Here is a 144,179-nt window from a genome sequence, read left to right as displayed (position 1 = left end):
CTCGATGGAACTGTTGTTCAAAGTAACTCCCAAGTATTTAAACTTTTTGACTTGCTCAATTCCATTAGGCCCCAGGGACCATTTAAAGGACTCTCTTCGGGGTTTCCTTTTCCAGACACATTACTTTAGCTTTGCCTTGGTTTATCTCCAGGCAATTTTGGTTGGTGTATCTCTGGAGACTGTCTAGTTGTTGTTGTAAACCAATTTCCGTTTGATCAATCAATATTATGTTGTTTGTGTATAAGAGTCTCGTCACTTTCATCTCACCAATGCTCGGTGGGAAAGATTTCAGTTGCGGCAGAAATTTATGGATGTCCGATACGTAGAAGTTGTAAATCGCAGGCGCTAAAGGGCAGCACTGCTTTACCCCTCTTGATGTTGGATAAATTGATGATAGTAGGCCTGCATGATTTAGACACACTCTTATTTATTTATTTATTTAATTAATTTTATTGGTTTATAACAAACCTTTAAAATAATTCACAAAACGATACAAACATAGAGCCATTCTCTTTCTCGGCTTATCACAATCCATCCATTCACACTTCTCTGTGATTAACTTTCAATTGGTTTCAAATGGGTCCAAACTCAATCGATTTTCAATTATCGCTAAAGAGCGCGTTAGCGGAAGTAACAGTTTCAAGTCTGTTCCATTGAACATATATTGCCACCACTCTTCAGCACAGAGAGAAGGATGATTTAAGCTCCAAGGACCCAAGTGAAATGTTCTCTCTGGTCGAAGATCACTACAGAATAACACCAAGTGTTTTCCTTCATGCAGTATCTGCACATTGGGTTTAAGTTTTCATTACTTTTCCATGCACAAAGTCGCTCCTTGGTTTTGAAAGCATTCAATGAAAACATCATGAACTGCTTTATGCATTCGGGTCAGGAAACAACTCGATATAGCATTGTGTGCTGTTAAAGGCGCGTGCTTCCGGCGGCACGTCGGTCATCATTTTGGCTGTGTACAGTTTGCTCCCAATCAGCACTGCAATAGGATTTTCATGGAGCATTTCTGGCTTAATATCAAATTCCACCAGAATACTTTCACACCTATTAATCCACATTGACACGATGTTCACCCTGACGGATGAGGCACTATGAAAGATTTCAAATTGTGGAATTTGTTCACGAGAGCGTGTTTTAGGAAACAAGGAAAGCAGACTCCAACAAATTCTGGCATGAATTGATATAATTGATAACTCATATCACATACAAGATGTCGTCATACCCCTAGGTAGGCCCATTGCATTAGTCCAAAAAATGTGCTCAAGTGAGGACAACACTTCACAGGAACACCCCAAGGCATTTTCTGCTCATATATTAAGACCGGGATTATCTTTTGTTGGTAAAAATTCAACAGCGGTTTGAGCGAAAACTTTCAAAATTTGGTTTTCATGGTCAATACCTGGCTCGCAAGTTGCCTACATTTCCTTTTTGTATCAGCAATCCATGGGCCATCGTTAATGCAAGAGCTTATCACCATTCCTAGATATTTTACACTCTGTGGTATGCGCACTGTTTCCCGGCCTAGAGTCCATGTTGCTTTTTTCACACTGTTAGATCTTCCAGATTTGAGATTTATGAGTAGAAGAATTTCACATTTCTTTGTATCAATCAATAGACGGTTCACAGACACATATTGTTGAACGGCATCCAGCATTCTTTGGAGACCAATGGGTGTTACGTCCAACAGAATCAAATCGTCGGCATATAGGAGCCAGCTTAGATGCGATTTGTCTACTTTCGGAGGAAATTATTTTACTGCATCTATAGCTGCTCCTATGTCTGATATGAACAGACTAAATATAGCTGCGGCTAGGGGGTATCCTTGTTTTACTCCCTTGAATGTTTTAATCGCCGCGGACAATGTGCCAGTCTGATCCAGATGAATTCTGATGGAGTTTTCAGTATGGAGCTCACGAATAGCTGCCATTCGATCTTCCGTGCAGCCCCATGCTCGCACATTTGTCCACAGAAGTGCCCTATCAATGGTGTCAAAGGCACAGGAGAAATCAATGAAGGCAAGATACACCATTGTGTTTGATTTCAATGCCTCCATTTTAATCATGTTCAACAGCAGCAGGTTTAAGGAACAACCCACCTGTTTGACAAATCCTGCCTGTCTTACATCCACATGGTTTGATTTTACTGCCCATTCAACCAGTTTTTGCTGTAGCATTGTTGCGTAGATTTTGCCTAGTACATCCAGTAATTCTACTGGGCGATAGTTTTTGGGGCTTGTTCTATTGCCTTTTTTGTACACCGGGATGATGACTGCTGACTTCCAGGAATTTGGGGTCCGACATTGCGTGTTTATTCTATCAAATAGAGCCACACATACATCCGCCCATAGCTCAGGATGCTGTTTGATAGTAAAATTTGTGAGGCCGTCCAGGCCAGGGGCTCTAGAGCTTTTTGCCTTCGTAATTATTGCCACAATGTCATCTTTCGGGAATGGTTTAAGAGATTTTTCAGTTAAACCAGTTGATGTCACATTTGCTTTATACAGGTCTTCAAAGTGAGATATCCAGGCTGTTTCGGACACCATGCACGTTTGTAAAGCTCTTTGTGGAGCCTGCATTTTGTTAATGAGTCTCCAGAAATCCTGCGTGTTTTTGTTTTTTAAGCACGCTAGGATTAATTCAGCTTCATTCTGTAACATTGAATATTTGTATGCTTTAAGCCAATTTTTATACCTTTGATTCACAGCCTTCTTTTCCAACTTTCGTGCCTCAGTACCTAAAGCTTGTATTTGTCGAATTGTGCGTCTCATCTGGCGCTTCTGTTTTAATATCTCTAAGTTGAAGCAATGTGTACGTACAAGGTTCATATGTTTTAGAACAACATTCTTGGATTTAAATTGTGTCAATAAATGATCATATTTTATTGTCGAACTTATTTGACAATAATAGTTTGACAGTTGGACGACTTTGTGTTCTTCTAGTCTTAATCTCACTCTATTTGCTTCTACCAAGATTTTATGAGACCATTTCAAGTTTGATTCCTTCTGTGAAATCAATATTTCCATTACCAACATGTCATGAGCGCTATTATTTTTACTAATGACTTTCAAATATTTTATTTGTGGATGCATGCTTCAGACACAAACATATAGTTGATTGTAGAAGTCAGTTCCGCCCGATGCCATGTTGGTGCTGGTGGGATGTCTCCAAACCTACTTCCATTTAGCATCTGTAAGTTTCTTGACTCCATCTCGTCCATCCAATCTCTTGCTAGGGTCTTTTTTTCCGATTCCAATAACTTGAAGTAGTCAATGTTTAAGTCCCCACAAATAATTATATTTGCCCAGTTTGAACCTTCTAGCAGTCGGTCTAATATTCTCGATACTTGAACTATGTACTCGTACTTTCCTTCTCTATAATGACTCCAGGACACATTCAGTATTGTTACTTGTTCAGCAAAGTTGTCCTTCTGGTCAAGTGTTCCAATTGTGGTCGCTTGGATGAACGGCGAGTGGTTAGTCGAGTTTATAATACGAAAGCCTAAAGATCTCCTAACTAAAGTTATTAAGCATGCCATCAGACGCCTTTTTTCTAATTTTATTGCTGGATTTAGAGCCAGTTCATACTCTGTCGCCAGTGGTGCTTCGCTTAACCATGTTTCTTGCAAACATGCAATCTGAAGGCTATCCAACCAATCTAAGTTAAACAAGTGTACAAAACCTCTCGTGTTCCAGGAAGCTACTGTACAAACCTGATGACCTTTCTCCTTCTAGCATTATTGTTGGGATTTAGTATTCAGCGTTGCTGCCAGCCATTGCCAGTCGCAATTTGGCTCCATTGCTTTAACGCTTTTATCAGAAGGATCCTTCGTACTTCCAGGACATTCTTGTCCTTGTATAGTTATACTTATTTTCACTTTTGCATCATCTTGTGCATTCAATTGTTCTTCCACAAACGAGACTTGTTTCTTTCCAGATGACTGCATTTTATTTGAGGTTTGTGCATCAAATGGAAAATGTTGAGGATTTCTCATAGGTGCCAGCTGGGAAGAGCCTCTGGACGACTCTGATGGTAAATGCAAAACCTCAGCCTGTGCAAATCTAGCTCGAATTTAAAGGCCATTCTTTTCATTCGTTGTAGAGGGTACAGTCTGTGCAGCTTCGATCTGATAGATGTCGAAACCCAATGAAAAGAGGGCTACATTTGCCTCAAGAATGGTTGTTACAATTAAAGATGAAGTTACATGGAGCACCACCTTGTCATTTTGCTTTTCATTCGGAAAATCTACTATCTTTAGGTCATTAGAACTTATTGCACGTAGACCCGTTATGTGATGAAGTAACTTGATATGATAATGTTACCACGATTTAATATCAAGTTTTCTTTAGACTCCAACCGCTCTTTCATTAACTTGAACACTGCACTCTTCTCGTGGTCTACTCTGGAATAATTCAGTGTAAACGATTGAGGTTGTGTGCATGTTTCAGTTACATTTCCCATGTCTTTTTTTTCATGTGTCTGAACACCACATGATACTACATTGTGGTTTCTCAGACCATTCGCTTCCACAGGTGTAGCAGTATCCTGAAGTTTAAGCGTTTTTCTCCAAGTACTGCCTACTTGCGAATTGGTGCTTATCTTCAGCCTCTTTTCATGCATTGTCATAAATACTGGACTCAGCAGGGGAGGAGACTGTGTTTGTGAGTCGTCATTTTCTCTAATAATGTGGCATATTCTTCCTTTTACTGGCCCTTCGTCAATCGCTATTGAGCAGGCTGCATTTTGACTTAACCTCTGATTCGCAACAGCTGTAATTCCGACCACTTTCTCTTCAGGTGGTACGTTTGTGTTGCTCTTTAATTCGACCACAGGACTTCTTTGTTCATCCTTGTTTTTAATGCACCTGGTTGGCGTGGAAGCCCTACCTGGTCTTCGTACTCTGTGTCTTGATATGTTGACATGTTTAGAAGTTCTGCAGGTCTGTCATGTGTGGGGCTTGCCAGATCCACCACCTGTGGGTGTAAGGCCTTTACTGTAGTTTTTTGTGGTCCAGTCGATTATTTGTATTCTTAGTCAATGGTATTGCCAAGGTTGACTTCTTAGTGTCGTTTGTTTGTTTGTTTGTTTTATTCATATTTATATAGTGCACAACAGCCCGAGGACATCGTGGCACTTGTTACAGTACAAAGCTTAGTTACTTAGTTACATGGTCATTAGCAATATATATACTGGTTGCAATATAGTTACATAGTCATTAGCAGTATATATACAGGTTACAATATAGTTATATTACATTTGTGTTATATTACAATATAGATGGCAGAAGTGGAGGAGGCAGTCCTCCATTTGCTAGTTGAGGGGAGTGGCCTTGAGGTTGTTGTGGAAGACAGAGATGGATGTTTCAGCTCTAAGGGTGGCAGGGAGTGAGTTCCAGAGTTTCGGTGCAATATAGGAGAAGCCTAGACCTCTCGCTGTGGCTCTCTTTATGCATGGTATGTGTAGCTGGTTGGTGTACTGAGCTCTGGTGGGGAGAGTGGATGTGGTCCTTGATATTGCTTCAAATAGGTATGCTGGAGCTGTTTTGTTGATTCACCTGTGAGTGATGGTGAGGATTTTCAGAGTAATACAATCTTTGACCTGGAGCCACAGTGCTTCACGTCTGGCGTGGGATATATGGTCTCTTCTAGGGATGCTCATGGCGGCTCTGAGGGCATTGTTTTGTGTGGTTTGCAGTCTGTGAATGTTTTTTGCCGAGGTGCCAGCTAGGAGGGCGTTGCAATAATCGAGTTTGGCTCCTATAGTTGCTCTAGCTATGGCCAAGCGGTTGGGGGTGGATAAGTAGGGTTTAATGGCATTGATGAGTTTGGTGCTGAATGCTGATGCAGAGGCTATGGCGCTGACTTGTTTGTTCATCAATAGATTTGCATCAATGTGAACACCTAGAGTCTTGACAGAGGAAGATACGGAGATGGTTGAGTTGTCTATGTTGAAGTTGTTGTATTGGGGGCTTAGTTTCGATAGTGTGTTTGTCTGGCCCAGGATGAGAATTTCTTCTCCCCGTTAAGACAGAGGCCATTGATTGCCATCCAAGCTTGGATAGTGGCATAGATGTTGTGAAGGGCCGTAGCGTCTTGGTGATAGAGTCCAGATAGGGGTAAAAGTACTTGAGTGTCGTCTGCATAGTTTCTATATGCAACACCCATGGAGTCAAGTAGGTCGAAGAGGGGTTTTGTGAAGAGGTTATAGAGGGTGGGGGCTGTACAAGATGCTTTGGGCACACCGCAGTTTATAGTGGTAGGATTTGCTTTAGCTGTGTCGGAGTAGACCTTCATGGCTCTTCCTTCAGGGAAGGAAGTGATCCAGGATGCTGCTTGATTAGAGAAATGGGCTGCATGTGTGAGGTGGGTGGTGAGTGTTTGGTGATCTACCAGGTCAAAAGCAGCTGATAGATCAAGGAGGATTGGCCAATATCTGGACCACTTTTATGTTGCACATTAATTTCTGTGCCCCTTTTAATTTGTTACTTTTTCTTCCGAGAAGATTTTTTGCTTTTTTAGCTGTCTGTTGGTTTTGGGGCTTTATTTTCGGCAGATTCATGGAATTGTGAGGGCCGCCAGTAAAAACTGGAAAGACATTTGGTTTCTCAGCTGTGATAGTTGTTAGGTCCTCGCTTTGTCATCACCAATTTGTGGGTGTGTGTTTGAGGCGGTTGCAACTTGATCGTTGAGGAGTGCTTGGTTCGCAGTGCCTCTGGCCTGTTCAAAAGCTGTATTAAAAGAAATCTCTGCGATGTTGTCGATAAATAAGATGTCTGGGATTGAATGGTCATTTTTGATAGATGATGAAGAATCCTTTGTTGTAAGCCTCATTGAGGTCCTGCTGCCCGAGCTGGATTCCAATGTCGCAATAATTTCCTCCTGCAGATGTACACTCGGATTGATGGTTTCCAAGTGTGGTCTGGCCTGATGGCTTGTCTCTCAGGTATGATCTAAGCAGGTGGTCTTTATGTTAGCATTACCTCGTTCGTCATGTTTTCCATTCAGGTCCCTTATTAGCACTCGTGTAGCGTCGAGTTCTTCAGTTTGTATGACCCTGTTCCTTCATGTTTAAATAAGGCGAGTGCCTCTCTGGCAACTTCCGCAAAGAGTTTTTTGTCAGTAATGTCATTTTTTCTTTCTTCGCTTAACAATTTATAAGACGCATCTAGCCTTTTGATCCCTTCGTGTTGTTCAGTGTTCGATTGACCAAGTGGATCAGTTTGGAATTCATTAATGCCACCAAAGTCGTAAGATCTTTTGTAGATTAATTTATGTTTTCATATAATTTCATAAATTGTGCTAACGAAATCGCCATTGACGAGATTAGAATGGCTTGTTGCTCTATTGGTGGCATGGGCTCGGTCACGTCAGGACCGGGAATTTGTTCTTTGAAGTTCCAGACCCTCCTACGGGAAGTGCCTCTATCTCGCCTGATTTTAGGGAACGGAGTCTGAGTCGTTAACTCAAGACAATTGTAACTTTTTCTTTGTCTGATTGATGCCTCCATGTCTCTTTTCTCTTAGTGTTGGTCAACCTTTTTTGTGAGTTCAACTGGAAGCAAGTTAAATCATGCAATGAGTCACCTTTCAAAACATTTTCAGGCGTTTTCATTCGTTTATAGCACACTCTTGGCCATATTTCTTCATTGGCTTCCGTTAATTGGGTGTTATTTTGCTTTAGTGATCCTTTTTTCACAGTGTCAGATTGTGACGTGGGCACTTTTTGTTGTTTTGTATTGCACGCTTTGTTCATTGAGACCAACCTGTGAAGCACTTTGTTCACACCCTCAAGTGAGTTTCGTCTTTCATCATTCTTTATTTCGAGCCTTGGGCCCTCCTGTGCTACAACAGCATGGTTTTCCGCTGCATCTTGTTGAGTTAAATCAGCTTCGTCAGCTGTAGGCGTGTTTTCAGACTTTGACAAGAAGAACACTTCATCATTAGGTTCCGTGTTATTGGATCTGTCTGCGTCGCACATGTTTCATGATAAGGATTTATGATCTTCCGGAAAACTTTTAAACTTGAATTCAGTACTCATTCTCCGATTTTAATCTAGCTTTCCTCTACCGTTTTTCTATTATTTCTACAGGTTGCATACCAACTACGCTTTAAAAACAACATATTTGTTGTTTTTGAAAAGACCCTCATCTTTATCAAGTTAGGAGATTTAACATTGAACATCCAGGTGATTATTATTATAGATAAGGTCAACAAAAATAACATGACAGAGATTAATTAACATGAAAACTGAATATTGTATTATATATTATAGGTGAAGAACAAAAGAAGGAATAGAAAGAGGGCAAACAACTCTTGAAGAAGGGGACAAAACCAACCCCGAAACACGTCGAGTAATATATGTTAACGCTCTCTATGATCAATATATGCAGCATAAGGCAATTCTTCATAGAATTGAGGAAAATGTGTTAAACATACTGTGTGCCCACGAAGAATATTGCGCCTAAATTGAGTGTGACTGATAAATGTGTATGTTCACGCTTAATAAGCAAAGTTGAAATCGCATCAATATAGATGACAAATATCTAATGAATCAATATGCAAATGTGTAGCTTGTGTTTGACAACAACATTAAATTGATGGTTATTTTTATACATAATCATTGTCCTAAATTGTTTTTTACAAACATTTTTCAAAAACATATTGTTACAATCTTTAAATTATTGATTGTTTTTACAATTGATTGGGGGTGCAGGGGACGGGAGAGTTCCACACAAGTGTGGACATCTGTTGGTTCTACACAGCCCTCACTTGGCAGGCAATCTCTGATGAGGATTTGTGCAATGTTGCCAGAGTTTGATCAAGTGTCTTAGCTTGAATGTTAAGATGTGTTGCGTGATTGCATACAGAGTTCATGCACATCTCGTTGTCATGATTCAATAGGCAAGCCTCAGTGGTCTGCCTCAATTCCTTCATAGGTGTTAAGCGTTCTTTCGACACCGCCTGCCCCGCTGCGATACCACAGTTGATACTGTCACCACGGGCGTTCCTCGCACGCCACGGCCAGACTTGCAGGGGTGCCGGCTGCTGCAGTCCCCACCCGCTTTCCGCACTCCGCTCACCCGTCACGCATACTACCCTAACCACACTTGGTGAGTCAACAGGCACTAATCCGTTAGTGAAATGTGTTTTCTGGACATTGTTGTTTGTCTTACCCCTCTGTGTTATTGAATCGTGGAGTGTGTATTTTGCAGGGGACTCAATATTTAGGCAGTCAGTGTCCACGTTTGTTCTGACCTTAGTGTTGAATTCCTCTCCCACTGATTTTAGCACATGCGAGGTACGCGGCTGAGCTTCAAGTGAATAGTCCGCCTCAGACGTATGATCGCCCACTCGTCAAAAAACCAAACAACAGATACCACAGCCCTTTCTCCACAGGGCTTATGCCGCAAGGGCGTTCGAGGTGGCCTTTTGTAGTCAGCTGACTGCAAGTTTTTAAAGGCACACGCACCTCGAAACAAATGTGAGGGAATTATTTCATCAGTATATTGTCAGGCTCTAAAAATCATGGTCCAGTAAGTATTTTGGACTGAGGGAATGGGAGAGTCCCTTAAGAGTGGAGTTCATAGACAGGAAATGGATATGTATACACGCACATACTACTCTTATTGGCAGTTAATTCAGATGAAAATACGCTGTACGGCCTTCATTACCCTGCATGTGGGGTGTCATGTTCTGGAATCAAACTATTTCAACAACTATCCTATATTATTGGAATTAACCTTGGATGTGATCCATTGGGTTGTTTACTTGGGGGATTTGTGTGTTTATCAAAGAATGTGTCCGAGTTGGTGTTTTTCTATACTGGTTGCAAATAAGTGTATGTTAATGTCCTGGTTGGCAAAACATTATTATCAGTGGGTAAATGCATGTATGATATATTTGAAGAGCCCTCGATGCATGATGTGGATGCTTTAGTTTAAGTAAGAATGTATTCCTTCAGTTAAAGGATCGGCCTGTAGTTTGCACCTTTCAATTACGTGTGATACCAGGGACACTCTCTGGCCACACTTGGCAGAGCGAGGGGGCGGGGGGGCATGTGTCCGTACTCGCTGGTGCCAAACCCATGGCCCAGTGCGCCACCCTGCTGCCTGTGTAGCCACGCTTGCAGTAAGTGGATGGGAACACTGCCCCAATAGCATCATCAATTATTAGGCAAATCCATTGGGAGAATACATTGGGCTTCTCATATTACACAAGTGACACATTGTAATAGGATGATTCGACTTCAAGGGCTCTGTAAAAATACAGTGCTATTTCTGATAGGAGTTGTGTGTAACTCAAGTAGTAACTCCAAGCAAAGAGGCCACTCCAAGATAGGGGACATAGAAAGCCATCTTCTACAATAGCTAGTCCTTCTTTGTTGCACCAGAAATGTGACCTTCACCGAGACCTATGTTTGGAAAGTAGGTTTAAAGATGTCATATTCTCAATATGTTAAGCACTGTATGAGCAATGGGAACATTTTATTGAAGAGGCGCTCGAACCAGGAGTCTGTGCAAAAATAAATTCTCGTCTCATATCATATGAGGCACAATTAAATTTCAACAAAAGGAAGTTGCTTAGTATGTGCTACACTGCAACTGAAAAAAAAAATTCTTCCGCAACACCTTCTTCATAACATAGTTTATATACGAGGGAAGTCAATCAGATAGTGGTTTATTATGCACTCTGACGTAATCACGCAATATACATTTGACTGAAAATTGGACTGAAAGGGATAATCAACATAGGTTTCCTACCAAAACAAGGAATCTGTCCAAAATAAAAGTCTTTGGCAGCCTTTTCCCACCTAGCAGGAAGATCTCTTCAAATGCACAATGTGCAGTACAATTTATGGTGAAATGGTCACCATTTAGTTAGGCTGGCAGTGGAAGGTGCATTTCAGTAAGGCATTACTCCTCCAGGATCAATGTTCAGTGCAATCCATTCAATTATTTATAATACAAAGGACACTGGCCAACCTCCTCACTCAATCAGCTCAGACCCCAAATGAAACTCTATATGGAACACTCATTCAAGGCACCCACACAACATTGCAGCATTCTCTGAGCTGACAGACACTCATCATTCAGCAACATTCCATCCCCCATGTGCTGTAGCCAACAGGACAAGCAGACAGGATATACTACCTGATATGGTCCAATGTATGTGATGAAACCTATCATGGTTTATTCTCATATTATCCACGTCCTGTCTCCACTCTGTCATATCTTCAAGAAACAGTGGTATGAGAACTTCCCCTGACTATGGAGATGGCACACATTGTATGCATGATAATTGGTATTGCGGTTCTGTCTGTATTCCATACTCTTCATCCGGTCTATCCTTACAATTTGATTGAGGGACTTGGAAAGTATGGAGAGGACACCTGCTTGAACTATGTCAAAACGTGCGTGGCACACATGTTGTTTGACTGGTGAAGTTTATGGTAATACATGCAGAGTGCGTCCGCACTTAGGCCTTCAAGAATATCAATAACAACTCTTCATCCACCTCTGAGACTGGGAGTTATTTGTGTGTCATCTGTTAAACCACATGATTGCAGAGTGTTGATATTTGTGTGTGTGTTTTATTTACTGGGTATTTATAATGCACCTATACAGCAAATAGGGTTTGAAAGTGCCACAAGACAAAAGGGGAGGAGGGGTAGAGATGAAGAATAACAAAAATGTTCCTACTAGGCCTTATATCATTTGGATCGTGCAAGTGCAGTAACAAGAAGTGCGGGGGAATGGGGAGGGGTGGCGGAAGTGAAGTTCAGATAGGGCGGGAAGAGGGGGAGAGAGGGTCCCTGGGCTAGGCGAGTGCTAAGGGGCAGCCAAGTGGACAAGTTCGAGGAGAGTAGAGGGAGTGCAGGGAATGGTGGTCCACCTGTTAAGTTCAGGGATGGGGCTGGATCGAGCTCAGTAGGGATGCCAGCCCTTCTAGGCTAATACAGGGGGGTGGAGCCTGGTAGGGCAAGTGCAGGTTTGGTGGGGGCCAGGGGAGGCCAAGAGCTGGGGTAAACTGGGCGAGGAGGGCCTGGTGCCCTGTGTGACTCTGAAGGAACCAGACAGGAAGTCAAAAATGTGGCAGAGGGGGACATTACCCGGGGAGGCGGAGCGGTAAGGAAGAAGAGAAAGGGAGATTCTTGGGATGCTTCCTGAATTGAAGGAGATCCTGCTCAAGCCTGAGAGGGGCAGGAGGGCTATTCCAGAGGGAGGCTCCTGCGGAAGAGACAGATCTACCCCCATTCTCTGCTTGGTAAAACATTAGGATGTACATTTTTCAGAAAAGAAGTCAACTCTGGGACTTGGGTGGGCCAAGAAGTATTACTATGAAATCAGACGGTCCGGTAGAGCCATGCCCTCACGATGCACTGATAGGAAGTTCATTGTTAATGCAACAGACTAAATATGTCATACTATCTTCAGGAACCTCCATTTTGGGATAGATATATTATGCTGGTTTACCTTGTCATTTTTGCACAGCTGTATGTAATATAACCTTTTTATGCATTTACTTTTTTTTACCCTTTTGGATTAATTGGTGACTCAGATTCACCCCGCTGAGATGGTAACATGAATGATGGTCTGCATCCCTTCGAAGCCCTGTGCTCACAAAATTATTGGTAAGAGGACACATTGAAAACTCTAAAGGTATTTTTATTTTTATTTGTTTTGGCTCAACAAGCCTTTACAAAACTAGAAGCGAAATAAAACATATATTACAGTTTATACAGAACATAAAATAAACAACAAAAGCTGCACTTCTTATTCCCTCTTTTTCATCAACCCAGCCAAATTTTCTATTTCCTGTATGTGCGCTGTTTAGGTGCATTTATCTTTAACCTTTATATATTAGATGATTGTTTCACTTTTAGTTAGCACCTGGGTTGCTGCAAATGACAATGCAGCATTGGTACCTGATATAATTCTATCCCACAGGAAATCTGATACTATATCTTCCTCTCTGCGCACAACATTTCTGAAGAATCATAAGCGATATGTCCATGTGCCTTCACAGTCCATTAGTAAGTGTCTTAATGTTTGTTTGGCAGGGTTTAAACAAATTGAGCATAGTTTCTTTGCCGTGTCCCCTTAGTTGCGTTTTTCCAAGACCGCCCCACAATGAACAAGGTAAAGGTATTTTGGAGGAGAGCTGCACATGGAGGTTGGTGTTTCTTCTTGAGATGCGCAAAAGCTGTGATTATTTAAATATAAGGCAGTGTAGTGAGAACGAGATATAACATTTACGTTTGCAAGAGGTATAGTTAAAGAAAAAGGATAAATAAGATGTCAAATTGAATAATACAAAGCTATTATTGTGAAATGTAAACACGCTGTATGGAATTGGAAAATAACTGAGGAAAAACAGGTTAGTGGATGAGGCCAAGGGACAAAAGGTGCAGAGGGTGGAAGCCAAGATACCATCGTAAGAGAACAAACGGCATGCCAAAAGTGTATAATTTATCAACTTGTAAAGCTATATTGTGCAAATATACAGTAGTACTGTAGGGGAACTCACTCTGAATAAAAAAGTGCTTTAGTCTTGGATTCTTCACCCCCAAATCTGACCACACCATCCATCACCACAAATTCTATAGTAGTATTAGTGAGTTGATTTGAAACCACTGGCAAACCATTGGCAAATGCAATGTTTTTTGGGGAGGCGGGGAACAATGATTTTACTGTTGACCATTGCTTTTAAGGACAACTAAAGGGGCACCAAAGTGAAGGCACTGGTCTGATAGCAGCCAACGCCATAGGGGAGAGGCAAGGACTATGTTGCAAGGCTCACAATTGTCCACTAAGTAATATAGGGGCCGGTTGAAGTGGCATGGATTAAAGATAGATTAGGTATATATTACAACTTTGCTCTAGGAGCAGTGGTGGGGAAGGGGTGTGGGGTTAATAGAGGACAAGAAGTGTGTGGCATCTCCTCAGCCATCTTTTAATTGAGTAATAATGCACTGGGACTGTGTTCAAGGTGTTGTCAGTCTGCGGGTAATATATTTGTACACTCTACTGTAACAAGCAGCACAGGAAAATGGTTCTGTAATCTTGTTTCCCAGATTACAGGTAATGACAATATATTGTGAACTATCAGCCAATAGGAAATGCAATCTTTGGCCTGATGCGAGAACCTTTAGTTCTGTAATTGAACTGTGGTTTGTGGCTAAGGCCACTGCTTGCAGGTACAATCTTTTCATGCACAAGTGTTTGTCCAAACTGAGAAACAGAACCAGATATGTTGACAAGGACAATAACAGCTTTGATCCTGCACCCAGCACAGTGGATGAATACACGCCCAAAAAAGAAAATACATCCTATATAAACAACCAATTGGAAACATTACTGAAAACAGTTTTGCTGATCAGATCTTGGGAGAAGTTGTTGAGTTGTCACACAGCCCATAAAGAACACACAAAGTTCTAACCTCGGGCTCACTCTATCAGGGATACACGGGTACACGTTCAAATTCGTGGCCACCATTAACATGGAGAGTGATAGGTCAGTCCATGAAGGTGTAAAAAAGAGGGCATTCCCAACGGAGGTCCAAAACCAGGGGAAAAATCAATCCACAAAAATTCAGAAAAGAGTACACCACATGAAGCAATGACAAACATGTATTTGTTCCTCACGGCTGGGTAGAGAAACAAAATAAGTCAACTTCAACACACCCCTTGCAGGCCTAACATTTTATAGACATCATCAATACATTTACATAACAACAACGAAAGTGTAACGAAATCATCATCCTAGTGCTATATTTGGCTGGACGTCCCAGCCACCTAAACAGATCTATGCATTGCTAGAACCCTCTTGGCCATTACCATTTTGTTGCACAAAGAACACCACCCCCCTAACATGGTCACAACCCCCTTGATACACCCAAAGAATTCACCAATCCAAGCTTGTGAGAACATTTTGATGAAAGGCTTTATTTTAACTGGGCCAGGCTACTTCAGACAATTCGAGCCGTAACGTTCCACCAAAAGGGACCAATGGGCAACGAACAAACATGGCACCCACCTCCTCTATTCATTTCTCATTTCCACCGTCTGCACCTGCTTACTGTGTAACTAATTATCTTGTAACATGTTGCTAGTCCAGGTACATTGTGTGTTGGCTTTCTCCCTGCAATGAAAGGCCTGCTAGAAAAAATGTGATCGTCCACCGCTGAGCACTGCTCCCTGACCCTAATTTCTGAAAATGTCACCATATAATTCAACTAATTTTATATTGTGGCAGCCTGAGAACCGTCACTGTGGCCTTCCCAACATTATGTATTCTTTCTGGCCCTGATGATATAACAATTGCTACCTGGGACCAGGTGTGCATCCCTCGAGAAACGCCTCCCTTGCAATAAAGAGCCGTCAACTATCTCACACCCCTCACCACCTGCCCTCGAGCTCTGAACCTGTTTGCAGGGCAAGACAAATATTTCAACCAAGTGCAGTAAAATAATTCTGAGGCTTAGAAAAATGGCAAAGATCATGCTCCAAGATGCTCAGTGCCCCTAAACCACAGGGCATGATAATGCCGTGTCAAATGTCAAGTGTTCTTCAAAAGACAAAAACAAAAGGGTGACAATTCCGTCCGGGGGGGGGGGGGAAGATGTAATCTTATAAACTGTACGTCTGTGTGATGACGTGTGCTGGTGAGGGGCCAGAAGGTAGACAGTTTCCTGTGGGTGTTATCCACTATCTTTTCTGCCATTGTGCAACATGAACATGTGGTGCCAGGTGCTTGGTTGTGTGTATGTCTGTATCTGTGCTATGTGCTTTCTGCGAGGTGTGACGCCTGCGAGAATTGTGTAGGGCAAATATGGCAGGTGTGCTACAGCTGATCTCAGACATGAAACAGTGTGTCTCCTGAATGTGAGTAATGCATGTCAATAACATTGTGGTGTGTGCTATGCAGCTGCTGGAACTAAACGCTTCAATGCAAAAAACATTATCTTTGTTAAGAAAAGAAAAATGTGCTACTATGTGCTGGTGTTACCTTGGGTTGGAGAGGTCACAGTATACCTTAGGTCTCAGGGTTACTACGAGCCCACCCATCCAGCTCCCAACGGCCCAACAACCCTTCCCCCAGAATAAACAAAGGACTCAGCCAAGGGCAAGTTAGAACTGTCATTTATTACAAAAACCGACAAGGATCATACAGGACATTGGCAAATCTCCAGAGTCACAAATCCAACAACTGTGTTCCCTCTCCTTGATGTCGAATGGTGTCAGCACATGGGCCCTCACCAAACAACCTATCACTGATACTCATTGGGCATTCAGGGGGTAGACACTATAGATTGTCTATATACATCTTACTCTATTGGTCCTTCCATGTCAGGTTGCTGGCCTGCCCTTTCCCCAAGAAACTATCTATTACATTTTTGAAGGGTCGCAGGATTACCATTGGCCCTTGCCCCCTCCCAACCACCCCTGGATTTATATCCCCCGATTGGCTGGAACTGGTCTCCTCAGGCTTGGGACCCAGTTCAGTTCTCAGCCCCCTGTGCACATTGTCTATCGTATGAACCTTATCCCTTCAATCCTCCATGGCTTGCAGGCACTTTCAGGTAACAAGATGAAATAGCTTGATGGGCTTGAGGCAAAGATTCTCTGCTCCATTATGAATCTACCGAGTTTGGTGCCCATTGAAGCATTAAGATTGGAATTTGGGGTATCTTCCCTATCTTCCGTCTGGCTGGTTCAACATACTATCTTATATCTTCAAATAATTACACCGAAAGAGGACATTGTTGAACTGCACAGTACTCTGGGAGCCAATAATCGGATACCCAGGGGCACGCTATTTATTTATGAGCTAGAACACTCAGCAATACACCTCCAAAGCTCGCTGGGCACATCTATGAAGCTCCCCACTACCCCTACCCAATGCAGAGACCGTACTAAAATCAAAGACAAAAGATTGGGACAAAATTCAAAGCTTGAAAGAACTTGCAGGTGTAAATCCACATTTTCTGTGGGTTTTGTGTGTGCCTGGACTACGTGTCACGTTTTTGGTGGGCATGTTTGTTTACATTCTCTTCACGTTGTCTGTTTCATCTGCACGGGTTTTGGCATGCAGAGTTTGTCAGAACAATCTTGGTAGGCTCCAACAGCAGGGGCAGCTGGTCTGTCTGTGAGTTGATTTCACCTCAGGGCAGGCGCAAGCCCCCCTGCTGGCGGACACAAGTGGAGAGTTCCCAGGGAAGATAAGTGCCTGAGTGGATCAACTGTCAAGAGAGCTGGGAGAGACGAGCAGAGAAGGGAACCTGTTCTGTCACAGAGGTCATCCAGGCCCTCTGGTGTGCCAGGGATGGCCCATACTTCATAGGCCGTCTACTGGTCTAGGCCGCAGTCAGTGGCGGCCCCTTGTATGGCGGCCCCTTGTATACGATGGGGGGGCGCCGCCAACCCCCATCCAGCACAGAGTGTGCAGAGAACACTCTGCACAAAGCACAAGGTATCCTCTCTGTTTAGCAGCGCATAGTGGCGGCAAATCAATGTTGCAGAGCGGCAGATTAATTATAAATAAATAATTAATCTGCCGCTCTGCCATGTTCAGTCTTCAATGTGGCTGGCTGGGCCTGCCACCTTAACACAGGAGTGCGTCCCGTTTTATGGAGCTTTTCCCCATTGTAAAGTGCGTGGAGCTCGTAGCTCCACACACTCTACTTTAACATTCACAATGCAGGAGGCTGGCGGGCGCTAGAGGGGTTGCCCCGCCAGTCTCGATCGGTGCGCAAACAGCGCACTAGGAGGATCGTCTTACTATGAGGTGTATGCTATTGGCTAGCAAAAGTTTTACTGAAGTATGTCATTAGCTATTTGTCAGCCAATGACATTCAGTATTGTGGGTGGGGTCGGATGATGGGCGCATGCGTGTGCCACTTTCTCTCACTTCGTGAGTTGTGTGGTTGATTGTAGGAGCATGCAGGCCCACGTTGCATGCACTGCAGCCTGGTCAGTGTTTACCTCACCCATGCAAACTCCAGTGAGTACTCATATGTGGAGATAGATTGATTTTTTGTGCCACTTATTTCAGAGCAAAATGATGCCAGCAGCACCTGTTTTATTTGTACAATGTCGTCGGTATTTCACAACGTTAAACACCATCCTACTTTTGTATCCTTAACTCGTTTTGAAACACGCACTGTTTTCTCCTTACTCCCTTTATCTGTTGTAATGTGCCGTGTGCTTCACGTCACTTGTCGGAAAGCATGTGTGCGTTTGTTGTTTGAATGGAAAGGGCTGAGACGTTACTGCAATGTTTCCTATTTCGTGTTGCGTCTTAAATGTACGAAAACGTGTGCAGATGTCTACAGAAAAATGGGCAAATATTTTTTTATGGTTTCCGCTCATGAAAACAAACCAAAATCTCAGCGGGGATAAGAGAAAGGCAAATTGAGACTGATTTACAAAAGCATTTTATAAGTGCACAATCCCATTGAAAAAAGCTTATCCGGCCCATTGTGTATATACATGACGTGAGGTATTTTAACGAAAGTGAAGGAAAGCTTTGCAGTGCGCATGATGTTTTCTGTGTGGCAGGGTTTTGAATAATTGCAAAATGTCTGTGTGTGTGCCCGTCCACCAGGCGTTCACTAAGTACAGTGTATCAGTTTTTTGGTGAACACGCGTCGCGAGGTTGGTCCTAAACCATTACTTTCTCTGAAATGCCAGAGCCGCCATTTCCCCGTGACAACAGAAACATACCCAGCTCTAGTAAGACGGGCATGTGTACCAAAATGGATGCACGTGGGCCGGCCAGACTAGAGACGTCAGACCAAAGTGGTCTAAGCAAAAACGCCTTAGCAGGATTACTTCTTGCTTGTGAAAAGGGCTGCCCACCCACCTTCATTCCCCAAGACAGTGCTCCCAGGACAGTCCTAGAGCCCTGCGGCCCTGCCCTGGGGAATCGGGCTGATAGTGGCCCACAGTGGCCCTGCATGTCAGTCTCCTCTAGCATGGGAGCTCTCACTTAAGTGCTACATACCAATGTAGCACTTAAGTGAGAGCTGAGCATCAATGCAGCCCGCAAAGACGCTTCCCTATATCTATTTGTTGAGATTGCATCCTTCATCTATTCTAGCTTCACTTTCATCTGCTCCTTCACCATTTTGAGTATGCAGCGCATCATCTCCAATCTCTAATTACTCGCAGGAGCATGGAGGATTTGTATTTTTTGTGTGACTTTCTCCCTTGGCCAAATCCAAACCTTCAATGTGCTAATTGTTTGCCCACACAAAATCTGTTAATGGGCACTGTAACACAAAACGTCCATGTGAACTTAAAACCAAAGTTTCGTTTCTACTGTGCAAAAGCCACTTTACTGTCAGGAACCGTTCTGTAAAGAACCTGCATATGGGGCTTGATGGTTCTTTAAGCCGTTAAGAGCTATTTGTGCCTTGGAGGGCATTGAAGCCTTAGGCATCACTGTGGGGTTGCACAGAGGATATACTGCCCTGGCAGGTTCTATAAATCTGGGTGACTGTGCTGTACTTGCCGCATATACAGGGTCAGAATAATGGCAGGCAGCGGCACCGCAGTTTGTCTCAAAGTTCTGCTCCTTAACCAGACATTTCACATCCATGCTATTACCCTGCAATTTTTGTAGATATCTGGGTAAAGCAACTCAGTAGGTTGGACATTCGCTGCAAAGGCGTCTCATTCTTTGTCTGAAATGTGAATCCAATAGGCCTGCTTCAGCTTTGGATGGTGGGCGAGTGTGTATGTTCCTCCTCAGTGTGTTTATCCCTCTGGGTGTGTATGTTCCTCATTATAATGTTTGTCTTTATGCATAAAACATAGTACCAGCTGTTCTCAATACAAGCTGTTGTAAAATACACCATCACACTTGCACACGTAAGAATAATGTACCACCATTACTATGTAAAACATAATGCTTTTGATGTCACATTTCTGTGGGTTTGGACAGTAAATTTCACATTTTTGAAGCCATTTTTCCAAAATGTTCTGGCAGGGGGAGAACCCCCCTGCACCCTCCTTGGTATGGGATGGGCTCGAAGTTGCGCCCCACCACCTTTCAAAGTCACCAGCCGGCACTGCACACAGTCCTCTCGCCCCCTCCCGGGGTCGAGAGAGTGCACCAGAGGCTGAGCTACAGAAGCATTTGGCGGGTGATCCACCCTGCTCGCCACCGCTCCTGAGAGAGAGAGCGGTGTCGGCTTTCTCACGCTATGTATTAGCTTTCTGGTAGAAAAGGGAAAGTGAGTAAAAAGGGACACAGGGTGCTGCGTGAGCCGGAATTACGGCTAACACGTGGGCAGGTAAAGACCAGACAAAAGGCAGCATTCTTCTAACCTGTCCCAGGGATGCTGAAAATCTTATTCTTACAGAAGCTCTGTGGAGGCGGGGTTGGACAACTTTTGAGACACAGTGTATAAGGCTCAGTGGCGCCCGGAGGCAGTTGGGTCACACCTGCTGTAGAAGGGTCCCTCCTGTCAGTCGCAGGCCAGTTTTGGCCCAGGCTGTTAAGTTTAGTAATAGATCCGTTCCCCCCCAGAGATATCCGCACTGGAGGTGGGGACTGTGATTTTACCAGCCCGTAGCTCGTTACTTTGCCAGCTGGGTGGGGAAGTTGAGAATTCCTGCTGGGATCCATACCTAGGGGACTTGCCTAGCGTATTGCAGAGGTGTTGTATGTCCCAGTGGTAGTCTGCAGCTACCTGTAGTGAGGGGATGCGGTTCCGATCATGAGGATTATTTATTTGCCAAATATGAATGCGCACTTTCTCAGGTGACCCCACTGAGAGATATGATTATTTATTTGCCAAATGTGAATGCACACATTCTCAGGTGATTCCACTGATGTATACAAATATTTATTTGCCAAATATTAATGTGCACTTTCTCAGGTGACCCCACTGAGGGATATGATTATTTGTTTTCCAAATGTGAATGCGCACGTTCTCCGGAGAGAACACTAAGGTATATGAATATTTATTTGCCAAATATGAATGTGTACTTTCTCAGGTGACCCCACTGAGAGATGTGATTATTTGCCAAATGTGAATGTGCACATACTGAGGTGATTCCACTGATGTATATGAATATTTATTTGCCAAATATTATGAATGTGCACTTTCTCAAGTGACCCCACTGAAAGATATGATTATCTATTTACCAAATGTGAATGCGCACGTTATCAGGTGACCCCTCTGATATATGATTATTTATTTACCAAATATGAATGTGCACATTCTCAGGTGACCCTATTGATCCATTTAATCAGTAATTTACAAGAATGAAAATGAACTTGTCCTCCGGGGCCCCCACAGGACCTACTTCAATATTACTTCGACTAAAGTGTAATTAATGCTACAGAAAGTGATGGAATGAGAATTGTTAAGTATTGGGTCTGTTATGTGCTATCTGAGAGCGCCTCTGTTAGGAGCACTGTGTGTTACATGGTTCATATGTACCAAGGATTGGGTTAACAGATTGAAATTACATAAAAGAAGCGGTTCACCCTTGTTATAAGAAGCAAGATTTTGTCTGTTCATTTAACCAGGGGCACGGTTATAAGTGTCAGTCATCTGGGCTGACTGATTCTAGGACCTCATGAGGGTCCATCCATCATCCCCCTGGGTCTTCATTATTTGCATGTGTGCAATAAGGTGTTGTACCCCTATGCTCTGATCTCCTACAGGTTGGGATTTCAATCATTCTACAGAAAAGAAGAAATAAAAGGGAGAACACCTTATACAGGGAAAAAGAGTCACCTACTCTATGCCTCGCAGGGCTTCAAACATAACTCATTACCGAGTTATCTTATGAAGCCTTACAATCCTGACTTGAGACGCTTTATGGTCTATCTTCGCCTTAATATATTGAATACATTGGAATATCGTGGGGTGTGGCATAGGATACCCAGGGCCCTAAGACTTTGTCAGCTATGTGGTGAGGACATCGAAACAGATTGGCACATATTAATAGAGTGTCAATTATAGAAAGAGCTATAGGAAATTCTTTACATGGAGCATCATTGCTAGTGATCACAGCCGCAGCCTTCCCTGTATGGAAGAAAGCTTTAACTTTAGTGTTGAATGTCCCGAGAGAATTAGCAGAAGTCTTACTAAACTGAATTTTCCATTTTTTGTTTTTTACATACCATGAATTATAAACTATTTCTAACTGAAATAAATGTTAGATGATCGAGTGGACACCCAATTGGGGTGATAACTCTGAATACTTGAAAGCCCAAATGGGGGAACGATTAAATATTTGGGACTTGCAAAACAACTTTAAACATCTGGAAAGCTTACACAGCTATGGGTTTATATCCCATTTACTTTACACCTACAGGAGGGCACAAGGATATCTGAACCTATGCCCTTCGGATAATTTAAGACGCTTTATATAATCACCTACCTGTCTTAACTGTGATAGGACCTGAACGGGCCATTCCCAAACAAGAGCGATTCGGTAGGATGTGTAAGAATGAAATATCACCCGAAACAGCGAGATACGTCCTTATGCTATGCCCCAGACTGAGTCTAACCTATGTAAAACACTACAGTAGTTATGTCCATAATTTAGATCACATGAAGTCGAAAGATCTTTGGTATATGTGTACTAATACCTTGAATGCAAGTTTACATCTGGCTTTATATAGAGTATGGCATATGGTTAAAGGGAAACCTGAAGAATAGTTATTCGCCCACACAAAGTTTGCTAAAGAATTATAGGTGATTGGTGATTGATGCTTAGTATCTGTTGCTTATAGGGACGGAGACTATATGGCTCTGGGGGATAGCCAGTATACAAGAACAATTAAGGGAGGGACTGATTAGTGATCAATGGATTGTGAATGGATTGATAAATTACATTCTCCTTGTACGGTTAGAAACATTGTCTTTTCTACCTATGGATTTTATTTAAAACAGGTTTATGTGAAATTGAAGGTAGTAAACTATTTTATATTGTATATAATAGTATGAAAATTGAACTGAGTTATTTGATGAAGTTATGCGAAAGAATAGATGAAGATGAAATGTGTGTAACTTGATAAATGTATATGATGAAGATATTTATTGTATTATCTCATTGGATAACAATTTTATGAAATCATGTGTAAAGTTTTTGTTTAAAAAACTATATCACATTAAAAAATAAAATTAAAATAAAGAAATAAATGTTATGTGTATAGATTTTATGGAAATACAATTTTCCTGTTGGTGTTTTTTTTTTACTTTTAAACATATGGAAATGTGATTTAATGTATATTTTATGTAGATGTGCTTAATGTATATTTTTTATTTTAACCAAATGCACAATAAAGTATCCTTGTCAAAAAAACCTTGTCAAGGTGATGTGAAATGCCTATGTGTTCCCAATTTATTTGGTAGCAACACCACTTTTGCCTATGAGTGTGCTCTCCACGTGTTAACTTGTTCATGTTTCACTTCTTTGTTGGGTTGCTGAGAACTGCTTGTCTTCCCACCACAGAGAATGACCATTGACTAGCTCGGCCACATCACATGGTTGTGGACTACACTATCAAGCTCTTCTGGTCTGTAATTATGAGAATTGATTCTGCTTTTCTGTGGCTGGCCCCTTGTCATTTGAGGTTTGGAATGTGCTTCTTGTTGTCGACCTTGGCTATGAGCCCTGGACCTCCTGCATTGCGCAGCCTGGCCCCGCTCCACCTCTTCTCTCGTCCTGCGGCTTGAGGCCTTCTGTGATTTTCATTAGACTTGTACTATGATTTCTACACACTTATATTGTGCTATATTTCCTGTAGGTTAGTTGTATTTGGTCCTACCAGGCTCCTTAAATGATCAGGTAGTTCCATAGGGTTAGTTCCTATAACTATCTGCAAGCTTGCTCTACATCTCTTTGTTGCCTTGCGTTCAGTAGTTTCTGCACTTGGCTAATGAGAAAATAATAAAAGCTTTGACAGTATGGACATGTATCTCTCCTCTCTCTACAGAACTGTGTAAGCACGTTCCTCACGTATACAAGTGTGTTTGTGTAAAGCTGTGCATGGTTGCGAGTGAAATTCATGACTCGCATGGCTATATCGTGGTGTCAATAATGACGTCAGCACAGTGGTTTTTGAGCATTTAGACAACGTCATTAATCATGGCATTTGGGTCCATGACCACTGTTGAAGCACCTGTATCCATAAAGACATTCACTGGATAAGGTTGGAATAGCTGTCTGAGAGAATATCTCTCTGCATACATATCAGTCACTGGTGCTACTGGGGGTTGTCCGAATAATGAGTGGCCTGTGCGTTCTTGACTGTTATGGCCGTTACGTTCATGGGGAGGAGGGGGGCATTCCTGGGACCCTCTCTTCACTTGTGCCACCTATCAGGTGCCAACCTAAATCTGCTGATGTTGCTATTAATTCTTCCACCTACTTGTACTTATGGCGCGTGCCCCTTACATCACTTATAAGGTTCCAATGTGCTGTTACAAGACCCTCTTTAATTGGTACTTCCGCTCACTTGGTATACCTGTATCAGGGCACTACTCTGAACAAAGGGGTGGATATTCCCACCACTGTTGAATGTCAAAGTGCCACAAAGTGTTGAAATAGTAAAGCATGTATTACCAGAACAAGCATTTTCTATGTGTGGGAGCTTGAGTAGTATCAGTATGTTAATGATGTGGCCAATTCACATGATTAAAACAGCAAAATATATACAATTTGTGGACCAATACTGTGTCCCCTTACAACCTTTAATCAATTGTGTCTTCAAAAACATGTTATTTGGTGAAGCCATCAAATCCATAAACTACATTATTGTCATCCAACATCTATACGAGAATCACCAGCTCAGATTCAATCAATATTCAGGGCAATATAGCAGTGCTAGCTAGTTCTTTCTTTTCATCAAGTGGCTACCTTTACCTTTCTCTCATTTGTCGTGAAATGCTACCTCTGAAAAAAATTGTCTCATCAAAAAAAGCTATTTATATGCACATTTGCAGATAATTTCAATAGGGTGAATAGCTAAGGGGAGCACATAGTGGCAAGCTATTGGCAAGATCAGCCAATAAGCCATGTGGACAAGGGTTGTGAGTGTGGCATCAATTTTCTGAGCTGAATCCTTTTCCACACAGCACATAATTGCTTCTGTTTTCCCTAATATTTGGGTAGATATCCTCCAGATGAAAATCTGTTTTAGGTCTGAGGCATCTGCTAATACTTAATCCTTGATCCACAACAAGCCATACGTGGTGCCCTGTGTTAGGGAGAATTCTCATCTATGGCTAATTTCCCTCACCTAGTGAGTCCCCCAGCAGCTTTTTCTGGACTTCTGGAGTTTATTTTTTTCTCCACTTGGTAAGAGTGAGAGCTTTTCCCCACTCTTACCTGTGTTTTGCTATGTGTTTCTACCTGTTTTTGTGATTGTGGACTCTGAAGTACACCACTTCAGTAGCCCTCTTCTTTGTGTGTGTCACACAGGACATTCAGTGCCGTGGCACAGGGTTGTCTTCGAGGCTTCCCTCGACTCCATTTCTGAGGCGACTACCGTCCCCCAGAAGTGGTTAAAGTACTACTGTTCCCCAGAAGTGGGTAAAGTTACCATTAACTTTACTTAGTCAATCTATCACAGATCCAGTATACCCCATCTTCCATGGAGTACTGGAAAGGGTTAATTTGTATCCCTTTTTATCTGTACCTCCTAGAGCATTGTTTCGCTCTTTTAACATTAAGACTTGACTGGTGGCAGTGGTATCTACCCTAACTTTTCTACTGCGATTATATTAGATAAACTTGGTACTGTTCTTGGCTATTATATTAACCTCGTACATAAACCCGCTTGACCAAATCGTCTTTCTTTTGGCTCCCTTTGGGTTTCTTCACCATTTCTTTTTGTTAAAGTCCTTCCTGTGTATTACTTTGTGTGGCAAACTAGGTTCACCTTCTTTGTTCACTGTCTTTTGGCAGGCTTCTGCTCAGAAGCCCTCCTCAAGGTGCCTGGGTGTCTAGGTGGGCTGAATGTGAGGGAGGGGTGTGGTCACCCCCTGCACAGGGTATCCTAGGAAACCCAAGTCGCACTTTGTCATGATTGGTCAGGGTAGTTGTCTGGGCTGGACAACCCCCCTGCTGGGTGATTGACAGCCAGGCTGTGTGAATGGGGTTTTTTCGCATAAAAGGCAGGTCTCTTGGGCTAGAAGTCAGAGAGTCGCAACTGGAACTACAAGGAACCGAAGAGAAGCAGAGAGACCGACAGCTGCTGCAACTACCCTGTCCCGGTGAAGCCCTGCTGCAGTCCTGAGCTATCTTCCCTTCAACGACTTAGAAAAGATCCAGTCCGGAGTCTTCTTCCCTTGAGCTTGGTGGGGATAACCAGCTCACCTTCTGCAGCCAGAGGATCCTCTTCCTTGGTCGAAATCGCTGCACACTGCTGTAGTGGTCCGGATAGCCACCTGAAGAGCCTCTCCTGTTTTTAAGGAGCGCACCTTTTATTCTTCGTTGCTGCTGCCGGGACCATCCCTGTGTGGTGCAGACCCCTTTCAGACGTCCTCCTTCACAATGAAGCTCCAGGAATCGTGGGTCTGTGGGAAACCAACAGGAACAACTGCCAGGGCACCAGCTACACCATTGGAACAAGGTACTGTGTTCTACTTGAGGAAATGGGTGAATCCCTTTTCTTCATTTTCCAAGGCTTGCCCTTGTCTTCCCTCCTTCTTATAACTTTTGCTTCCGAACATTGACAATATCAAAGTACTTTTGGCTATGTTGAATCGTGAACTGTCTGACTGTGTGATCTTCGGCAACAGGCCCTGGGGTTTTTTGACCCTGGCTCCGGCCCTTTGACTTTTGAACTCCTGTCTCTGAGTGTTTCTTGATTCTGCCTGCCTAACCAAAATATTGCCTGTGATATTTGCCTCCAACTCCCTCAGGGTATCTCAGGTGCTAAGTGTGTTTTGCCCCAGTAGCATTTCATGTCACGGATACGCGTTTATTTAGTAGACAAACTGTCAAAAAGTGATTGCAATCGTATTCACGGTAACGTGTTTTGTTCGTAACACCGGTTCATTCAAACACAGGGTACTTACCTTCACACTTACTGTACCAAGTGAATTGGTTAGTTGTGGTATATTTAACGTGTGGTTTTTATTTGAGTTTAATAGAAGTGTTGTGTTTATAATGAATGGTTTACAAATAAATGTACTTATATTTTTTTACCTGAAACCTTGAGTCAGTGTTTGCTTGAGTCACAGTAATTGTGGTCCTTTTGTGTAATCTCTGCTACTGCTCATATACTCTTGAGATAAGCCTGGCTGCTCCACCACTGCTACCACTCTGACATAGTAGTACAGGCTTGTACCAAAGGTAAAACTCGTATTGCCACCTGTAGTCTTAATTGTGTGTAGTGGTCCCTAAGGGCACTGCACAGGATTCTGCCTAACACCCTGCTAATCCCCACCAGCAACAGATAGTTAATATCACGCAAGTCAGTCCAGGAAAATGTTCAGATTCTACATAAGTACCCGACGAAGGTGGTATGGCGGCCTCCCAGCCAATGGGGAGGCTCAGACTGCAGACATTACCACACAGTAATACCACTGCTCTGAGCCTACAAACGGCTGGTGGCCGCCATCTCCCCTAGCCAGTGAATCAGGTAAGTCTTCTCCCACCCCTCTCACCCCCATCCACAGAATTCTCTTTCCACCCTCCCACCCCCACTTACCTTCGTTTCTGTCAATTTTGAATGCAGATATGCTGGGAACCCTCCAGTCCCCAGCGTGTCCATTCCCGATCTGCGACAGGCCATCATGGAAAGGAAGAAGGGATTTCATGTAGTCCCTTCTCCCTTCCCATGGTGGCCCTTTTGTTTGTTTACTTCATTCCCTATTTTTTCCAATGGCCACCATGGAAAGGGAAACAGACTTTGTTTTCCCTTCTCCGGCGGGCATTTAGTACACCGGTCTAATGGGCCGGGGTACTAATGGCAATAAGCCCCTCGCATTCGGCCCATTACTGCATAAGGTGATGGGCGGCATTGTGCTCAGGCATGTACCTATGGGCACCGGGCGCATTACCTTATGCGGTAATGGCCCACAGGCCAGGGGAGTTGCTAGGTCTGGAAAAGACCCGGGGCTAAGCTGATGTCGGAACTGTCGGGACTTGGGGCTAGCTAGTCTTTTGGCTGTAGCTCCTGAGATTCTATCTGGGGCTACAACCAAAAGATCAGGGGCTATAGCCCCCTTAGCCCCCCCCCCCTAGCAACGCCCCTGCCACAGGCTCTGGGCTTATTGCCTAAATAAATTGTACAAAGGCACATTAACCTATAAATAACCAAGAGCGGCACAGGGTCATTCAGCCATGGGCATATAGTGCCATAGGTCACAGGCTGTGCTGAGCCCATTAGGATCACTCTCATTATCTTGGTCAGCTCGCAGCATTCTCAGTAATGGTGGAAACCTGTTCTATGCACGCATGGTTCAGCCTCCGTAATGTGACTGCCTATTATGAGTCGAATTGGAAAAAAGCTTGGCCCAGGGCACAGGTGTGGATGCCACAGACTATGCAGTCTGCTCTTGTTCCTCCCCGGCGGCATCATATTTTGTTACACGTAGAGAAACTGTGGGCCCAAATGAAAGTCAGGCAGTGCACACCACATGCCCGTCCCATCACCACTCTGCAATTTGTCCCATGAAAATCTCAAAGTGGTGTCATACTGGATCATTTATTGGACATTATGTTAAATGGCCATTAATGGAAAAACATGGAAGCGTTTATTGTACATTTATTAAAAACAAATTCAGGAATTCCTTGTATGTGATAACTGAGTATTTGTTTGATACGGATACATCTTCTGCACAGCTAGTTTGGGCAATGCAGGGTTTATTGCATTCATATGTATTCCATGCACTGCTACTGGCGTTGTGTTTCTCTACAGAGCAAGGCAATACCTTGATCTGAGTTTGATATGAATCCCAAGTGTCAATGTAATGCGCCCAAACTCCAGTTAATTTGTTTTGCTGTTTTCTGTGGAAAATAAGAAGTTAAAAGTCTCATGGCTCTCATATTCCATACAGTATGCATTGCGCTTCAAGTGTTCTGTGAAATGAAAAAGCAAATTCTTGCTCTGCATTTAAACATTTTAAAACACCTGGGGGAAAGCATAATATGAAACACATACCTTTCATTTAATTGCCATTGTTTTATAGTTTACATTAAATATCAAAGCAGAAGGAACAAAGTGATTGCTTTTTTTTATGGAGGGGCCTGGTGATGGCTGCTCAATTTCCCTTGGAGTGGAGAAATTGAATTCTCTAATACTCAGTATTGGATATGTTTGTCATCCTCTTGACATCTGCTGCAGATGTGCGCAAGCAGGAAGCGCCAAGCCTTTGGAAAAACCTCGCTGCCTCCAGATCAGAAATCAGAGGCAGAAGGTGCTCACTTGTTTGCACTCTTTACTTACGAAAACAATGAAAGACACAGAAGCATCATGCTGGATGTGGGGAGAAGTAATGAATCCAACTTCTATTCGGGCTCCTTCTTGTGATGGGAACATATTGGCCACTTTGTCACATTACCGAACGTGTCACTTTATCAGTGTAAAGGATATTTGATCAAAACAAACAGCTGACAAGGGTCACTCGCATGCCCGTCTCTTCCGCGGGGGCATCAAAAATATAGATTGTACGGAATATAATTTCTGAAGCACTGGAAGGATGTTAGACATTAGAGTGTGCTGTCTCTTCATTACGGTGGTGTGATGCTTCACTCTGGCCGACGTGAAAACGGAATGACTGCTATTGGGAATCCGTTGGCGATGTTGGGAACCTCTGCCACATTTAGTGACAGGAATCAAGTGCTGATAAAAGAATGTTTGAACCAAAACATCACAACTCCCACCCACCCCTCATTGCCTTTCTCACCTGTACAAATATTTAATATGCACTTTACCATTCCCCCCTTTGACCTCCGTCCAGCTCTGATTTGTGTCCTTTTCTTTTCTCTAGCAGTGGCGCCCACAGAATTTTTCGTAGGGGTGTCCTGATGAGGTCACTGGGAATCTTGGGGTGGCACACCAAAACAAACACCTAAGAGGCGGAACGGCCAGCGCTGGCCTTGGCCACCCCTTGGTGGTGCCTCTCGCTGCAACCCGGAAAGAATGGGATAAGCAGGGGACTACGAGCGACCTGAGCAGGAAGGAGACCAGAACGCTTCCTTAGCCAATAGCTACGAGTCCTTACTTGAAACATGCTACTGGATAGAGTGGACCATGGTCCTTTCTGAAAACGTCCCCAAATGTCTTACCACACTCAAAAGGCACGACGGTCAGAGCAATCAAATCATAGGGTGAACTACTGTGAAGAGACAGCATTGCATTACACGGGTGAAGCTGAAAACCCGTCAAAATGAGTCAGCATTGTGAGTGGTAAACTCATGGTGCTGGCAAGCTAGGAACATTACTAAGCAGGCATCCACACACTATAGCACCATTCCTAACATGAGCCAGAAAATGCAATGAGAGTTCAACATTTGAAAGGAAAACGCAACCTTTAAAAATGGAACTCAAAACTTCAGCACTTTGAGCATCATATCTGGGAGGCGGCTTCATTCAAAATTTTGACTGACAAAACCCAACCAATTGGAAGCAGATTTAAAAAGAACATTTTACTCTGAGAGCAAGGATAACCAATCCGCTGCTGGATGGTGTGATTAGAGATGGAAATCCAAACACAGAGGGGGTCATAGGCGATATTCTATAATGTTGGCACTACAGAACATGGCAAGTACACCTTATATTGGACTTCTTTTATTCAGATTTCACACATCAATTCCTAAATGGTTAGTGACAACACAGTGTGGAAACTGAACTATCAAAGGGTGTTCTATTTAGAGAATCATAACACAGGTGAATAAGCTTCTGGGCATATATGCACTCAATTTGCCGAACTACTCTGAAAAGCAGCAAAGCTTGCAGAGTTTCAAGTAATGGATCATATTCATTTTTTTTAAATCAGCTTTTACTGAAAGGATCAATACATTCCTGTGGGATAAAACTATAATGTGCATGTATACAATACAATCTAATGGTTTCGTACAGTGTAATGGAGTAAATGACATATTGTTTGTATATTTTGCCACATGGAGTACACCAAGAGTAGCTTGGGAGCGCTAGCCAATTACATGTTCGTAAGACCTATACCAAAGGTGTGGGGAAACTAGTATAGACTTTTAGACCGCGGGAGGGGTCATTGTGGCTGGACAAATACCGGTCACCAGGCATAGCCCAAGAAGAAACCAAGGGTCATGAGTCTCAACTAATTCCCCAGAATGGTCATCATCCAAAGCGATAAAGACTCCTCCCAAGGTCTACAAGACTATTAGTACATAACGGTAGTAACAAATTACATTTTTAGAGTTTTGCGGGTGAAGTACACATTTTTACTTTAAGTGAATAATGTAAACAAACTAAGTTAGTAAATTCAATTATTTTATAATGCTTGAATAACAAGGTCGTCTTCACAAGTTAAGCACTTTAATTGCACAGTTGCTTGAACTGTAATAGGTTTAACATGGGCATACATTAGGTGTTGTGTAAAAGTGAAAGTGTTTTCCTATGTTTGTGCTAGCTCTCTCTTTAAATAGCATGTGCAGAAAAGAAGAAAAAAGGTCCTCTCCATGAGAGGAAGTGTCCTGTTGAAAGAAATAGTGCATAGGAATTGCATTGTTGTTTCCCTCTATGCTTTTGAAGACAGAATGTTTAGAATACAGCCAATACCAGTAGTTATTGACTGCACTCACATTCTGATTGGCTGAACTAAGGACAATAACGATCTGTGTGTGTTAATGATCAATCAGGCTTTCAAATTATTCTACCGTGTGAAACTTTGAGGTTTATTTGGAAGCATCTCATCCTTGTTGTGTATGGGCTCGTTTTAAGGCATTCGTGTTAATATTTCTTCAAATCCTGTTTAATTTCTAAATTGCTTGTTTCTGTAATGAACTGGTAATGACTTATGCAAAGTGTGTGCTCATAAGGATAGTGATTCTGAGAGTTTTCGATGTTGGGCTAATTAAAGCAAAAATGCTCACAGCCACAGGAAGTCGCCAAGCAGACCTGTGTGGCAGAAATCTCAAAAAAGAACACAAAAATAAAAACACAAAGAAAAACACACAAGATTTGCAAAAATAGCCATGCTAAAATGTGTATCCTCTCTGTTTCGTCCAAGGAATTTATTAGCATTGTGAGAATGCAAGGACTGCAAAATATCTCTGAAGGCAGAGTTCCTGCCTGGAGAACAAATTCCTCCACGTGCCTGCCACCAGGCCACTCTGTAGATCGGCAGCATAAACGTCCTCGTCTAAATAGGCCAGAACTATGTAAAAAAAAAGTGGCATTGGCAGCAAGCAATAGCACTCCCTCGACAAACTTGGCAAAATCTAATGCAACAACCAGAACTATGGGGTTAATGCCAATGTAAAGATTCCATAAACCTTAACCTGTGTGAAAGATCAAGAGCTAGCATTCACTCCACGTATGTGAGCAAGTGCTGCTGATCCGCAAGCAGAGTCGGACACGCATGAAACAAACTCTTACACAATTGACACACAATACTACTAGAGACGTGATAAAGAGTCAAAATCAACTAACAACAGCCCTACTTTTAAAGCACACAGGATGGGTCCTCCAACTAGCTATGGGTGCATGCTCTGGAGAACTGACAGGTGTCAGCCTCATACCCCTGCAAGATAGTAAACACAGAACACACTCTTTCCATAAGCATACCTTAAAGCTGACAATGAAATGTCATTTTGAACATTGGAATGATGTGGCACAGCTGACAGATGCCAACGTCAATTTTACTAATAGGTAGGTTTTCGATTGGCATGTTTGAGTAAAGACGGCATCTGTCAACTTAATTGTTTAATGCATTCTCAGTAAAACATGTTAGCAACAGCTAAGTAAGGTTTAGGGCAAACTCCATTAGGCTTTGGTATTTTGCAATGCTGCCCCTGATCAGTGCCACCAAAAGAGAGCTTTGGGGAAAACTCACAGTATGACTGTAGAAACCTAGCGCCCTGGGATAGAGAACTGCCCTGATAAAACACCAAACATGGACCCAAACTTAACAGCAACAACTGAATAGCTGTTCCATTTCAGTGCCAACACAAGCCATGGGACAGCTGAAGTAAAGTGATCAGGCAAGGGTTTTTGGTTATAGGTCTATTCTTGAACACACATAGAAATGCATTGCTTGAAGTGGCTGGAACACAGGTTGATCGTCGGATTGGCTTGCAGCATGGACAAATGGTTGGGCCTGCAGAAGTCTGTGGTCAGTGGCCAGTGTGAACGCCTTCTGTCAACCGTCATAGCAGACCGACAGCCAGTGTAGCCGGCTTCGCCTCATTGTCGGCCAGTGCACTTTAAACTGGGCAATGTTGCCTATTAATTGTACTTGTCAAGAGCTCCAAACTGTTTTACAAGCAGGTAGAGAAAGAAAACAAGAGGCGTTGTGAGAAGGAGTGAGGTTGTTGGCCATCTCAATAACGTGCATTATAGTACCTTTAAGAGGCACAACGTTAATGAACGGGAAATCGCGAGCTAGACTTTACATGCAACGTGTGTAGAGAAAAAAGGATAGCCCTATTCGTTTTAAAAGGAAACAGAGCATTTTCGAAATACAGGGACGCTTTAGGTTGAGAGGGGGTGATAAGTACAGCGAGAGTTGTAAATAAATCGTAGCCGATGCCCCACTTTAAACTATGAATGATGGAGTAAGAATGTTTCTTCTGGCTGCTTCTTGCAACCGTTCCAACCATGTAACCAGCATGGACCCCCAACAAAGCCGGGGGTGGATTCAATTAGCCTCCTCTCTGATCTGAAGCAAAGTCAGGAAACGTAGACAGCCAAGCATGTGCACACCAGTTTGTCAAGATTCCACAGGCTGAGCAGCTCTACAGAGACCTGCAGTTATGTGGCATCGTACACACTCGACAATCAGGCGGTCAACGGAGCTAAAAGCCGCGCAGCGACAATGCCGTTTGAAGGCTTGGTTGACTGTTTGCATAAAGAAGAAATCCGCTTCCAACCACAATGAAGATGGATTCATCTGTAAAGAAGCAACACCTAAACAGAACAACACTGCATTATCCTACTAGGGGCCCTTCGGTGAGAACGCATGGACTCTTGCACACCGTCTGCAAACTATCTCAAAATTCAAAATCAGGTACTGTAAAGCAATGTTTTGGTATCAACAACACGTAACAGTTGAAATAAAGACTGCTTGTATAAGCTGGCCCATTGGGCAGCCACACAATCTAGAATGCCATTGGCTGCTTCATCTCTGTGCCATCTTTTTGTTTGCACATTAGAAGAACGGCATTAAAGTGTCAGGGGGGGCTTTAGCCCTCCCAAGCCCATGCCTGGTGCCACATACCTCAGCTCTGAGGTGCTTGCCTGGGAATCACTCGATCCCCCAGCTCTGCAGTCCAGATCAGCTTCAGTGCCTGGTAGCGAACACAGCCTGGAAGCGCAAGAAAAAGCAGAAATTACGCGCTCAGGCTGACTTTATTTCCGGGTCAACTCCACTGAGAATATGCAATCAGTGGGGGGCAGCTCCACTATCGTGACTCTCTGACTCCAGTCCGAGTCCTCGCTGGGCCGCAACAAAAAAAAAAAAAGACTTTTTGTTTTCGCACTGAACTGGGCATGTTATTATTGTCCATGCACAGTTCAGTGCGAGAAAAAAAAAGCTTTTTTTTTGCTTTTTCGTTTTTGGTGGGGTGGCCGATGGGGGGGGGGGACTGCATTTTTATAATGGTGGCCACGGTCCCCCCTGGCCACCCACTGGTGGCGCCCCTGTTATCTAGCAGACCAAGGACTGGGTACCCCTGGCATAGATACAATATGCCGCTCTCGGAGACAAGCTTGGGTGCTGTTAGTGGTGACTGACACAGTATGGGAACATCTTAACATAACGTAACATGATATAATGTACAAATACCTTTTACATGGGTTTTTTCCTTAATCACACTCTAGTGCATTTATTTTTCGAGCTTTGAGGTGGCCTAGGAGACTGTGGGTGCTACAAATGTCACCATCATAACCGTATTTGTCTCCATCCTCCATTTTTGTGAAATCCTTCATGGTCTACCCACACAGCATGTCAAACTGGCTAGTCTCAGGGTAGGCAAACTCTGTGTCTGCCTGCCGTGGCCGCTCTGCCCAACAGATCTGTCCCTGCCGGGCACAGCAGCCATGGTACGTAGACTCTTCACAGAAGCACCGGAACTGTTCTAACAGTGCCCGTGCTCCCGTGTCCCCACTCCCGAATGGGGACTAACAATTTGCCAGCGCCTGACTTCCCGGGCCACTCTTAATGAGCTGGTGGCCCGGGAAGTCAGGGGCTGGTACATTTTTACGGGTCCGGCAGCAACCCGCGGGTAGCACCGGCAGGGTTACCGCTGGGCCCATAATAAAGCCCATTGACTTAACAAATGTTCTTCTTTTTTTCATTGATCATTTATAGTATTCAAGTAAAGGACATACAGCCAAAAAGGCTCTTCTTCTTGCCCCCACTCTAATAGAACATTCTGAAGACTGCCTACTCTAAATTCAGTTCCAAATATTACTATAATTCAATATCAATCTTTTAGTTTGGGAGAGCTTATACATTTTCCGAGGCCATGCCACTCTGGTAGGATGTTTCGCCCATATCCTATTTCTTAGAATCCTCGCTCTTCTTAAAGTCGGGCCATAGCACTTTGAAATGGAAAGGTTGGGCTTGGCTGCTAAGCTGGAGGAACATGTTGAATTTGGGGTGTAGGTGTACGTGTGCTTAAGGGTGGGAGGATGAAGGGCATTTACACCTCTGTCTGCTTTCTCCACGAACCCAATTCCCAAAGGTCTTGTGTTCCCCCTGACTCTCTCTGGAAACCTCTTAAGGGAAAACGCTATGTGGAAATATGTCAAATGAACTAAGATGCAGTTATCCTTCCTGTTGACAAAGATGGAAAGTCTGGGGTTCTGTGTTGGTGTTATTTCTTTAGTGTTACCACGGGTTTTAAACATGTAATCCTGTCTGTGTTTTACACGGCTCTGGAAAGGATGTACACGCCTATCTGCTATGCACATCCCCATGTCTCCTGCTGCTGGAAACAGGTCTAGACCAAATGTCTCTTCTGAACCAAATTCATATGTGTTTCAACAGGTTTTATTACAAGCCTGCATAATGGCTCTGGAAGGGTATTAGGTGCCCCAATCCTCTTTTCTCTTGCCTGTGAGTCCATTCTGGAGTTGAGGAATTGGTGTTCCAAACCCATTCTTACCACTTTGCGACAGAGTTATTGTGGATGTAGATCATTTTAATAAAAACACACCTGAATAAATAATGAGGGGTGGGAATGTCTCTTGCAGGTGGACTCTCAAGACATAAGTTGAAATGATCTTTGACCCACCTTTATGATGTCATTTCACCCATATCCCCTCATGTTGATTTCCTTTAGGTAGCCATATAGGTGTACACCGTTGCCCGTTTGGATTTGCCACAGGTTGTTCTCTCAGTGGACAGTAATGAGCATATGCCAGTTCATGGACGGAAAAGTACTGTTTGTCATAAACTGGTGCCAAGGTCACTGGGGCCCAGCTGTTCAGGGGGACTGGTTAAAACATGTACAGAAAAATTGACTGCTCAATAATTTGAGGGGAGTATGGGGAGGGCTGTGGGGGTCTCTTCCTGCATATAATTGTGCTGAACGGTGCAAAAAGAAAAGAAAATGTAAACATTTTCGCATACTGGACTTTTTTTTTAACACAGGGATCACATAGATCCGAGGACACATGATGAATTTACCATCAATGTTTTTTCAGGACCCGTTAGCTAGAGGGCAACTGCTTCAATGTACTTCTTGTTTTTGTCTACTTTCTTATCTGTCCTCCAGTTACCAACTGGTTGTATGGCGTTAATGGGAATAGATTTTCACCCCTTAGGAATGCATTTCTTTTTTATTTGAAGGGCGTTAACATGAACTGGTATTAGATGGCTGCAATGTGCTTCATGACAAAAATGCCACATTTTTTTATAATATTCTTGTCCATTTATGGTGTTTGTTTCATGAGTTTCATTAAACAAGTTTGGCTCCTACTTGTTTGAACCAATGTAGGTAGAGTATTGTCATTACGGGTTTTCGATCAGAAAGTAGGATGATAGCAGATGCGATGCTTAGGTTGATGCAATAATCACACTATCACCACCCACCAAATCCCTCTATATAAGGCAGTGAAAAATGCCACATTTTTTGATAATATTCTTGTCCATTTATGGTGTTTGTTTCATGAGTTTCATTAAACAAGTTTGGCTCCTACTTGTTTGAACCAATGTAGGTAGAGTATTGTCATTACGGGTTTTCGATCAGAAAGTAGGATGATAGCAGATGCGATGCTTAGGTTGATACAATAATCACACTATCACCACCCACCAAATCCCTCTATATAACGCAGTGAAAAATGGCACATTTTGTTAATATAAGGATAAGTACATTTCTGCTATGGTCAATGCGGTATAGCATCTTTATTATGCTAAATCGTGACAAGACAGAGATTATGCTATGTGGAAATCCCACAGTGTTCCCAAATCCCCACACTAACCCCTATACTGATCACTGCTAGCTTAGCCCTTTCTCAATTCCTCTCCCCATTATCATAGATACAGATCCCACCTACCCTCGACCACTATCTTCTTGCCATTTCTGCATATTCATCCCTTCTTTCTTAAACGTATCCACCTAGTATCACTCCTACGTCAATATGATTTGTGTCTGTTTTGTTGAACTACAGATTTGGTTATTATATCTTACCCTGATGAAGGCGGAACACACTTCTTTTTTCTTATCCTGGCTTATGTTCCCAGTTAATTTGTATAATGATTTGGTTTACATAAATGAACATTTCCCAAAATGTACAGGGACAATCAAGAAAAACAAAAGACCAATGCAAAAGTAGAGCAATTCATCAAATGACTAGAAATGCTGGTATTTCAGGAATTCCATTTCTTAGACTTTATACATTCGGTCACCTCACTACCTAAAATAAATTCATTAGTCTGTAATATTTCATACAGAAAGGTTTACAATCTTGTCAGATGTAACACCAGCGATAACTGTCTACCTTCCATCTTTACATATTAACGGTTATCATCTGCATGGTCAATAAAGCTATATAAAAATGTTAAGAAGTGTGTCAACCTCATTTTCGAACTAAATGCTACAGGGTGAGGGTACATCTGGTTAAGTTTTGGTGAACATTTAGCCTAATTTTGGACAGTACTCTACGTTGTTTTATCTTAGTGAAATACTTTGTGGTACTTCACACTAACATAATGCCTTTTTTGTATATAAGGTGTTCCCCTCCACAGCCACATTTCTACCTCCCCACCTGGTCCCCACCATTCCAAACCACTGTTCCCCTCTTTCTCATAATATACATATGAATATTTACATCCCCACAAAGTTATATTGTTCAAGTGAAGTAGAACAAAGTATCTCACTTCGATAAAACAATGGTACAACATTCACAGAACATCGGGAGCACTGCAGGAAATCCAGTTTTTCAGCCAATTTCTGAATATTGGATGAACCTCTAAAATATGAAAGCATTTTGTTTTGGAAATTCAAAGATTAGCAGCCTGTACCAAGAAGAGCGTTCTACCGGGGAACATATCATGAAGCATGGTTGTCACATTATGCAATATAAAGACATTGGGCCTCAATACGACCCTGGTGGTACGGGGTAAACGGCGCCGTAAATGGTGCCGGCGCCGTTTACCCCGTACCGCCTCATTACGAGGTCCCCTTGCGGGACCCAGGAAGCAACGCGTGGTCAAACCAGGCGTGCTTACCGGGTCCTGCGAGGGGAAGAGGGAGCAAACACCGGGCCAACTCGTAATGGGCCGTTGTTTGCTCCCTCTCCCATTCCCATTCAGCCCTATTGGGGCTGAAATGGGAATGGGGAAGGACCGGGTCCGGGTCCTCGGAGGGAGGAATTCTGAGGACCCAAACCTGGACGCGATTTCGGGGGCATCCATGCCGCCAATAGCGGCATGGCTACCGCCGAGGTCGTAATGAGGCCCATTGAGTGAAACGGGAATCAAGCAGGTATTGTACCACTCCGACCTTTCAGAGCTCAATAAGCATACTAAGCAAGGCCAGTTTGACAATGCTTAATGTTTTGAAGCTGATGTCAGGGATAGTGGAGAACATACAGAGCTGTTAGAGATGCAGTCTTTAAGTCAATCCTAGAGTCTGCGTCATAGGTATTAAGAAGGTTCTGTGGTCAAACTGTTTCTAAAGGTAAGAACAAAGGCAACTACTGCCATGGTTTTCAGTTCAAGGAAATAGAAATATACAAGCGTTCTGTGGTGGAAGAGGGATTCTTTAGATACAAAGGTTGCATCTGCTCTTAACCCCTTCAGCATAAATCAGCAGAGGGGGGTAAGGCTGCATGTGCTATGAGAGCAGACTCACATGCCTTTGATTCTCTTGGCCAAACCATGGTGAAGTAGAGCAGTTAAGACTCTAAGATTTAGGAGTGAGGTTGAATGCCCTTATCTATATCTCATGTGTGAGATACCTGTACATTTGTTCATCTTGCTCTAACAATTTACAACCCTCCCTAAAATGATTCAGTAACCTCGGCCACCTATAGAATGTGACACTGTAATGTTCCCCTACAAACCCCTAATCATCCTAGCGTTAGTGTGGCCCAAAGGCACACTGTTCCCTTTCGGTAACCTCACATATATTTATGTTTGCTCGACACTTGGGTGGTAGCCTATGGTGTATGTGTATAACGTAGACGGGCACAGATAGCTGAACCCTTGAGACGTTCCTATTGGACATCTCTGTAGAGAATCCAGTTGCCTAGTCTATCAGCCATTGTTTTCTACAGTAAGAGTGAATATGACTCAGACGTTTCCAGTTCCGGTAATTGCTCTCACAGAGAGAAAGGATTCCAGAGGCAGGATCAGATGCAGCCTGGAAATGTAAGAGTGTCTAAATTTCTGGTGGGGATCTACATCTGCATTAAAGCATGGGAAGACACCCATAAAAGAATGAATGTGCTGATCACCAGAAATTGATTGGCAACCAAATGTTTGAATGTATGCATTCTCCTGCTTAGTAGTTGAATTCAGCTCCTGAATTCATGATTCAACCAGAGACTCTGGACCTGTACTTTATTGAACAATGTTGGTTGAGCTTCTAGGTGTTGAACTGAATAGGTCCAAGTGGCAGCTTTATCAGGCTTTGCTAGTTTTTGGGGGAATTGGATTTCTTATCTTAACCAACAGTAATGAAAAACGGATGCTCCCTCCAATTTATCTATACCCATGCATACACACTTTATTGTTTGGAGATGTGCACTTCGATGTCCAGATGAAACAAATATGTAACAACATATTTCGTATAGAAGTTTTTTTCTCACCCTTTTGACTAATATAAGTATGACCCTACAGAATATTAATTAATGCAATGGTTTCAATTTTTGAATTTCCATGATAGAAATTCCCTGCTCTTATAGCGTATATTGGGACAATCACAAGTCCTTTGACTACCACCGTTTCATCTGGCAGGCATATCTGGGTCACTAAGCTTAAGGACATTTTGCGCCCACAAAAACGTTGTTGCTTGTCCCTGTAAAGACCTTACATAAAGGCAAGAATAACCTGTACATGGTGAAAGAAAGAATCTGAAATCTACAGGCATGTAGAGCAGCAAACAGCTGTATAGTGAAATAACTGAGAAATAACTATGAGGGCTTGAAATAGCCTTGATTGTACCTGAACTGTAATTGCCAGTATTGCCCTGCACTCTCCAGCCATCAGAACTGCTTCACCTGCCATGGGACATGTTGCACCACTTAGCATTCAGGGCATTTAGTCTCCGACCTGATCCAGCAACTACTGCAATAGCCTTAGCCCAGGCAAACATTCCTGTAGATTGTCCTCTTTGTGACAGAATGTTGGCTGTAAAATTAAAGAGAATAACGATCCACCATTAACACCTGCGCTTCTGAGGACTGACAATAACCATTGACAGTGAGCGGGCAGAACCTTCTGACGATCTCTGCTAAGTACTTTCCTCCATATGCATTGGATAGTTCAGGGGCAACATGTTTGTCTTGGAAGCAAGACAACACATAGCAACACACAACGCATAGCAAGACAGGTTCGAATCCTCGTCTCATGCTTAGAAACTGGTCTCAGGTATTAAGCCATTATAAAAGAACAATTATATTCAAACTAGAAAAGCATCCAGGCAATTTTGAACCAAAACCCAAACGTTAACATTGTGGCCATGTATCTAAAACTGTTGATAGACACCATCAGGACAAGCATCCCCTGAGGCAGTCAGACGCTGCACTATCGCTCCTGTTGGCTCCATCAAGAGACTAAATCCGGGTTGACTGGATAATATTCACTAGTGCCAGTCCAACCCGAAGGACATTGTGTACGTTTTAGATCTATCCTGATACCTGTTTCCATGGGGATGGCCCCGAACCAATGAGAGATCAGGACTTGAATGCTCTGGCGGTGATCTTCTGCCTGCACTTTCAGAGCAGTTGGTGCACGCCCCCTGCGTAGAAGCAACGTTTGTTGTGAATGCACACAGCTGTGTAAATGCATTCCATCCTTTACATGATGAACACCAAACATACATATTTATCATTCAATTTCAGGGGTTAGAGGTATAAATCCCATTGCATTCCTAAATATGGCAGTTGATTCAAACAATCATTCAAGAAGTGTTGCCAATGTACGTGTCCCTGTTTGAAGCGACTCCTGCACTCCAGATCCTTCTTTACACTTTTGTATGTGGGTTTCATCAGAAAAACAATCGTTTTTTGTAAAATGGATTTTCTTTAAATTTCTGTTTATGATTTCTATAAACCTTAGCGCTTAAAATCATGAATGATATATCTTTTTTATTTTAATCAAATACGCATAAGTGGTGTTTTTGAAGGCTCTATCAATTAATATTTTTGAAAAGTAACACGTTCAATCACATAATAAAATAATAGCATACATACATCTAAAACGGTGCACTACTTTCAAAATCAAAGTGAATAAAGCATTGTGGTTCCTACGTTCACTCTTGTGTGTATTTTCCGTAACTTTGCAACCTTCAAAACCTTTGAAAGGAAATTAAAGCCACAGCTCTGGGTTTTCATCGCCCACGCGATTAGATTCAACGTATCCCGGGGATCTGCCTGCTATGTAGGATACATAATGGCGTATCCAAATATTCAAACGTATGCCTCCTCCATGTTGTCGCGGCATGCTCTGCATCCCATTGTTTCAGCGACGGCGGGGAGTCGCAGAGAGAGCAGGACACATGTAATTTGAAGGAAATGGGTTCATACTCTGTTCCTGGCTAGGAAAATAATAGATGACAACTTTCTCATTTGAAATGCAGACACCAATATTGACCCAAGTATTTTGAAGCTCAAACTATTGTCTATAAACATACACTGTAAATGGTGATTCTTGTACCGTTCTCGGAAGTGCTGGGATTTGCAATTACTGGATTAAATTGGCAGAGACAATCAGATGCATCGTTCACTTCCTTTGAAACAACTTTGAAATGTGAAAACTCCTTCGAAACCTGTTTGATCCAGTGGCATCGACTTGTCACCACCTACCTCTCTCTGCCATGCTTTGCCTTTTTGCTCCCTGTTTTCTTTAAGTTTTCTAATTGTCTATTATCTATGTTAATCTTGTGGTTGTACTTGCCTTTCGTTTATATTTTTTAACCACGGCATGTTGCCAAGAGTCCACGTCAAGTTAGTTGATTCCCGGTTCTGTGCGGCTTAGGTATTGGAGAGTGGGTGTCCTGCATGTGAGCCGTATTGAAAGGTGGGCCGAGTGATGTCATGATAGCAGTTACTGGGGCTGTGGTAATCTCTGCAGGAGTTGGTAGGAGTGCAATACTTCCTTAAAAAGGCCTGTTTTTATTGTTCTTTTGATGTAAGGAAGGCAAAGCATGGATCCAACACTTACAAGACCAGACTGACGAGTTTTAGACCATGTTTCCTACATTTGAAACTGTATTGTGTCATTACAATGTGTCTTGTGACAGGAGTCTAGTGTAGGCATGTATAAACATTACGGCTCAAAGCAAGTCCTATGGAGAAATAGCGCTGCCATTGCAGATCAGAAAACACATCACATCATTACGTGGCATCCAAAACGCCATCACGACCACCATCCTTAGTGCCCCCATGAACCTTGCCTATGTGATAGCATGAACATGAACCAGTGGGACAGGGGTATTTAACAGTATGTTAGCTTAATTTAGGGGGCTTAATTGCATTTAGCCAGGCTACTAGGCACTTTAGCTGCAGTCAAACTGATGTTAAGAGTCACTGTTCAAGATGGCGAACCAATGTCTTCTAGTGGTCTAAGCAGTGTTTCATTCAGAATTGAAATGATAGCTTACACTGGGTTGAGTCAGTGTTTGTGAGGGCAAGGTCAATGACTTCCAGCACATCGAGTCAGCATTCAAGTTGGTTGGTCCCACAAATGATGAGGCCACGGTTCTGGCTGCATGGGATGATCCATGGAAATTGGGCAAACCGCATCTGTTTGGTTCGGGATGCAGCAAATGGTTCAAAGTGTGTTCATAGTGTCAAATGCAGCATCACAGGTCCTTTGTCAGCTTGAAGACTGTGCATAGCTCAAAGGTGTCTCAAAATGCGAAAGCGTGATTCCTGATGGTTCTGTGAGTCTAGGTTGCTGTGCAACCCGCTCCAGGAGTTCTAAGACAAGTAGACAAGTGTTATTCTTCTTCATCTGCCCTCTGTTGGACTCCCATTCCAGGGATTTTGGCTAGCACCTACAGTGGTTCCTTCACCTCCAGTAAGGATCATCATTACAGTGAATGTTGGTCTGCAGGAGTTCACTCCAATGTTCCATAGGGATGATTTCCTCTGCATTGATTACTTTGTTCTTCACCTCTATGACTGAGGACAAAGGAAAGGGCTGTACAGAGATCCAGAAGTGTGGTTTTCTTCTTCCTGATGTCAAATGGAGGACAAATGGAGAGACCCCTTGCTTATAAAATCAAAATATCAGAGGAGATTGACCCAAAGCAAACCTGTTGTAAGGGGTCCAATCCCTGCTGTGGTGCTGAAGTACACTTGTCTTCTGATATTATTCCCAGAGTGCTTGGTCCTGTAGGGAATAGAGGGGACCTGAAGGAGAAGAAAAGCCAAGATTGAGGGTTCTCTCTTCAGACCTACCTTACCTCTCTGGTTACTCTTTCACAGGCCTGCTGACCTCAAAGGAACTCTGGTATGCAGGCTCTGGTGTGCAGCATCCTGGTCTAAGGCAGACTTTGTTATGTCAGTGCTGCTTTTAAAGTATTGTCTCCTAGGAGATCTCCAGTGGTGAGGTCCTTGGCCTGGAACGGAGGTGGTACACTTCCTACCAGGAAATTGAGGCAGCATCCTGGCTATGTTCTCGCTGACTGTAGTTGAGAGAACCAGACCAGCCATAGATACACACTGCCCTGAAATAGCTGGCCCTGGGCTGATGCATGATTGCTAACTGAAGAGTTTTAACTAATAAAAGATTAATACCCACCAGTGTTTCCCTGCAGGAACCCCATTGGAGCGTAGTAACTAAAGAGATGAAGTTGAGCGGAGAAAAGGCAAAGAAAAGAGGCAACATCCAACGAGATTGTTGGTTAGTCTTTGCGGAAAACAACCCCACCAAGTTGGAAATGCCTAATAGCATGAGGCTCAGTCTTAATAACAAAGGTGATCTCTCAAAGGTCAAAGTGGAGGTAAAAGTCTAAAAAAGACAAGAAAAGGCACCCGTGCCATAGTGATGATGAATCAAAACAAAAGGCCTTTGTGGCCCTCAATTTACCAGGAAACAGGTGTTGTACGTATAAGGAAGCTATTGGCAGTTCTTGTTAAAAAAATGTGAAGCTCTGCATTCTCATTTTTTTGTCTTTGATGAACAGGCAGCAATAATGTGACAGAATCTGTTTACTACAACACAAAAATTCGGCCACAGTACCATCTATCAAGACATTTTTGCTGTGACCCATATAATCAGCTCTCATTTCAACTGGGCTTAACATGTAAAAAATGCACTGCGTCAACTGCAAGTGAGCCACAAGTGTTCTCTGCATAATCTGAGGACCATTGTGACCTCCAATTGGAACTCCAATTTAGACATAATGGAAGGGCTATATGAGCATTTCGAGCCCATCACAGATTACTGCAACACTCACAGCAGAGATCTAGATAGGGCTGTTGGATTTTGTCTGATACATGCTATGACCAGTGTTAGGGAGAATTCTCAAAAATGTGGTAATTCCTCTCTACCTTAGAGATCCCCAGCTCTTCTGCTGAACTTTGGGACTTTGTACTTTTAATTCTAATTGTTTTCTGTGTTTGTTTATTTTGCCTTTGGAGTCTAACCAACTCCACAGGCATCATCTTTTTTCACTTGTGTCACACAACACCCTCAGTGCAGTGACACACAGAAGCCTTTTCAGGCTTTCCCAAGGTTTAATTAATTTATCTGGGATAAACTACTGATTCCCAGAACAGTGGAGTTAAATTGACTTCACTTAGTCCCAGCACAACCTATCTTCCTATAGAGTGCTGAAGGGGTTACCTAGTATCCCCTGTGTCGAGATACTCATTTAACAGTCAAATGTTACCCTTTCCTCTCAGAATGGCTGGTGCCAGTGGTTTTACAATGAACTACCATGATTTTTCCCGACCGCAAACTATTCGTAGCTCCGGTAATGTTAAATCGTGGGAGAGATGATTTTCAAGATTGCATCCGAGCCTCCTTCGTTAAAACAGGTCCTGGTCTTCTTTTTTTGCCATTTCTTTGTGGAAAGGTCCTTCTAGAGTTTTTCTCTGTGCCAAACCAGGTTAGGTCTCTTTGTTCATTCGCCTTTGGTGGGCTTCAGGAGTGAAACCCACCTCTGGCTCCAGAGTGTCTGGAGTAGGCAGGAAGTGTGGGAGGTGCCCGAAACTCCCTGTGCTTAGTCTCCAAATGCACTCTGTACTGATTGGCTGGCTGACTGTCCGGCAAGGACAGCCACCCTGCTGGTTGAGTGACAGCTAGGCTGGAATAAATGCAAGAGAACTGAATAAGTTGTGAGTCTCTTGGCTTGGAAGGCAGAGTCGACCACTGGACAAAGGAACCAAAGAAGAGCTTGAGGAGGATGGCTGCTGCAACTTCTGGACCGTTGGTTTGCCCGGTGAAGCCCTGCTGCAGGTCTGAATCATCAAGTTCCCTTTGAGTTGATAGGACCAATCAACTCCCAAGTAAGCCACCTGGACGCCTATCTCGGAGCTGGTTGCATTTCCTCAGAGTGCTGCAGGAAACCATAGAGCCAGGGAGAGGGACACCAGATTGTGTGCGTTACTTGTAAGATGTCCTATAGTGTTTGGAAGATCCTCTGGACTCCCACGACGTTGGACCGACCAAGCCTGACCCCTCTCAGCTGAGTGTGGGACCTCTGAAGTAAGGACAGCCCACCTTCACAGCCAGGACCAGCTTTGTTACCAGTGCTGTAGCTGAAACGTGAAACAGCCACTGAAATTGAAGTTTGCCAGTGAGGGCTTGTGACCAGTCCCAGTGCAGTGCAGGAGTCCCCGATGTCCTCCCTCTTGTCCCCACGACTGAGGCTCAGGAACAGTGAGATCTTCAGGAACTGCCAGGAACAGAAGTCATCAGCTGCATCTTTTTCTTCATTGAAAGGTACTGTAAAACAAGACTGAGAGACCTTACCTCTCACAGTGAAAGTGCTTGAAACTTTTGCAACTGGCAGGCCTAATCAGCTTGTGACCCAACATATGATTCTTCTTTTTACAAACTACTTCTAAGAACTTGTGCCGAGACTTTACCATTTACTTACCAGAACCAATTTATCCTATCCAAGACTTTAGCCCATTGACTTTGGCCTAACTTATTGAATTGTATTGACCCTTCAGGTGAACTCAAAGTATTTGCACTGTCTAGGAATAATTGTAGTCTTTTATGTTCTGATAACCTTTGCCTTTTACTCCTCCTGAAAAGTATTGAAATATATGTGTGTGTTATTATATGATTGCCTCCTTCTAATGAATGTTTTATGACTGACTGATAAATACATTAATAACTATTTATCCAAGAAACCTTGAGTATCAGAGTTTATTTGAACACCTGTGATTTGTAGACCTCTGTGTAACATCATTACTTTTCACATTCCCCTCTTGAGATAAGCCTGGCTGCTCAACCCGCTACCAAAACAGTGTAGTTCAGATTTATACCAAAGGTAGGTTTGCTTACACCTGTAGTCATAGTTGTGTGTAGTGTTCCTGGAGGGTACTGCATACAAACTTTGCTTAACAACCTTTCAAGTAGAACATCAAGTGGGTTAATCACCACAATACATCAGTAACTGAGGTTCTCCCTCGTGTGTACCTGGGTGAACGGGACCTGGCTAACATGGCAAGAGGCTGTGACTTGGAAGGTGATGCAAAAGTGGCACAAATATTGAGGGACCTGCTTTCAACATTGCATGACAATCCATGGGTAGTTGGATTTAAAGGTAATATTGAGTAACCGCTGGCTTCTGACCAGCAGCACTTGTACACTTGCTAAGCTGCCCACCGCCCCCAAAGTTTGAAGTTCGAGATAGATGTTAGTGTTCCTGGGACTATTGCCTCCAAACTCAGGAGAGGACTTGCAGTGCCACACGTTAAACAGTTGACATATATATATGAACACGCATTTCAATGGGAAACACTATGGAATAATATATACTGGCAGACAACACACTGGCTAAGATGATGATTGTCAAATGTTTATATGTTCTTCCAAAGTAATCACCCATACATTTTCTCAGGTTCTTCAACAAGGAATAAACACTCAATAAGGTTCTTGTGTTCTTTCACAGGGCACAATCACAACATCAAGATTATCAGTTTTCTTTTTCAAAGGGTGCATGTGCAAAGTTCACAAGCTCTACTACAGCAGATTCCATAAATTTGTTTAGCTGGAAGAGCAGTTTTTTTACTAAATTGAAATACTGACTGTTCAAGACCTCAAACGAATACAGTGTGTGTAAATTGTAGATAACAGGTTTGAAATGTAAAACTGGGAGTGAGTACACATTTTGCCACACCTACTAACCCTCTCTGAATGTGTTTTCTTTTTTATTTAAGCCACTTTACTGTATGTTGTGATGTAGACCTACGGGCCAGCGCGTGTATGTGTGCAGAATTCGCTTTAAACTTTTAACTTGTTTGTTTTTTGCTCGTAATACGGGTGCCAATTAGGACGGGAACCCGGAGAGTCGGGAATGAAGGCTGCATGGAACACCAATTGGGAATTGACAGAGTGCTCATTCAAATGCCTTCTGGGTCCAACACGGGAGGACGTTACTGGCGAACACTGTTTTGGCAACACGAACAAAAGAAAACAATCTTCTCTGCCCAAGAACTTATTTGCAAGCCAACACCTAATGTGGATAGAACAGGAAGGGATGTCTGTCCACTACTTTCCCTGAAATCGGATTAAAGTACGGGTGTGTATACTCTAAATGGTTGCGCAAGACCTACATCGTCGGATCGAATTTGATTTAAGAACAAAAGAAGTCCCAGGCAATTCAACAACAAAAGTGTTTTCCAGCCTTTTAAGCACTGGCATAGTCATCACCACAGTTTAGAGACATACAGACCCCAAACAGCACGAGTTTACCACTCGTAGATGGTTGCATGACTGTAAAAGCCAAACAATGGGGATGGTGCCCAATTCTGGGTAAGATGAGAAGATTGGTATGTCTTGAATAGTAGCACCATAGAAATAAAGGAGTGGCTATTCTTGAGAAGCACTAAGAAAGACAATGTCATTGATAGTTTTGTTCACATGTCTGTATATCACAAATAAACAACAGTGCAATTGTTGTTTTCAGGCAGCCCCTGAAGAATTTCCTGTAAATAATGGTAAATGAACTTGATGGAAAGAAACATGTTGGGATATTGTTGATGAGGAATGAATAGGCATGAGTGTGATATGAAGAGTATGAATGGAGTGCATGATGTGTTTTATTGTCGTCACTATTTTGCACAGCACTAGTCATTTTATTTGTGAGTAAAGTAGAAGGTTGCAATTCTGATGCTTTAGGAATACAAACTGTCTATTCTATGTTGCACTGTGTATATGATTATAGATCTAAAAGTGGTTCTTTAATTAGGATTGTGTTTTTAACTTTGTATAGACAATACAAAAGTGTTACAATTTCATGATAGTTTTTTGTGGTTGTTGCGGTATCAAACTCTTCTAATCAGAGTTTGGCTGATTTCATCTTTAAGCAATAGAGTGGTCTGCCCCCACACGTTGTTGTTTGTTGTTAAAGGTTATATAACCTAATTGAGGGATCACTAGTTGGGGGTCAAATCTCCCTTATGGCTCTCATCTGTGGTTTTGTTTTTTGCTCAAGACTGGTCTGATTAGAGATGTGATGTGAGAAATCTGGTTATGTGGATTGGATTGGAGTGTCCTTTTTTGCTTATTACTCCTACTCCTACTTAGGCGTTTAGTGTTTTCACAGGAAGTTTATAGACAATAATTTCCTACAAAGCAACATGATAATGATAATTCTAATCCCAATAGGGGACCACTCTATTTTTAAATCATCTAGTACTGAAGACAGTCACAAGCAATGGCTACGAGGAAAGACATGCATATCAATTGTATTATTCTGCTCCTTTTTTATAAAGTTCAATCGAAGGTCACAAGAGTAAGATATTAGAGCGAACCTTAAAGCAAACCTTTGACCTGAGCAGTCTGAAAAAACAAAGTAGCTACCATCTCAGATATGGCACTGGCCCGGTCACAGATTAATACTCTTAAGAAAGGGCAGCCCGTTGAATATACGACTAATAGTACTTTCCAGCCTGCAAAGTATTGCAAGCATGTAACCCTCCTAGGCAGCTCAGAGAAACATGTGCATTCCTGCTAACAGCTTAATGGAAGACAAAGTTCCAACATTCACGGGCTGCCCTTAATATTGGGCAACATTGACTCACATTATTTAACTGTACACCACCCGAGACTTGATGGCAGAATGATAAAAATATATAAACCATATCTAGTTGGATTTGATTATCTATACAAATATACAAATACACTGGCCAAAACACTTTTGATGTAAATTGATTGTCAACCTGGTTTTATAGAGTTAGTGACCCATTCAACGGTTAGAGATGTATGTTGCCCTGTATGGAGCTGGTTTTCCACCAAACATACCATTTGGGATACTCCTAGCAGCCCCTTTGAAGGCTCACCAAATTTTCCAAGTGTTTTGAGACATTGAGCCACTGACTTCACCGCCTCCTGCCTACCATCTAGCCCTTTTCAAGTCACTCATTGTTGCAGAACATCATTGCACCATCTGGGCTTTGTTAAATCAATTTAATTGTTACAAGCTGCCGACCTGGCAAGTACCTGCTGGTCCTTCAGCCGATTTGAAATGAACACCAGTATAGGACTGCACCACATAAGTGTACCACTTTGAGTCCTCTTATCCATCTTGATGCTGAATCAGTCCATTGGGAGCCCTTGACTCAACCATCCCAGTACCAACTTGACCCATTTAAATACGCTAAGAAGCCTGACTCAACAATGTTGTCCCAGCCAAGAAGACGATAAAGGTACTAATGTTGGTTCAGTCCCCATCAAGTGCTTTTAAGTGCTCCAAAGTCATTTAAGATTCCAAATTTTTACTTTTACTGATATACCCTTTCAACTCGAACATTGCTGAGAGACTAATGCCTGTCTACCCATGTCTGCAGACCTAGATGCTCCCTTTTGTTCAACCGTCTGCATATTCTGGGTCCACATTCATCACAGGGCTGGGCTCTTTGTGTTTTTATTAGCTATTTGTAATTTTAGTCTGATTGAAGTCTCCTATTTTTTATAGAACCTTTATTGGACATTTATTTTATTTTGGTTTCACTCTACTAGTGCTGTTTGATGCTTCATTGCACCTGAAGTGTATAGCTGCATTCACCCCGCGTATACAAGAGGCAAAGACAGTGTACCTGTCAGTTTGTGCCTGAATGAGATCCCTGCTAGTTTAGTATTACGCATATCTGTACTCCTTCAGAGTAGTATGAATTTTGTCACACCTTGCATGGTAGATTTGTCATGGTGGTCCTCCACTGGTGCACTAGTTAGAACCATCAAACCTCCAGAGGAGCTTTATTTCGCCAACAGGAGCCTCCTATTCTCTGGGAAGGTTTGGTGGCATCAAAAAAGCCTCAGCTCACTTCATGGTTCTCTTTTATTTGTGCTGTGCTGGGAAGGTGCTCGTCCACCTGAGGAGAGAGGGTGACAGCTTGTGTCATAGCCATTAAGAATATTCATTCTGTTATGTTTGATGTTTCATTCTCTTTGGCATTTTAATATACACTACTCATTTTGTGTAGTTCCCTGAATGCTAAATCTCTCTTTGGTAAACTATTGTGAAATTTGTGAACCCCTGTGTTAGGGAGAATTCTCCGGAATGGCTAAGTTCCCTTACCTACTGAGTCCCTCAGCAGCTTTGCTGGATTTCTAGGATTTATTTTTTTCACCTGGTAAGAGTGTGAGCCTTTTTTCCCCACTCTTACATGTGTTTTGCTGTGTGTGTTTAACATTTTTGTGTTTCATAGACTGTGGAGCCTCACCTACTCCTTAAGCCGCATCTTTTTACTGTGTGTTACACAGCACCTTTAGTGTATTGACACAGGGTTGTCTTTTCAGACTTCCCACTTTAAACTCCATTTTCTGGGACTGACTAATGTCTCCCAGAACATGTGAAGTTGCCATTGACTTTATTAGTCTGTTTAAATTCACAGACCCAGTACAAACTATCTTCCATAGAGTACTGGAAAGGGTTAATAGTTATCCCTTTTTGTCTGTCTCTCATTGAACATTACTTCATTCCCCCTTCTTTAAGATTTGGCTGGTGGCAGTGGTAATACCCTATTTTTTCTCCTGCGGTCTATTTGAAATAGCCTTGGTACTGTTTTAGGCTAAATTAGTAGCCTCAAACTTAAATCCAGCTGTTCCGGCTGAGTTTATTCAACATTTCTTTTTGTAAAGGTCTTCCTCGTGTTTTACTCCGCGCACCAAACCAGCTTGGTTGCTTTGCCGTCCTTTGGCAGGCTTCTGCACAGAAGCCCTCCTTAGGTGCCTGAATCTCTGAGGGGGACAGGATGTGAGGGAGGGGATTGAGACTCCCTGCACAGGGTCTCCTTGGAGACCCATGTGGCACTCTGTATGATTGGCTGTGGTGACTCTCCCGCCAGGACAGCCACCCTGCTGTGTGATTGACAGCCAGGCTGTGTGAATGGGGGAAAACTGCATAAAAAGCAGGTCTCTGAGACTAGGAAGGCAGAGTTGCCACTGGATCGAGGGAACTGAAGAGAAGCTGAAAGAAGAGGACCTCTACCACAACTGAACATCCAGGTGAAGCCCTGCTGCGGGTTCGAATCTCCAAACTTCGATGACAGGGAAGATCTGCAAGGAATCTTCTCCCCTTTAGCTGGTGGGACCAACCAGTTTGCCAAACTGCAAACCAGGCCTCCATCCTCTGGTCGAATTAGCTGTGCACAGCTACAGTGAACCGGATAGCCAGGAGGATCGGACCCTGCTTGTGTTTTAATGAGTGCACCTTTTATTTGTCGCTTTGCTCCGCTGCTGGTTTCTTCCCTGGGCAATGCAGGACCCTCCAGTCTTCCTCCTTCTTGTCAGTCCGACAGTCGGTTCCGGAACCGTGAGCCTGCAGGACCTGCCAGGACGGTCTGCCTCAGCTCAGCATTCTTCTGCTCTAAAGGTACTCTGCTAACCTGGTTGTTCGTTCCGTCCAACGGTGGTGAAAGTGTTTGAAATCTTTCACCAATCCGAGGGCTCGTCCTTCTCTATTCTTTAAAGTAACTTTTCTTCCGACCAACTTTGTCCGAACTCTTGGCAAAGACTTAACCGCAAACTACTCTGAACTGTGTGATCCTCTGCAAAGACTCTGGTCCATTGACTTTGGCTCAGGCCTATCGATTTGATTTCCTCACCATAGTAACCTTTTCTAGATTGCCCTGCTTACTTACTTGTTGATGTTGCTTAATTTTTGTCTAACCTTGTCTTTCCGTCCGTTTTAAATTGCTGGAGTGCCATTTTGCTCACACTTCATTTTGAGCTTAACTTGTCCAGAATCTATTGTGTAGTTTGTAGTATATTAAAAGTGTGATGTTCCTACTGCTTTACTTCAGTGAATTGTTTTACAACTGATGTGTAAATATTTGTAAATTATTTTACTCAGAAACCTTGAGTCAGTGTTTGTTTGCACCATTGTAATTGTTGTCTTTTGTGTAACTATTGATACTGCTCACTTTACTCTTGAGATAAGTCTGGCTGCTCAGCCATCACTACCACTTTATTGTGTAGTACAGGCTTGTACCAAAGGTGAATTTGTACTGTCACTTGTAGTCTTAATTGTGTGTGGTGTTCCCAAAGGGTACTGCATATGATTCTGCCTAACACCCTGTTTATTTTGTGGTTTTTGAGTCCTTGTCCTTCCTGTTTATTCTCTCCAAAACAAACGAGAAAATAAAGCATCTGTGAAAACCATTTGTGGAACTATTTAAAAACAATAATTTCCCATGAATTTAAAAGACACCCTTCTGTCCAGTGAAACTTTAGAAATCCTTGTTAAAACTCTTTCCTTAATGCCTTCCTTACATGTTAAGGAACACATGGATCCCTTTTAGAGTATAATAATAATAATAATAATAATAATAATAATAATAATAATAATAATAATAATAATAACAACAATAATTATTATTATGTAATTTTCATTGAGAAGGAGGATCATCAGGAGTTGGAACATGGGAACATGGGGCAGAGATATTGCGGCAACAGGCGATGGAACACAAAGAGTCATAAATTGAGGGGCAGCAAGAGCGGCAATACAAAATGGTGGATGTGGAGTAGGAGATGGAGCATGAGTATATGGATGAGGAGCAGCATAAGGAAGGTCTGTGGGGGGTGAAACAACAGGTGGATAGATAGCATTAGGAGATCTCATCATCCTGTCTGGGACAGAGGCGCGTTCGGTTGCGTAGAGACTCTGCATTTGCCAAAACGACTGAACATTATTCGTTGGGCACAGCTGCAGTGTGCAAACATATTTTGCAGTACCATAAAAGAACACCACAGTCATGTGCAATCTGAAGATGCAGGTCCTTTCCGACCAGGCCTCTCTAAGAGGTAATGCTTCATTTGAGGGTGACCCAACCAATGGCATTGGCTTCCTTTATCAGGACTATGTTGTCTCGGTTGACCCCACCTCACCCTGTGATGTGAAGCTTCACTGTGCCTACTGTCATGACGTCCCATGTCTAAGGTTAGAGGGTGGGCTTGAGGTTGGGCATGGGGGACGGGGACCACTACCCACTCCTTCATATAGGCTCAAGTGAAGGTATATGGTGGAGCTCACAGTCACCCCGCCCAATCACTATATGTGTCTGTAAATCCCATAATAACTCAGAAACCGAGCAAGGAAGCATATAGCTCGAAAGTGCTGCTCCTCAAACCTCCAGTCACAGACTCCAAAGCACATTAACCAGGTGATCTTCCTGAGTGAGCGTAGATATTACTGGTGCCAAGGGAGCCCAGCCTTGTTGATGGTGCAGGAGAACATGTTTTCTGATTGTCAGAAAAATTCCTGCTATTTCCTTGCCTGGACCCTTATGGACTATGCAGCTGGTGGCGTCATGGAGTGTGGTGGAGCTACTGCTGCTGCGGGGTTTAGGACTCTGCTGGGCCTTGTGAGTTGTGAGTTCTTTGACGATGGTGGAGAAACATGCTTTTGGCTTGGGGCTTGTTATGGCCTTCCATCAGTTTATGGCTGCGGATGTAGGCTATGCGGCTTTGCTGGATTTACCGTGGGTTGGTGCTGATGGCAGTTGTCTTCATCAGGGTCGCTGATGGGATCTGTTTGTCTCCTTGCACCTGTTTTGGTGCGTCCTTCCTTAGCAGGATTTCTTGCTGGGGATTCTCCAGTGAATTGGGGCAGCTGTGGACCTTCCCTCGTTGGTCTGCTCCCTGTTGCAATTTTTAGCACTGTTTTGCCTGGTTTCAATTGTTGTGTCTGACTTTGTTTAATTGTTGTTTTCCCCCACGAAATTGGGGGTGGCTTCCTTGTCCTGCGACTGTTTGGATTTGACATTGTTTGGACTCTCAGCCTTTCTGCATTTTGTTTCATCATTACTGTTTCCTTCTTGTTGGTATTCGTATGTCTTTTCTCCCTCTGCATCTTATTCTCAGTTATGTGAAAGACGTCATGCCACGTATTGTACCATTTCATTCGTTTTGTAATGTGCCTTGGTGTAGGCGCTCTAGCAATCTAATAAAATAAGTAATAACAATTCCTCGAAAAATCCCCAACAGGCATGAACATATCTGCAGGTGCAAGATAAATGGGACGAGAAATCAAAGTGGTCTGCAGACTCACCACCATTGGCATCTGCCAATAAAGTCCTGCCCATGTGGAGAGTTGGTTTGTTCAGAGACTGAAGTAAATGAGTGTTGCCGGGTAATGATAAACTTTGCATGGCAGTGCAATGATGAAAAAGCTAAAATTATTCCATGTCTTGAAAGCAACAAGATGCCTGGATCCAAGATGGTGGATGGGGCTGAAGTACCTTTGAGTACCAAAGCCGAAAATTGGATCACTGTCCATCCTATAGTCCCACAGCTTTGCGCCTAATCCTCAAGTTCACTGTCACATTCATCACACCCGAATGCACTCAAATACTAGGCCTCCTTGCTGAAGAAAAATAAAAGGGGGGCAAGGATGGCGGACTAGTGTGAGAGTTAGGAATGCGGAGAAGATGTTTGAAGCAAGGAGGTGCAGAAAGTGCAGTAGAGTAAAGCAGTTGCCAGTGGAGAGTGGAAAAAGGAGGTAGAAAGAGGTGCAGGGAAACGAAAGTGAAGAATGGAGAAGAAAAGTGGAAGAGTAGAATGGGGAGATTGGAGAAAGGAGGCAGATGGATGAGCGCACAGTGGGGGAGTAGAAGGAGGAAGAAGGGGAAATGGTGAGGAGTGAAGACAGTAGATGAAATGAGGCATGAAGAGAAGAGACAGGAGAAAGGAGGAGCATCTAGAACATATTGGAGAAAGAAGGTTAAAGGAGTGGTGAAGAGGGGACTCAGACGTTTTACAGTGAACATGAGGAAAAAGAATACCAGGTTGATGGGAAAAGTAGAGAAGAGAAGGTTGAGGCATAAGTGATAACAGAACAAAAGAGTGAAGGAGAAAGGTAGCACTGACGAGTGCAGTGGTGGTGCAAGTAAGAGCTGATAAAGGGAGTATGCAGGAGTTGATGTGACAAAATTACTTACCCTGCTCTGCAAGGGTAAAAGGATGAGTAATATCTAAACCGCCTACTTAGCCCTCACGCCTCTACAAACCAAAAGTGACCCAAATTAGAAAGGTAAAACAGCTAAGAGATATGCCTCCTTTGACTTTTGTCATAACCTGGGCAGAGGGAAGACTATACTCTCAAAAGGGGTGTGAATGTAACCCCGAAGCACCATAAACACCAATAGTGCAACAGTTCCAAAATTAAAGAATGTGCAACCAATGATCTGTGCTCTAGCACCTTGAAGCGTCTTTTGTGCTCGATGAAATTAGAATAATAGATCTAAGACCAAATAATCAGACTCAAACATTACCAGCCGTTAAAGTAGGGTGCCGCAAAGGGACCTCAGTGCTAATTACGGTACCCAATTTGCGGTACCGTAATTACCACCTTCCCCATTCCCATTATGCCCTATGGGGGCAAAAATGGGAATCTGGAAAGGCCTTGGGGAATTACCGGCCCTGCTCACCTTGGAGTAGGCCGGTAATTCCGCCATCCACCAAGGCGGACACGTTAAAATACCGGCGGCAACCATGGCGCTAATAGTTTAATGAGGCCCAAAGTCATCATCTGAGGTGCCCCATGTCTTTTGTAACCCATTTGACACAGTTAACAATATTCCAGTTCTAAGTCGCTCTTTCTTCCGCCGAGTGCCTGTACATTGTAACAAAATGGAGGGAGGACATTTCACTCTCATTCACTAGGCCTCATGTTGAAATCATGGTTTTGTACTGGCTTTTACATTTCAAATGGTATTCCAGACTTAGCCAGATTCACTCTCAAATTGGGGCAAAGCATGGCCTCTCCATCTCTGTCGCTCAGGGGCTGTCTTTTTACCCCACAAGTTTGATTACATGGAAGTCTTATACCCCAATATGCGTCATCTATGATGTCATTCTACATGGCACAATGCAAAACCTATTGAGGGATAGGATGGGTGAAGGGAGCATATCTACCTATAGAATATGTAAGAATCAGTGCTTCAGTGGCTACCCCTTGTCTGTACACCATGAACTACCTCTGAACACATATAGTATTGATTACGGGAGACAAAACATCAGTGGATTGGGTCCTACAACTTTGTATGTTATGTCATCCCCCAACCCCATTGATTGGTTGGTGTTCTATCCCAACCTTTTACTTTCAGTTCATTAGCAGCACACACGTGAAACAAAACCTAGGTGTTTGAATCCCATCAGACTAATCTCCATTTCCACAATTAGTCTATCATCTGTCATTGGTAGGCCATCAGCCAAATACTTTTGTTTTTAGTTGACATTGCTGTTGCTCACTGTTCTGTAACATTCAAGGGAGTGTGAGCACACCACTATCGTAGCTTAAGGCTCTAATGAATAGCCTTTGTTTTCAACTTCTAGGTCACATGTGAAAACACGATGAATGTGTCCATTTCAGCCTTCCATTTACTGCTTTTTGATTTAATTAGGCAGGGTGCTGTTGCTCCTCTTGGCATTTAGAGACATGCTGACTCTATCTGATATGAACTTTATACACTTTTAATTGACCAGCAGTTTGGCTCTCACAGATGCTTCCATCTTCTTCCATCTAGATGAATGTCCCACATTCAGAGCTTATCCATGTTCTCCTTTTGTGCTTTACGCTTATCCCCCAAAATAGCATCTTCACTCTGGGCCAGCTTTGACTTATCATCTTGTTTGCTCACAGGGTGTTCTTTCTGCATCTTCTGATTCTTACAGCCTTGGCCTGTCTCTGAGGTAGCTTGGATAAATTCAGCGTACATTCAGCGTAATCTCTCGTCCATTTTCCTAATATGGCCCTCCTTGCCAGGTTATATATTCCTCTATAACAAGCTTCTATACATTGGGCCTCATTACGAGGCCGGCAGTAAGGGGATGCCGGTGCCGTTAACCCCATACCACTGCATTCCGAGGTCCCTTAGCGGGAGCCGCTAAGGGACCAGAGATCTAATAACGAGCCCGCTATTTGCGGCCCGTTATGAACTCCTTCCCCATTACCATTGAGCCCTATGGGGGCTCAATGGGAATGGGGAATGGTTTTCAGAATGGGGATTTACCAGGTCCTCCAAGGTTGGAATGACCCGGTAAATCCCCATTCCGACAACCCGGACACGAATTTGGAGGCAGCCATAGCACTTTTAGCGCCATGGCTACCTCCAAACTCGTAATGACCCCCCATTGTCTTTCTACCTTGCGTTACTGCGTATTTACAATTATTGGACATTAAGTTACATCATTCTCTTTAGATCCATGATTACTTTAGTTTTAGGCTCATGTTACTCTCAGTGCTTCAATTACCTTGTTACTTAATATGTTCATATTGTTTCAACATAGGTTCATATATCTTCTTTATGACATCACTTTATCCTTGTCAGAATTTACTTTAATGTCCATCCATTATGTTCACTGAGTCATTCTGACATTTTGGCAGACAACATCTTCCCATGTAGCTTTCTTCCATGTGATCTCTTCCACATGTTCAGTGCAAGGGTATGTTCTGTATGGCTGTCTGAGTGCATAACGTCTCAAATGAACTCGATGGGGTATAGTAATGATACAGGGGGTGCCATCTGCAGCTTTTTTGTACTGTTCCAATATGACAGTGGTGAGGGGGCAGGAACTGGCAAGAAAACCTCTACCTGCTACTCTACATTCCCCCATATAGTAGAATGTTTGACCAATCTCTCTTCCATAGTCTTTATCTCTTCTTCATCCTCTATCAGAATCTTCTTTTATGGGATCCAAATCTTTGAAACCCCCTCAGGTGGCCTGCATTTCTTATGTTTTCATCCACACTCCAGTTCATATGACAACACTCTCCAGATGATGAACAGAATATCCAATGTCCTACATATCTTTTCCGATCCTTGGGATATTGAAATTTGGTTCTCATGGGTGCTGGCTTCATTTTGCATTTGTTCACCCGTTTCAACATCAATGTGTGTCATTATGAGTGTGGCGGTCCAGAATATGGGTGCAGGTTGCACCGCACCGGCCATTTCCTGACTGCCACACTACACACTACAACAGGTCAGACCTGCACGGCACAATGTCACCCGCCTGCAGCATGGGTGCCGGTGCTTCCATCTCCCCACTCCCATGGAGTCCTAAAGTGCTCCATGGGAATGGGGATTAATATTTGTCATGCCTGACCTCCCGACCCGCTGGGACTTGTAATGTCCCTGTGGCAACGGGAAGTTAGGCACTGGTAAAGTGTTGCGAGTCTGCTGGCAACCCGCCGTAAGCACTGGCATGGTTACCGCCGGTCTCGTATTGGGGCCCAATGTCAATCATTATCTTCATCCCAATAGCTTCCTTGGCTGTCTTCTTGCATTGTCCCACAAGTATCCTTATCAGACAGACCACTAGCAACACGAACACTGGTATTGCTCCAAGCATTTAAAAAGCATTTGCAAGCCAGGTCAGATTCCATGAGAACAGAGATGCAAACCAATCATCATCTTCAATATTGTCTACTTCCTCCACCATCTTTGTAAACAAAGATGGCAACATGGTTATTGCTTCTGTCAGGGTTCCATTTCCTACATCATGAGATGCTATAAACAAACAGCAGGAAGGACAGACCTGGTGCACACGCCTCTTTCCATTGCTGTAATTAAGTCCAGGACATACATGTCCTGGAGAATCATCAGCCTGATGGCTCTTAATGCATCCCTGATTGCATTAAATCCTTGTATTGTTGAATTGATAGTCTGTAGCAGCTCTCATCCTGTAATCTACAGCAATTTACCCAGTTAGCATTTACTGCAGCTTGAAGTCCTGGTAACAACGTAGCTGTCATTATCATTGTTGTCTTGCTGAACAGTTTATGCTCATCTGGGATATTGTCATAAGACTCCATTGATTTTGCTGAAAAATAATTGCTTCTCTTCAATCGACAGAGTTTAGGTGATCTCTTCATTTTCAGATGTTCATCAATTTTTGGAAATTCATCAATATGGAGGTCACTTTGTGGAATCACCAATGCTGGTACAGGAAGCATTACCACAGAGTATATTCCTCCCCAATTCTTAGACAGATGCATGTAGGCTCTGGATCCACAGGCCCAATATCGATCCATTAACACACTGCAGTTCCTCCATTCATTCCTGGGACTTCAAATATCTGTCTGCATCCTTTATTTATCCCAACCAGGATCAGGCCATCATTCCTGAAGCATAGTGTTGCATTTATCAGTAGTATTATATAAATTGTTCGTGCTTCCTTGCTGATCCATGTGAGCAACTTTGATTACTAGGGCCATGTATCCAGGCATTTGTCACTATCTGCACTGTATTTGCTGATTCTTTCTTAAATAGATGGGAAGGACAGGGCAATAGCCCTTCTTCCCATCCAGTACTAGTGAAAACACATCCATCTATCACTAACTGAGGTCTCCCTCCATATCTTGGCTCTCTGGGGTGTTCAGTGACATGTGAGCAATTCAATTTCTTCATCCGGAAAACCTTTATTTGTTTATTCATTCTCCTATCTGGGATGGATACATGCATTTCTTGCTTGTCCATCCTAATCCCATTTTCAATCATTCTGGTTTTCACATAGGTATCTTCATATTGGAATGCCAATTTTGATTGCCATCATAAGATAGCCCATTTACCTTTGACTTGTCCTCTGGTTGTGCATGCTGCTAGATGACTGAGGCATTTTGCATCATGTGAAGACATTTCTCTTGCAATAAATGTTCTTGATTCATGGCATACAGTATTAATAAACAAACATAACAACGTTCGTCCAATGTTCTTTGACCCACCTCTTTCATGTGCTGATACCATAGGCAATTCTTTAAATTAACTGCATTTTCAAGATGCGTATTCATGCCTTCATGGTTCTCCTAAATGTTCCTTTTAAATTGAAATAAACTCCTAGTTATTTTGTAAAACAGCCTGTCTGTGTGTTTAGTGAGGACAATAATAAGTGTTTCATTAATACCCTTCATATCAGTGGCATTAATACCCTACATTTTAGTGCCATTTTCTGCAACACTTGGTAATGACATAACAATAAGAAGAACCACACAAATCATAATAACAGCTTATATCACCATCAATATCCCATGAAAACCTATTGATTATTTGGATGGCAATGAATCTCTAAAATGTTGAAGCCTCTCCATCTTGTGCTTATTTTAATATGTAAATGTATTATCTCCTTTTTAATCACTTATATATCAAAAACTGGAATATTATTTGCAAGTAACACTCTCCAGGCAATACAGTTGATTTTAAGATCCTCTAAAAAATGTGATAAGGTGTATTTTTCTTCAAAACTAAAGCTGGATAAAGCTGTAATATATAGGAAAACATAACAGATAAGAATATGTATACTAGTGCGATTATGGGTATCATCAACAAGGGTCAACACATTTCTTTCTTCTTCAAAGTCTGGGCTCTTCTCTCATTGTCTCTTTGAATCTGTCTAAAAGGAGTATTACAAAGTTACTGCAAGTCTATTTTCTCATTGTCAAATTTGAAAACTCACAATCTTCAATTTATTCAAAAGAATTTTAAATCCTAATCTTTAGTGCACTTCATTCTCCATGTTCTAGTTCCTAGCAGTTTGGTGGGTCTACATTAGTAGAACTACTTATCTTGCTACTCTTGGGATGTCTTTGGGAGGGGCCAATATTTCACATTTATTCGGTTTGCCAGCGTTTAGATTTAGCCAAGCTTTTCGCCCCTTTATTTGATGGCAGTGAGGCTTGCTTCCTCTACTACTTCATGGGGAATGTGAAAGCATTGCTTAATTCATGCGCATATACATTTGAGCATTAGCAACTGGTTTTCTGGGTACAACTTGTGGGTTTTCACAAATGTTCTGTTTCCTGCACTTGATTGTTTTTGTTGACCCCTAACTTCTGTTGTTGATCTGTTGAGATATGAAAGAAACATGTGCAACCATTGTTTTTAAATAATCATGCATTTCATCACCTAATTCAGTTACTGCACTGTTGGCATCAGTTCTGATGATAGTTGGAGGAGTAAATCGGGTTCTCATGCAACGTCCAGCCACCAACTCATGAGGGGTTAGGTGGTGAATTGAACCAGGTTGGTTTCTTAGGGCATACAATGCAAGGGGCGGACAATGCAGCCACCCATTTTTTAAAGTGATCTTAATAGTGGCTATCCTCTCCTTAAGACGTCTGTTTAGTCTCTCACAGATGCCATTGGCCTGTGGATGATAAGCAGATGAACATGGTTGTTTCATACCTAATAGAAGTGCTATTTGATCAAAGAGTTAATTTGCGAAGTAGAGTCCATTTTCAGACTCCAATACTTTGCTCACCTCCTGGGGAACACCTCACATATAAGGAACGTGGAAGTGCACGAAGCAAATGGATGTGTGCATGGAGCAGCCTCTATCCGTCTAGCACATCAACATAATAGATATGTAGATGCTGAAATGGGCCATTGGGTCTAGGGATTGCTCCTCTTACTGCTCACAATGTGTGCCCTGTAGTACATTTCTGGCACCACACTATGCAATTCACAATGAACTGTGCCACATGTTACATGGGATTGGGTGAGAACCCCATTTCTGCAATTGCTGCAGTTAGGCTCTCTCGAGTCATGTGTGCTGGGTAGTGAAGTTGCTCCAGCGCTACTCTAAATAATGCTAGAGACGTAATTGTCTTTCCAGTGCTATCCTGCCTCCAAATTGCCTCAAAAGAACACCCCTGCTTCCTTCATAAATCGTGTTCTTCTTGTGGAGCTCATCCTTGTATTTCAATTGCCTGAACAATAGACATGTTCAATGCCTTCTTTCCCTACATGTGTCGTCCTGTCATTTGTTTAACATCTTCTTTCTCCAAACTGAATATGGATGGGTAATAGGCTGCTTGTTTAGCCTCTACGTCTGTGGCTTTGTTTCTGCCGGAAATTAAACCTGGTCATTTAGAATGCGCTGAGCATGTTGCGATTGCTATGGTCAATGGGAGACTCAATGCTTCTATAAGATTATCCACTAGGGCCGCTTGTTACACTGGAGTGCCGTATGCATGGCGGAAGCCCCTCCTTTTCCAGCATGACAGACCTGCGTACACAGTTGACGTCACATAGCTGAAGTCAGAGCACACAAATAATTTTTCATCCACAAAGCTCTGTAGCGCTTCGATGAGCGCCACTAATTCTGCAGCCTGTTCTGAATAACTCAAAGGCAACCACAGCCTTGTTACAACCTCAAATTCACCTTCTTTATTCAGTTTTACTACCGCTGATCCTGTATGCCTTTCCCCAGTTGTTTGGTAAATTTGTGAAGAACCATCAATAAAAACAGCTCCCCCTTCCCAATAGCATGTTCTATAACTCGGGTGATTTAAATATAATTCTCAATATACTTTGTACAATCATGTACGTAGTCATCCTCTCCTACTGGTTCTGCTATAAACATATCTGGATTCACTGTGTTACATCTAACAATGTTAACCACATGGTTGGAAATATTCACCTTGTACCCCAATGCACTTTCTGTATTCAATGTACTATTGGGTTTCTCTAAAATTACAAATAATGCATGCTCTACAAATGACTTTACTGAACACCCTATAATTATACTTGAAGCTTTTTCAATTGCAAATGCAGCAGCAGCTAAAGATTGCTCACAGGGATAGTGTCCCATCATTACTGGATCTAAAATCCCACTATAATATGCCAGTGGTTTATAACCGTGTCCTCTTCTGCGTAAGAACTACTGTCATGACTTCTCAATTTGAATGGGAGAATATATACAATTCTTCATTACAAGTTGGGATCCCCAACACAGGGGCTGTACTGATTGCTTTTTTTCAATTCCTCAAGCCATTCAGTCATCTTATCTGTCCATGTTATTGTGCTCTTATCTACTTGTGATTCTTTAAGTCCTTTTAAAAGTGGCAGAATGTATGTGCTGTAATCAAAAACCCAATCCCTGCAATAATTACATAGACCTAGGAACTGTTGCATTTCCCTCACTGTTTTTTTTGTTACAGTTTTCATGATTTCTTCTACTCTTTCAGGTATCACTTGTTTTCTTCATGAGAGACTAGCTGTCATATATACAAGACTTCTTCTTGAAAATATTGTCATTTCTCCTTATATACATTGTATCCTTTCTCTGAGAGTATAGTCATGAGTTTAACATAGTCTTCTCTTTACCTTTCTCCTGTCTCACTACACACCAAAATGTCATCCACATACTGAATTATCACACTTTTGAGTTGGAAATTACCCAAATCCTTCTGGAGGACTCTGTTAAAAATGGGAGGGGACTCACAGTACCCCTGAGGCAAACGAGAATGTTTCAGATGGATCATTCTGTGCGAAAAGGAAGTCAAATCTTGTGAGTCTTCATGAAGGGGAATCGAGAAAAATAAAAAAAATTAAAGCGATAACTATAAAATATTTCCCCGTGGAGGGGATATTGCACATATTGTTTCAGGGTTTGGAACCAAAGAAAACTCAGCTTCTACTATAGTGTTTAGAGGTTTAAGGTCCTGGATAAAACTCCACAATCCCCCCTTTGATTTTTTGACAGGGTACACAGTCGTGTTAGATGATGAGTCTGAGGACACTGATATTTCTTGCTTCATTAAAGTGGAAACCGTCTCCAATATACCTTCATACGCCTCTCTATACATGGGGAATTGCTTTGCTCCTGGGCAAAGAGTTCCTGCTTTTAATTTTATTTTATTTACCCCCTACCCCTTTTAATAAACAAACATCATATGGTCTCTTCGTCCACATAATCTCTGGCACTTTCTCTAAGCCTTCATGAATATATTGCGGTCTTCTATTTACCAATGTCATTCTCTGGGGTATTTCTATATTCTATACCTTACTCCAATAAGTGATACATATAAAGAACACTAGATCATCATCAGAATAGTCATCTCTAAACCGTTCTTCGTCTGTCAAATCTGTCAACCTATATCCTTCACTGAGGGCTATCACCATTCTCCATCCCCTTCCTACAACATCTGTCCCATGAAGTATCACTCTTTCTTCTCTGACCACTGCTGCTTCTAATTCTAAAGGAATGATATGCCCTTTCTCATCGTCCATGGGGATTTCTGGCCTAAACAAAAATTCATCAGGGATTCTCAATATTTTACCTGCCAGCCTGGCCAAGCAGAGCAAAAATAGTCACTCGGTACAACAATACTTCTGGATCCAAAGGCACTCTTTGTAATGCTTTCTGGCCTGTAAAGTGAAAGTAGGAATGAGTGGCTCCAGTGTCTAATGAAAATGAAAATGTCTTGCCTCTTATCATCACCTTTTTCACTTGGTTCCTCTTGGGGGTCTGATGTCACTGATAGTACTGAACACATCAAGTCACTCTGTGGTCTCTCCTATTGTGGATATGAATTCTTCCCTTTACCTGTGAAAGGATTTCCTCCTATCACAGTTACACTCCCCATTGTGGGTGTGGGTGCCTGTTGTGTTCCTAAAGTCATAATCCATTGTTGTCCCTTATCCTGCTGTATTACTGTTTGCTGTGGCTGAGCTTGTTGAGTTTTCATGGGTGCCTACTGCGCCTGCCCTTGCAGTGATTGCATTTGTAATGGTGATATCTGCCTTAGTTGGGGTTGTGGCACATGTTTCTGACAATAAGTGTGATCTTGGGCATAATATTCCTGCGGTTCTGCATTACATTGTGGAGCATAACCCATAACCCTTTTTTTGGAGCTTGCCAATTCTGTTGCATTCCTCCTCTGCTTCTGCATGTCCTAGCCATATGACCCATTCTCCCATAATTCCAACATTGTCGTGGCTGTCCACCATTAGATCCTCCTCTTCCTTGAAAGGTTTGAAATCCACCTCATCATATTCCTATAAACCATTCCCTCTTCTTCTTGGCCAAAATGTGGCTCTGATCTGCGGTCTAGAAGGTGGTATTTTGCTGCCCTGACTGTGTTTCCTATGTCACCTCTCATTTGTTACTTGTCAATACCACTCCTTCAATGACTATTTTGGACAATTTCCTCACTTCCTCCTGCTTTCTATTTTCGTCTTTCTTCTTATTTTTCTCCTGCATTAATCGGCAGTGATGCACAATTGTCAATTGTATCTCTGGCCATGGCTTTGCATCCATTCCCACCTGATTTTTCAATTGCCGTTGCACTGGCTCGGGCAGGCCCCGGCACAAAATGTGGTAAAATATTAAACTCACAGTTCACGCGTCTCCTGCTACCACCTATCCTGAATATCTTGAATAAAGCATCATAATCCTCTCCCATTTTCCTAGTCATAATCGCACACATATCCGATGTATTGGGATATTGCACTCTGAGCGCTCACCATAGGTATGTTCTACAATTATTAAATGGCTCTCCATTGTGTGTATTGTTTTGCACAGTTACACCTGCGTATCCTGCTCGCTTGCAAATATCAGCAGCCCTCTCCACTAGAATACTAGCTAGCGGTCCTTTTATATCACCCATAGCTAATGTCATTCCTGCTGTCATTCTTTCTAATTCGTGAATCAATTTTCCTGCATCGGAAGTTAAACTCCTCAATTTACACCTTAATATATCTTAATATATCTGTGGCAATGGTATATATTGTGGTCACCCCCCCCTTCTCTACTAATGGGAATTGTGAAAATGATTCATAATCATATTTACCCACACACCTTGTCTTCCCAGCACAGAGCTAGCCTCAGCCATTTGTTTCTTTACTGGTGATGATCTTAACCTACTTACATATGGTGGGGATATGTCCCCTGTACAGCGCTATCATACTTGTGATCGCTCAGTATATTATGTTGGTTCTGGGGTCTTCTGTTTAGGGTCCTTTTAGTCGAACCATTGTATCAATTTCCCTGCACTTGATTCTTTTAAAAAACCTGCATGCCACCCTCTCTCTGCACACTTTTGTTCTCCTCCTTTCTTGGTCTGACATCATTATACCCCAGCTTGTGTAATTATTGTCACTTTCTACGTCGTTGAGGTCTGATCTGTTCCATACTCATCTGTTATGATGTCACCTGATCCATCTTCAGTTCCCCTTATTAGGAATCCTTCTACATTCTCTTGGGTTTTGCACCTTCCTCTGTCCCTCATTTGCCTATATCACTTCCCAAGCCTTTGCTGTATGTCCTCTGTATCCTGCCTACCAGCCCATGCTAATCGTGGCATTCCTTGCAGCTCCCTACTGGGCTATTTGGCCTTCTCTTGTCCAATTATTCTTCTGCATAAATCAGCATCAATTGGCACTATGCTCCTATGGCATAAATATTCTATGTCATTGTCTTTTAATCGCCTACTCTTATTCATTACTTCTCTTCTCCTCATCTGCCTCTTGCCTTCATTGCAACCTACATACTTTCATTTTTCGGGCTTCTATCTCTTCCTGTTTCTTGTATTCTAGCCTCTCCTTCTCTTTTCTTGAAATCATGTCTTCTTCGTTTTTTCCCTTTGCTTGCATTCTTTGTGCCCCTCTTCTTCATATGCTCTTTCTTCTTTCTTCTGTTTCCTTTCCCGCTCTTCTCTCTCCTCACTTTCTTGACCCCCATCAATGTCCTTATCGTCTAGTTTAACCATAATCTGCCCTCCCATTCATTGATTTTGCACTATCATAATTTCCTTAATTTTATCTTTTATTTATTTTTTCTTCTTCTATCTCTATTTGTCTATCCTTTCTCTTCTTCCTTTCATCACACTGTTTACTTTCATTGCATGTGGATATAACTTTGCGTTCTCTGCTCTTGCTCTCTTCCACATTATCCTCGCTACTATAATCGGGGGGGTGCATACATTGGATTAACATATCCCGCTACTACTTTAAATTCCTTCAAACGGTAACATGCTTTCTCCTCTGTATCTGCACCCTTCCCTTCACTAGGGGAAAAGGGAACCAAAGGTGTTTTATCTTCCCCTTTATGCATCCACTTCCTACAGGCGGGATCGTCTCTCTTACTCTGTTACATTTTCCAAAGCTCTAAATCGGCAAATATTTTCTACAACTTTTTTCCTTTATATGTGGCAAGTATGTTGTCATATGCCGCAATACATCTTTTGACAGCAAACCCTCTTGAGGCCATGATATAAGTGTCTTATTGGTCGTGCCTCTTACCGATTCCGAATGATATTGTATATCTCGGTAATGTCCTACATAAATGTAAAAGAGGTGTATCCCCCATGATGACAGTTCGGTTTCAATTGTCAATACTTACCTCTTGTTTTATTCGATTCTTTATTTTATTAAATATACCACAGTGATCAATTAGCGTAGGCACCATCAATCACTGTTTATTATCTTAATCAAAATATAATCAAAATATATTTTAACTGCTCACATTATTTTAAAAATGTATGCAATGATATTTTATTTCCTCCTTTGTTTACACTTTCTGCTAATTTTATATACGGTTCTTGCATTATTAGTAAGTTAAAAGTCTCTTCATTACTTATATATCATCTTCCTTTGATTTCTCCCTTCATGATTGATGTCAATCTCTTGATATAAATTTGAAAGACGCCTAGGAAAACAGAATGGCCATGTGGTGGAGTAGCAAAGCTGAAGTGGAGCATGTCAAAAGCTCATTTTCTGATAAAGAGCAAGGTGATGGAAAACTGGGGAGGCACCAGAAGATCCCAAACAAACAGTATTTCAACTAGCAAACTGTTTCAGTGATTCAGAGAAAGCTGCAAGAGCAAGTTTGCTGAAATTGAACTTTAAGGGCATCATCACGAGTTGGGCGCTAACCCGGGCGGTATTACTGCCGGTGCCATTAGCCCTACCGCCAGACCCCCAGCACTATTAGCACCAGATCACAGGTTTGGCAGAATGGTAAGTCCCCATTGGGCCAAGTCAGGAATTTCCCATTCCCCATTGGGCCTAATGGGGAATGTTCAGTGCTATACCGCCTGCGGTAATAGTGCCAAAAATCAGCAAAATCATGGCAGACTTGCCCCCAGCTCGGAGATGAGGGTAAATTTGCCAAGCCCATGATTTGGCAGACACTTAAATGCAGCAGTAATAGCATTATCACCAGCTTTAAGGGTTATCACCAAACTCGTGATGAGGCACTAAAAAACTATACCATTCCGAGAAGAGGAGGATAAGGGAAATGTGAATTCCTTGATAAACCTGAATCTAACTAAGGTAAGGGAATGTGAACTAACATATCCTAGAGAAGAGAATATTGAAAGTGAGAAAATCACTGAGTCAATATTCATGAATGTGAATGATGTGAATAAAGGAGAGAGGTATATAGAGATACTTGAAGGTCTGAGTCATAAAGGGGATGTATATCTTCCCAGCCAAGCAAAAAGAATCAATTTTGTAGCCAAAGAAGAAGAATACGAAGTAAGTACATGCAGGCATTACAGTCTGACTCGCATTAGCATGAGTGAGCAAGAGCATATTTTCAACATGCAAATGTATTATTTACAAAAAGATTGTGTGACCCCCAACCCAATTTGGGCATGGCTAGGTAGAGTTACATGCGTGTACCTTGAAACCGCAATACCTTCAACTCTCTCTCCCTAAATACCTTCCTTCCCGAGCTCTATGCTCATCGGCCTCCAACTCTCTCACGGTCAGTCGCTTCTCCATACAGCGAGTTGGTGGTAGATCTCTTCCTTCTGCTGGGGCCTCCCTCTGGAACAGCCTCCCTGTCTCTCTGAAACTTGAGGAGAACCATCTCCAGTTCTTGGAAGCATCTCAAGACATTCCTCTTTGCTTCTGCTTTCTCTCCTCCTCTCCCCTGCTGATCTCCTAGCTGAATCTGAAACTGCAGTGGTTACCTGCCAACCCTGTGATCTCAGGCCCAGGTCCCCTGCCCGCCAATTGCACACTTGTAATGCCCCCCAGGCAACCCTTGCACTCAGGGACTGTTTATGCATCCCTACAGCCCTTGCAAGCACTTGACCCCTGCTGTCTGCAGTTACCCTTGCACTTGCCACTAGCTGGCTACACTTTTATTATTGTCTTTATTTATTTCACTGTATACCTATGTACTGCACTTCCCCCATCCCTTCCCCCTGCACTTTTCCCCTTCCCCCCCACCCCTGCACTTGCACGATCTCAGTGTCACCTGGCTAAGTAGGATCGTTGTCTGTCTTCCCTCTGTTCCCCTCCCTTGCCTCGTCGCGCCTTGAAACACTTGTGTATAGGCATGTTATAAATACCATATCATATCATGAGAATATGAAGAGTGGAAGGCTTGAATAGCCTTGAGAATAAATCAATCTGAATCAAGGACACTTAGGTCCAACACGTGAAGCATGTGGGCTAATTTGAGAAAAGAACTGTATTAACTGATAAAAAGAGTGACCAAAGAATCTGGAAAGATCATCTATTAAGATTATCCATGTAGAAAGCACCAAGCAGGAGAAGGGAGTTATTCCCCTTCTTTTTTGTTTTGTTTATGATAATGGTGATATTTATTTGTAAAGCGCCTATACACAAAGCAAGTGTTTCAAAGTGCACAAGGAGGGAGGGAACAAGGGAAAAAACAACAGTCGTTCAGAGCCTGTGGAATTCTGAGACGATAAACGTCTGCACAGGCAGAGTAAGTGCATAAAATACAATTAACAGAAGTGATAACAGCAAATAGGTCTGACGATAATTCTGCAGTATTTCCAAGTGCATTAAGGTGGCACCATGCAGGGAGGGAAGACAAGGGCAAAGCAGAAAATCTTGAAGCATGGTACATTTGGATCACGTAAATGCAGCAGCTGGTTCAGGGGAGGTGGAGGTGGAGGTGAGACAAGTTCAGGGGGGTGGTGGGTAGTGTCAATGTGAACCAGTCGGTGTAGGCTGTGGTGGGTGCAGAGAGATGCCACTCTCTAGGGTCATAGACCAAGTACAGTAATGATGAGGCGAGTGCAAGGCCCGGAGGCAAGTGTGAGAGGACTGGTGGGGGTGCCCGGGACCTGTGAGACTCTGAGGTATACCAAGCATCCAGTCAGCAAGCTGTACGGAAAAGGAGGGAGAGAGAGATAGGTTATCAGGGTAGAGGGAGAGAGAAGGAAGAGGAGAAGAGGAATGTCTAAAGGAGTTTACGGAACTTAAGGAGAGCAGGCTCAACATGGAGAGTGGCAGGGAGGCTGTTCCAAGGCCCCTGCTGAAGATAAAGCTCTCCCTCCAAATCTCTGTTTGGAGAACTGGCTCATTCGCAGAAGGTTGGAGGTAGAGGAGCGGAGGGCTCTGGAAGGAAAGTATTTACGTAGGTCTCATTGCAACTAGGTAGGTCACAGGCCGCAGAAAGCCTGTTGGATAATGCAGAGGGTCTTGAACTTGATCATTTCAGACACAGGGAGCAGGTGGAAGGACTTCCGCACTGGAGAGATGCAGTCCCTGTGCTTGAGGTCAAGAACAAGGCTTGCAGTTCTGTGCTGGATGAGTTGCAGAGGGTGCAGTGCAGAGGCAAGGAGGTTAAGAAACAGACTGTTGCAGTAGTCCAGCCTTGAGAGACCCACGGCTATGGAGACAGTGAACCATTGGGGAAAGGTGAAAAGGGAAGAGTACCTCTGAGGAGAAGCAGCAGGTAGTTGGACTTCTTAGAGGTGTCTGAAATGTGAGGCAGAAGGAGATAGTGGAGTCCACTATATGACCCCAAGATTTTCTGCCTCACAGGTGGGTGCGGGTGCAGGGCCAAGGGAGGCCTGCCAGCTTGAGAGTGGGAAAGCGGGAGCAGGAGTCCCAATGCGCACAATCGCAGTGTTACTGGCATTGATGCAGAGGTAATTAGCAGCACACCATGACTGAATTGCAGACAGACAGTCAGATATGAGTGAGTTAGAGGAGGTGGCTAAGGGTAGCCTAAAGGAGAGTTGTGTGTCATCCGCACAACACTGGAAGTTAGAGATGAAGGTGGAAATCACATGTGTCAAGGCAGCCATGTAAACATTGAAGAACCAGGGGGATAGGTTAGAGCCCTGGGGAACACCAGAGTTTGAGCGAGTGATAGTAGAGAGGAAAGCCCAAGTTCCACCTGGGATGGGCAGTCGGAAAGGAAGGAGGTTAACCATGCCAGAGCCTGACCTGTGATTCCCAGAGTGTCACATAGATGTGTGATCAGGATGTTGCGGTTAACCATGTCGAAGTCAGAGGAGAGATCGAGAAGAATGAGGACAGAGGGAGTGTTGGTATCGAGACTAGAGAGCAGGTCTTCACGGGTGTCCAGGAGAGCAGTTTCTGTGCCTCTGGATGCTCTAAACCCAGACTGATGGTCGTGGAGGCAACCAACAAATTCAGTGTGGAGGGTGAGGTGAGAGATAGCGAGCTTCTCCAGGAGTTTGCCCAGGAATGGGGTGGTAGAGATAGGACAGTGGTTTGTCGGAATGGAGGGGTCGTCAGAGGGTTTCTTAAGCAGAGGGAGCACAAGGGAGTACTTAAAAGGAGTTGGAAAAACTCCAGTGACAAAAGGGAGATTGCAGATATCAGCCAAGGCTGGAGCAAGAGAGTATATGCTGTCCTTGATGGTTTCGGAGGGGCAGGGGTCCACCTGTTAGGATAAAGCCTTCATAGGCCGGACTTGTCTGGCAACCACATCAGGTGTGATGGGAGTTAGAGAAGAAATGAGAAATGGTGAAGGTGCCAAGGGAGGCTCCAGAGGTGCAGGTGTGATGTGGAAGTGAGAGAGGAAAGGATGTCCTGCAGTAAAGTGTGCAGCCAGGGCCGATCAAAGGCCTTGGGTGGGTGTGACAGAAGAGGAGAGTGCTGCAGGATTGGTCAGTTCCTTACCAACTTTGAAACATTTGGCCGTGTTGTTTGATGCAACAGAGATGCAGGCTTGAATAAAGACTCTTTTCTTGGTGTGGATGCAGAGGTGATATTGCCTTTGAAGGAGGTGGCAGGCCAGTTTGTCAGAGGGTACGCCTGAGGAATTCCATTTCTGCTCAGCTGTCCTACACTTTCGTTTAAGATCAGCCAGATCAGAGTCATACCAATCAACACTTTTTGGAAGGCTTCAGCCGGATCCTCATGACAGGGGCAAGAGTGTCAAGGGTGTTAGAGATAGAGATATTGAAATTAGTGAGAGCTTTGTCAGGGTGGGAGTCAGTTGCAGGACTAGGAGATTAGATGGAGGCAGCCGCTGTCACACTTTTCATGGGTCTGATGACTTTGAAACTGAGTGGCAGCGCCGGGTGTGTCAATGCAAGAGCATTGGAAAGCTTCAAATGTGAATAGAGAAGGGAGAGGTCCTTCCAAGAGGTAGTGAGAGGGATAGAGAAAGGTATGTCAGTGGAGATGAGAGCATCCAGAGTTTGGCCCGTTCTGTGCGTGGTGCCAGAAGGTAATATAGAGAGGGAGAGAGAGTCGTATAGGTCCCGGAAAGGTCTTGGGGAGTCAGGAGAGTCCAGATGGATGTCGAGGTCACCAGCATGATGAGTTGGGAGCAGGAGAAGAGTCGAGAGGAGGCCAGGTCAACCCATTCCAAGAGGAAGAGAGTAGACTGTCCTGGTGGCCAATAGACACCACACACAATTAAGACTACAAGTGACAGTACACATTCACCTTTGGTACAAGCCTGTACTACACAGTAAAGTGGTAGTGATGGCTAAGCAGCCAGACTTATCTCAAGAGTAAAGTGAGCAGTATCTGAAGTTACACAAAGGACAGCAATTACTATGGTTCAAGCAAACACTGACTCAAGGTTTCTGAGTAAAATAATATACATTTATTTACAACATCAGTTATAAAACAGTTCACTATTATAAAGCAGCAGAAAATCACAATCTTAATAGACGACAATAACCCCCAATCAATTCGGGACAAGTTAAGCTCAAAATGAAGTGTGAGCAAAATGCCACTCCAGCAATTTTAAAAGGGAGGAAAAGACAAGGTTATTCAAAATCAACAACACCAACAAGTGATAGGCAGGGCAAGCTAGAAAAGGCTTACTACAACTAGGATTCAAGTCAATAGGCCTGGGCCAATGTTAATGGTTCAGAGTCTTTGCAGAGGATCACACAGTTCAGAGTAGTTTGTGGTTAAGTCTTTGCCAAGAGTTCGAAACGAAGTTGGTCGGAGGAAAAGTTATTCAAAGAGTATAGAAGTTCAAGCCTTCGGTGAGGCGAAAGATTTCAAACACTTTCACCGTGGTCGGACGGAATGAACAACCGGATTTGAACATTACCTTAAACGGAAAATAATGCTGTAGCTGAGGCAGTTGTTCCTGGCAGTTCCTTCAGGCTCACGGTGGCTGAAGCGAATGTCGTGGTGACAAGAAGGAGGAAGAATGGAGGGTCCTGCACTGCACAGGGAAGAAGCCAGCAGCAGAGCAAAGCGTTGACTAAAAGGTGCGCTCCTTAAAACCCAAACATGTTCCGTTCCTCCTGGCTATCCAGTTCACTGCAGTGATGCAAAGCAAATTCGACCAGGAGAGGGAGGCCAGCGGTTGGTGTTTGGCAAGCTGGTTGGTCCCATCAAGCTCAAGGGAAGAAGATTCCTTGCAGATCTTCTCTGTCGTTGGAGTTTCGGGTGATTCAAACCTGCAGCAGGGCTTCACCGGGATGTCCAGTAGTTGCAGCAGTTGTCTTGCTTCAGCTCCTCATTGGTTCTCTCGTTCGAGTGGCGACTCTTCCTTCCAAGTCCCTGAGACCTGCTTTTAAGCAGTTTTCCCCCATTCACACAGCCTGGCTGTCAATCACACAGCAGGGTGGCTGTCCTGCCAGGACAGTCATCTAGCCAATCAAACTAGAGTGTGACTTGGGTCTCCAAGGAGACCCTGTGCAGGGGGCCTCAAACCCTTTTCTCACATCCTGTCCACCCAGACACTCAGGCGCCTAAGGACGGAGAACAAAGGAACAAAACCTGGTTTGGCATGCAGAGTAAAACATGAGAAAGACCTTTACAAAAAGAAATGGTGAATACACCCGACCGGAACCAAATAAAAATAAAAGGGGTCCAGCGGGTTAGAGTTTGAGGCTACCACCATAGCCTCTACCGTTACCGAGGCTATTTTCATAGCTCACGGTAGAATAAAACTTGTAGATACCACTGCCACCAACCAAAGCTTAGAGAAAGGGGAACAAAATAATGTTCCATGAGAATCAGACAAAAAGGGATAACTATTAACCCTTCCAGTACTCTATTGGAAGATAGTTTGTACTGGGTCTGTGCATTTAAAAAGACTAGTAAAGTCATTGGCAACTTTACATGTTTCTGGGAGACAGTAGTCAGTCCCAGAAAATGGAGTTTAAAGTAGGAAGTTTAAAAAGACAACCCTGTGTCACTGCACTAAAGGTGCTGTGTGACACAATAAAAAGATGATGCCTATGGAATAGGCGAGACTCCATAGCCCATGACCAAAAAATGTACAACACAAAGCAAAAACATATGTTAGAGTGGGAAAAAAGGCTCACACCCTTACCAGGTGAAAAAAATAAATCCTAGCAATCCAGCAAAGCTGCTGAGGGACTCAATAGGTAAGGGAAATTAGCCATTCTGGAGAATTCTCCCTAACACTTGGGAATATACAGAAAAGGTTTGGTTGGGTGGAACATTCTAGTTCTACATCAAATATGCATCTCGCACCATTTGCATGCATGACCACAATTGCAGAGGAACTAAGTCCAACTATCACTGATGCAATGAGGGAGTGTCATTACTCTGCTCCTTTTCGAAAATGGAGACTCTTGAAACACAATCAAAAATGCCAATTCTATGTGTATGCCTATATTGAAGTAGATACCATCAGTGGAAAAATAAAAATTACAACCCATTGTACACAATAAATCCAATCCTAATAAATTAACTGGTGTGGAATATCTCAATAGAAATGCATGGACTGTAATGATAGGACCTAACTTGACAGACATAACTGTATAGGGTACTGTTTGACCCCCGTTATCCATTGCATTTACCACTTGATCTGAACAGGTGACATGTGGAAACTCATAGGCTTTTAAAATGGAGTGTAGTGCTCCTGTATAAAAAAGACAGGACACTATCCTGCCCCTAAAGGAGTAGGAGGACCAAGCAGAATCAGTGGTGCAACAATAGTTGTGGCCCCGTGGCTGCCCCATAGTGTAATAAATGTAGCAGGCAATGGAGGCAATGCAAATGCTTGTGAAAAGGAAGGATGGAGCTGCATTGGTTATGATGACCACTGAGCTGGTTGACTGGGACACTCATACTTTCAATGTTTAAACTACATGTTACATTGATCATTATAAAAATGCATAGTTAGTCTTGTTATGGTGAAGGTAAATGTGCCAGTACCAACTTATGCCGCTCCATTTCCTTGTTACTCCAAAGGTGGGAGAGGGTATAAAAGGGTCTTACCACCCCATGAGCTCAGGGGTGAGAAACAATACAAGCTGAGACAGAATCCATAAAACAGTCAAATGGTTAATGCACATACATCTGCCATAAAGAAGAGGTTAAGCTGTGTGACACTAGTAGGGAACTAAATTAAGCTGTAGAATACACAAGTAGTGTGCTTTAAGTAGCATATGTTCCTGCATGTCAAGAGAGGGACTCACTACATTGAAAGGGCAGCAGAAACTATAGTTAGACAATATGCAGCATAAGCAGGTAGGGAAATCATTGTATGGCAGATGCGCAAGATGAATGCAAAACAAACAGATGTCAATATAGGTCACCAACATGGAGTCAAAGTATAGAAGCACCATTTTTCCTAGCATAGAGACTGCAGCAGGCCCAAGAATTAGTAGAATATTTGAATACAAGATGCTGAAGTCACAAAAAACACATTATTTATTTAAAGCTTTCGAAGTGGCCCAGACAGTAGTTCAAAGTGAGTGCCAAGGCCAGAACCCTAGGAAGGGAGGAATGGGCGGCTAGACCCTAGAGGGAAGATAATAAATTCCACAAGACAAGCAGAAGTCTTCCAAGTGAATTCAATTAACAACTTCATAGGCAGCTATTTAGAAGTGCATGAGAATAATATGCCAAAACATTCACAGCAGAATTAGCTAAACGTTCAATAAATAGGAAGAAATTCATACTCCAACCTGGTCCTCCAACATGTGATCAAGACACTATTAATTGTGAGCCAAACATAAATAATGCACTGGCTGAACTCCCCAGACAACAGACAACGAGTAATGCACAAAGGCACGTACAAAGGAAAGGATAGGCCTCATCGCCTGGGAACAACAAGGAGTTATTTTTAAATTGGAATAATTTCAGACCAAGGACTTCTCCCCCCCCCCACCTTATGTCTCTCTCATATCTTTATATCTTTCAGGATTCCCGAGGGTAACAAGCAACTTTCCAACTAATAGAAATCCCTTGTGTCATACAGCCTATAATGATTAGCACCAACTAATACAATATCAATGTGATGATGTATTGAAAGTAGTATCTGAAATAGGTTGGGCACAGGAGGGTACATCATATATGTGTAACCCAATCATAGAAATTACACTTATACACTCTATATGTAGTTTATGATGCTTACAAATCAAATGTATTCATAGGTTTTGTAATTGATACTGTATTATGATGACACAGGTGACGTGACTCCTGTTTAAAACATGCTCACATCTATTGTAACATTGAGAGCTGATTGTGTGCTGTCCTGGCCGAGTATCAATGCTTTAGATACATTTGGGTTTTCCGTGTACTTTCAGTGCTCCATTATTGAGTATTTTCTTTACTAGTGAAGCAAATTGGACCCATCCCTACAATTTATCCTGAGCTCCTCCTTGATCCGTGTTGACAGGGGCCCCTGCTCTCCATCCGTCTCATGCTTTTCCTCTGTATGTAGCTCCTACTCAATGCCCAGTCCTGTCTTATGACAGCTGGAGCTTCTGAATTTGTAACACACTTAATCTAGTTTCAGTATTTTCTTTTTGTCTTTCTGCTGTTCATGAAAATTAGTGACAGCTAATAACGCATCAGTACAGCTCTAGCTCTCCCATCAAATGAGTACTCTCTTATTTCCATCTGCTATTTTGGGCTGTTGCCCCATTACAAATTCATAATCCATGGCGTGTGGTGTAGAAGACGGACGTGGCATTTGGGATTTCTGAAACCGGATCAAAATATTGCTTAATCTCTCATGAAAATTGTCAGCATCTCTTCCTTATTCTGTTTGCACACGTTCATTTTTGTCCAGTCTGTATTCTTGGGACAGATTTATAGGATGGTGCACAGCAGCTGATCAGAAAAATATTGTAATGCACTCCTAGAGGGTTCTTGCAATCGCCAATTCCTTTTCTGCTTTAAGAAAGGGACGGTGACTGGAGGAAGGGTAGCTCTCAATAATTGATTGAAATTGGACTAAGTGAGATTATAACAAACAATGATAGCTGTAACTTCTCTTGAAACTTAACATGGAATGCAATACTTTAAAGCATGTGAACATCAAAAGAATTTATTAATTCATAAGTAGGGCTTCACGCTTTCTATTTAATACAATGATCACTCTAAGTAGAGAGGGAAGAGCCCTGGTCTATCCAAGGTTTCTCCTGCTACCTTCAAGGGAGACCAGTGCAGAGATGAGTTCATTAGCCAATTAGATTCACAGTCTTATTACCATCTGTTGGAATCAAGGTCAGCTAGTACCAGAATAAATGTTGGAAGCATATGCAAGCGTGCATAATCGTGTGCTAAACCTGCAGTAAACGTAAACAAGTGTGTTCGAAAATCACAGATTCTTTGAGCCAAATCTTGAAACTCCATTCTATCAGCAAAGATATATGGAATTCAAAATGGGGTCTTTGTGACTATTCCAAGGCACTACAGAAAATAGGAGGCCTACTCTTCTTAAATCAGAACATGTTTATCTTTTTCATTGGAATTCCAGCGTACTTTATTTCAAACATTTACTTCAAACAACTGCATTTTTCCTTCACAATAGTTAGTGCACAATTGAGAGATTTAGGATGCCAAACAACATCCGCCAAACAATAAAATGGGGGAAATCCCTGACATCCATAAGGTGGAAGTGAGTTTGCAGAAGAAGATAGGGCCTTACATCTCCTAAGAGCGAATCTCTACAGAACAGAGCTGTTAGATTAGGAAGGCAGTAGAGTTTGCATCTCTGCTGTGACATCCTGTAGAGGAAGAACAGTCCTATAGCCAGCAAGCTGGCTGGAAAGATCCATGTGCAACTCATCCATGTCAACAATTGAAAACTCTATCACCTCCATGTAGGCCTTTTCAGTCCTTGCAAACGAACTATCTTCCCCTGCAAGTCCACCTAGACTTTTCCAATGTGTTCCTGTAGTCCCTTCTCCCCGTTCCCTGGTGGCCATCTTTTTTGTTTACTTTTTTCAATGGCCACCATGCGAAGGGAGAAGGGACCATCTATAGTCCAGTCTCCCATTTCCGTGGTGGCCATTCTTTTTCTTTTCCTTTTCTCAGTTGCGCAACACCAGAGGGAATAGCAACAAGCCTCTCACAGGGTGGGGATGGGGAGTTTGGAGAGAATTGTTAATGGCTGGGGGTCTGCAACTGTGGGCCCGGGTTATTACCTGACACTGTAATGCTTCCCCAGCTCCGGATTTATTGCTTAAATAGTAATGCATCCCCTTTTTGTCTTGTATTGTATGTGACTGTGAGTAGTGTGGAGCCATTAAATAATGGGTTGTACAACCTAATGTTACAACCTATTCAACGAAATTGGACTGCTATTCACAGATTATTTTTTAAATGTCTCTACAATTGAACAACGGCCGAATGGATTTTGATATGTGCCTATTTGGCTGTAATATTTCTGCCTTTGTCGTTTCACTTATAGCAGTAGAACTGTACTAAAAAAAAAAAAGAATGCTGCACAAAAAAAAGTTTAGATTAATTCCTGACAAGCTAAGCATTACTAAGGCCTGTTTGAACTTTGAAAACTCTTTGCCTTGCATGATAAGTAGGACTACCGGATGACCTTATTGAATGCATTTTTTCTCCCTAATAGAGAACAGTATTCCAATTGCAGATCCTATGTTGTTTCCCAAGGATAGAGTTTGCATTGGACTTTCCCTGGCAGTTTTATCACATACCGACATTGGAACTTGTAATATCAACGCCAAAGAGTCATATTGTAAAAATGTGCACACTCTCAAAATGTTACCTCGGCTCTTTGGAGTGCTAAATATCAGCCGTCATTTTAGCTTCCAGGGATAATATGCTAGAACATTTATACGCATGCCAATAAAAGTGTAATTTCATATTCATTCGAAATCTCACGGTACATTCTATTTGGGTAAAAGCCAATGTTCTCCCTTTGCAAAAGGATGGTGACACAGTGCCTTTTACAAATTAGTTTCCAATATTTATACTGCCCTTATCATGAGAAGTGTTTGACTGATGCAGAAGAAATACAATTTAAACAAGCTCAATACGAGAGAAAAGTCAATCTGTCTTCATTCCTTTCACTCAGCCGCCATCTTAACTGTTGTGGGGAGTGTCTCGTTTGCCATGAATCCTGTCTCAATCTAATAACTATAGACAAGTACGCCGTCAACACAGTGAATCATAATATAATCTGTTGAGCGTTGGTGTAAGCAGCATTTCAATAAAACACAAATCCTCCTAATGGCTAGTGATAAAGGGAGATATATGTTATTGTTGTAAAATTAACCACACGGTGTCTCATTCCCCCTAACAGACCGAGGCCACCATTGATTGAATACAAAACGTGTACTGGATTTGGGCAGATGTGCTTTTGAGTGACCTAGAAAACTCCAAACTATACACGCATTGGAGGAGTCCATGTACACATGTATACATTGTACATTAATGTTATGAAATATGTCAAAATAGTCCCAGTAGATAACAAAGTACATTGTTGATTCTATTCATGTTAACGAGAAGTGTATTATGCAATTCTCTTTCCCTGAAGCATGAACATATTTTTATGTGAAATGAAAAACTACCACTCCAAAGATGCTCTGCTTCATTGCCCCTCCCTTTAGTGTCCTCAAATGGTGCCCCAGCCTCTATGTACGTCCTCTGTAAAGCCCCAGCAAGACCTCTTTTTGGACAGCAACCACCACCATCCAAATGAAGATCCAGATAGCCTAGTTGTCCTTGCAAAGTGAAGAATCAAAATGCCCATATCGGCTGTAATTAACATCCTCAGTAAACAAGCACTGGCAAAGCCAAACATTTTGGCAATTTATTTTTTGTATTGTGAAGAATAGGAATAATGACTGCAGTTTTTTGCATACAATTGTATCAACCGTTAAGGCATATCTAGGAAATAAAGTGACCCCACAAAGCACTCGCCCCCACGCACACTTCAACGCTACACAATGTAAAATACATTAAATCCCGCGAAATGAATGAAACAAAAGCAAAACATCTGAGAAAAGCGCACCTTTGCATGCACATACACAAGGAATTTGCTCTCAAAGGGTAGAAACCAAGTGCATTGTCAGACCGCAAACATGCAGCTCAGGACCTACTAAATGCTGCATTTTTATTTTGAATAAAATAATAATTAGCATGATACAGAAAGGTCCATGTCTCAAAAAGGCAATGGTCAGGGCCCTTGGTGCCGCCTGCCCGCTAGACTGTTTATTACCATAGCCCCCGAAGCACATGCATCACCCTACCTACAGCATATTCTTTGGGCAGTAACCTGTAAATTGTGGCTGTTATCCTGGTGAGTACCATCAGACTCCCTGCAAGTCTACACGGGCAGGCACATTTGGGGTGCAGACTGTGAGAAACCTGCAGGTGTGTCCCTAGCTAGTTCCTGTGGATCGGTCATCCAGGTGGCCAGGACACGGCCATCGTTATTGGATCCTGTTCCTGGGGTGCACCAGTGAGGGAGGATGACCTGGATGGGAGTCCTAGGGGAGTGGGAGTGGGACACCAAATGGCGAGACGCGGTATCCCCCTTCTTTCAACACCTTTTCCCCATCCTACCAGGTAGGATATGCCAACATACTGCCCCCCCTTTTTCCACACAAACACTTTGCACAACATGAAAGACAACAGACTAACATCAGAGTCATTTACCTGACTTATCCCAATACCAGAGTCAGGCAAAGTCAGGCAATTGACCAGAATCACACACACCTGACAGTCCTTCCCTTTCTTCCAAACGTGTGAAATGTGTCAAAAGATCAGTACGCACATCCCAGCACCTGCCCCACTGAATCTGTTGCCGATTATAGAAGTCACCTTTTACAGAATTGGTATGGACATGATTGGACCACTTGAAACCCCGGGATTAGGCAATAAATATGTCCTTGTGATCGTGGATTATGCAACCCGATATCCCAATGCATTCCCAATGCGAAATAATACCACACAGCATATCTTTAAACATTTTCTATTGTATTTCTCCAGGATTGGTTTCCCCAAGGAAATGCTAACGGACCAGGGCTCGACTTTTATGAGTAAGCGTATGGCCGAAGTCAAAGAGTTTCTCCATATTACCAATTTGTGAACGTCAGTTTACCATCCCCATACCGATGGCTTGGTAGAGAGATTCAATAAGACCTTAAAACTAATTCTTTGAAAACTGGTAGACAAGGACGGGAAAGACTGGGATCACATGCACTATTTGCAGTGAGAAAACCCCTCCAAGCCTCCACAGGTTTTTCTCCCTTTGAATTGCTAAATTGAAGAGAGCCAGGAGATGTCCTCAACATGCTCCAGGAAACCTGGGAAGAGCAAGAGGAGGCCCCTATTCCCATCTCAAAAACCACCTCCCGAATGTGAGAACATATGAAGTTGGTCCAAGACTTAGTTTGCACTCACATGGAAAAGGCTCAAAGCCAACAAAAGGCCCCTTATAACAAGAAAGTGAGTTTAAGTTAATTCTCCATCGGACAGAACATACTAGTCCTCTTACCAACTTCAGAGAACAAACTGGTCTCCAAATGGCATGGACCAAATGAAATAGTAGAAAGAACGGGAACCTGTACTTATAGAGCAGCCCAACTGGATAGGAAATAGAAAATACAATTATATCACGTAAATCTCTTGAAAGAGTGGAAAGAGAACCCATCAGCCACCCATGCCAAATTACTAGCCGGTCTGGTTCCTCATGACATAGATAACTTTGATTTAATTCCTTCCATGCTATCTATTGAACACCAATAAGATCTAAAGGATGTAGTAATTTCATTTCCCGATGTATTCTCAGAAAAACCATGGAAAGTAAAGAATACATACCACTATTTCAGAACACCTAAGCGTAAAGTGGTACACTTAAAACCATATTGACTCCCAAAATCCAGTAACCAGATAGTGATCGGGAAAGTCAACAAAATGAAATGTTGAAAGCCAACATTATTGAACCATCCTCAAGCTCATGGTCCTCTCCTATCATGCTGGTCACTAAACCTGACCATTCCTGGAGATTCTGTATTGATTTGCGTCAAGTTAATGCCACAGCCGACTTTGATACCTATCCCATGCCACGCATTGATGACCTAGTTGATAAACTCTGAGAAGCCACATTTCTATCTACCCTAGATTTAACCAAGGGATACTGGCATGTTCCTGTCTATGGACTTAGATAGCTAAGGTTGAACGTGAAGTGTCCAGTATGAAGAGGGCTGACTTACTCAAACCCAAAACTAGAACAAACTCAGCTAACATGAGTTCTAATAAAATCAAGTTGATTACTAGATACACCAGTGATAGTAATGAGGTGTATGCTATACTAAAACGTCATTGGCACTTACTCCACCTAGACAAGGATCTCACCAAACTATTGGAACCTAACCCTTCAATAGTTTTTAGTAGAGCCCCTACTCTTAAAAATCTCTTATGCCCGTCTTTTATGGCACCAACACTTACGGCTAGAACATGGTTAGATGAAGGGCGCTTGAATGGGTTTCACAAATGTGGGAACTGCAATATGTGTTCACATACATTTGAATCTGTGGAGCTTGATTTTGGCACAACAGGTAAACATGTAATTACTTCGTTTATTAATTGCAACACCAAGTTTGTGGTGTATTGTATCATATGTGTTTGCGGTTTATTTTATGTTGGGAGTACCATTAGGCCACTCAAAATTCATATTCGGGAGCATTTGGCCTCTCTGCATAAACAGGATGCCAAATATCCATTGGCATTGCATTGGCAGACTCTACATCAACTGGATGATTTTAAGGATTTAAAATTTATTGGGTTGTCTCAAATACGCCCCTTAAAAAGAGGTGGCAATATGGAACTTAGACTTAGACAACTAGAGGCAAGACTTATTTGTAAACATAGATTGGTAAATCGTGGACTCAATTCCGATCATGAATTTCATGTTTTCTTATGACTCTATTTCATATTTAAAGCTGGTTTTGTGCCACTGACATTTGGGTAGCTACACCTGATTACTGTGTTCTTTTTGTTACTTAATTTTATTTGGAATTCTTATTGAAATGGGAACTTATCTGTTTTAAGCATGTCCCGTGTTGTATTAATGGGTGTGTGCGGTTGAATGTACAACCTGTGATAACATATTCTTTCAGACCGTCAAGATTATTCGTTTTATCATCGGCTTAGAAAATGTGTCAGATGAATTGGAATGTATTTAATCCAATTGAGCCTTAAGTGATTACTTAGACGTAGTAGCACCGACAGGCTGTGTGTTTACCGCATAACCTGTATTCACTATTTTCGGGGTGGAATTTTTTATTATAATTTATCATTACGCAATTATGCATGTAAAAGCAATTAATATAATTGTGTTATTCCTATAAATTGTTGGCAAATTCTAAGGTGTTAAATATGGCTCGAGAGATTATCATTTTACTAGAGCCGGCCCTCTTCCTCACCTAATATGGCCGCCGCTGTTTGCTCTGTCATGTGGTTGCCTATACGATCTAGTTTTTCTTTTTAACTATACGCGTAGCATCACGCGCGCGCGCTTTTCCTTGTACATTGTTGTTGCCGGAAGGCTGGTAAGAGGCACGCCTGCTCTTTTGATACGATCCCTGTATTTCAATCAGTTGGTTTTATCTAACTTAGAGCCTGTTTCCTTCTTTTTCTCTTGCTAATTGCCAATCACCCATTGACAATGGATTCGTGACTCGTTCTGAACTGGTTGTGTGGTGTAATCTACGGGTAACATTTCCTTTTTATACGTGGATTTTTGCAGTAATTATATAATGGTCATTGCAACTGCAAGTAATACTAAGGTAATCATGATTTTGTTTTTTATCAATTTCATAATTAATGTGGTTAAATTGGTTGTCTTTGAACGTATATGTTAATAGCTAATCTTTACTAAATTATTTTCTTGCCGTAGAGTTTCTTTTCGGACAAGTTCAACGGTAAATATAATTAGTCAGTTTTGATCCATTTAGTTGATTCAATACATTATTTTATCTATGGTTGCTCTCCACCGCACACACCTAATCTTTTATATTTTTTGTTTTGTCATCCTTTTTATTGGGTTGTAATCGGATGGATCTTCTTATTGAACGGTAATTGGTTGCATGGAAAATGTTTTATTTTATGAAATGTTCTTTTAAATCCAATGATATGGCATTATGTAACACACAATTATAATTTTTCCCCTTTTTTTGGCTAATCCCCTTGTAACCCCTTGATGTTTGCTACATTGGTATGTTGTAAATTCATTTATGAATGTATTATTGGTTGTATATCTGCTATTTTGTACAGCCTTTGAAAAAGAGCCTTGCTCGAAACACGTGTCAGGCTGTGGAAGGGAATTAAAAATATAACCCAACTGTTACTGTATCATTGATAATTGGCGCAGTTCACTGATTACATCTAATTTACTGTTTACTGAGGGTTCTTGGTCCTGGCACCCTCACACTTTCATGCTGAACGCTGCCTTTTCAAATTTCTAATATTGAGCAATAGCGCTGGTTGTTCAAATAGGCCTTCGGACCACATTGTTCTATCTAGATATGGAAAAGACCTCGTTTTCAACGTTGTTAGGATTTTTCCAATTTAAAGTCTTACCTTTCGGTCTACACGTTGTGCCAGCCACTTTCCAATGCCTCATGGATAGAATATTTCAACCCTACTCTAATTTCTGTGGAGTTTATATTGACGATATCGTCTTTTATAGCAAGACTTGGGAGGACCATCTCTTCCATCTTTATACCATCATGAAAGTCCTCAGAAACGCTGGCCTTAGTACTAATCCAGCTAAGTGCAGATTGGCCCAATCAGCCGTAAAATATCTTGGCTTCTTTGTAGGGAAAGGAAATGTACAACCATAACATGAGAAGATAAAATCCATCTTAGATACACCAACTTCTGAACCCAAAAGAGATCTTAGAGTTTTTCTCAGGTTAATAGGGTACTACCTAAGATGTATCCCCAACTTTTCAGACGAAACAGCCCAGCTGACAGATAAACTTAAAAATGCTGAACCACAGAAATTTCATTGGAATGACGACGATGAGATAAGTTATAACACCTTGTAGCAAAGGCAGTGTCAGAACCCAATCCTAAAATTAGTCAACTTCTCTAAGGGTTTTGTTTTACTGACAGATGCCTCCTTTACAGGGTTAGGAGCTGTCCTATTCCAGGTTTGCGATGGATTAGAATATCCCATATTGTTCAACAGCCACAAGTTGCTCCAACATGAAAACAATTACTATGTGTTGAATTTAGGGGCCCTGGCCATGAAGTGGGCCATTATCCATTTTAGGTACCAATTAGGACAATGGTTCATGCTTGTTGCAGACATCTCAGCCCTCGTTTGGATTAGCTAACACAAAGGCTCCTACCCTAGGGTCATGCAATGGTTTCTAGACCTACAACTGTTTAACTGTGGAACACCGAAAAGGAAAAGAACAGGGAAATGTAGATTTTCTTTCCCTGTTCCCCTGTGAAACAAGTGTGGCTACATCAGATGGAGGAAGGGTATATGAGAAACCTGAAGGTTTATTCCTAGCTATTCCCCGGGTATCTGTCATCCAGGTGGCCAAGACACGGCCATCACTATTGGATCCAGTTCCTAGGGGTGGACGAGTGAGGGAGGATCACCTGGATGGGGGTGTCCTTGGGCAGTGGGAGTGCAACACTGATGGGTGAGACGCAGTATCCCCGTTCTTTCAACAACCTTTCCCCATCCTACCACATAGGATATTCCAAAACAATGCTCCTCCTTTTTCCACACGAACACTTTTGCACAACATGAAGGACAATGGACTAACACCAGAGCCGTTTACCTGACATGTTCCAATACCAGGGCCAGGCAAAGTCAGGCCATTGACCAGAATCACACACACACACCTGACGGCCCTTTCCCTCTCCCACATGGATAAAAGCTGGAGCACAAGAGAACAGGACGAGCAAGGCAGACCACATGACATTAGAGCTAACTCAGCACGGTTGTTCAAGTGGAGGAGAAAGACGGCACAGACCGAGAGGGTGACAAGGGGAGAGTCACCTCACCCTTTCCAACCAAGGCCAGTGGAACCTCCACAGAGGGAATAATAAGTCGGCGAACAAAAGTCAATGTGTATTGAAACAAATGTCACCAGAACATGAGATCCTCATCCGCTGAGTACCAAGCCGGGGAGAGACGCTTATCTCTGTGGTACCAACCTTGACTCCAAGGAGAAAGAAAGCCAAATGGTTCATCAAAGCCGGTGAGTTGAGGTTAGTGTCAATAAGAAACGAAACTGTGTTGAAGGAAAAGTAGCCAAAGGCTAAATTGAACTTTGAAAAGCAAAATATACTATCAATGAAGGAGGAGAAAATCAGCAACAGAGGAGTCTGGCACCAAGGGGGTGCTTGTACAGGAAACTCTGGGCAATTGCGCAACGGTAAAGACTACCGTAACCACAAAACCTTGAGAAGAGTCAAAGAAAGGTCAAAGTGGTCATTCAGGGGTTTCATAAAATACTCTCTACCATTGAAAGTCTTTGACTGGCGGTCGATTGTGAAAACTAAGGGAAGTGAATCCCGCATGGTGAAGATTAGTACATGAACAGTGAGATACAAAGGTCGGTGACAGTGAACCCAGCAGAGGGAAGCCGACAACCAAAAGCTGGCAAGAGTGAACCCGGCAGAGGGAAGCCGTCAACCTTGGGATAAGCCTGAAAACCTGTACAAAAAGTCATTAAGATTTGTGAAAGCAGGAAGTATTGCAAGAAAGGGGAAGAGAGGTGTCCCCTGGGTTGGGAGCCCGGCCGAGGGAAATCCAGGGGTGGAAAGTTATCAGCCAAAGTTCTCTGAGAAAGGAACTGTCTTGTTAATTTTTTTAATAAAACATCTGAGGGGTCGGGCCCAGACTAGCCATGGTTGAAGCCATCACCCAAAGTGTTTGTAGAACAGAACCTTGCATTTGTTTGTTGAGAGCATCAGGCCTCGAAGGTGAGAGACTTTTATTGAAAAGAGACATAACCATCGAAGAACCCGATAGCTGATGCAGAACTGTTAGCTCATGCTGGGAAGGCTCGAGTGTGTGCTCTGCTCTAAAATTCCACCTTGTCCCATGCTAAAAACATAGGGAAGGGAGACCTTAAGGCAATCACATCTTGATTTATTATTTGTGAACACCTTCTCCTTTATTTGAATAACCTATCTCACACTCTTTTGGTAATTAGTTGTAAGGAATTGGGATTTTTTTTTATTTTTTAGTATAGGCTTTTTACTTTGACAAGATGCCACAAGGACTGCCTTATTTTTCGTTTGATGGTCAGAGCTTGCTCTCATCTTAGATTTAGGTTTAGGTTAGGTGTTTTCCACCCTGCACTTACAGTTTAATAAACACCCTTGACCTGTGATCACTTGTGTCTGGCCTTCTTTACTGTTGTCACCATTAGTTCCTTACAAGGCCCATATACAGAGTTGGCACATGTCATGCATGAGTAGATTGTGAAGTCTTGCCTTATGCTATATATTATGGGAATTGAAGTCCTGCATTTATAGAGGATAAATAAAACTACTTGTGCCTGAATGCAAAACCAAGGAAAAAGAGTGGATGGACTGTGTATACCTGTCGTCAAACAAATCAAGAGCCCCACTGTAGATCAGCAAAAGCACATTTTAACGGTGTGTGGAGCCCACAAAAACAAAACCCTTGCAAAATAAAAATAAAAAATGCAACCAAAGTAGCTGCCAAAGAAGCAATTACAATATGAACAGGCCCATGTCCGAGTCTGGAGACGCCAGAGCTGATGACTGGGTGCCTGTAGAAAGGCTGGCACATATTTCCAATGTTAGTAAAACAAAGTCAGGCATTACATTTGTTTCTCAGCCATTATTTCTAACACCTTCTTTAAGTAGTTTGTGAAGCCCTCTCACCTCACCTTGCCTTGTGAAAAGTCCCAGAAGTGCCCTCCATTTTGCAGCGGCAGTGCAAGACCGAACAACAGATAGCAGGCGCAGGGAAGTATGTCAGAGGCAAGGGATTATAACTCTGCAACAACTTCAGCCAACGAGGATAAATGCCACCAACAATTTAAAAGCTCTTCATCTTCATCACTTCGGTCGACAAGGAAACGTGCCTACTTTAAACATTGCAGAAAGTCAAGCGCAACACAGCAGCACATTGCGCGTATAGCCACATCAAAAGAACAACGTGGTTGTCTCAACACGCATACATTCACTGGAGGCACCATCACCATTTTGCTGTTGTCCTTTCTAAAGGCTGCAGTGCTAATGGCATAAACTTCACAGTGTATTGGCAGGGCTGTCAGAAGGTGTGGTGAGGTCCGGGGCAAAAAATTGGTGAGGCCCTCTTATGATTTTTTGCACTGGACCAGTGGTGGCACCGCCACAAACAGGAGGTATGAGACATCTCCCCATGAGTTTGTGTGGAGTAACCCAAACATGGTTTATTTTAAGAACTGCAAATTAACCACAGCAAAGTTGGATTTCTCTACTGAAGAAATGTTTTTGCCAGACTAGTTTTTGTATCATATGCATAAATATATTTATAGGATGGCATGACGGTGTGTGGTACATGATGCCAGCATTAGGGTGTACCGATGTCACTCCCCTGGGATTACATAACGTGCTAGTGTTGGTCTTGCAATCGCACCCTCAAGGGTAGTAGTCCTGGCCATGCTCCTTTCGAATTCAGCAGATCGGTTTTTCCTGGCTGCCTTGGGTCTAAGCTTTCTTACTGTGTTCGAGAATGTTGTGGAGATTTGCATCATAGCTGCCAAAATTATCCGTTCCAATCCCTAAGTGCTTATCAAGTCTGGTTTTTTTTCTCTGCATTCTGGGACTTTTAGTTCTGCTTTTCCCATTATAAAACTCAGACTACAAGTCCCAGAATTCAAAGAAAAAACCCAGACTGGATAAACACCTACAGATTGGAATGGATAATGTTGGCAACAATGTTGCATCGGTAAAAGACCTGCAGTCTTATAGTGAGCCTATCCCCGGTTCTCGAGATTCTGCATTTTCTCAGAAATTAATAAAAACTCAGCACAAAAGCACACAAATGCCTAAATGCGTAGATGCGACAAGGAGGGGATACAAAATGTGATTTATACAAAATGAAGTGGAATGTTACAGCTACAGTGAGGTGAGGATAATAGCTGTGGCAGAAGACAATGGCTCGTGGGCTACTTTAAGGAACCTAATGGTGCAATAGGGAAAGTGGACAAGGCCAAAGGCCATGGCTAGTGGTCTCCAACAAAACCTATTGGGGCAACATGTCAAGGGACCAGAGTGAAAGGCCCTGGACATGGCCAAAGGCCATGGCTAGTGTGCTCAAAATAAAACTAGTGGTCTGGCAACAGCCAAAGGCCGGGCTAGTGGGCACATTTAGGAAACCTATTGGAGCAATATGTAGAGTGGCCACAGCAAAAGGCTGTGGGCAGCATGGCAAGCTACTGAGGCAACATGTAAACGGTCCACGGCCGAAGGCTGGACCAATGGTCATGGACGAAGGCCATGGCTAGTGCGCAGGAAAGAAATGTAGTGTTTTCGAAAATGCAGTGGGTACGGTCGAAGTTTGTGCTTACTGGTCAGTGCTGGAGGCCCTGGCTAGTGGTCCCGAAAGACTTGTAGAGTGGGTCCAAAAGAAACATATTGGGGGAACATGTAGAGTCGAATGTACAATGGCCATGTCCATTGGCCTGTAAAAAACTATGGTATAACAAAACCCTTGAAATTCACTGAAAAAAAAACTTTAGATAGGCTGGTCATGACTTCCCGCATCCACTGAATTTCAAGGGGTTTGTTGTGCTGAATCTGCACAACTTAACTGCACCTTAACTAAAGTTGTTTCAGAGAATAGAAAGATATAAACATTTTTCTTTTAGATTATATCAAATTAGTTGTCAGAGCATCATATTGCTTTAAGCAATCACTAATAGATCATTTTGGATAGCCAGAGAAGGGCATGCATTTGACCTGTACCCCACCTTGGCATGGAAAGAACATTTGAATCAAACATCATAGGACAGAAGTACTGCTAAAACACAGCATTTATACATCAGCCACTCTCCTAAATGTCACAAAACACATCAAAGTAACCCACTTCACAGAAAGAAACTTTAATGACACATGCTTATTAATGGGCCAGGATTAGATCAAATTCATATCTGACATATGGGAGTATTTGGGCAATGCAGGCCTTGCTCTCATAACTCCCTTCAATAAAGAGCGTGCTAACAGATGTTACCTAACTGGCAAATCATGCACAATATTATGATTATTGGAAATTGCAAATTGCTATAATTTCCCTAGGATATAGCTATTTTCCCATCTCTCTGAGGAAATAAATCACTGCAGTCCAAGAAGCCTGAAGGATATTCTCCCTGGTTGCTCACACCAGATATTCCACATCCCGCAGGCAGAGAAATAGGGGAAAGGATGTTCAGTGCCCAATCTTAGTTGATAGAAAAGTTGCAGACTGTGAAATCCCTGAGGGAGACCATCTATCTCTGAGACAATCCTGACCCCTTACTTTTGGGAATGCATATGTGGAGGAAACCAGACAAAAAGGCGTTCCCTTTTTGTTTCCACATCGGCATATTCTTAAAAAGAAATTATGTATTTTTAGACAAAATGTGAAAATACACAATAAAACAATAAAAAAGCGTTCTCATGAATACATCTCAACTCTAATACATACTCTTTAAAATGCAATATGAAAATATTTTGAACAACTATGCATACCAAGTAACTTTGGGTCTCATCCTAAGTTACCAGGGGAATCCAGTAAAAATCCAGTAAAAAGAATCTTTCAACTCCAGGATAACTCAGGCAGGCTCTAGCACGAGAGAGCTATTTAACATCTTAAAGGAATTAGAAAATCCTAATCCTCCCACAGATACCTGTACTAAGGACAAACTCTGGTGCACAGGTATCCAGAATGCCCTTGCCAACAAAATGACGGGGCTCCAAACCAAAAATGAAAACAAACGAAAACAACTCACCTATGGCTCAACTTCTAGTCCAACCTTATCTTCGGCCATTGCCATCAGCTCAGGCTTCACGTTCAAAAAGGTAACTATACCAGAAGTACAAAGAATCATAGCCTCCTTGAAACCTTCGAACTGTAAGGGGGACAGCTGCTCCGCTCAGGTCATAAAAGACGCAGCTAGGGATCTATCCCCTTTCATTACCAAACAAATAAACCTGTCATTCACTAACAACGCAATCCCAAGCAATCTGAAACAATCATGGGTTCTACCATTGTTAAAAAAACAAACACTCGACCCGTCTATACCTACCAATTATATACCTATAAACACTGTACCGTTCTTACTAAAAATTCTTGATAGAGTGGCCTACATACAAATTGAAGACTACCTTGAGACAAACCAATTATTGGGAATTTGCCAGTCTGGCTTTCGTCCTCAACATGGAACAGCCAGATCGACAATCTCAAAGATAAAGGTAGGGCTGCCATCCTTCTCCTCCTAGACCTCTCTGCTGCCTTTGACCTGGTGGTTGACCATAAAATTCTATGCAACCACCTGTCATCGGCAGCACATTTCTCCCACTCTGCGGTCCCTTGTATCCAATCCTTCCTCGATAACAGGACTATGCGCGTCTTCTCACCGTTAGCAGCAGCCGACCCGATTCCCATCACCTGTGGTGTCCCACAAGGCTCTTTTGTTTTGCCTACTTTGTATGATATATTTACAAAGCCTCTATTCGACAAGCTGGACCATCTGGGTGTCACCTACACCAACTATGCAGATGACACCCAGATACTCCTAACTCTATCCAGTAACTACAACTCGGACGTCAGCCGGATCAATGAAGTCTTCACCATCATTCAGGTATGGATGGCCACACATGGCCTCTGCCTGAATGATGACAAGACTGAATTGCTCCTTGTCGGTTCCCCCAACACCATCCTGAAGGTTAGCCCCAGCTATACCAGCTTCATTATTGATGGAAACACTATTCCTATCGCAATACCTAGACACCAACACCAACCTCTCCAAACAAATCAATATGACCTCCTCAGCCACTGCTTACACAGGTAAGCTGATGAGGGCCTGTAGACCCCTGCTATCCACCAACAGCTGCCCCACATTAGCTAGAGCACTTATACAGTCCAAATTGGACTACTGCAACGGCTTATATGTAGGTGCAAATAAGTCTGTAATCAACAAACTGCAGGTCCTCCAAAAAAATGGTTGCTCTTAATATTCCTAGGAGAGAACATATCTCAGCTACTAGAATATCATGTAAATGGCTTTCCATCCAACAAAAAATGGATCTAAAAACTATCTGCCTCACCTACAAAGCCCTTAATCACCTTGCCCCGCCTTATCTAACCAATAAATTCACCTTGAAACCTGCTACCAGAATCACCAGATCCTCCAATACACTACACCTGATGGTGCCCAAATACACCCTTAAAAGAGCCGGCGGAACCAGCTTCCCAGTTCTAGCCACCCAACTCTGGAACACCATTCCACTGGACATCAACTCCACCCCCACCTTTCAACCTTTCAGAACCAAGGTCATCACCTGGCTACTAAATAAATCACCAACACTTCTGCAGGTCTTTCAGGATACCTCACTCCTACACTAGCACTCACTCACCACCACCCTGTATCTGCCGTTACTAGCTTCTACAACTCCTGTATCTATGTGTACTTGTTATTTAAATGCTTCACAACCTATCGTGACTGCTATCTTCATTAACTGTATTTTTGTAAATTGTATAAATGCTGCACAAATGTTCTAATGTATTCACCTATGCCTGTAACCATATCCTTGAGCGCCCATATACCCATGGGTCTGGAGCGCTATACAAATAAAATAAACAAACAAACAAACAGATGTGGACCCCTTGCTCACTGCTCTTAGAGAGGAACAGCTTCAACTCACTGACGATGCCCATCTAGGCTGAAAGACTGTATGGGGTTGCTGTGGTACTCTTGTTCAGAGGAGAATTGCCTAGCATTTCGAAGCTGGACTGCCCCTGGGCAGGACAAAGACTGATATGTAGGGAAATGTCTTCTCTGTGATAAGAACAGTGAGCTAAAGACTTGATTGAGAGCCTCCCAGGGGCCATCCACCCAATGGGCTGTGTTCGTGCTGGTAGAGAGTTTCCCAGGGCCCCCTCTCTTGAACTATGCATTCATGTTCACCTATTCTAAAATCTTATGTCAAACATTCAATTTACATCCCACCGCTAAAATATCATGCAGAATTTCGTTTCCACCTTCTATTGTAAGTTTTAAATGATTTTATAAGTAACCTGACCAAAGCCAACAGTAGAAAGACTTGGGTTCCACTCAATAACCTATTAAACAAACTAGATGTTATTACTGCAGAGGTTGAATGTATGAACAGACCTAAAAGAGTCATCCTATATGTGACAGTATGAGGACAGTCCAGTGCAAGTTCCATATGCAAGATATTTGTTAATCTAAATAGAGGACGCATATAACGCCTTCTGATCTCATGATAAACAGGACATAGAAGTACAAAGTGACCTGTCATTTCCGCAGGGTTACTACCAACATGACATTGTATATGTGTAGTGTAAGTCTATATTGCAGTAACAGCTGCTACCTTAATAGTATTAGTATGTAGTTGGAAAAACAATGCACTTGCGTACCAAGGGGCTACACAATCGAAAAAAGATCTCAAAGCCCTCTGGCCGCTTAAGCAATTAATAGGGTGCACCGGCTTTTAGTGAGATGGATGCCCTTTTCATATTCCTGGTTATTGCATCATGACATTTTAGTTTACCCACATTTCTGGAGCCGGGAGACAGCCCCTCTGAGTTTAACCAGAAAGTTGTCAGCTCCAGATCCATGAGCCCTATACGGATGTGCTTCAGCCATGGGAATGAACACGACCCAGGCACATTCCTTAAACAAATTATTGCTTCCCTGTTTTTTGCAAATTCGGGTGTACACTATTGTCTGGTCTAAAATAAAAGGTGTTTGCTAGCTACTATTTCACGCATGGGCATAAGGTTGCATTCTCAATGCAAACAAGCCATTGGGGCTCCATTAGGCTGCATAAGCAGGGTCCTCAGGAACTGGTTGTCAGCCACCTTGATCTGATTGCACATACAATGGCCCCATAGCTCTGCCCATAGAGGTTGATGCCATCCCTGTGCTTTATACAGTTTGAGGAAAGGGGAAATTGCTGCTTTCCTCTGTGTGCTAAAGAAACAATGTATTCCGCTACTGCACTTTTCTAGGGTGGTCACAGCCTTAGTACAGTGCGCTGCACATGATAGATTTTCCGAAAAACAAACCCCTAGATAATCATAAAAACAACCTGCTCTAAAACACAATCATCAATTACTATTCTCAAAATGTTTTTTTGCTACACTTGCACCGAAAAACATTACCTTTGTCTTCAATATGTTGAGTTCCATTGGAGTTCATCACATTTTTTAACATAAATATTCAAATTGCATCTTAGGCCCTTAAGGGTAGTAGATAATAACACTGCATCATCTGTATGAAAGAGGGTTGGGAATACATCTGGTCCAAGTCTTAGGCGATCAAGACAACACCTTAACCGTTTTTCAATTATTGCATGTATATATAAACAGAATAGGAGGAGTGACAGCACACATATATCCCTGTCAGCCTCCCCCTCTCCAACTTAAAGATGTCAGTTGTCTCCCTAACCAGCCCCTCCTTACAGAAGGCCTATTGTTAATATACTGTGCTTTTATACAAGATAGCAATGGCCATGGGAAACCCTTGCTCCTCAACACAGACCACAGCTTGCACCGTTCTCACACTGTCAAACGCTGCATGTAGGTTTTCTCCCTCTTTGCTGATTTATGGTCATTATCTGGGATACCTCAGGATTAAGTAATAAGTTGTTCTGTCTTAAATAAGAAGACACCCCGCTCAATGAAAGTTGGAATCCCGATGGAGTAAAATCCATCAAGAGCAGGTCATCAGAATACGCTATGTAGTTCGCTCTCAATCCTCCAAGTTTGGGGGTTAATCCTCCCCAACCAGTACTTGCCTCCCGAAGATCATCTATGTACAAATTGAACAAGGTTGATGCAATAACACTACCCTGCCAAACTCCATTCAACACTGTTATTGCACTCAACAGATCTCCCTCATTGTTCAATCTGACCCTTGCATGATTGTTAGTGTATTCTAACTGCCCAATACATAGCAAGCCTGGGTTTATTCCCCACCCAGCCAAACTTCCCCATAGTCTTGTTCTGTCAACGTTGTTGAAGGCTGAGGATGGATCCAGGGTTGCCACATACAGTGCCCTCAATGTGATTCCTCCTGCCTCCACCATACAGGAAGAAAGAGCGAAATCGCTCATTGCAGTAGCTATTACACTCATGTATCCAGTTTGTACTGGAGAGAACCTTTGTATGTTTTATGCCCACCTAGTGGGATACAAGATTTGCTAGTATTTTAGAGGAAATATCTATCAAAGAAATAGGTCTTTAACTAGAGGGATCATCCCTCTTCCCTTGTTTCAAAATAGGAACGATAATTGCATGGTGCCATGACTCTGGAACATTTTCAGAGCTAATTACCTGTTTAAACAGGTTAACTAATACATCTAATTATTATTATTATTATTATTATCTGACCAAACCTCTGAATTGTTTTTTAGTAAACCGTTTAACATTCCATCAGGACATTTAGCTCAATTATGGTCCTTATATCATCTTTATCAAATTCATAAGACCATCTCTCTTCTATGTTACTTACTTCCTGAGAACTCCCAACAGAGTCTGATTTCTTATCAAAGATTAAGGAAAAGTGTTTGACCCAATCACCTTTCGCTAAGCACGAGGATAACCATTTGGTTTTAACCAAATCTCTGTTGTTCAATTTCTACCAAATTGATCTGGCATCTTTTTTAGCCATAACTGCGATGATCTCTTGGTTCTCTTTAATGTAATTTACAATTCTATAATTCTTTAGCCAGTTTTTATGGCTCTACCTCAGGGAACGTATTTTCCCATTCTTCACAGTCCAATCACAGCAGTTGGATTTTATTAATCTCCTCATTGTGCGTCTATTTAAATGTATCACTCTGTCGAAAAGAACCTCTGTTGGATGCAAATATCTTCTTCTTCCAGATACCTACTGGATTTGCCCGGGCTTTCAACATTGTTAATGTGTTGGAGAATTCTCTGTGTGCACAATTAAAGGACTTCTCTTCCTTTGTTAACATACCCCTCCATCTGGCTACATGTCTGTTCACCTTATCATTGTTTTTGCTAATCTGCACTACCCTATTGCCCGCTACATTTATCGCCATGTCCGTACACAGTGACTTCACTAATTCCTTGCTCCCTCCTGGCACCAGGAAAATCATTGTTAACTTGGCGTGATCCTTAACACCTGATTTCACCACCTAAAGCTGCTTATGTCACTGTGATCAACAATGGCTAAATATATGTAATCAATGGTAGAATATGAACAGATTCCGAAACCAAGTTGGCAACGGACTTGACCCCAAAATATACTGATTATTCAATTGACAGACATGCCATCTTGCAAGAAATCTATCCCAAATGAGCCCATCCTTATCTTTTTTCCCCTTGCCTAAGCTCCTCCTAAGGTTACATTTAACTCCTCGATTGAGATGTCTGTATTTGGGCATATTCTATTAAAGTCACCAACTATTCTTATTGGTAGATGATTCTTTCCACTTGTCCAGTCTATGAATCAGTTTTCGAGTTCATTAACTATGTCATCTATGACAGCGCACACAGGATTAAAGTAGATATTTATTACTAAAATGCTACATTCTTTTTTTCCTATGTGGTCGACTAGAACAGTCGCCAACATTGTGTCAGAGGATGTCTTGAGTTATTTAATAGCAAAACAAAAGGTATAATTTCTGGAAGGTTTAGAATAAATCTTAACTTCTAGCATTGCTCTGGGCTACCCTCAAGACCATCGTTCTTCGCCTGCCAGACCATTACAAAAGAGGAAAGACCTTATGCAAATCAGGCTTGGTCCCACCACAATTGGGGCAGTCCAGCTCGAACTGCTTGGTCACATCCCTGCTGCACAAGACCACAAGTATCCTCAAATATGTTTCAGCCTCGGTGGGCTTCATCAGTGAGGAGCAGCTTAGTACTCTAGGCTCAGCAGGCACGGAACCCATGTCTGGGCATACCCATCCCATTTACAGTGACTATAGCAAAACAAAAGGGGTGATGGCTGGAAGGTTTAGAATACATTTTAATCTGTGGCTTTGCTCTGGACAACCCTGCAGAACATTGTTCTTTGCCTGCCAAGCAATTACAAAAGGGGAAAGACCATATGCAAATTAAGCTTGTTAAAATCAGACATACCGCATGCATATGCCCAAGCTGGACAACATGATGATCATGCTGACAACAGAACCCTAATGAATGTGTGATATGCCTAAAATACAGATATGGTTGCATTCCTAGGGATAATCGTTTTAGCCCACACTGATTATAATAAATCGTAATTACAGGGGCATCTTTGTGTGGCGTGTTGATTATATATAAGTTGCATTTCTTACAGAACAGGTAATAGTGCTTCTACCAAACACAATGTGCAGCGCAACCAAAGAAAATGCAGCCATCATATTAACCTGTTAAGTGCCAGGCTATTATGCAAGTCTATACAAAAAGGATGAGCATACTCGTCCTTGGCACTTAGGGTGTGTTACATAGTGAGTGGGAGCTGGAGAGGTGACGGCAGGGCAATAGTTGAACAAGGAAGAACATAACATAGGGAAGTTGTAAAGAGCATTAAGGACAGAGAAAAATGTTTTAGAAGTGTAAATTAGCATGCACAAAGATATTCAGTAGAGGTAAACTGCTAATCCAAAAGTAATTATCACACACATTAATAAACACAACCACTTATATACTTCAATCTTGATTAAGTGACTAACAATGACTTATGCTCTAACTAAACGATGATAACTAGCTCACTTCTGTTTGACCACCATTTGAACAAAAATGCATGGGCAGATCTAGATAACACAAACTGAAATTTGAGATTTTAGAAACCAAGAAAGCGATCACCAATCAATCCAATAAGCAAACCAAGAAAGCAACTGGAGAGACTACAATGAATTCCCATACAGCTGTGCAGAAATGGACAGGAAAACTGACACAGTATTGTTATTCCTAAAACAATTCCGCCTAATATACCATTGGCCTACCCCTAGATTTATTATTCCCAAACATGTCCTACCATGGTCTAGCCCCAAGTGGGCGACCATGCATCAGTCTTAGATAATCTTAGACAATCTTCTAGGGGGGTGTGGATCACTATACCCCCCCTGCTTTTGAATCTTAGGTCCTTTGTGCACTGTGTTACTTCTAGATTACTCCTAACAACATACTCCTATCTTACTCCTATGGACACAATAACATAAGACACAAAGAAAACACATTAATCGGTTCAATTATAACAATAGAATACATTTATTCATGCACAGCAAGGCATGATGCAAACAATAATGTAAAGCAAATATCGAATTTGCACCTTTATACTTTTGGTGCAAATCTACCATGCAGTGTAATAACTATAAGCCTTACAGGCTTCTAATGCAAGCCTGTGATTAGCTGGATCTATCTTGTCTAATGCAATATACATATGGCAAGTTTCATCATTCAGCATTCCTCTCCATTCCACACCATTCCTCACTCTCGCTCTCTCTAAGACAATCCCTGTCTGATTTCCCCTTCTCCCAAACCCAAAGCTCTTTGTGTGAGTTCTAATTCCCCCATGCACACATGTCTTTTTTAGCAATACTCCAAGTCTGGTTACTCGAACTGTATCAAGCCTCTGCCAAGCTCATCGATTTCTGCCAAGCTGGTCTGCCAAGGCTGCATCAATGCCAACCAAGCGCCTCTCTCTCAATCATCAAAGAGAGCAGCTCCATCCAAAACTCCATCTAGAACCAGCATCTCTTGATCTCATGCCAACCAGACGCCTCTCTCTCTCATCGAACTCCAACTCCCTCTACATCTAAAAACTCCAATCTCTTCACCTCTGAATATACTATTCCATAACATACTCATATCCATGGTTACTTTAAGCATTCCTTCGTTTCTCTGTGTGTCAGCATTCTATATTTGAGCCGTGCCTGAATGTCTGTGTTGCATATTCTTTTACTCTGCAATCACTGCGTGTTCTGGTCAATCACTGAATGTTCTGTCATCGTGACATTTTGGCCTGCCTATATCATACTAGCATGGCCTTCTTCTGCCTGCCTGCAATACACCATCTTACCATCTATTCCTCAATTCACCGTCATGAAATCCCTCTCTCCTCAGAGAGCAAACCATCTCTTCTCTCCTCTCCATGCAAAAACACTCCCTGCTGCCCATGGCCCCCACCTTCTCTATCTGTGCAGCTCACAGCCATGCTGATAAGCCTCATTTGCCTTCTCCACTCAGACAAGGGTTGTGTTATCTCTGTCCTGCCAAGCAAATGTTTACAAATACTTGTACACTGTTAACTCATAACAACTTTGCACTCCGCGGCGCGCCTCTGTGTCTCCATCCAGAATTGGCTTTATAATGCCAGCTAAATGCTTTCTAGTGTATACTCTTTCTCTCGCGAACCCAAGCGCTATCTATAATGCCAACTTCATGCGTGTCTCTCTACATGCATACATAATAAATAACATATCTCTACATGTGTCTTGTGTCTCTACATGGCTCTACATGTCTCTGCGAATATACCAGGCATCATTCATTCTCTATAGTGCCTAGCACGTTTCTCTCAGCCTAAGCGCTGCATAAATGGCATAATACATAATTCTAAAAGCATCTCTTTCAACATATATGGCAATAACATAACTAAGCAAACCCTTCATATAACAGGGTCTATTTCTCTCTTCAAATGCATGGTCCAAGTGGCGGAATAATGTGGATAGTGTAATGTTGCTACATGTACTAATAAGAATGTATGATGGATAACTAAACAGGATGCAATGATGGAATAATGAGTAATAATGGATAATAATTCCATAACAAAGAGTAATGATTCTCTAACAATAGGTATTGATGGGCAATGGTTCTGTAATGATAACAAATCAGGCCTCTCAATTCTATCAGGTTCTACAGTATCATGAAAAAAAAAATGTGTAGAAAATGTTTAGTATTACAGAGCCAGTGTTGTGGCCCTGTCAGAGTGGGGGGAAGGAACTTAACCCAACCTGGCATGGGTGCCTGAATGCAGGCAGTACTCCCACCCCTACTTATCTGCAGTGATGGCGGCTTCAAGCCTGTGGATGAAGCAACACCATGGAGCAGCAAGACAACGGAGACCACGTTGTGGTAGGCGGCATTTCTGCAAGGGGTGCCGTGGAGAGCAGCAACACTGGACGAAGGACAAAGCAATTCAGGACGCGACACCAAGGAGTGCAGACTATGTTTCCTGGAGTTCACCCAAATAAAGAAACCACACTAGCCCACCAGGGAAAATTATGCTATTTGAATGAAGGCCTCCATGGGGGGCATAGTGAAGCCACTAACACACCAGGGAGGGTTTTGGTAATGAGTGAGGGGACTTTGCAGGGGGCCACTCTACAACACCAGGGCATTTTAGAGACCTGAAAGGACAACAGTTCTAGGGCACCAGTACATATTCCGGGTTAGAAATCCAGCTAGAGAAAGGGGCTGGGCTTTTTTAAGCCCTCGCATAGCCCTCCCCTCGCTGGAGCAAGTTAGGCGATTCACTAAGGTAAGTTGGCCAGTCATTGAGGGGGTTGGGCATTTAAGTAAGCCTGTCTGAATGCTTTAGTGTGGGTTAGTTGTTTAAGGACAGGAGGCAGATGAGGACGCCCGTGAGTACAGAGGAGGCAAAGGATATTGGAGTGCAGAGGTTATTGTTTACAAAGGGGTCTGTGGAGTGTTTGTGTGTGGGAGTGGAGAGTGTGAGTAGTAGAAGTAGCATAGTGGTAGTAGTGCCAGAAGTAGTAGAGGTAGTTGGGAGTGTAGACAGTAGGTGGGGAGAGTAGCGAAGTAGCGTGGCAGAGAAAACATGCAGTAGAGCGATAGTTGGTATTAAAGGGTGGTAGTGAGTACTAGTGAGTAGAGGAGAAAGAGGGTAGTAGTAGGAAGTAATGAGAGAAAAGGGATAGTGTTGGTAGCGGAAAAAGAACAGTAGCAGAGGAAGGATAGTAAAGGCAACCATGAGTAGGCGAACAGGAGTAGCTATTGGTGAAGAACGAAACAATGATTATATGAAGAGGAAGTAGTAAGAGGCAGGAAAGTAGAGTGAGAGGAAGGAGGGAAAGGGGGTAATGGAGGCAGAGGGATAGTAGAAGGTATGAGCAATAGAAACAATAATTAAGATCAAAGGGTGGAGGAGGGAAGGTGGAGTGATGTGGTGGGAGGAGAACAGATTAAGAGACCAGTTTAGCGGATAGCCAGGTACAAGAGTGTGAAAAAAGAAGTGAACGTGACATCTTGCAGAAGAAAGCACCAATCCCAACTCCCTGAGACTGCTAAGGACAGGGAAAGTCAGATGATCCCCAGGGAATCAGGTAGTCAATGATTTAGGGAAAGCATGTGAAGCCCAGGAAGTGAAAGACGGATAGGGGTTACTTTTCACAGTGCTACTAACATCCCTGTTAGGGACACCTGAGTTATGGAGGTGGGGAGAAGGACAGGGTAGACCAGAGAGAAAAGGACGTTCCTAGTAGCACATTTCCGACACTGCTATGCCAAGATTCCTTGGTAATCCCCCAAAAATGAAAATGGAAAAATAAAGGCAAAAAACACCGAATTTTTTAGATCAAATGTTTTCATTTGTTTGTACATTCATAAGACATAAATAGATGAGGGCTTGGTTTAGGAAATACATTAATGATTTGTGATGTTGGAGGAGCTGTGGGGCAGTGTACCCCTGCATTAAATTTATTTGGAAATACAACAACAAACAAATCAGTGTTTTCAGCCTCAATTATTTTGTTTTGTTATTTCAATGTAGCACTGAAACCTTTACATAGAGAAGACGGCAATACTATTTGAAAGTCCAAATAAGCACCAATCTACTGACTCTAAGAGTCTGCATGGTTATTTGTGGTGGGGTCTCTATCACATATGCTAGATATGTTAAGTTGTTGTTGGGAAGAAAATGGTCCTATCCCACCCCGTTAGCCACAAGATATGTGGGTAAGCCAAAAGGAGAAAAACCCCTACTCCTAACCATATGACATGTGCAAAGAGCCTCATAACATAGACAATTAGATGAATAACATTGCCTATGTCTTCGCACTAAGACTCCATTTTGTATCAAGCCTAGAAGATATCTTTTACTAGGCCCTGAAACCACCACTCTGTGAGGCTGCGCACTCGCATCACCGGCCTCTCACATAGAGGGACCAAGCCATCCACACATCAGGCCAGCTTTGCACGAGAATTGTTACCACAGAATTCCATCCGTTTCCTGTCCTCTCAATGTTGCAAATACCTAGTATTGTTTCTCGAAGAATGTGCTCAGCGGCAAGAGAATGTGCTCTGCGGCAAGCGTGAGATGGAAAAAGACTCCAGCACAAATACCCATCCATCTCCACTAAACTGCCTGTGTCCCCTCTACCCCTACCCCATGGCCTCTCCGTCCCAACCCCCCAATTCGTTTCAGGCTGATAACCATTTAACCCCCTGGTCTTGCTCATTTCAGATTACCCACCACTGATCTAATCCTGAGCCACAATATATTTTTCCTATCACAACACACATCTGTTCATTTCATGAGGCACCAAGGAAGGCAAGCCTTAGATAAAACCCCCGGGGAAGAAACTTGTGTGCAGGAACTGCAGTATTAACAAAGTCCTGAATGTGGAGGTCGGCATGGCCATATATTATTCTGATTCTTCACAAGACCCCCTTTCACATGATGCCTAGGTATCTGCCATTGTTCATGAATTGTCGGTTCCTGTTGCTTAGCTAGATAGTTATCATGTTTCACTCTCACTAACCAGCCACGGAGATGAGCCCAGCTAACCCCTGTGCATCAAGATCGACTGAGAGGCAGCAGCCAATTAGGGCCTGGCATCCCATATAGAGCAGGCCGATCCATATGTCCCCCGCCAACCAGCAACTTGACTTTTGCCCCTTAGACTCATTTGTCAGTAGTGATGCGTTTTCCCTTTTTAATGTGCTGCCTGTGTAATTTTTGTCAGAGAGCTCTCGGGCAGCAGAGTTCTTTGCTGGCATACTAATATTGTTTTCCTTGCAATTCCTTTGTTGGTCTTATTCCCTAACGGGCTGTGTAATTATTGGGACACGTGTTGAGGTTGGTGCCTTCATTTGATGACCGCCTTTGCATGATTTCCTTAGCCCCCCGTCCCTGCGGCGAGATCCAGGTCCTCTCCAGAAAGGTTGTTCCCACCTACATCTGACCAGTCCCCCAAAACGCATTTGCAGAATAAACGGTTCTTGTGGGTTCTGGCTTTGCAAATACCCCGCTGCTCGTTGGAGCCAGGTGCGGTCCCAGGGAGAGGCCCAAGTGTTGTGGATTAACCGCGAGTGGAGGATTTTGGAAGAACACAGGCATGTGTGTATAAATTGAAAGGAGAAACAAACACTGAGGTTTCAAAGGATATAGAGCAGTGTGATTGAAGGGAACACGCAGTGGGTCAATGTGAATGCATTAGGTGGTTATGTGAAGTAAAGCACTTTATTTTTTATATGGCCATTTATTATTATTTTTTATTAGACAAATTAAGCGATTGTAAAGAAGAGATACAGGAGCCTACCCCGAGATGGGCTAGAAGGTGGCAGCCACATTACACTGTCTTGACCATTGCAGAGAATAAACTACAGAGATAAATTAGGAGCCTCATATAATTAGATGGCTCGGGAATAAGTAGTGGTTATTATTTTAACTTATTGTTTTAGCTTGTTATTTTCAGTGAGTTTTTTTATGCAAAGAGGTGGCCCAGGAGGGGCGAGAGTGGTGTGAGTAAGGGGTGAGTGGATGTTTATTTTTTTGTGCCTACGTTTTTGGTAAAGTCCTGTTCCATGTTCATGCATGTTTGACCATTTGATAAACAAGAGTATGATATATGTGACATTTATTTATTGACTGACAAAATACAGCCTCAGAGTATAGCGGGAAAGGAATTTAAGGGGAAAAGAAGGGAAAAGGACCATACCACCTCTTTTTGAGAAACCTACCTGAGACAAAATTGACTAGCTACAGGGATAAATACCCCACCATTCCAAATTTGTAAACACCTCGCCCTGTATATTCACAAAATTAAGAAATACCATGGTCAATGGGTAACAGAGACAAAGGGGGAGGGACTATCCATTGTTTGACTGGAAGACAAGTCTTTTGATAAGGGAACGTTAGACCACCTGTGCACTTATCTGACAGCTAGTTATAAGGGGAAACAGTTACAAAACAGAAGGAAAATATTAGACTTGTGGTGGATATTTGAAGAAGCACCCTCCTCAGGCAAGAGGGAGAAGCAACCATATAAGTTAACAGTGATGGGAGGGGATGGGGGAGTAAAAGAGAACGGGGAAGAGGAGGCTAAGAACATGTATCCATTGCTCAGGTGCCCAGGAGAAGGGTACGCAAATCCAACGTATGTATCAGGGGGAAGTCCACAAGCAATGCCAAGCACAGCCCCACTGCCACCCTATGACCCATCAACCCCCACCCATACTGCAGAAAGTGCCAGAGATATTGAAGTGGTATTGACGTCTACCCGCACAGAACTGTTTCAATTGCGAGCAAGGTGTGAAGCAGCAAGAGGACCAGAGAGCGGCCTGACCCCCAAATACCACCCCTCCCCTACTGGAAAATGAATGGAAATCAGGAGATTTCTCCTTTAAGATTGACAGCACACCCATACGGGCAGTGCAAGTAGAACGAGAAGGGGAAACTGATAGTTTGGGGTATGAGAATGTGGGATCCGTAAGGGACGAAGAATATTGGAGTGACTTTGATGAAGTGGAGGAGGATGTAGGAGGAGGTATAGAGCAAGTACAGTGGGCCACCCCCAGAGTGGAAAATATATGGGAGGGAAGACTCAGAAACAAGCTTGGGAGGATGGCCCTAGCGAAAAAGAAGGGAATAGGAGTGAAAGGTGGAAAGGTGAAATCAAAACTACAGATGCCCCTCATTCTCAAGGGAGATGGGTGGCCCCACTATGTCCCATGGGCACAGATGGATAAAAACAACCTCCTCAAGTCCCTCCTCCTGCTAACAGCGGGCATGGGGAAATGAATCTATGCCTTTGAGAAAAACACAGCAGGGGTGCCACCTGCCATAGAAGATATTAAAAGCCTCTTGGTGTCCTCTTGGTGTCCGCAGTGGGTGATCAAGCAGAATTGGCATGGGTAAAAGCAGGTTATCTGGGCATCATTTAATAATGTTCAAGCACAAGTATGGGATGCACTGTGGAGGACTTTCCCCGATACCCCCGACTTACACTCCATAATGCAATGCACCATGGGGGATGAGGAAGATGCTGCACAGTTCATTCTCTGGGTCCAAGAGATGTTGCGTGCAGAGACAGGCACTGGTGGGACCAGTCCGCCACCCTATTCTATTTCATTATAAAGCAAGGACTGCCAAAGGAAGTAGAGAAGGCCCTTGATACGATTGCGGGAATAGAAGCAAAAGGATGGCCTGAGAGCATCATAACTGATCACTGTAGGAGGATCAAAGAAAGAGACAAGGAAACTATTCAGAGGAGGTAAGCTGAGGAGGAAAAACTCGTACAGACAAAACTAGTGAAGGTTGCGGCTGTACCAGCCACACCGCCCCCAGAACAGATGGGAGAAGAAGGGAGTGTCTCCGTAGACACACCCTCAAGAATGGCAGCGGTGTGGGCAGACAACAGACAAGAACAGTGGTGAGGAGAGCAGCAATACATGGGACCCCATTGACAAGGAAGGCCCGCACGAGGAGGAGATGCGTTCCGGGGAAAGAGGGGGAGGATGATTCGGAGGACAGGGCCCCAGAGGAGGGAGCCAAGGGCAATGTTGGTCCTCAGGGATATGGGGGCACTTTTCATGGAGAATGCAGCGGCAGACAGGGAGGGAACTATCAATATAACCAACCTTACTACAACCAGCAACCTTATGGGAACGCCCACCCTGGGAGCCACCGCGGACCAGCCCAGGGGGCATATGAGATACCCCTACCCTACCCCGAATTGCCACCTCAGATGCCTGGCCCCAGCACTTATCGTCACCCTCCTCATGCAATGCAGGCACCCCATACACACAGGCTACTCAAAACAATAACACTTATGCCACTGCTCCGAATAGTGCACTTGTACCTTATCAAGGAGCATGTGTGCTCGGGGGAGACACCTTCTCTTGCCCAGGGACAGACACGTATCCCAACCATGCCAGCACACAGAGAGCACTTGCATGTCCAGTACTATCCATTATCTTGCATCCAGAAGAGGAACCGCTGGTGGGGTCAGAGATAGGAAACAAACAGTTAATCTTTATGGTGGACTTGGGTATGGAGTAGTCTTGCATTTGTGAAGGTGATTTTCTGTTATCTGGCAAACTCTCGATATACAAGGATTCTCTGGGGCTGTGGTCACGGTTCCTTACACAGAAGATGTGGACGTTAATATAGGAGAGAGGCTAGTGAGAGCACCATTATTGTATTATGAAAAATCCCCTATCAACTGATTGGGATGAGATTTGCTCAGCAAATTAAACATGACCACATCATTCACCGTAAGAGGGATTGTTTGCTCCACCTAGACATGTGCTCCCTCAGGGAAATGGTGTTAATACAAACTGTGGCCAATGAAATAAAAGTAAGAGGGGCACCAGTAAATCCCGACTAGTTTGTATATGGGATTAGGGTGCTGGCAAGAGCAGTGCCCGAACTCACAAGGAAGGAAGGGAGGGTGGCCTCTGATTTTGCCCCATGGCGACTTCAGAAATAGTGGCTGGTACCATCCTGTTGTTAGATCTGGAAGGGGTGCAAGTGTCTGCTAAGAGAATTGTTGTAATTGGAACTGATATTCATGGATGTGAGTGTTGCACAGTGTTGTGCATTGACCTCAATATACCATTGCATGAATTGACTGATGAAGAATTGTTTGCTGATAATAGCAATGACGGGGAGATTCTGTTAGAGATCAATATCCTTCTGATATGATGGTGCAGTACAGAAGAGTACCAACCACCCTCATGGCTATCGTCAGCGGACTACCTCCCTTTTGTGACACAGACACGCAACACGTCCCATCCCACTTGTGGACTACTAACCCCCATGATGTGGGATTATTGAGAGAAGTGACCCCTGTAAAGATAACACTCAAGACAGGAGCTATATTACCCAGAGTGAACAATACCCCCTGTCTAGAGAGGCCGAGGAAAGGATTCAAGAGACACTGTGAGCACTCCTAAAGCAAGGTATAATTGTCCCCTCGACCTCCCCATGCAATACTGCTGTATACCCCATTAGGAAAGTGACAGGGTGAAGTTGGCGTTTTATACAGGTCCTCCACCCCTCAACGATATTGTCCAAAAAGAGTTCCCTCTTGTCCCAAAACCTGGCTCCATTTTGTGCAGCATCCCAAAACAGGCCACCCACTTAACTGTAGTGGATTTGAAAAAAGCCTTTTTCTCAGTGCCCCTTGACCCTGAATCACAGTATCTCACAGCCTTTGCCCTGGGGGGAGGGGGGTGTATGAACACCACCATTTGCCCCAGAGGTATTGCGAAAGTCCAAGCATATACAACAGGATATTGCACAAAGATCTTGGCAATATTCAAGTTCCGAGCACTATCAATCAATATGTAGATGATCTATTAATCTGCAGTGAGAGCGAAGAAAGTTGCCGGAGAGATTCCATTGCCCTTCTCCAACAAAAAGGGTACAAGGTAGACAAGAAAAAACTACAGTACTGTTTGGCAGAGGTCCTGTACTAAGGCCAATTGATTTCAAAAGATGACAAAAGAATCATTCCTGACAGAGCAGCAACAGTGCACACCTCTGCCAAACTGAACACAGTGAAAGAAATACAGACGTTCCTAGGACTCTGCACTTACTGTAGAGCATGGATTCTAGATTATGCAGCGTACACAAAGCCCTTGTTGCCAGGACTAAAAGAGACACGGAAGGAAAAAACACATATGATATGGACAGCAGAAAAGCAAACAGCATTCAATGACCTAAAATAGTTAATCTCAACCGCCCCAGTTCTGGCCAGACCTGATTATGATCAGAAATTCTATCTCTTCTCGTACTCCAGTGGCACTCTCATGACCTCGGTACTGACACAGAAGAGTACAATGGGTCACAAGCCACTCGCCTATTACAGTGGCACACTCGGTTCAGTAATGCAAGGTCAATTCGCACACGAACAGGCTCTTTCAGCAGCCACCTTTGCTATTGAGAAACGTTCCACAATTGTCATGGGGTGCTCTGTCACCCTGTACGTTGAACACTCTGTGTTTGCGATACTAGAAAAAAAATCTACGTCCACCCTCACTACACAAAGAGCATCAGCATAGGAAGTTATACTGTCCAGCCCAAATATCCATGTGGTAAGGTGTAAGAAAGTAAACCCTGCCATGTTCCTTACAGAGCCATACACTGTCCAAGACATGCAAAAACATGACTGTGCCACATATGAGGGAGAAGGAGATGACATTCCAAAGGCAAGAGAATATGTCCTAGAGGAGGGAGAAGTGTTCTTCGTTGATGGATCTGCATCCATTGACCAAGAAACAGGTTCAAAACATGTAGGTGCTGCAGTAGTAAGGATGGAGGAAGGAGAAAGTGAAATATTGATTTAAAAAAATGCATGTATATGCACTACTCCACACAAGCAGCAGAGCTCATAGCACTAACTAAAGCAATCCATGCAGAAAGAGGGTGTTCTGTGACAATTTATTCAGATCCGGCGTATGTAACCACAATGATAAAAGCTGAACTATCGAGATGGAGAAGGAGGGGATTTAGGAGAACTGCTGGGTCCCCAGTCCAACATGCGGAACTACTAAATAAATTGATTGACACCCTTGCAGAACCCTCTGTTGTAGCAATAGTGAAGTGCCAAGCACACACACAAAACATAGACAAAATATATTTGGGAAATGCAGCTGTAGACGTGGCAGAAAAAGAAGCAGCGTATCTCCCGGTATCCATGAGCACAGAATGTATTCTACTGAGCAAAGCAGAAGTCCCCAAAGCAGACGGATACAATGCATTACCCATTGCACAAGTGATAGAATTACAAAGCAGAGCAGCAGCAGCAGAGCAAGAATTACGGCTCAAACAAGGGTACACCTAATCCCCCATGGATCTATTATGGAGACAGAGCACAGCGGGGAAGGTTGTCATGCCAATAGAGCTGTTGTACATAGCATATGAACAACTACATTTCCCTGCACACAGTTCAAATCAACACATAGCTGCCTATCTCCAGGAAGATTGGTTAATTCCAAACCTCCAAGAGTACCTCAACAAGATGGTGGTCCAGTGCACCATATGCCAAGTTTTCAGCACAGGAATGACCTTAAGAACACTGCGTGGCACCCTACCCGATCCTGTAGGGCTGTTTAGGGAATTGCACATAGATTAAGCAGACATGGGAGAAAGATGTAACAGTGCCAGATATTTGATTGTTGTGGTGTGTCCCTTCTCTAGATGGGTGGAATCAGGACCCTGTGTGCACCCGGATTCAAAGTGCAATTTCAAGTTCCTAGTGAGAGAGGTATTCCCCCACTGGGGAATATGCGAGGTAATACGATCAGATAACAGGATCCATTTTTTCAATTAGCTCTTTAAAGAAATCACATTAATGCTAGGAATAAAACAAAAAATGTGTTCAATTAATCACCCATGAGCGAATAGGGTGGTAGAAAAAATACACGGCTTCCTCAAAAGCAGTTTGGATACTCAAAAGCAGTGTATCCAAACTGTGTACCTCCCTACTAAAAAAAATTGTATTGTCTGCCCTTGGCACTATTTCAGCTGTGCACACAGCCTAGCAAGGACCACCACCTATCCCCCCATGAAATAGTGACTGGTAGACGCATGCAAATGCCACTGTCACCAATAAGGAGAGCTTATTATGCCCATAGGGGAGCCACAGTACTAGGGGAGGAGTTTAAAGAGTACCTGACACAACTCACCCAAGCCATAAGCTGCATATCAAAACACATTGCACCTCCATTCACTGTAAATGGTAAAACAACAACTGTGGCCCCAGCAGGAAACAGCATTGCACAACCTCTAATGCCAGGGGAATTAGTGTATGTGCATAGTTTTGTTCCCAAATGGAACTCTCCGAGATTCCATGACCCATATGAAGTCATTTACTGCACTCCACTCGCTGTAAAGTTGAAGGGACTGTGGTACTGGATCCATCTTTCGGATGTAAGAAAAGCACCGGGTGACATGGGTCCAAACACTCAGTTTGCAAGCCAAACAACTGCCACAATCCTTCAACGAGGTGAAAACGATTAGTGATGTGTTCACTATTGTCAGAAGTAGTGTTTGAAGAGAGAGAAGTAAATGTTCAAAAGTATAAAATGCTCTCTCTCTCTCTCTCTCTCTCTCTCTCTCTCTCTCTCTCTCCCTCCCCCATGCTTCCTATATCCCATCTGCATGTCTATTAATGCCCAGCCCATTTTATCACTCTCTACAAGTGTTCACACCGCTCAATACAGCTTTTCAGTTAGATAGCAGTAGGAATAAAATGAGTGCAACCTGCATGTATAAGTGGGTTGCACTTTAGTGCTATATTGTTTACTATTCTTATGTTTGGTTTTGGGGTTTATTGGGGAGCATCTTTTATCTGGGGGGCCCATATGAAGGAAGTGGGGGAGGGGGTAAAATAGAAGTGGAACAGCAATATGCCATTGAATTTAACAAGTTTACACAAGAATGCAACAACAGTAACCTCACATGTTTTCTTATTTGCAAATAATGTGACTGAAAGTATACCTGATGCACCAAATGTTATGCTGCCACCCACTACAGTGTTTACATCAAAGCAATTTACCTCACAACCTAACATTATAACTACCTCAACGCCTGATGAATTGCTTACTCCTGTCTCTAATCAGGAAATAAGTTTTGTTTTCCAAACAATGTTGTATGAACGTGTAAATGTAAATACAAATGTATCCCCACTACATAGTGAACAACCAATACGTCCTGCCACCACTGACATTGCATGTAGCAGCTCCCAATCCACAATGTGCAGTAGCCTAATGGTCCAGTTATTACCATCAAATGTACAACGGTCACTCTGCAACAACGAAAGATCATGTAAAATCTTGGCATGGAAACAACAATCTCTTTTACATAATGGAAGAAGAAGAAGGCAGACAGTACACATATGATGCCTATCATGGTTTGGGATTAGATATAGTGGAGGACCTTCCTCATCCTGGGCAATCTAACAGTTGGTATTTGGAAATGAGTGCCATGGAAAGGTGAACGACCAAAGAGAGTTGCACTTGTTCTTTTTAATACTGCATGCATCTGGGGCACCCAAGGTCTTAGTACACCAAGAGGTACCCTTAGCAGAATTACTATGTCTCATCCACCTTGCACTATGTAGGATAAAGGGCACCTTTCAGGCACACACCGTTAGAATGAAGCTTCTCCCACCAGATGACAGGAAATGCAAAATGGGATCAAAAGACACCAAATGTTTCAAGGAACCATTCCTGGCTATCGACGGCAAAAGTTTTGCAGAAAATAAGTGGCAAGAATCAACCTTTATGTGCAAAGCAGAGGATGAAAGTTTGGACTTTGTAGAAAAAAACATGTACACACGTATGGACAGAGCATATTACAAAACTAACTTGGGTGACTGCTCTCGAAAAACCAGTCTAAGTGAAGCAAGAAGAAAATTATGAACTGTGTTTCTATGGTGAAGGAAAAGTATACATGGGCCCCAACAAACGCTGCAATAGGACAAAAATCATTCCAGACTTATGAAAAGGAATTGCAGCAATAATGGACTATTGCTGGGTTTGCGGGAAGAAGGAGTAGTTGCACCTCCCATCATCCTGGAAGGGCTTTTGTGCACTCACAATGCTACATTCAGCGCTGCTGGTCGTACCCGACAAACACCTAAAGAGGGGAGCTGTGACTGCAGATGGACAAACGGCACCAAGGCCCACAGAAACACTACCCACAGCACCACCACCCATCTTTTGAATACTGTCAGAAGAAGAGCGGCATGATCGCCTGTTCCAGATAAAATGCTCCTCAAACTACCTGTCCCAAGAATCATCTGATTTGCTTGCACAGATCCCAAATTAACACAAACTTTTCAACTCAGCAGAGACATTTTTTGCATCCCCAGTGCCAAGGATTCAAACGAGAGTGAATGCCAAATGGCGCCAGATTGTCAGGTGGGAGCGGATCCAGTTGGCAAATGACATGGAAGAAGGGTTTATCATCATCAAAGTGGAACTAAGACCACTCTGACTCATGATGATGCAGAATAGGTACGTCCTCGACCTCCTCACAGCTATGGAGGACAGGGTTTGCAAAAAGATCAGGAGTTCATGTTGCATGTTCCAACCTTCTGCAGACGCTGATAATGGGAAACTTTCACACGTGATAGCAGCAGTACAGGAGCGGGGCACCAAAATGAAAAAAGAAGCCAGTTTGCAGGAAGACGACTGGATAAACATGGCATTCGGCTGGGTACACTCATGGCTTGGGACAACTATGAAGATGCTGATCCCTATCATTGTGTTAATCTGATTTTTTGTGTGTGCCATTTGGGTCTCCGATGATACGCAAAAGCAGTGCATAATAGCGGAGTGATGATGGTGACTATTGGTAATAGAAATAGTAATAAGGTACCTCACGACACTCAGAATGCACAAATACAAACAGGAGAGAGTGATGAGCCCAAACACTGCATGGTAGAAATATACCACATTGGGGATGCAGTGGTCAATTATTATCACACAACTATTGCACAACCACCAGACCTTGAAAATTACAAAGAGGTTGATTGAAGGCATTGATTTCACTGTGCGTCGGAGCTGAAGGACGCTGTTCTACTTACCTCTACTGCTCCCACAACAGCCAGCCAGCCCCCCCTCCTAACAGCACTGCGAGCACAGGGCTCTTGCTGTCTACAGGGAGGCGGTGCCGCTGAGGAACACGTGACCTGCTCACGTGACTTGCAGAATAACTTTAAAATTGCTGCGAAGCCGCCCGAGCGGCGTTGATTGAAGGCATTGATTTCACTGTGCGTCGGAGCTGAAGGACGCTGTTCTACTTACCTCTACTGCTCCCAAAACAGCCAGCCAGCCCCCCCTCCTAACAGCACTGCGAGCACAGGGCTCTTGCTGTCTACAGGGAGGCGGTGCCGCTGAGGAACACGTGACCTGCTCACGTGACTTGCAGAATAACTTTAAAATTGCCGCGAAGCCGCCCGAGCGGCGTTGATTGAAGGCATTGATTTCACTGTGCGTCGGAGCTGAAGGACGCTGTTCTACTTACCTCTACTGCTCCCACAACAGCCAGCCAGCCCCCCCTCCTAACAGCACTGCGAGCACAGGGCTCTTGCTGTCTACAGGGAGGCGGTGCCGCTGAGGAACACGTGACCTGCTCACGTGACTTGCAGAATAACTTTAAAATTGCCGCGAAGCCGCCCGAGCGGCGTTGATTGAAGGCATTGATTTCACTGTGCGTCGGAGCTGAAGGACGCTGTTCTACTTACCTCTACTGCTCCCACAACAGCCAGCCAGCCCCCCCTCCTAACAGCACTGCGAGCACAGGGCTCTTGCTGTCTACAGGGAGGCGGTGCCGCTGAGGAACACGTGACCTGCTCACGTGACTTGCAGAATAACTTTAAAATTGCCGCGAAGCCGCCCGAGCGGCGTTGATTGAAGGCATTGATTTCACTGTGCGTCGGAGCTGAAGGACGCTGTTCTACTTACCTCTACTGCTCCCACAACAGCCAGCCAGCCCCCCCTCCTAACAGCACTGCGAGCACAGGGCTCTTGCTGTCTACAGGGAGGCGGTGCCGCTGAGGAACACGTGACCTGCTCACGTGACTTGCAGAATAACTTTAAAATTGCCGCGAAGCCGCCCGAGCGGCGTTGATTGAAGGCATTGATTTCACTGTGCGTCGGAGCTGAAGGACGCTGTTCTACTTACCTCTACTGCTCCCACAACAGCCAGCCAGCCCCCCCTCCTAACAGCACTGCGAGCACAGGGCTCTTGCTGTCTACAGGGAGGCGGTGCCGCTGAGGAACACGTGACCTGCTCACGTGACTTGCAGAATAACTTTAAAATTGCCGCGAAGCCACCCTCGCGGCGTAAGCCCTGGTGGCAGAAGGGCTGGTGCTGTTTGGCTGTTCGGCGTGGACGGCGATTCTCAATTAGTAAGCCTTCTTTACTTCCAGACTCACCAATCTGTCTGGCCGCTCTCTTGGTATCGACATAATATCACTTACAAAGCTACTGTCTTTGACTATTTTTAATTTTTCAATAATAGAAATTTGTGCTCTTAGCGACAGCGGAGCTGCAGACTAATAACACTCATACTGACTGCTATATTTTTCATCCGGCCACACTCATACTCAGGTTAACCAGATTAAGGATAAATACAACATTTTTTGGGGAAGTTGGCAGCAAAGATTTGTTTCTACAACGCTATTTCAGTGCTTAAATACTGATTTTATTTAATCTTATGATGAGATCTGGTTTGCGCAGCCAAAAAGGCCCTCTATTTTTATCAGATGCTATTTTAGTTGACCCGGCTTTACATGTTGATCCTACCTGCATCATGGCCAAGTGTAGATTATCTAATACTGTGTCCTCAATCACTTCTAAGTCTCTCTGTATTGTTCCATCTTCGGTGGAATCTACCCTTCCTTTAAATAATGCCATGTCTTGTAGCCTCACTTCGATAAAGCCTATTACTTTAAACAACCTGGAATCTAGTCTTCCACTAGCCACTCATAAAGCTATGATCCATAACTCTGAGACTACAGATGTTACTACCAGTGTTTCTGCAGCAGGCGACATTGTAGTACATAAAACTCCTAGAAAACCTAAACTATACCAACAAGTACTTGGGCAGACATACATGGACAAATACATCTTAAAAGCAACCTCAACCAGTACAAAAATAAAACTTCCCAAAGTTTTTAGAGGCAACGCTATGTTAGATCACTCGGCAATGTCTACACAAGCTTTTTTCGGTGGAAATAATAATATCACTGATCTTAGCATTATTGAGTGTGCGGATAAAGCGATGAATCTGCCATATACTACTGGAATTCCGGATATCTCTAGATCCTCTTCTCAAGAGCCAGTGGCTGATAACACACCCACCGCCCTAACTAACATTATTGAAGATATTGAAAACAACATAGCGGACTATGATCCGGACTTAGACCCTGTGTCCATCAATCGGAACCAAGTAAATTCTCCACAATTACACCATACATTAAAAGACGTGGATGAACGGATTCGATTGACGCATCCGACAGTCTCTGCCCTAAACGTTGTTCTGAGCTCCTTTGTTGAGCTATATGACAATGTTTGGTCCGAGCTTAAATCTGTCAAAACTGCAATGACAGAACTTAATCTGAAAATTGACTGTATTGGTACAGATATCTTAGTGGATCTTAATAACAAAGTGGATTGGATCGGCACCGAGATATCCCAGAGGCGGCCGGTGCAAGTACCACAGGGCGAAAGCTCTCTAACCCCCCCTAGTCAAACAGCCATTGTCAATACCCAAATTATAGAGATATCGGATAACAACTTGCCAGTGGAATCTTCTAATATTGCTGTTGCTCATGATCAGGATCTACCAGCAATTTCTGCTGGTCTTGGTACTCTTGCCATCTCTACAGGCATATTGGCCGACCCTATTCAAAGCTTGCCTAATTCGATTCCCAATCCGGGTCAATCTAACTTTATTTGGTCCCCATTTACTATAGTAAATGCCATTAATAAAGAAATTCCTTCTGAACAAACTAAGCCCACTTCATTGGCTAATCCCTGCAATACTGTTGAGGACCTATCGAATACTACAAAACCTACTCAGTCGATAGAGCCCAGTCCTATAACAAGCTTGATTCCAACTCAGGTTTTTAAAGGTACACAAGATAGTGCTACTAAGCACCCAGTTCCCAAGAAAACGACGGCCCCACGCAAAACGCGCCATATCAAGCGGAAATTGGCTACAAAGCAAACCAACTTACTCTTCACCAAATCCACTGCAAAGGTCTTCACTTCCTTGAATACAGCCTCTCTCTCTAAGGGTAAATCAACGAATGTCTTTAAGCCTCCAATGACCAAATTGGTTGATTCTATGGCTCAAACCGATAGTTGTAACCCTCCAGTTACTTATGTTTCTGACATGTGGTCAGGAAACCCTCCAAAATTCTGTTTGGCCCCCTCAAAACAGCCTATAAGTGAAACCCTATACGCTTCTCCTATTTTAAAACTGTGCCCTTTGGTGCCACTTCAACATGGATGTGGTACAGGCAAATTTAGGTCCAGTGAGCAAACTCTAATGGTTCCGATGGCTGCACAATCTGCAAACCCCAGCAAACTACAACCTGGAGTTGATACTAGTAAATTTAAAACCTATGAAGCAGCTCTGTTGACTCCTGGCGAGACTCAAGCTAGTGGTATTGGCAATTCCATGATCCGAGAAGAACTTCCCATGGTTCCTGCGATGCCACATGGTGTAAATCATACTAAATTACATCAGGGGTGTGGTATTGGAAAATTTACAACCTTTGAAGTAACTCCTCTGTCTCGGGTTGTGACTCAAGCTACCGATCTAAATTACTCACAGAGCTCGTCGGTCTTAAGGTCTCATCAAATCCCGGCAAATTGGGGTCCCATTCAGTTGCAACCTCCTATGAATATAATACCTAATCAGCCCCTGATCCCTGCACTTCCTTTGGATCTGGGACTGGAGAGGGGATTCTTTCAGGATATTAACAATCTGCCTGCCTCTACCCACCCCACAATCTCTGTTGGGATTTGCAACCTGGTGGATCGCCTATATAAACCACAGGCCAGACCTTTGCCCCCTGCTGCTGTCAAACACCTTGATATAACCATGAAGGGTTCTCAAAATCTATCAGCGGACACTTTAACACGCCAAGAATGTACGAATAATAAGAAACCCAACCCTTTACACTGGATAAAGATTCAAAGTCTGCTGAAATTGGAAGAGCCCGTTTGTTTGAATCGTTGTAATGTATTATCTATTTTTTCTGAAATCCCAGCCCTCGCTCTCATTTCCTCTAAGGATATTGATAGAGTGGCCTTTCTGGATTGTAACTCTTTGGATATGAGCATGATTCTCCTTGCGTCACCACTTGTCAAAGAACTGATTCTTACCCAAAAAGACTCTCTGAAGGAATTGGGATTCAGAGTTGAAGCGGCCTCAGCATGGGAAATGTCGACCAATGGGCCCTCTTTTTCACAATCAGCAGTTAAACCAATAGGGGCCCATGCAGGTGGCCAGGATACCCTGCCCATACCAATAACCTCATTGAATCAACAAAACAAAGATGTTGACTGGGCCGCCATCATCTCCACCCTGTGGCAAAAACTTGTGCCTTAGGCTTATCCCCCCAAATTTGACCTTAGATTCTCAGTCGAACCTTTGTATAAAGTCTTGGAACTCCAGAGGCAATCATCACCTATTCTCGAATTTGGAGTGCCTACATCTGTTGAGAGATGCAAATGTTTTATGTATTCAAGAGACTTGGATGACCTCAGCCCCTTGTTTAGATGGTTTTCAAATTTTCGATCAGCCGGCCCAATATAATCTGAGGGGTAGACCGTTGGGTGGTTTACTGGTGGCAGTAGATAACTGCTCTGGGCTATCCGGCAAGGCTCTTTTGGGTCTTCCCTATGGGGCACTGGGGGTAGTTCTTAATTCGAGTATTGGCCATCTAAAATTACTAATTATTAACATCTATTGGCACACAGGGGTAGATGAAGTTAAGCTGTTTGTGTCTCTAATCTCGCAGATTATTTTGGAGTGGGTGCTGGCTAATGACTCAGGACATGTACTACTAGCTGGGGATTTGAACTGTGACTGTTTATTCGAATATTCACCATGGGCATTATGTGAGCTGTATCCCTTTGACCGATGTGACAAAAGGAAAAAACTGGCTAGTCAAACTTGGTACACTGAATTGGGCAATCTAGGTTTACAACCTCTGCGTGACCTCTCACAACCCTCGTCAAACCCTATTAGTTATACCTGGCGGCGGGGGTCTTCCACCTCCATGCTCGATTACATCTTTGTGGACGATTATCTTCTTACAAGATGTTCGAAGTTTGAAATCTTCCTGAACTCCTGGAGTGACCATGGTATATTAACGGCAACTTTTAACATCTGCCTGACAAAGGGGCGGCTGTGCCATCCGATCGGGGTCTCCCCAAATTTATCAGGATCTGCTATTCGGTGGTCCCCTAAAAATATTGAAACTCTGAATGGTAAACTGTGGGACATGCTTAACAAGACTACTCTTGACTGGAAATTGGCAACATTTAATTCTGCAATGGTTACTACCCTGATACAAGTGGCAGTAGATGATATTGGCACTAGCTCTGTAAGCCGAACTCCAATTACTAGGCATTCACATCAATATAACTCTGAGGTGGCAGCAGCAAAAACTACTAAGAATAAAAATATTAGGAAATTACTAACTGCAATAAGCGACCAGTCCACTCGCCTATTCCTTATTAAGAAGGTTAAACAAGCCCACAAGAACTACTGTAAAACAATTAAACATCAGTTATTACAACAGGACTCGGAATTAATGTTACAGGTTATCATGAAGGCAAATGTGGGAGCCTTCTGGCAGATCGTTAATGGACAAGATGGTAATCAGGCCATTGCTGAACTTAATCCGATAGCGGAACAAGGTTGGCTAGAGTTTTACTCAAATAGATTTTCACCTAGCCCCCTAGCGGCAATGGCCAGTTTTACTGACTATGATCCATTAGTTCCTCACCCTAAATGGGATCCACCGTTAGAGATTGATACGATCTTGGAGTTAATTCGCAGGTGTAAGAGATCAAGAGCTCCTGGCCCGAATGGGTTAACGAACAATACCTTTAAAGCAGACCCGAATCTTTGGGCCAATCTCTTATGTATTGAGTTTCGGGATATCTTGCAAACTGGGACATGTCCTATTTCTTGGTCCACTGCATATGTTATCCCGATCTTCAAATGCGGTAGTAGGTCCGATCCCAAAAACTATCGGCCTATCGCTTTGATAGATGCGGATTGTAAAATCTTCTCTGCTTTTCTTCTTTCACACTTAAGGGATTGGGAAAAAACTAGCCATCCCCTGAGCCCCTTTCAAACGGGCTTCCGTAAAAACCACTCCACTAACATCAATGGACTGGTAGTGTATTCAGGAGACTGCCTGGAGCTCAACTAGGGGACCTATTTTTATGGCCTCAGTGGATCTCTCGGCAGCCTTTGATTGTGTTGACCGAAACAGGCTATGGCAAAAACTTTATGCCTGGGGTCTGCCAAGGGGCTTAATCAGCCTATTGGAGGGGGTATATAACAATTCTACTGTTCGAATCCGGTTAAATAAAAAGGGGGACATGTCAGGTGCTGTCCGTACTCATCGTGGGGTTAGACAGGGTTGTGTGCTAGCCCCTTGGGTGTTTAATCAATATGTTTCAGATGTAACAGAACACCTTGTGAAAGAGGGGCTATTAGCGCCGAGTATTGGCACTTTGAAGCTTATTTGGTTGGCTTACGCTGACGATTTTGTTTTATTTGATCTAACTAAGGTGGGGTTACAGCGTTTGCTGGATGTTTTCGCCAACTATGCTCAACTTAATGGCTTGAATATTAATCCTGCGAAAACCAAAATCCTTGCCTTATCTAAAGGGGTTGTCAGGAAGAAAACAAACCTCTGGAAGTTAGGAGGCGCAACAGTAACCTGCTCCACTTGCCTTACTTACCTGGGCTATTATCTGGGAGCAAGTAGAGGTTCAAAAGGGCAGAACCTTCTTCTCCTGAATAAAGCTAAGGTACTGGCCAGTCAGGTCCTTAAAATTGACCGTAAATATGGCCGATTTTCTATTAGACCTGCTTTATTCTTTTTCGAGGGGAAAATCGCACCGAAATTGATTTATGGCCTAGAGTTTGGCACTCGGTTAACCATTGCCAAATTGGATGCTATTGAAGGGGACATATGGAGACGGGTCTTACTCATCCCCAATGCAGTACCCTTGGCTGCGATTCGCTTCGAGCTAGGCTATATCTCTTTAACAGCACGAGTTGATTGGAGGAAGCTTCTGCTTTATGCTAAACTTAAGGCCCCTACTGCCAACACGCTATATGAATTGGTTGGCAATAACATTCACCGATCTGGATTCCTATCTAAATTTGCTATGCTCTGCGAAGATATTTTGGTCAATATCAGTTCTGATCTAGAGCAACTAATCAGTAATCCCACTAAAACTAAAATGAAGTTGTGGGACTTTGATTGGTGCCGGACTGTGGATGCTTTTCATGCATATACTTCCATGTCACACTTGGCACATGAACATAAAAAAAGAGGAACTCTTTCTTCAATTCTTAAGATCTTCCCAAATCGGGAACACAGACAAACACTACTCAGATTGCGGTGGAATATTCTACCTACTCTGGATACTAAATTGAGGTGGAAACAGATTACAGCGGCTAACAGTCTTTGTAGATTCTGCTACTTAGTCCCTGAAACGGCTAAACACCTCATTCTGTTTTGTACTCATCTCAACGTCCTGAGAGACTCTTGTTTGAATGCTTTGAAATTACAATTTCTAGGTCTCCCGATTGACCTAGTATGGCAACGCTGTCTGTGTATTGGAACAAGTAGGGAGGGTCTGGCCTTATCCAGTTTTATTCGTAACCTCCATCTTGAATAGATATGCCTGTTGTTACCATGCTGTCTCAAGATATAGGTAAAAGATACAGGTTAATCTGCTGCTATTTCGTTTGTTCTTACAATTTTATGATGATTCTCTGATTCCTCCGCTGTTAAATAATTTCAAAGCTTTTGCAATATCCTAAATATGTAATTGTGTATTTATTCTATGTGTTAGTGCTTTTTGTAAAGGTTTAATAAAACCATACACAAATAATAAAAAAATAAAAAAAATAACAAAGAGGTGTGGGTAGACTTGGATGGGGATGAGGGATATATAGTTATGACCTGCACCCATGAAGAATATGTACAACATGGGGAAAGCTTGAGAAGTGTATGTCGAGCGTGGATGCCCATAACGGGTTGCCCTGCTTGGGAGGAATCAGAAAGAAGGGCTCATGAATGTAGATATAGTGGGGGAAGGTCTTTGTTACTGTAGGAGTAATGAAAGAGGGGAATCTTGGAAAGGAAATGGTCCTATCCCACTCCCGTAACCACAAGATATGTGGGCAATCCAAAAAGTGAAAACCCCCTACCAATATAACATCGAGAATTAAATGAATAACATTCCCCGTGTCTTCGTACTAAGACTCAATTTTCTATCAAGCTTAGGCGCCAACTTTTACTAGGCCCAAAAACCACCACCCTGTAAGGCTGCGGCACTCGCATCCTCGGCCTCTCCTACAGAGGGACCAAGCCATCCACACATCATGCCAGCACAGCACGAGACTTGATCCCACGGAAGTCCATCTGTTCCCTGTCCTCTGAATGTTGCAAATAGCTAGTATAATTTCTCGAAGAATGCGCTCTGCGGAGAGCGTGAGGCTGAAACAGGCCCCAGCGCAAATGCCCATCCATCTCCACTAAACTCCCTGTGTCCCTTCGACCCACCTGGCCTCTCCTTCCCGACCCCCCCCAATTCCTTTCATGCCGATAACTATCTAACCCCCTGGTCTTGCCCATTTCCGATTACTCACCACAGTTCTAATCCTGTGCAACAATATATTTTCCCAATCACAACACATATCTGTTCATATCATGAGGCACCAGGGAAGGCCAGCAGTAGATCAAACTCCCGGGGGACAAACTTGGGAGCGGGAACGGTGGTATTAACGAAGTCCTGAATGTGTAGATCGGCATGCCCATATATTATTCTGATTCTTCACAAGACCACCTTTCACATGATGCCTAGGTATCTGCCATTGCTTATGAATTGGCAGCTCCTGTTGTTTAGCTTAGATAGTTAGAATGTTTCACCCTCACGACCCAGCTTTCACTGCAGAGATGAGCCCAGCTGACCCACGTGCATCTACATCAACTGGGAAGCAGCAGCTATTTAGGGCCTGGCATCCCATATAGAACAGGCCGATCCATATGTCCCCGGCCAACCAGAAACCTGACTTTTTCCTTAGACTATTTCATCACAAGGGATGCATTTTCCCTTTTTAATGTGCTGCCCGTGTAATTTTTGACAGAGAGCTGTTGGGCAGCAGAGTTCTTTGTTGGCATGCTGATATTATTTAAACTTTGTTTTCCTTGCAATTCCTCTCTTGGTCTTATTCCCTGACATGGTGTGTAATTATTGGGCACGTTTCGAGATCAGTCTCTTCATTGGTTACATTATGAACTTCCTAACAGAACATTTTTAGCCTTGGAGACCTGTACAATTATGCATCGCCTACCCACTCTAAGGAAGGCATGGCATTAAAGTAAGACAGACACAAGTGATCACATTTCAAGGGTGGTTATTAAACTGTATAATGGGTAAGATAAACACCTAATCTAAACATAAATCTAAGATGGGGGCAATCTACAACCATCAAATAATAATAATACTGTCCAAATGGAGTCTAGTCAAATAAAAGGGCCTATACTAAGAAACCTATTGCCAATCCTTACTGCTATGTTACAGAATACTGTGGGATAATGCTCAGAAGAAAAGAAAGAAGTGTTCACAAAATAATGAGTCAGGGTGTTATGGCCGGCGTCTCCCATCCCCACATTTTTAGCATGGGACACGTCGGGACTCTCGAACACAGCACACTCCTGGGCTTCCCTGGCATAAGCTGGCATAAGCTTACAGTTCCTTTTCTCAGTATCAGGTCTGACCGTGCTCAAGTCTCTTCTCATGCAAAGTCTTTTGTTTCAGAGGGCCTGATACTCCAAAACACCAAAACACCAAAACCAAAAGTTATTTCTGTTAACCTTTTCTGTCGGGTGATTACCCTTAACCCTTGGATCCCTCCCAGCCGGGCTCCAATCCTTCTCTCAGTCGTCAACCTTCCGCAGTCGGGTTCAGACCAACCATTCACTGTGAACATCCCTCAGCGGGTTAATGCTTGTCATCACAATGTGCACAGGTGTATTCATGTTCACCCTAATTTGCATGCATCCATCAGCCGGGTTCACATATGCTGCAATAACAGTTTATTTTCAACAAAGAACATTTCTCGACACCTTAGGTTCGTCCCTATTACCCAAGTCCGGGTCCCAGCCCCCAGTCAAGCTTGTTATATAGCCCCCTGTCAGGCTTTCTCTAAAGCCCCCAGTCAGGTTTTCCCTAAAAGACCCCAGTCAGCCTTCACAAAGTTGTAATATTCTCACAGTCTTAATGTCTTTTTAAACAACCCCTTTGGTTAAGTGACGCCCCCCTCAACTGGGCTCAGACCTTCCAGAGTGCTTGTCAATTTAAACAGAAATTTCCAAAGAGCGATCTTGTCTCGCTTGGTCACTCTGTTAGCCTATGGCAAGAGTGGGATTCTATCATCACAGTTCACACAGCATTCCTCTCAGCCGGGCACAAACACCAGTCCCACAATAACCAAAGATCTGCATTGTGTCAAGGACTTTCGATTGTAGAAGGGATTTGGCTTGACCCTTGTATGACCACCTTAACACCTTATATTGGCGTTCCCTATGACCTCTTGGTACTTGCAGTTTTCTTTAGATAAGTCACAATGTTCAACACAGTCTCTTTACTCAGGTGAGGGGTACCAGCCAGAGACCTTCACCTGAGCACCCATGTCGCGCCGGACCACTCTATCTCTGGCACCAAGTTTGTTCTCAAAGACCTTTTGTCTATTTATTTTCTTTACGTTGCCACTACAACCTTGAGCCCAACATAGTCTGGTCGACTATCAAGTTCTTCCGACTCACCAACTGTGCTGTACTCGTTGGTGGTTCCTTTGCCCCTGCAGTCAATGATGGTACCACGATGGCAACCACGTTTCCCTGTCCTGGCTATCAGAGCGGGAGGGTGACATATACCGCTGGCATCTGTCACACCATTTGCTAGCTGCAATTCTCGGTCTTATGTTTCTTTCATCTGAGCCTTTGCGGGTCTGTGTTGAAAAGGGCAAGGGCAACTCCCTCCTTCCCACCTTTCTCCTCTGTTTTAACTGGCATTGTGGAGTGGCTGCTTCTTCTTGCATTGGGCTTTGCTAGGAGTGTGCTCTTTATCCCTATGGGGAAGGGAAAGGGTAGTCTGGTATGTGTAGTTGTCAGTAATAGTTGTCTGTAATTGTTTGCCTCTGCCTTACCCTTGTGTTGGGATATGTCAGATAAACGGCTTGGATATTAGTTCATTATCGTTCATGCTGTAATAAAGTGTTTATGTTGGAAAAAGGGGGAGGGCAGAGCTTCTACGTATCCTACGAGGCATGATGGGTAAGAGGTGTCACAAGCAAGGGGATACCGCATCTCAACCTTCGGTATCCCACTTCCACTCGCCGAGGACCCCCATCCAGGTGATCCTCCTGCACTGGTCCACCACCAGGAACTGCATCCAATAGCGATGGCCGTGTCCTGGCTGCCTGGATGACAGCTCCCTTGGGAATGTCGGGTGAGACTCAGGTTTCTCACACCACATAATAAAGACAGCCACCTTTAGTGGATCTTTCCAGTACATGCAATAAGAACTGACCCAGCATCTAGCGGACATGTTATTTTTTCCCGGTTCTCAGCAGATACCTTCATTGATGACATTTAACATGCCACTGGTTCATACATATGCCCCAAGAAGAGGTTAACATCATGCTGACATAGCCTTTTGGGCTTCTCTGTGTGCCTTAACAAATCAGCTGTCTTGCTGCACAATCTCCCATACATGGCTTCTTTCACTGCATCGTTATTGTAAGCATGCCTGTGGTTTTGCTCTGCCCATGGCTCATATATATCCAAACCTCTCAGAAATAAAATACTGTCAGCCTCGTTGGTTTCCCCTCCTTTTGTGCTCTCAGCACAACCATCAATTCCCACTGTCTAAAACGTGGGTCAGATCAGTCCTTTATTTCCTACATATAGATTGGAAGACTGTTGGTATATTTCGGTATCATGTGTAATTTTGTCTAGGTGTACGCATAACAATGGTTTCATCACAAACAATCACCATTATTTTCTTAACTTCATCCTATGTTGTATCACCTTCCCTATTACTTTCACTATTCTAGTCGTCTACCACTATTCTCAGACTGTCAGTTAGCTTGGAGAACATGTATTCATTGTTAATTTGCAAAGAGTTCTTACTTTAAAGACAGCACGATCACCAAGAGGGTAGGAAAGTGAGAAAGGTAATTAAATTGACTATATTTATACAGGTCTCTCAAATTTACCAAGCGATTTGGTGTCCAAATTGCACTGTATGATATCTAGATTGCATTGATATGCCTCTCTCCCACTATACAGGTCTCTCAAATTCAGCACGCGATTCGGTGTTTAAATTGCACTATATGATATCTAGATTGCATTGATAGGCCTCTCTCCCACTATACAGGTCTTTCAGATCTAGCAGGGGGTTCTGTGTCCAAATTGCATTGTATGATATTCAGATTGCATTGATAGGCCTCTCTCCCACTATACAGGTCTCTCAAATCTAGTAGGGGCTCTGTCTCCAAATTGCACTGTATGATATCAAGATTGCATTGATAGGCCCCTCTCCCACTATACAGGTCTCCCAAATCTAGTAGAGGTTGTACCTCCAAACCACACTGTATGATATCTAAATTGCATTAATAGGCCTCTGTCCCACTATACAGGTCTCTCAAATTTAGCAGGGGATTCTGTGTACAAATTTCATTGTAAAATGTTCAGATTGCACTGATAGGCCTCTTTCCCACTATACAGGTCTCTCGTTTAGCAGGGGATTCTTTGTCCAAATTGCAGTGGGTGATATCTAGATTGCATTGATAGGCCTCTCTCGCGCTATACAGGTTGCTCAAATCTAGTAGGGGTTCTGTCTCCCAATTGCACTGTATGATAGCTAGATTGCATTGATAGACCTCTCTCCCACTATGTAGGTCTCTCAAGTGTAGCAGGGGATTCTGTGTCCAAACTGCATCGTATGATATTCAGGTTGCATTTGATAGGCCGCTCTCCCACCATACAGGTCCCTCAAACTTGGTAGGGACTTATTTCCAGGCTACATAGTATGATTTCAGATTGCATTGATAGGACTCTCTCCCACTATACAGATCCCTCAAATTGGTAGGGGGTTCTATTTCCAGGCTGCATCGTGTGATATTCAGATTGCATTGATAGCCCGCTCACCAACTATGCAGGTCTCTCAAATTTGGTAGGGACTTAAGTCCAGGCTACATTGCATGATTTCAGATTGCATTGATAGGACTCTCTCCCACTATACAGGACCCTCAAATTGGTAGGGGCTCTATTTCCAGGCTGCATCATGTGATATTCAGATTGCATTGATAGCCCGCTCTCCCACTATATAGGTCTCTCAAGCTTAGTAGGGGTTCTAGTTCTAGATTGAATAGCACGATATTCAGATCTCATTGACAGATCTTTCGACAGGTCTCTCAAATCCCACTCACCCCTAAAGGGAGACAGATCCCACCAGTGAATTACTAGGAACTGACAGCCTGACCAGAGGCTAGCACCTCATAAGGCATATGTCTTAGCTCCACCCCTCCAAACACCCTTCAACTAGGAGTTATCCTCCTTAAGCCCTCACTGCTTACTCACTGCAACTAACCATGTACACCGAGACGAACACCAAAGAAGGCCACCTAGAACACCTAACGATATAACACCGAATCCTCGTCCCCTACCCCTCTCCAGACAGCAACTGAATGAGCCGACAACATCAACGGGAAATACCACCCACAGACAGAGACTTAACTGTTAGCGGACAGCCCACGACACACAATACGACACCACAAGACAACCAGACCAAAGCAGAACCAACTGGACCCCAGCAAACAAATAAAGACTAAACAACCTCTTACAATGCTGCGCAAACGCCCCATTCCGAGGGAAAGGAAAATAGAAGAAGCAACACACACTCCAAAACAGCAGATAAGAACCACAACTGCAGAATGCACACCTGGACTCAGGAACAAGTATCTAACCAACACCAAGAGTAGAGACAAATCCCTCTACTTAACTCCTTACCTCACTGACAACGGGTCACCGAGCAAACCAACCCAACGCTAGAAGCCGCAACATTAAAATACCCAACACAATCGCGCAAAAGAAGGATGAACAACACAACAAACAACAAACACACCTCCGATGCGATAACACCTTTCATCACCAAAGCAGGAAGAACTTCCAATCGACAACCACAACTCATGGAAGACGAACCCGATGAAAACAAAAACCCAAGACAGAACCTAGAAGAACTATTTTTAGATGCTGACTCCTCAAAACTCACACCTCAGCAAGAGATGGACCAATAAGGAAACCCCAACACCGATCAGAGGAAGACCTCAACAAGAAAGTCCAAGCCAAAAAACACCTCCAAACTCCACTGCAATCTTATCAATACAAGATCCATGTCAAAACACTCAACAGAGATCTTCGACCTACTAGATGACAACAGCATTGACGTCCTGTTCATCACAGAAACATGGCTGGACGACAACTACAAAATCACGCTCCAAAGCTGCCTACCAACCAACGTCAAATGCCTTCAAATAAACAGGAAAATCAAAAAAGGAGAAGGCATTGCAATAGCATTCAAAGGTCACCTGAAAATAAAAACAGACGAACTGCTCAACATCCCCAACTGTGAAACCATGGTAATGCACCTAACAGCAAACCCAAAAAACAACGTCACATTCATCCTGGTGTACAGACCCCCGTCATATGATGCAACCTTCGTCGACAACTTCATAGAAGCCATCACCAACATAGCAATCAACCAGGAAAACGTAATCATCCTGGGGGACTTCAACATCTGGTTTGAAGACAGTCACGCCAACTCCCTAAACTCACTGACTGAACAACTCACTACCATGAAACTACAACAACTAGTCAAAGCGGCAACACACTCAGCAGGACACACCCTCGATGCAATCTTTGCGGAAGAAAATCTCATCACCACGGCACCACCGTTACAAATACTGTAGAGCAACCATCTCATCATCCCATTCGTGATCACTCTGCCTACTCAAGTCTCCATACAACCCCCTAAACTCACAACGACCTCAAAAAGAAACTGGAAAAATGTCAAAGAAAGCAACCTATTTGAACAACTAGAATTAACCAAACCCTCAACTACAGAACTAGAGCTGACTGACCTAGACGGGAAAGTGGAGCTACTACACAAATGGATCGCGGACGCAATCAACAAATTGCCCCAGAAAAACCATTCACACGATCAAAAAAAAGAACGATGGCAAAATGGTTCACCCCACTATGAAGCACCATGAAAAAGGAAAACAATAAAATAGAACTGGAATGGAGAAAAGAATAGAACCCGGACAAAAAAACACTGTTCTAGAGACAAATCCATGCATACAAGAAGGAAATTCAACAGGTGAAGAGGAGGCATTATGATGACAGAATCACCAATGCCGTCAACATACAAAAAGAAATGTTTAATATCATTAAAGAGATGAGAAACCCACCAGGCTGCAACAACACCCCAACCCCCTCAGGGAAACTAGGCAATGACCTGGCAGACTGCTTCAAAAAAGAAATCGACATATGACAATCCATACAAAACATACCAACCGACCACAACATACTACAAAGTGAACCCATCCCAGAACCTCAGCACAAACTCAAAAACTTCCCTGAAATATCAGCAGAGGCATTTGCATTGCTGGTTAAACACAGCAAGAAAGCTGGTTCACCCATGGGTCCCTGTCCCCCGGACATCTACAAATCAATCCTTGCACAAGGAACTCCAGCAGAATACTACAGAAACCTTATGTTCCTTTCTCTAGCTACAGTAACTGTACCAAAGACCTTCAAATCAGCATATATCAAACCACTTCTGAAAAACACAAGCAGCGACGCAGAAGACCTCTCCAACTACAGGCCGATTTCAAATATCCCCTACCCAGCAAAACTCCTGGAAACCTACGTATATAAACTAACCCAAGAATTCGTAGAAAAACACCACCTGCTAGACCAAGCTCAAGTCGGTTTCAGACCCGCAAGAGGAACGGAAACAGCACTACTATCCATCTGGAACAACCTAAAAACCAATGCAGACTCAAACACAACCTCAACCCTCATTCTACTCGACCTCTCTGCAGCCTTCAACACAGTTAGTCATGGCACCCTAACCAAAAGACTAGAAGACATAGGCATAACAGACACAGCACTACTCTGGACTAAATCATTCCTTACAGACAGAAGAGAAACCGTATGGATCAAACCCTCAAATCCACTCCAAGAGTTAACGACTCTGGAATGCCACAAGGATCCTCACTATCACCACTTTACTTCAACATCTACCAGACACCGGTTATCCAAATCTTCAAAAAGTACAACATTGCATGCTACAACTATGCAGATGATACCCAAATCATCTACAAAATCAATGACACCCATGCTGATCATTCGACACTAATCAAGTGTCTAAAAGAAGTCTTCAACTGGATGACTGCCAACAACCTGAAAATCAATCCAGGAATGACTGAAATCATGATCATATCCAAAGACCAAGAGAACGAAACCGCCATCCCATGGCCAACGGAAATGGGAACCGCACCATCACCATCTAAGGTACTAAAAAATCTGGGAGTCCTGATGGACAACACCCTAACCTTAGAACCACAAGTAAATGCAACAGTCAAGAAATGTTTTTTCCTCCTCCACACGGCAAGAAGAATCCTACCATTCCTCTCCTTCACGCACAAAACACTCACTATCGTCACCCTCATCTTGTCAAGTATCGACTATGCAAACAGCCTCTACCTCGGAATTCCAGAATACCTCCTGAAGAAACTAGAATGGATCCAAAATGCAGCAGCCAGACTACTCCTCAAACTATCAAGAAGAGAACACATCACTCCTGCCCTAAAAACACTACACTGGCTCCCAGTAAAACATTGCATCACCTTCAAAACAATGTGCATAACGTATAGGGCAATCAGTGAACAGGGTGCAGAATTCCTACAAAAGAAAAGAAAAATCTACAAGCCAGCAAGACCCCTCAGGTCAAGCAACGAAATCTGCCTGGAACCTAAACCATACCTCAAGAACAAACTGGGGAGCACCTCCTTCTACCACTTAGCCACAAAAACTTGGAACAACATCCCAAAAGATATAAGAAACACCAAAAATCAACTCAAATTTAGGAAACTGGTAAAAACCTGGCTCTTCAACACCACAGACTCAAACTGGAAACCGAAACAGAAAGGGAAAGGGACGAGTAAACTGGAGTGGACACGGACAACCCCATTACACACTGGAGACATCTCACTATGCGAAGAAGCTTCAACGGCACCTGGACGAAGGACACCAGTTAGAGGGGAACACAGGCGACACTCATACTGAGATGGAGTCAACATCCCACCCTAATCCCACCCAACACCGGCACCATTGTTGCCACCAGGTACCAAAGTATAGTGACATTATTGAGATATTAGCAATCACCACACTATCTGAGCTGTGGACATGGGCAGGTGCACTAGCCGTATGAGTAGGAAAGGAAGACTTGGAGGGAGGAAGGGGCCTGTTGTGAAAGGGACCTCGAAGGCCGGACGGACCCAGATCAGGACAGAGGTGCAGGGGTGCTCCCGAACCCCGCTTGGGGAGATTACAGAAGCCCAGAGGCTCAATTCAGGATAATGATGCCTACTAACCAATTGTACTAACAATTTCACAAACTCTGCATTCACCTCTCAAACTCCAGAGCAAACACAACCACAAACCTACAGCACAACAAACCGCAATAACTTCACTACACTGCAACAACAAAACAAAAACACACATAGACCCACACAACAGTACACGACGACTACCTACCGCAAAATACCCCAGGCACAGCCAACTGACCCACCGGGCTGAGGCCGCCAACAGCACATCACTGCTTTCTTGCACTTTTCCAGCTTCTTCCCACTAACCACCACTCCCCTCCTCTTTCAGAGCCGCAAGAGCGCCAGGGGACCACTCCGGTGGTGATAGTGCACGGTACAAATGTCCTTTAACATCAACATTAACCTTAACATATATTTAGTATCATCCGGCAATAAGAGCTGGTCAATTTTAAAACCTTAGTGCCGTGATTCATTACATCCGACATGGTACAGATGGTGAATGTACAATGTGGTAATTAAACACTTATTTTCAGAGACAAACGTTATATGTAACACATATCGTTTTTTCTTTATGTCAGGCATCTCTGCACTTCAGGCAAAAGTTCCATCAGATTGTTAAAACAATAGCAGAGCAATTAAATGTAACTTCCCTTCTGCAGCCCAGGATACAACATGCCCCTCAGTCATTATTAACAATCTGAAACTTGCTTCACTTTCGAGCCTTTCTTTTTGGTGCACAGAGCCATTGATTGCAACACACACTCATGCTCTACTTAGCATAACACAGTTGCCAACTCCTACCCAACATATCTGAACATTCATAATGTGGCGTGGGTTCTCTCTGACTAACATCCATTCATTTCCAAATCCAATCCACAAGTCTTGTTTCATGTCAGTAACGCTCACCATGCAGAGACTGGCACCTCCTGGGACCTCTATCTCCCAGATGTGCTGTGCTGGTGATTCACCCAGTACCACCTGCATCTTTCCCATGGCATTATCTGGTACATTGGAGCCCACATCCCACAAACAGCAACATTGTCCTAGGTAAGTGTCACAGTGCCAGTTGGAAAATGTCTATGCATTGATTCAGGGACATAACAACTCTGGGACTCCTGATGCTTTATTCATCACCTCTTTCCAGGACTAGTGTTTGTTGTTATCATGGATCCATCTCAGATGGTCGTTCAGATATTCTTATGCTTAAAAAATAACCCACTTCTTCAAACTGCAACTGTAATTAAGCAATACGCTCTGAGCTCGGGTGCATAACCACTTCAGGTAATGCCTTGGGGCCCATAGTTACAGGCCCTGGGGCATTACCTGAAGCAGTAATGCCCCCCCAGTGAGCCGCTTATTGCTATTAGTATCCCGGCCCATTAGACCAGGGTACTAGTAGTGTTTTTTTTTCAGTTGTGAAACAGCTTTGGCATTAGAAAAAAAGAAAAATGATGGGTGCCATGTAATGGGGAGGGGGAACTATATGTAGTCCCTTCTCCCTTTCCATGGCAACCATTTGAAAGTGAATAAAAAAAGTAAACAAAGAAGATGGCCGCTAGGAACTCAGTGATAGGACTGCACATATTCTGCAGTCCCTTTCCATGTCCGCCATTCAAAAGTGAAGAAAAAAATAAACAAACAAGAACTCCACCATGGAACAGGGAGAAGGGACTACACGTAGTCCCTTCTCCCTGTTCCATGGTGGCCATTCCCACTGCTGCAGGGACGTGCCAGGAACACTGTTGTTCCCAGCACTGGCGAGGGACCAGAAATCACAAGTTTGTGGGGCAGGGTTGGAGGGTGGGACAAATGTGTAAATAGGTGGTTGAGGTTGGGGGGAAGAGGACGCGGGCACACTGGAGCTTACCCGAGCACCCGGCGGGGGAAGATGGTGGCCTCCAGCACTGAGGAGGCTTGGAGCAGCTTGATTACTGTATGGCAATGCCCCCACTCCGAACCTCTTCATTGGCTGGGGTGACTAGGACATGCCCACACTGAGTACTAATGTTAGATAATCTACTTATTGGAGCTGTGATTTGGATACTGCTTAAATCATTGATGGCATGTACTTCCCATGGGTGTGCATCTGTATTGGTTAGCTGTGATTAGCCGGGACACTTTTTCCTGCTCCTCCACTTTTTCTTCATGAACAGATTCCTTATAGATATTAAAAAGTTTGAATTGTTAAATAGCTGTGCTTCAAAGTGAGCTACAGAGAAAGATGCAGAGAAAATGAAATGATTTAACAAGTAACATGTGGTGGTAGCATGTGAGAACATTCTCTATGCTGTGGTGCAAACCCAAACACACCACAATGTGTTTTTTTTTCTAAAGAATATTCCATCTCCTCTTACTCTGTTCTGCTTAACTTGCAGGCTCTCAGTCACACAGAGAAAGCAAGATGATGAATTCTGTAAAATGAAACAGAATGGTAATTATTTACTATATTGCACGTATAATGACACTCTAGTGTCCTTCCAAACTCCACCCGCCCCCACCACTCATGTAAAAGCCTTTTCATTGCAGGTGTAGTCCACAAATCATAATTGTTTTGACAATTCATCCTTTGAAATATAATGTATCTGAAGGCATACTTCCTGGCTCTTAAGGGGACTATACAACCTAAATGTACTTCACAAGCTTTGTTACGTGAATGGAGAAAAGGAAAATCTATAATAAACCGGTAAGATAGCTCAACAGGTATAGCGCTCACTGCTTTGATCTATGTGTGATTTGCAGGTTCGAATCCCAGGATGGGCAATTTAGCCTTTCATCTTTCCGAGGTCGGTAAATGAGTACCAACTTCGGTTGGGTATGTAAGTATATGGTCTATGTACAGCGCTTTGGCAATAGTACTATATAAATAGCAAATCATATTAAAGCAAATTTTAAGACAAATCCAGTATGCATATTTCACAAAATGCATTAAAACATAGGTTAATGTACTTCTCTGCAATCGCAAAGTTCAATTTACCATTCATGACCGGACAACGACTTTTACAGAAACAAATGATGACAGGCGTGTCAGAACATAATACATGTGCTCAAGAAAGACATGTAAGGATTCAACACGTCTGACACATCTGCTTAGTGTAACTATAGTGAGTGAAGGCACACACTCCACAAGCTGGCAAAATCTACAGTGGCATGCACAGTAGAAATATGCACACAAGAAAGCATACCAAACACTCATTAGATCTAAATTATTGGCTAAACAAACCATTTAAAATTACCAAAACTGTTGCTTGTGTTCAGAGCTGGTGGAACATAGACTAGTTTGATCTAGTTCACATTACAGCGTGATGGAGAAACGATGTACACCTTGAAAGCCAGTACATGTGGATTCGTGTTAGCTTCCTGGGGCGAGAAATACCTATCAAGAGACTGTCAAGGTAAATGTCTCCCAGCATTGATGTTTTCTTTGAAGGTATCACTATGCTTTCCTTCAGAATAAAAACATAGTAAATGTAGGTCTGCTTCCATAGAGAAAGCATTGAGCCATAACATGAAAATGCTGCTTATTTCAGATATTTCTGTCGAATCAGCCTGCAATTACCACCTGGTAAAATTATTCCACAGGATTCCATTTTAAATTCCTCCTGCGAAAATTAATTGCAACAAGGTGGAAAAGTGAAAAGGAAAGGCTGTTTTCCCTATGCTTTAAGCCTCATTTTTCCATGACATTGTGGAAATAAGAGCATTGCACGAGGCAGGTTATTTTGCATGAAAGTGCACCAGGACCGGCCCCCTCTGTGCAATATACTTGGATGATTAAAATAAGCCACAAAGGGCCTCATTCCGAGACTGGAGGTAGCCATGGCGCTATTTGCGCCATGGCTGCCTCCAATACCGGGACCGACACCAGTCTTGTTCAATGGGGACTTACTGGTGGAGTCCGACCCTGGCGAGACCGGTAAATCCGCATTGAACAAACCATTCCCCATTCCCATTGAGCCCACATAGGGCTCAATGGGAATGGGGAGGGCGCTAATAACGGGCTCGCGACTTGCAAGCCCGTTATTAGCGCCCTGGTCCCTTAGCGGGACGCGTAAGGGACGTGTGGTCAGACCACACGTTCCTTACGGTCCCCGCCAAGGGACCTTGGAATAGAGCGGTAAGGGATTACTGGCACAGGTCTCCTTACCGGTGCCCGGTATCCCTTACCGCCCAAGTCGTAATGACCCCCAAAGTCTTTTCAGAAAACAGCACTCAAACTCCATGGTCTGTTGTGTACATGACAATAGGTTTTTAGCTTGCAATGCACACATTTACTTTATTATGGAGAGGTGTGCAAAAGGAGATAAACACTATTGTGTGTCCATAAGTAGGCACACACAAACTTTCCTGCCATGTATGCATTGCATAAACAATATACATGTAGCTAAAATTGTCAAGTTAGGTTATGGCACCTTGAAAAACTATGTGCACTGTTTGATTTAAAAAAAAAAAAAACATCTAAATGTAAAATGCTTTTAGTAGCTGGCTTTAAGTTAATCTTCTATATTTATAAAAGTGAAAATGTGTGGATTTGTGGCTGGGTTTGTGTCTTGGCAAAGTGTTTTTCCTTATACGATTCCACACCGTTTCACCAATCTGCACCACATTTTGCATAGTTACCTGTTAGGACTGCAAAACTCTAAAGTTTGTTGTGGTTTTGTGGCTTGGCGAAGTGTTGTTCCCTATACAATTTCACACTGTTTAACAAATCTGCACCAAATTGTGAATAGTTACATGTTAGGACCATCTGTACATTACTATCTACATGACTTGTGAACTCTCCACCCCTTTACCCGGATTCCAGCAAAACTATAAATTTGTTTGTGGCTTTGTGGCTTGGCAAAGCATTGTTCCTTATACAATCCCACACCATTTTGCAAATCTGCACCAGATTTTGCATAGTTACCTGTTAGGACCCTGCAGACATTACTTGCTACATAACATTTGGACAAACCACACCTTTTCCCATATTTTAGCACCTTCACACATGAAATGGTTGCCTGAAATCTGTGAAACCTCAGTGTGGTCATAGAAGGGCCGGTCTTCAACTCTAGCATGCATGGTTTCTGGGACATTTGCACCACAATGAACTGCAACAAATTGCACCACGCCAGGGTGAGGCAGCAGGTGGGGAGCGAGCACAGTAGGTCCCAGTATGCAGCAGCACACCAACTCTCGCCTCCCCCCAACGTCTGCTCCGAGGTATGTCAGCCAGCCGTAGCACGGCAAAGCACCTCAAGCAATGAGCGAATCAGAATCGGAACGGCAACCTATTGGATAATTGATTTTTAACAATGAGTGTTGTTATGTCCACAGAACCCGTTTGGGGAACGTTTACTTTTTGATAGTTTTGTATAAGTACAATGCTGATATAATGCTGGCTGTCTAAAATCTCAATGCTTCTGTTTTCGTAAGCAATTATAATATATACCAATACCTATAACTCTCATAGGCAGAAGGTCAGGTTTCCACTAAAAAAGTGGATCAAATATATCTGATTTAATATTCATGAAGACCAAACTTGAATTACCTGAGAGTGTGGTCGTTCACTATTCTTTTCTTGGCATTAGGTCGAAAATTGTTTCATAGCTGGCAAACGCGTACACAGCAGTTTCCCTTTGCTCCCACATAATAACAAACAGGATAGGGAAATTATCAATCAGGCAATTTTTTTTTTGTTTTCTTTACTAATTAAATGCAGTGTCTGGCAGCTCTCCTTGATCTTCTTCTCCATGTTGAAATCAAGCAGCTGTGTAATAGCTGACCGATGCTGGTGACATCACTGCCTGCTTTTTTTAATTGTTTTTTATTTTATTCACTGGAAGATGCTGTGAATATTGGATGTAATACATGGCCCAAATCCATAGTTTACTCCTTCACTAGTAAGTGTGATAAAGAGTGACCTTCAAGATTAAAATACAGCAGATTCACTATTTCTAAAGAATGATGTGGTAGTGGGGGGGGGGCGGGGTGATTGTCTCAATGAGCTCCAGTCTGTTGCATTTACTGCACACACCAAGTTTAAGTTAAACTAAAGCAAACGTTTAAAGTACCTCTACACTGTTCACATAAAGAATCACATGGCATCCTGATCATCGAGATACAATGCATGCGTTTGTAGGGATGAACCTGCTGCACAATGCATTGCAAGTATGCACAGGGCCATTACAATAGTCATATAGGAGCTATATATTTAGTTGGTATAAAAATGCACAGTGTTCTGCAAACACTGCATAATGTTATTACTTAGAAACCCTTCCTGCAGGAGCTATACATGTAATGCATGTACCAATGCAGTTGATTCATTACACATTATTATGATATAATGGGGCATATTGTCTAGCTGTTCGCTCACCCTTGCTTTGGCAATACTAGCATAGTCTACATGTTAAGGATTCATGATATCCCTCTGGCCCGACTTTACTTTTTCCCTTCTTCCTCTGAATGCAATGAGAGCTCAACTACTGTCTCTAACTGCGTTCTTCGTAACTTTCAATCAGTACCCCACTGTGCTTGCAACCTCTTTTTCCATCACCCAGACTTACTATTGTACTCTCATCCCACTGATGTCCCAACCATAGTCCTGGCGAATTCACTCTTCCACACATGCCAAAAGCACAGACTTTCATCTTGATTCCTCACACTCTGACTACTCTCTAATCACCCCAACAGACAGTACACCCACATACATCGGAACTCACACACCCTCATCTTGGCTGGCAGGCCCGGCTCCAGGAATTTTTATCTTGGTGGGCCAGGATTGTGGTCAGGGGGGCCAAACTTTTCTAAGATTCTTGATCCGGCAAAACATGTCTTCCTGGATCTGAAAAATCCATTTACCCTAAATTTGCCCTTAATGTCTTTAGTCTGTTAGACAGCTTTATAAGGTGCAGAAGCCTAGATTCAAACCCAGGTTGTTAGGACCAGGGTTGACATATTTACCTGCAAGACTACTTGAATGTCTGATAAAGATGCTTGTTGGAATGCACTCCCTGCCAGATTTAAGCCAAATGAATTCTTCGGCAAGGCTGACAGATTGTCCCGGGTAGCCGGGGCATGGGTGTGGATCTTATGGTGGGAGTCGTTATTCGCTGTCATAAGTGAAACAAATGTTGCATGTTTTTGAAGTTGTCTTTTTCTACTATTGGAGCTGTATGTTTAGGGGTATTACTGTAACTGGAAACAGCCTGTTCACCTCACCAGGTTTTGCTGACATGAGGTGATTTTCCCAGGTTCACTCTATTTGTTCATATGGGAAACCTGCTCTCGCCTTCCACCTGCTCATCCCTTCCAAAATGACAGGCTCTCCAGTACCCCTTCCACAGTCTTCTGCTCTCTTCTTCCATTTGCTCCTTTGTTTCCTTCCATAAGCTTCCTCACTACTTTGAACTTCCATTGGCTACTCACTTCATCTTCCATATGCTCCCGTATCTCCACATGGAAAAGGTTTGCCAAAAATAAAAAATGAAAGATGTATACTGCCCTTAACAAGAGTCTGAGGCCCTTAACACGAGTCTGAGAGATTAATCCCATGTATTCATGCTTTAAGAAATATTTTTTGTACCTTTTTTCAACATACTGCTATAATTGAGGTATAAAAAACAGTACAGAGCAAAAGAGAAGCAGAGAAAATAGTGTGTCAATATCACCCCCTGTCACCTTCCAACAGTTCCCCCTGACTACCATTCCCATTTACAATCACTCCCACCTACCCCACCCTCCCCCACCATGTCTTCTTGGCCTGGCTGGGGAGAATCGAGGATGATGTAAGGTGGGAACATCTAGAAAATGGTGTGAGTAGCCAGGCATATGATGTCATTGTCTGGAAAATGCCTGTGCAATACTTATACACATGTCAAAATGGTTGACTTTGCAATTGCTTGTTTTAGGAGTCCAGTGCAAGGAACAAATGTGAGGAGGTCATGTTGCTTTTAAATCTACTGGCTGAAAAAACACCATGTTAAGAGATTTTTTAATACAACAGGAGCTCATTTACAGAGGCAATTAAGAGATATAACACAAGCAGCCCCAAAACAGCACAAAGTTTGATATTACTTTGTGACAGAGCTAGCTCAAGAGTACCCAAGAGGGTATGTTTCAGCAGGGAGGGGGCAGGTAGTTGTTGGGAATACCATAGAGATTAATATGGCAATGGATGGGTGAACGACCAAACACGTCCATTGAATGTGTATCCCACTAAACATCCTTTCTCCATCCTATCGGTGGTCCAATGCAATTGTTCTGGCTTACACCAAATAGCCTACTTCAATGCCTTATATCAAATCACTTTGATTTTACTAAACTCTCCCCTCCAGAATTACATTGTTCTTACTACCAACCTTACTGTTTCACTTATACTCAAGTAGTTAATGCAGCAGAATATATACCTTGAATGGAATTTGTAAGGGCTCTCAGTCTGATGGATGTAAGTCTATGAAACAATCTTAACCACTGCCATTGCTTTGGTCAGGCTTCCATACTGTTTTTTATGACTCAGCCTTGGCCTCCCTGCCACTAACGTGATCAGCTCTGCCCAAACTGCTGGACCACAAGGCCTAAAATGCTTGCAGTATCTTGTGTTCCAGTCATTGTAACTTGTCAGGGTCCTCAGCCGTTTATGCACTCGGTGTAGAAATCTGTGTCCAAGCATCATCACCTGCCATTTATTGTTTTCTATAGTTAACCATCTTATTAGGCATGATTGGAACAACAGTTTATTCCCACACATAAAAACCTACATTCAATTACAGAAATCTACTGGATAGGTTTGAAACAATAGCTACCTTATAAATGAGATGTGTGAAACGTAAGTAAGATTACAAGTGCAGATAAAAAAGCAATGCAGGATCTTGCTAGATAGTTGTAGGCAGCCGGCTTGGGCAAGTGTGCTACCTTACTTAGAGGTGTGATTGGCCCTCCATATCCGTGGACATTTCTGCTTTCATGGCCGTGGGGCATAAATCATTGTCCAGAGCAAGCAAACAAATCCTGACTGAGCCTCCTGCAGTGCAGCCCCTCAGAATGCTAACTGCAAAATCCCCCCAGCCTGTTTTACCCCCTTATGCTCCCCCTACACCCCTTGGTGGTTAACGTTTATTTTTCGTTTTTTTATTGCATATAGTTAAAATACAATCAACCTTTTGATGAAAAAAAGAAAAAAAGGAAGCAAACCTCACACCACTGACAAGGCCTCCTTTCTAGCAGGGCTGGACTGACCCACCAGGACACTAGGAGTTTCCCCGGTAGGCGTCGGGCCATAGGGCCTCTTTTCTTGGGGGAAGGATACATGGGGACTCAAAATTAAACTATCACTCGCCATTCGGGGATATGTATCCATACTAGCCAGCCTGGGTGTGGCCGTTCGCTGAATAATTTTTTTGCCTGCCAGGCCCGCCCCTGCTCATGGATTTTGGGTCTTGTGGTCTCGTCGCACTAGGGCGCTTGCACATTGAAACCACACGTGCCCTAGTATGCTCTGTGCTGTCGAGTCGCATGCGCAGGTGTTACTGGTCCCGTGAGTGAACGTGCCATTGCCACTTGAGAGACACTGCTGACAGACAGTCTGAGCGCTTTGTTGGTACCGGGCCCATGCCGTGTGCTGTGCCGTGTTCACGGTATCCTCTGACAGATTCAAGAAAGACAGCCAACCAACCAGGTGAGGCGTGCCACACTGCCTCCTTTAGCAGACAGCAGCATGTGACCTAAGTGAGGCTGTGGCTGAGAGAAGCTGAGGACAGTAGCCAGACCTGAAAGGTAAGAGATTATTTGTATGTGCGTGCCCCTCTGCCGAGTGCTTCTGACCCTCACTCTCACCCAATGCGGTAAACCTTTTCCAATGTGCTGTAATATTTTCTAGCCATCATGCTACAATGTTTTCCTTGTGTTGCTATCCTGTATGAAAGTGCTAAACTTTTTTCTTACTGATATGCCATGGACTGTAATATTTTCCACCTCTTTTGCAATGTGTTCCCCCTGTGCTGTAATCATTTACTGGCCGGCGTCACGTAATATGTTCTCCATAAGTTCTAACATTCCCCTTCCTGTGCTTTAATGTTCCCTGCCTGAGCTATACTGAAAACCAGCACCCTGTTTACCTAATATCCAATTCTTGAGCCGTGATCCCCTGGCCCCGAACTGAATGGGGATGGTTATCGAGGTGTAGTGGGAACATTGGCAGTCCGTAGACCTATTAAAACCCACTTCAGCTCCGCTATGCAAGACCAAACTAAACTGCTAATCCATTACTGCCACTCACACCCACTTCTACAAATGTACCTTGCCATGACCTAAAGAAGCCCCTACCTATGTCATTATAGAGGCTGACACACCGCTCTGCTAATGCACTTCTTCCCAATCCTGACCTTCCACACCCCCGCAATTCCAGCACGTTAGAGCCATACACCGCCTCAGCACTGACCTCCATTGACGCCTGCTGTTCCATTATAGCAACTAACACAAAGCTCATCTGACTGTCACTACTACTCCACCCTTACCAGAAGTAACCCATTTGTTTCTATTACAGCTATTCACAGAACTGTGCTAATGGACCTCAATCCTAGCCAGCAGCAACCCCTGTTGTTCCATAACAGTGGCTCACATAAAGCTCTAGCAATGAACCTCAATACTGGCTAGCTGCAACCTCTGTTGTTCCATTACAGAGGCTCATACACAGATCTGCCAATTGGACCCTCCATCCTGGCCTGCAACACCTTCTGTTGTTCCATTACAGTCAGTGGCTCCTTCACACGCAGCTCTACTAGTGTAACTCAACCCTTGCTAGAAGCAACCTCCATTCTTCCATCACACTCACTCCCACAAAGTTCTGCCAATAACCCCAATCCTGGCCTGCCGCTCCCTCATCTTTCATGCTTGTGGTAGGTGGTGAGGTATGCATGCCTCCAGAGCTGGCCCTGATAACCAGGTCTAAGGGTATGCTGTTTCTGGACAGGGAGAAGTTGTGTATGTGGGGGAGCAGGAGGGGGTGTTACAGCACCCCCCTCCGCCATCCCCTTATCTTATCCGGTTGTATTTTGGGTGCCTTAACATTGCATCTCTGCTTCTGGGCCCCTCTGTGCCTGCGAGAACAATAACACATTCTAGCGATTCCAGACATCTATGGCTTCGTAGGGGGGCTGCAGGGTGTGCAGATGACAGCTCGGGCCCGAAGGTGGCACTTAGCAAGTTGCTTACCCCCTTGTGCTGTAACATTCTCAGTGGGGGTGGGGTGCTCTCCCAGTGCTGTACTCTTCCAGCCAGGTGCTGTAATATTCTCACTGTTTGATGCACCATCCACTTCCCGCTGTAACTTGGCCTCTTTTACTGGTACAGTCGATCCCTGTGGGGTGCATCTCTCTTGCTGCACTTCAACGCCCCACCCTGTGTGCTGTAATATATCAGTGTGGTGTGATTTCCCAAAAACACCTGCACTAAATCTCTCTTTTCTCAGCAATCGTCGGCTAGTACATTATGTCCTGCCCACCCCCTTGCTCCACACACTCTATATCCTCCCCTCCACCTGCCCAATCCTCCGGCCCGATAATAACTTCATATTTGGCCGGCTGATTCATGGGTGCCTGCCTGCATGTGCCGTTGTCTTCTCGCTATGCTGAGCATCCCACCCCACAGCTTGTG

Source organism: Ambystoma mexicanum, chromosome 6p, assembly GCF_040938575.1.
Source record: "Ambystoma mexicanum isolate Mex_15411 chromosome 6p, UKY_AmexF1_1, whole genome shotgun sequence".
In the NCBI taxonomy this organism is placed as follows: Eukaryota; Metazoa; Chordata; class Amphibia; order Caudata; family Ambystomatidae; genus Ambystoma; species Ambystoma mexicanum.
Note: the sequence above shows the minus strand (reverse complement) of the source record.